At 44.5% G+C, this 143,095-nt stretch overlaps 3 protein-coding genes across 4 annotated transcripts; 1 reads left to right on the plus strand and 2 right to left on the minus strand.

Annotated features, from left to right (window-relative positions):
• Nucleotides 1-24,483: 24,483 nt before the first annotated feature.
• PPFIBP1 (PPFIA binding protein 1) lies at nucleotides 24,484-85,946 on the plus strand. The gene is made up of 28 exons (XM_054399821.1): nucleotides 24,484-24,547; nucleotides 27,096-27,301; nucleotides 42,288-42,374; nucleotides 44,089-44,202; nucleotides 44,745-44,876; nucleotides 49,485-49,577; nucleotides 52,298-52,412; nucleotides 55,746-55,778; nucleotides 57,005-57,066; nucleotides 58,083-58,167; nucleotides 60,387-60,544; nucleotides 61,438-61,556; nucleotides 64,234-64,287; nucleotides 67,213-67,273; nucleotides 68,317-68,346; nucleotides 69,739-69,907; nucleotides 71,236-71,268; nucleotides 74,184-74,325; nucleotides 74,594-74,722; nucleotides 75,548-75,698; nucleotides 78,051-78,162; nucleotides 78,301-78,389; nucleotides 80,000-80,122; nucleotides 81,608-81,733; nucleotides 83,037-83,225; nucleotides 84,259-84,438; nucleotides 84,768-84,833; nucleotides 85,540-85,946. Exons 1-28 carry the CDS (start codon nucleotides 24,484-24,486, stop codon nucleotides 85,624-85,626), a joined length of 3,009 nt encoding a protein of 1,002 aa, XP_054255796.1. The 3' UTR covers nucleotides 85,627-85,946.
• A 9,783-nt stretch (nucleotides 85,947-95,729) lies between these two features.
• Nucleotides 95,730-115,561, minus strand: LOC128981240 (NADH-cytochrome b5 reductase 3). Of its 2 annotated transcripts, none has more exons than XM_054399945.1 (9): nucleotides 115,529-115,561; nucleotides 111,173-111,304; nucleotides 109,672-109,744; nucleotides 106,193-106,299; nucleotides 103,463-103,592; nucleotides 101,718-101,801; nucleotides 101,499-101,584; nucleotides 99,786-99,885; nucleotides 95,730-98,308 (listed from the first exon to the last, which is right to left on the minus strand). In XM_054399945.1, exons 1-9 carry the CDS (start codon nucleotides 115,547-115,549, stop codon nucleotides 98,136-98,138), a joined length of 906 nt encoding a protein of 301 aa, XP_054255920.1. In that variant the 5' UTR covers nucleotides 115,550-115,561; the 3' UTR covers nucleotides 95,730-98,135. The 2 variants fall into 2 exon arrangements, with proteins under 2 accessions (XP_054255920.1, XP_054255919.1); XM_054399944.1 differs by having other exon boundaries at nucleotides 101,718-101,796; nucleotides 103,458-103,592.
• Nucleotides 115,562-121,479: 5,918 nt separating this feature from the next.
• A4GALT (alpha 1,4-galactosyltransferase (P blood group)) lies at nucleotides 121,480-122,625 on the minus strand. Its single transcript, XM_054399845.1, has one exon. The coding sequence runs from the start codon at nucleotides 122,602-122,604 to the stop codon at nucleotides 121,480-121,482; it is 1,125 nt and encodes a 374-aa protein (XP_054255820.1). The 5' UTR covers nucleotides 122,605-122,625.
• Between the last annotated feature and the right edge of the window lie 20,470 nt (nucleotides 122,626-143,095).

Raw genomic sequence — 143,095 nt, forward strand, 5'->3', positions numbered from 1 at the left:
TCTTGCCTGAAAAAGTGGTCAAGCATTGGAACAGGCTGCCCAGGGAAGTGGTGGGGTGACCATCACTAGAGCTGTTTAAGAGAGGCAGGGACGTGATGCTGGGGGATGTGGTTTAGCAGTACACTTGGTAGACTTAGACATTGGCCTCAATGATTTTAAAGGTCTTTCCCAACCGAAATGATCATATGATTTTGTGATGTCGCAGATTCATCCAGGCTGGAAAGGACCTCTGAGATCAAGTCCAGCCCTTCCACCCACTCCAAGTCTGTCACTACACCATGTCCCCAAGCACCAGATCTACATGGCTTTTAAACATGTCCAGGGGTGGCAATTCAGCCACCTCCTTGGGCAGCCCATTCCAGTGCCTGACAACATTTTCCATGAAAAAGTTTTTCCTCATGTCCAGCCTAAACTTCCCCTGGCACAGTTTGAGGCCGTTCCCTCTCATTCTATCATTGGTTACTTGTGAGGATAGACCACTGCCTACCTCTCTACACCCTTCTTTCAAGTAGTTGTAGAGAGCAATGAGGTCTCCCTTCAGCTTCTTTTTTTTGTAGACTAAACAACCCCAGTTCCCTCAGCTGCTCCTCACAGGACTGGTTCTCCAGGCCCCTCACCAGCTCAGCTGCCCTTCTCTGTACCCACTCCAGTGCCTTCATGTCCTTCCTGTACTGTATGCTCTTGCCTTTCCCATTGTACATGATGTGGTTTGAGTAACATTCATGTAACTTAAAGTTATGCTCACCCAGAGTACATTTTCATGACTCTCCAGTAAGGATAAATCTCTGCAGAGAGAGAGGAGGAGTTGTATTTATCTGTAAATGCTTTGCCTATTGCCCTCTTTATCTAGCACATGACTTCTGTGCTGCACACAGCATTTCCCTGCCTCCCTCCCATTCAGTCCTTTAGGTTTAATTGACTTTCTCAGTCCTGACAGTTGTTTTATATTCAGAAAACGTGAATTCATCCCTCACAAAGCTTTCAAATCTAATTTCGCTTTGCTCCTTGGAGAAAATCTTTCCTGCTCTCTTCAAGACTGATAATATACTTTCCTCCTGTTTGTTTAAACAAGCTTATTTTTGTCTGCAGAAACCTGGTCCAAGGATATGTTTCTTTTCTTCCATTTATAATCCTGTGAGATTTATGTATTGGGAATAATCTTCATGAGCTGGAAGAAGATTGTCCAATATGCTGTGAGATGTCCCACTTTCTGAGTGCTGTGAATTGAGTATTAGGAATAGAATTGGCTGTTTGCATGACTTCTTTTTTTCTTCCTCTCTATAGCTTGGGGGAGAAAATAAATAATTTCATCGTTTAGTAATAATGCTTGGCACTTTGTTTGCATCTCCAAAGAACTACATGGGTATGAACTGAATGATTTCTATAATATTGTGTGGTAGTTTCTCATGCTTATTTGTCCCATTTTACAAAACAAAATAAACTTGAGTTCCTGGGGAGGGGATGGGTGTAGGAAAGTTTGATTCTGGGAGCTGTTTACCTTTAATGGTCTTTTCTAAGCTTGCTAACTATTTAGTTAATTTGAGGAGAGTGTTGCTCACTGCTGGGTGGGTGATCCCTCTGCTTCTTCCTTCTTTGTCCCTCTTGAGCTAAAAGCAGAGGAAACCATTTCTGTAGTATTTGGAAATACTTTTTCCCCATCATGTTTTCCATCTTGAGATGGGAAAAGGGAGCCGTCCTAAATGGGGCCACTGTTAATACATGGCATGGATAGAAACTAATCCTTCTTGACTCATGCACCACATGCCATGCTAGGATTATTTAAATTAGTTGCTTTTTCCTCTTATGGGCTGTAGTGGAAACTGTTGGCTTGGAGTGGTGTCTGGTATCACCTCATTTGCAGAAATAATTTTATACAGCTGCTCTATGCTATAGGACTTGGTTTACAGCTGCTTAATTAACTGACAAGACCCTCAACTGTGTTGCATGACATATAGAAAAGGTGAGTGCCATAAGTAGTGAACTTCTTCCTTCTTACAGGTAAGTGTTCAAGGCAGGTTGGATGGGGCATGGAACAACTTGGTCTAGTGAAAGGTGTCCCTGCCCATGGCAGGGGATTTGGAAGTAGATAATCATTAAGGTCAGTGGCATGACGTCTAAGTGGAGACCAGTGACAAGTGGTGTTCTGCAGGGCTTGGTGTTGAGACTCATGCTATTAGATATCTTTGTCAGTGATATGGGCAATAGGGTTAAGTGCACCCTCAGCAAGTTTACTGACAACACCAAGCTCTGTGTGGTGTGGGTGACATGCTGGAGGGAAGGAATACCAGGACCTTGACAGGCTTGAGGCCTGTGCAAATTTCATGAAGTTCAAGAAGGCCAAGTGCAAGGTCCTGCACCTGGGTCAGGGCGATTTCAAGCACAGATACAGCCTGTGTAAGAGAGATACATGGAGAGAGTCCAAAGGATAGTCCATGAAGGTGATCAGAGGACTGGAGCACCTGTCCTATGAAGACAGGCTAAAAGAGTTGGCATTGTTTAGTGTGGAGAAAAGGCTCCAGGAAGACTCTATAGCAGCCTTCCAGTACTTAAATGGGATCTACAGGAAAGATGGAGAGGGACTTTTTTATCAGGGAGTTAGTGGAAGGGTGAGAAACTATGGCTTCAAAATTAAGGAGGGTAGATTTAGGTTAGAAGAAATTCTTCACTGTGAGGGTGGTGAGGCATTGTGCAGGCTGCCCAGGGAGGTTGTGGATGTCCCATCCCTGGAAGTGTTTGAAGCCAGATTGGATGGGGCATCAAGCAACCTGGTCTAGTGGAAGGTGTTTCTGCACATGGGAGAGGGGTGGAACTAGATGATCTTCAAGGGTTCTTCCAACCTAAACCATTTTGTGATTCTGTGAACCATGGGTTTATGAACTCTGTTACAGAGGAAGTCATGGTAATGATGTTGTTGACTACTTACTCAAAGTTACTTAGAAACTGATTTTCAGGAATTCTGGCTTTGTACAAAGGTGCTTTGAAGCACCAGTCAGCATTAGGACAATTTAGTCCTCTTGGGGAGGACATGATCTGGAGCAGAGGAGCAGTGAAGTCACATGAAGAATTTCTTCACCTTACTTTGGAACATCCTGTCACTGCTTCTCTGCAGGTTCTCAGAGGTTCCCATACCACCTTCTGTCTGGCTTTAGATGCCTTGTTTGATAAACTTCCTGTCCAAAGTCTTGCATGGTTTAACACAGTTTTGTTCTGGGCGTGCTCTGCCTGGTGAAGGTGGTGGAGAAAGCAGCTGTCTTCGACCATGTGCTCTATCTGGGGATGCAAAACTTTGCTGAGCTTGTTTTAGGGGCTTGAGGTTTAACTCCAAGATTATATTTAGTTTTTCTTTAATGAGTGGGACAGCTATCCTGATGCCTTAGATGAGACCTTCAAAGATGGACAGCAGCACCAAGTATTTTAACCAGGTTTTTTTTGTTGTTTGTGGCTGGGTGTTTTTTTCCCACGTTTGAATATCTTAGGTAGCTGATGCCTCCTTTGTATGTGTTCTCTTCTAGTGTTGAGCAGAGCTGTCCTGAGCTAGGACATGCTACAGGAATCAGTTTCATCCAGGTTTGCTCATGATACCTGAATTGCTGATTATTTGTACACTGAGGTTTTGTGGAGCTGATCATGACTTTTCACAGATCTGGATGCTTTTTCCTCACTGGGCTTGAGGAGCCCTCAGGTCTGGGTTAGAACCTGGAGTGTGCAACAGTAGGCACAGAGCAGCTGGTGTGAAGGCTTTCACACTTAACTTGCAGGGTTCTAGCACATGTTGTGAGGTTTTTGGCAGCAGTGGCAGCACAAGTGGTGCTGGTTACAGCTAGAGATGGGCTGTAGCAGGAGCTCTGCATCACAGAATCATAGATCATCAAGTCCAACTGTGTTTTGAATCTCCCTGACCCTTTCTGTCTGTGAGAGAAGCTCAGATCCATGCTGCATAAAACTGATGTTAGTATCTCAGGTTGCTTATCTACTGGCCAGCAAGCATAAGCTCACTCCCAGACGTTCTCTTATCTCAAAACTGGAGATGAACCCGAGTTATCCTTTTGGAATTTGGAAGCTTTTTTTGGTAAAGCTATCTGTCTGCAGGTGTTTCAAGGACACATCACACTTTGAAATCATGGTATTAAGAAATGAAGGAGGGTCATGTGCATTACATCAGAAATTCTTCTTAGTGCTTATTAATCCGGTATATAATTGTCATGGCTTACATACACAGGGTGTCTCTATGGAGTTTTTAGCTGTACCAGTATCTCTTACTCTTCAGAATAAATGCCACATAATCTGGTTATGAGCAATAGTCTTAATTTAGATACCAAAAATGGGACATAGACAAATCTGAATTAGCGTAAGAAAGTAGGAGAAGAAATAACTTTGTCTCATGAGGGGAGATCAGTTTCAGTTGGATCATCTAGCCTTTAGTGACAAGGCCAGAGAACTCCCTCTAGTTCATTAGGAAAGCACAAGGACTCTTATATTTACTCTTCATTTTTTTCTGAAGGCCTGATTCTTCTCTGGTACATCCGTACTGAGGTGTACAGTGAGGAGTGGTTTGGGAAACACTCCTTTTTCCTCCCTCCTGATCAGATTAATGCATACTGATTTAAGGTGTATAAAGTAGTTGGGACTTAGGGCTTTGGTGCTGGAGGTTAAGCCTGGTTTGAGCAAGATGACCTCCAAGGCTTACAGTGAGTGGCACCAGGACAAAGAGGGAGCAGAATAATTGTTGCTGTGGCAGGTGGGCATCATCCAAAAATGCTCAGATGTTTGAAACACCTTACTCAGAAACCAGTGGTCTTGTGCATGGAGGAGGTTTCTTTTCTCATGACCTTAGCAGCTGATGATTTTAAAAGATAACAATGAAACCAAGAATTACAGAATCATAGAATTTTTAGGTTGGAAAAGACCTTTAGGATCATTAAGTCCAGCCACAAACCTAACACTGCCAAGTCCATCACTAAACCACAAACCAAAGTGTCCCATCTACACATCTTTTAAACACCTCCAGGAACAGTGACTCCATCACTTCTCTGGACAGCCTGTTCCAGGCATTGACAACCCTTAAGGTGAAGAAAATGTTTCCTTGTGTCCAATTTAAACCTCCCCTGGTGCAACTTCAGGCCATTTCCTCTCATTCTGGAGCTTGTTTGTAGGGAGAAAAGGCCAGCACCCACCTGGCTCCTACCTTCTTTCAGGGAGTTGTAGAGAGCAAAGAGGTCTTTCCCCAGCCTCCTTTTCTCCAGCCCAAGCAACCCCAGTTCCCTCAGCCACAACTCACCAGGCTCGTTCTCCAGACCCTTCACCAGTTTTGTTGCCCTTCTCTGGACACACTCCAGCACCTCCATGTCTTTCTTACAGTGGGGACCCTACCCTACACTCAAGGTATAGCCTCACCAGTGCTGAGTCCTGGGGGACGATCACTTCCCTGGTCCTAATGGCCACGCTGTTCCTGATACAGGCCAGGATGCTTGTTGGCCTTTCGTGACCACCTGGGTGCACTGCTGGCTCATGTTCATCTGACTGTCAATAAACACTCTCAGGTCTTTCTCTGCTGCGCAGCTTTTCAGCCACTCTTCCCTAAGCATGGAGTGTTCATGGGGTGGTTGTGTCCCAAGCGCAGGACCCAGCACTTGGCCTTGTTGAATCTCATACATTTGGCCTCAGCCCATCAATCCAGCCTGTCTAGGTCCCTCTGTAGAGCCTTCCTACCCTCAGGCACGTTGACACTCACACCCAGCATTGTGTCACTTGCAGACTTACTGATCGTGCACTTAATCCCCTCGTCCAGATCATTGATAAAGACATTAAAGAGAACTGAGCCCTAGAGAACATCACTTGATCTGGGCTACCAACTGGATTTGACTCTGTTCCCTTCTACTCTTTGGGTCCAGCCATCCGTACGGTTTTTTACCCTGCAGAGCATCCATGACCAGGCAGTTTCTCTAAGAGGATGCTGTGGGAAATGGTTTCAAAGGTTTTATTAATGTCCAGGTTAACAACATCCACAGCTTTCCCTTCATCCAGTAAGTGGGTCAGCTTGTCATAGAAGGAGATTGGGTGAGTCAAGCAAGACCTGCCTTTCATGAATCTATGTTGCCTAGGCCGAATCGCCTGGTTTTCCTGTATGTGCCGTGTGATGGGCACCCAGGATGATCTACAGCATAACCTTCCATGGCAGCAAGGTCAGACTGACAGGCCTGTAGTCCCCTAGATCCTCCTTCTGGTCCTTGTAGATGAGTGCATTTGCTAAACATCAGTCAGCTGGGACTTCCCATGTGTTAACTGCTGCTAAATGATTAAAAGTAGCTTTAGTGGGCGCTTGCACCAGCTCCTTCCGTATCCTTGCCTGGATCCCATCCAGCTCTGTAGACTTGTATGTGTTCATGAGGCATAGCAGATCACTAACTATCTCCTCTTGGATCATGGGGGCTTCATTCTTCTCCCGTTCCTTGTTTTCCAGCTCCAAGGGGCTGGGCACTTGGAGAGCAACTGCTGTTAGTATTAAAGACTGAGGCAGAAATGGCATTAAGCACCTCAGCCTTTTCCTCAGCCTTTGTCACTATGTTTTCCCCCACATCCAATAAAGGATGGAGTTTTTCCTTAGTCCTCCTTCTGTTGCTAACATATTTATAGAAACATTTTTTTTAATTGTCTTTTATGGCAGTTAGCCAGATTAAGTTCTAGTGGGGCTTTGGTCTTTCTAATTTTCTCCCTCCATAACCTCATTACATCCTTGTACTCTTCCTGAGTTGCTGCCCCTTCTTCCAAAGGTCATAAACTCTCCTTTTTTTTTCCTGAGTTCCAGCCAAATCTCTATTTAGTCAGGCCAGTCTAATTCCCTGCCAGCTCATCTTTTGGCACACGGGGTGAGCCAGTTCCTGCACCTTTAAGATCTCTTCTTGAAAAATGTCCAGGCTTCTTGGATTTCATTGTCCTTTACAACTTGCCCTCCAAGAGTCAGCCAGTCTCTAAACCAGGCACAAAGCTGCCCTCTGAAATTCCATGGCGGCAGTTCTGCTGACCACCCCCTTACTTCTCTGAATATTAAAAGCTCTATTATTTTGTGATTGCTATGCCCAAGACAGCCTCCAGCCATCACATCACTTACAAGTCCTCCTCTGTTCACAACCAACAGGCCTAGCAGGGAGCCTTCGCTAGCTGGCTCGCTCACCAGTTGTCTGTTCCACACACAGACTCCAGGAACCTCCTAGACTGTTTCCCCCATACTGTGCCCCACAAGAATGAGGACTAGTGATCGTGAGACTTCTCACAGCCTGTGGAATATTTTGTCTGCCTCTTCATCCTGGTTGAGTGGTAGATAACAGACTCCCACCATGATATCTGTCTTGTTGGTCTTCCCTCTGATTCTTGTCCCTAAACAGTCAACCCTATTGTCACCATCCTTAAGCTCAAGACAGTCAAAACACTCCCTAACATACAGGGCTACACCACCACCACTTCCTTGCCTGTCCTGTCTGAAGAGTTTGTAGCCATCCAATGCAGCCCTCAAATTGTATCAGTTGCTCCACCATGTTTCTGTGCTGGCAACTATATTAGATGTTGAACTATCTTGGTTCAGAGATTGCATTTCTGTGTGCTGCTGGTGAACATTGAACCAGAGCCATCTGAAGCAAGATTAATATTGGAAGACAACGTGATTTTGTTGCAGACTTGATATGAGTTTTGTAACTTTGGTGTTTCCCTTGGCCTCTTCCCTCCCTCAGCCGCTGCAGTTGTGCTCTGGTGGTATCTTCTAAGTGGAGAAAGAAGGAAGATTTTAGCCACAAAGATCAGGATGCTTTTGTTTGGTTTCTGCAGAGGTCCCATCTGGCAGCTGATGGACTAGTCAGTGAGAAGGGCAGATGCTTTACTCTGGATTTTAGAGTGCTGATGAAAGCACCCACAGGTTGTACAATGCTGACAAGCTCTATATTTTGAGGTCCTGCTTTGGTCATTCAGTCAAACAGGCAACCAGTATTAAGCACATTTCTAGTACCATTTACTTCGCTATCATTAGGAGCAAGCTTGCTGTCAGATGTGGGCTTACCCAGCTTGCTGATCTCAGGCTGGATGGGTCTTACTGGAAAGATGCTCTCTTTGTTTCAGGCTGTGGTTCAGCTAGGTCGTCCATCCAAGCTAAGGGGACCTGATTATAAACGCTGTGAAATGCTGAGTTGGTGTAAAGCCGTTTTGCAGATAAGCAGTTAAGAAAAAAAAAAGAAAAATTCAACTCTGCTGTGGGTCTGAGTGCCAAGGGTGTTGGCTTGGTGCTGAGTGGTCAAGACTTAATTTGCCCTGAATGTCATTCTGCCTGAGGTCTGCCAGGCAATGGCGGTGGTAAAGCAGCCGTGGTGGCTCTGCCATGTGGACTGCAAACAGACATCTCTGTCCATGTGGACAGAAGTTTGGGTTAGGAATCCTATCAGGTGATGCAGCATTGCTGAGAAAATGACAACCAAGCTGGTTTCTCTGGTCCCTTTGGCATCTGTTCCTCGCTCCCAGCACAAGACAGGTGAGGGATGTCGCTCTCTGACCCATCTCTGGCTATCCAGAGAAGAGCCTTGTTGACTGTCGGTGTTTCAGCCCTACAATAGTCTATCAATGGAACAATGGCAATCTCCATTTGCCAACTTGCAAATACTCACGGGAGCCTTTGTGGGTTTAGTGCTTATCACTTTGTCAAGAATTTTCTTTATTGCTGCCTTCCCTTTCCTCCTGCTGCTTCTGGTCTTTCTCATTACAACAGTCTACCATGGTTTATTGCTTCCCTTGCAGTTTTGGACACTGTTAGAAGTTAACACCTTTGCATCCTGAGAGTATCTAGAGCAGCTACTTTGTCTGCACTCGCATGTTCCTGCTCCTTTGTAGCCTAATTTGTGGTTTCATTCTTTGCAGCTATGCTCCTGTTCACAAGCCCTCTGCCAGGCATGCCGCAGTGCTCTGGGCAGGGAATTGGGAAGTTTGATATACACAGACCAGCACAAATGTGGTGTGCTCTGAATAGTTTCTGCAAGCATTCATCTTCATCAGGGATGTCTGATGCCAAAGGGTTTCTTGGTGCTTGAGTGCAGTGTTAAGGTGTGGTTCCACATTCAGTAGGGTGTTGTCAGCCAGTGATCATACCCAGTCATTAAAGGTAGAGGCAGCATTACTTTGAGCAACTGCAATTGTTGCCTGTTGTGAGGATGGGAAGTAAAAGCCCAATAACATTGCTACATCATAATGAACTCTTAGTGTAGTCAGCTTTGATGGCAAGAAACGGTGTACACACACAACAGTAGTAGTGGACTGTCTCCTTTAAAACTTCTGCTATCTGATAATTTGTCAACACCTGTTAGTTTCTGCTGCCACAAAGCATGTAGACAGTTCTGAGGTCTGCATTGTAGGGAGTGTGTGCACTGTGTAAATTACAGTGCATTATGACAGCTGTGGTGAATGCCATGATGCATACTACTGAGCACTGAGATGCATCTGAGTTGCTATCTCTTGTGTTATCTAGAGCAAGTTTGTAGCCTTGCTGACATTACAACAGGTTAGGAAGCTTTGTGTTCTCATGTTACTTGCATTAGGTTTTTGCATATGTCTTTGAAGCATAGCACAGCACAAGGTCACTGGCCTACAGCCACAGCAGCTTCTTGGGATCTTGTCAGCTCTTGCAAGCAAAGGAGCACCAGGCTGGATTTACAGTTATTGAGCAAGAAGCCTCCAAGGAGCAGGCTACTTTTGTAGAGGTACTGGAGACACCCTTGTGCTCTTATGTGTGTTTTGGCATGCATGCTGGTGTGTTTCTCTTCATTGTTACTTGATATTTTCTTACCTCAGAAAAGCACTGTATTATTTCCTAGTGTTAGTAGGATTGATTTTCCTCTCCCTCATACTGTGCCCAGTCCTAAATGATTTGAAGATTAATTGCTTGTGGTCTGCAGACAGATACACTGTTGATTATTTACAAGATAATGAATGCTTAGTCACAAGCTGAATATCCATCCCTGCTAAGTGTGGCATGAGTAGCAGTGTGAAGCTCTGCCTGAGATTCATGGATGCTCTTTCCATATGGAGTGCTGTCTTTTTCCCTGCTGGTGTGAAATTCCCATGAAGAAGTTCCCACTGGTGAGAATACTGTGCAGGTAGATGAAGGTGCTGTGCTCAGGTAAGCTAACCAATTCAGATAGCCATGAGTGATGGGAGTCCAAGCTCAGGAGAGCAACATGTAACTTAAGGCCTTCCGGATGACTGGTTTTGATATACCCTTTGTTTTGATTTAATGCCCAGTTTAACTTCATGTCTGCTTAAGTCAGGTTAGCTCTCCTGAGTTTGGCAGCCAGGGTTAGGAACATAATGGATTTTTCACAGCATAGACCTATTCTTTGAGTTGGCAGACTGCTGTGTGAATGTTCCACCTAAGCTGGAAGTTACCTGCCTTGGACCACACTGCTGTAGTACCACATGAGCCTTGGGCTGGGTGGCTGTGGTGCAAGATGTCATGTGAGTACAGAGAAGATGGTCTTGTCATCCAGAACTGCTGTTCAGTACAGCCTGAGGAGTGCTGGTGGCCTGAGAACTCACGTGCAGCCATCTGAAAATGTTTCCTCTAGCTGGAAGGAATATCGCAGCTGTCTTGCAGCGGCTTCTCAGTATTGGTTTCAGTTCTGAAGAAGTCTTTTGTCTCAGGATCTGCCAGTTTCCCTTCCTCCTGCAGGCTTCCAGGGCAGCCCTAGTAGCCAGAGTGCTACCCTCTGGGCACAAGTCCCTTTGCTGATCACTTGTTGTAGGGTCAATGCTAAATGTGACCTGCTGAGGACTCCCAGGCTCATGCTCAAATCTGATCAGATTGGCTTTGTTGACTATTTACTCAGCAGGCTGCCTCTGGGGCACATGGTGTTGGGCACCTCCTTGGTACCTTACTCAGACAGGTCACTTCCCTGCTGAATACACTGTCATGGCTCTTTAGACTGGAGAAGAGGAGGCTGACTGGAGACCTTTTCAATCTCTGTAACTCCCTGAAAGGAGGTTGTAGCAAGGTGAGCATTGGTCTCTCCTCCCTAGTAGCAAGTGACTGGAAGAGAGGAAGTGGCCTCGAGTTGCACCTGGGCAGGTGTAGATTGGATATCAGAAGAAAGTTCTTCACTGAAAGGGTTTTTAAGTGCTGGGATTTAGGCTCCTCAGGGAGGTGGCTGAATCCCCATCCCTGGAGGTGTTTAAAAGACTTAGAGATGTGGTGCTGAGGGATGTGGTTTAGCCCCAAATTTGGTGGAGTTAGATAACGTTTGAACTCAGTGATCATGAAGGTCTTTTCGAACCAAAACGATTCTATGATTCTAACGCTTCCCTCAATGGAATGTCACCTCTTTGCTGACCTTACCTTTCCACTGCTGGATACCCTATTTCAGATACCTGGACATCCTCTGGCTCTTTTTCCTCCTGGTTCAGTAGTTAGGCAGTAAATACCACAAGGGAACACAGTCTCTGCAGTGAAACCCCCTGAACACTGGTGCTATCTTTTTCAGTGAGACCATTGCCACAGCCAGAACCTACTTGTCCTGGTCTTGAGACAGCCTGTTCTCACAAGGAAGCCCCCCTCACAAAGATGGGAGGGAAAGTAACACAAACCTCCCTTGCCACCCCTACCCCCTCCCTCAGCTGAGGTAGGGAGTTTAATGAGATGACACAATGTGCAATGACCTTAGCCTGTTTTGTAGAAGCCAGTAATCAAACTTCCCCAGCCCCTAAACTGGCAGCCAGTCCAGTGGAGAAGACTAACATCCCCAAACCAGAACCCTGAAGCCTCTCTATGTTACAATCTGAACTACAAGCCCCATAACTTTGCTGCAGCCAGCACTTTTGTTTTAAAGCTGGCATGATGTCAGCATGGTATTGAACATTCACGGATTCAGTTGGCTAAACCCATGACACTCCTGCAGCAGCATTGACACAGGACACAGGATTTGGTCCAGGGTCTGTCTCCAGCTGTACTGAGTTAGAAGAGGGTGACCAGTACTGGAAATGCTTTCCAGTGCTGAGGACAGCACTGGTATTGCAGTGTAGCAACAGCAAGTTGATGTTTCTTCTCCTTCAACAAAGACATTCCCATTTTGGAGCCCTCAGTACAGGAAGGACAGGGACCTGATGGAGTGGATCCACAGGAGGGCCACAAAAATGAGCAGGGGGTTGTTCAGCCTGGAGAAGAGAAGGCTCTGGTGAGACCTAATAGCAGCCTTCCAGTACCTGAAGGGGGCCTACAAGAAGGATGGAGAGAAACTGTTTACAAAGCCCTGCAGTGATGGGAAGAGGCATAGTGACTTCAAACTAGAGAAGAGTAAGTTTAGATTAGATGTTAGGAACAAGTTCTTTAGTGTGAGATTAGAAGAACACTGGAACAGGTTGCCCAGGCAGGTGGTTGGGGCCCCATCCCTGGAGATATTCAAGATGATATTTGACAGGGCTCTGGACAACCTGGTATAGTTGAGGATGCCCCTGCTGACTGCAGAGGGGTTTGGACTGGATGACCTTTGGAGGTCCCTGCTGACCCAGATCATTCTGTGATTTTGTGAAATCATAAGCAAATTTTATCTGGGTAACATCAAAGTAGGTTTGTAGAAGTTTCAAAACAAGCACATCAACACTTGTTTCATTGATAACTGAGGCTTGGTTTAGAAAAACTGAATGGTAGTTGTCTTGTTTGTGTTCTTGTCTATTTTTTAAACCCTATAATTCAACAGAGGAGGTTAAACCTCTGTTTCTGTGAAGGTTTTTAATTAGCTGGCAGGACTGATTTGGGTATTGTAGTCTGTAAAATAATAGACTATTCAATAATTTTGGATAGCATTCCGCTGTTTTTTTAAAAAGACAATTTAAATAGATTATTAGGGGAAGGAAAAAAAAAGAAAGAAAAAAACAAAAGAAAAAGAAACAAACCCAGATCACAGAAATGACAAGTTAGTATCCTTGACATTTCTCAGAAACCTGCTTTATCTCCTTAAATTGGCAGATTTTGCAAGTGAAGTGGAGCAGGAGGAAGTGATATTTCATTAAAATACTAGGCATTTTAAGGCGATTCCTTAAGGCATTTGCAGGAAACAAAAGATTGATATTTGTAACTGTCAAAAGCTTTAATAAAGGGTAAAACCTAAATGTTGAAGTCATGCAGTTCACAAGGTCACAGGATGTTAGGGGGTTGGAAGCGACCTCTGAAGATTGAGTCCAACTGCCCTGCCAGAGCAGGACTATAGAATTTAGCAGAGGTCACACAGGAACATATCCAGATGGGTCTTGAAAATCTCCAGAGAAGGAGACTCCACAACCTCTCTGGGGAGCCTGTTTCAGTGCTCTGTGACCCTCCCAGTGAAGAAGAAATTCCTTCTCATGTTGAGGTGGAACCTCCTGTGCTGTAGTTTCTATCCACTGCCCCTTGTCCTATCCCAGGGTGCAACTGAGCAGAGCCTGTCCCCTCCCTCTTGGCACCCAGCCCTCAGATATTTAGAAACATTTATTAAATCCCCTCTCAGTCTTCTCCTGACTGAGCAGCCCTGGGTCTCCCAGCCTTTCTTCATAGGGCAGTTCTCCAGTCCTTTCATCATCCTGGTAGCTCTCTGTTGGACTCTGTCCTTTTTGAACTGGGGAGCCCAGAACTGGACACAATATTCCAGGTGTGGCCTCACCAGAGCAGAGTAGAGGGGAAGGAGAACCTCCCTTAATCTGCTGGACACACTCCTCTTCATGCACCCCAGGATCCCATTGGCCTTCTTGGCCACAAGGGCACATTGCTGTCCCATGGATAACTTGTTATCCACCAGGACTCCCAGGTCCTTCTCCACAGGGCTGCTCTCTAGCAGATCACCTCCTAACCTGTACTGGTGCAGTTTATTCTTCCTTCCCACTTGTCACCTGTCTCCATCTGGCCATCGAGCTGTTGACCACTACTATTTGGATGTGATCATCCAAGCAATTCCTTATCTACTGGACAGTCCACCCATCAAATCCGTACCTCTCCAGCTTCGAGAGAAGGATGTTGTGGGGGATTGTGTCAAAGGCTTTACAGAAGTCCAGATAGATGACATCTGTTGCTCTTCTCTTGACCAGGTAGATGACTTCTGTTGGTTTTCCCTTGTCCACTGATGTAGTCTCTCTGCTTAGAAAGCTGCTAGGTTGATCAGGCAGGACTTGCCCTTGATGAAGCTTTGCTGGCTGTCTCAAATCACTTCCCTGTCCCTCATGTGTTTCAGCATAGCTTCCAGGAGGATCTGTTCCCAGGCACATGTGGGATTTCTCAGTATCTCTAAGGTGCATAGTTGAAGGCATTTGCTAAGTAGTTAAGCAGTAAAAACATGAAGAGCTTGAAGTGAGGTGTGTCTGAGGGGATTTTTTGCAAGGCTCCATTTGACTTTAGATTGCTTGTGCATGGAGCATGAAGCTGAAGTGCTTGCAAGTAGAATCATAGAATGGTCTTGGTTGGAAGGGACCTCCAAAGGTCATCTAGTCCAAGCCCCTCTGTAGTAAGCAGGGGCATCCTCAACTAGATCAGGTTGCCCAGAGACCTGTTGAGCTTCACCTTGAGTATCTCCAGGGATAAGTTAGTTATTACTGCTCTGACTGCCTCTCTGTCATCCAGCCATCACAGAGCTCACTTGTTCATCACTAAACAAGTTGTTGTCACCTGCTGTGGTTTTTAATTCCTTTCAACTGAGGGGAAAAAAAAAAAAAAAAAGAGAAAGAGCTGCTTGAGATTAGGTAGCCAAGATAAGCAACCAGAATGATTTCAGTACTGCAGGCCAAAATAAATTTGTTTTGCAGTTGGATGTGAATCTGAGGCATAAGCTTTGACTCAGAGACTTTGGATGTTTATATAAGCTGTTTGCTGTGTCTTTGACACACTATCCTAAGATGCTGATCTTCTCAAGGCTTAGCTTTTGCACCATGACTAAGATGTTTAATAGATTTTATGGTGAAGTGCAGAAGGTGCTGATTAGTGATCAAAGTTGGAGTGTGATTTGACTAAAGCTTTAAACAGTCCTATATTGAAAGGAGATTTTTTTTCTTTATGTTGTTAAAATACTTTTTAGTCTTTTCTGCGGCTTGTTACCTTTTATCTCAAGACAGTTCTTACATATTCTGGGATGGGCTTTCATCCTCAGTCTGCTTCTATTAATTTTTATCAGTTAAAGGAAATAAAATTTCCTGTATATTGAACAAATAATAAGAATCAGGAAACAAAGAAAGGATGTACAGTTAGAGAACAAAGGGACATTTGTTGCTTTTTTGTCATTGACCAGAGTTCAGCAAATCCAAGAAGAAATGTGTTTATGTAGATAAAAATAAGTAAGCACTCTCAGTTTAAGTCTTTGCAAACAATGGGTTTTACTCATAATAAAGTTTGTCCTTTCTGCGTGGTTGAGCATTGGGCTCTTGGGGCTCTGGTGGGACCCTGAGCCTGACCTTACAGGATTCCTGCTCCAGAAACTAGGCTCTTCCTAGCTGCCCTCCCCAAATAAAGGACTTGTGCATGGAAGGACTAGCTAGAGGATGAGTCTGGTCTCACCAGGCCTCCTTACTTTGGCCTCTTCAGCCATTCTGGGGCAAGAGAGCATGGCTGCCTGCCAGAAGGAGCTACCAGGGAGGGTCCCAGGTGCAAGGGGAACCTGAGCAGAAGTACCTGTCTCCATGCAGTGGCCAGGGGCTCTCCTTGGGGGAAGTGTCTGAATTGTGCAACTCAAGGCATGTTTGGGACCTAACTAGTTTCCTGTCCCTGCCTCATGCTGAGATATTTATCTACATTATTTCTGCTAAGATATTTTCAATATTTCTTACTTTTACTTCTTAAATGTCATTAGTTCTTCTCTTGCAAAATACCGGAGCAATATATTCAACCAGCATCCATTTTCCTTTCTAGTTTCTTTTTTTCATACCTGGAATGTATGAAACAGAGTAGGGTTTGTTTTTTTTTTTTTAATGCTAAAAGTTCATGAGTTTCAGTGTAAATTATCTGAATATATTAATTATTAAGTGACTGGTGGCACTATAGCTGAGTATCTTCAAAACAGCCCAGGAAAAATTGTGCCAGTGATTTAGACTGAATTCATTTGAAGCTGATCTTATTTGTGGTTGAAATAGATTTTGCAAATATATTTGTATATCTCTTCTAGCCCACCAGAAAAAGCACAAATAGACGTGATTGTGGGTCTGAAATGCCATTTATCTTCACCAAGCAGAGTTTTACCTGGTAAAAGTTAATTGCTAAGAGTGTGTTGGTTTAGTGTTGTGAGGCAAGAGAGATGAATCCAGAATACACTTCAGACCTCTTGCCAAAAATGCAAGGACGGGAATTTTGACAGCAAGATGAAATTTGGGGTCTTACTTTTGCTGTGGAACAGGTTCTCTTCCCATGCGCTACTCATAAAAGATGACTTCAATTTATTAGCTTTTTCATTGTGGTTTTGGGGTAGACTACTCTGGGGTAACATCCTGCTCCTGGGATTCCTTTTTTTTTTTTTTTTTTTTTTTTTACTTTACAGCCCTCAGAAAAAAGCCCTCAGTGAGGTTTATAATTTCTGTCCATTCAAACTTTCTGGTTAAAGGAGTGTTATATAGGAATGGGAGCTGTGGGAAACTCAAGTCATCCATCTTATTACATCATATCATAAAAATAATCAGCAGCTGATGCTTTCTGTGCACATGCTCAGCATTTGGAAAAAGAGGAAAAGGAGTGGGACAGAAGGCCAGCTCCTGCCCTTCCTGGAAGAGGTTGCATGCAGGGCATGGTAAGTCCTTTTGGCTTTTGGTCTTGCTAGCAGGTGCTGATTCTCCTCAGCTCTGCGAGCCTTTGAGTTCTAAAATGTGGTGTGTTTTTTACAGGTGGACATTCAAAATGAGACCACCACAAAATAGAAAAGAGAATAGACTTGAAAATGTTGCTTCTAGATGTCTCTGTGTTATTTGATCTAGGAAAGAAAGCCTCTGGATGGAGAAACTGTGATTTCCTACATATGTAAAATGTTTAAGCAGTTTTTTAAAGTCTGCCATCTTAATTAAATACCTGATTATGAAATCCATATTCAGGCAGCTTTCCTATTTGCATTCAGCAGACTGCAGTTCCCATTCACAAAGCCCTTTGGTGTTTTTGGTTTTGTTTTTTTCCCCTGTCTTTCCTTGAATTTATTTGCAGGGCAGTGTTTTGTTTTCTCTGTTAGCCATTTAGAATAGATCCTCACAAGTGCTGTAGCCAGAGGGTTTGTATGTCATTCAAAAATAAAAATTAAAAAAATGTCCACCTACTGAAAAGTGAACAGCATAGCCCTAGCAACCAGCTGGTGTGCTTGAACTAGAGGAAGGGACGTTAAACACATCATGTTGTCTCCGTAGCAGCTAGGGATGCAGTAGAAATGCCAGCTAGTGATAAGATTAATCATAACCGATAGTGGAGATAGCTGCATTTTATTTTCGTGTTCTTAATGGTGGATTGTAAACACAGCCTTGATGAAGCAATGCTTGTTCTTGTCAGCATGAGCAAGATACTCAGCTGGGAGCTCTAAAAAAGGGGGATCTGCCTTTGTAAACACACCCACCCCCCTCCCGCCCCGTCTTGCACAGATTGTGCACACAGGAAGGTAAGTGTTGTCATTTTCCTAGAAAACAAGAGAAAACTTATTTTAAATGATCTGTCAGATAGGAGGAGTACTGACAGTACCTTACATGTATTCTCTGTGGCATCATGCTGGGGTGGATTTGGTGCCCTCTGTCTCCTGTGAGCATCTTGGTATCTCATTTATCTGCTGTTTCATAGATCCATATGTGTTAAAGTGATTTTTTTTTTTTTTTTTCTCCCCCCCCCCCACTTTCTGCTTTTGTGGTTGAAAGGAATTCAAACTGCTTGACACGCTTCTTCAAAGAGAGGGTTCTCAAATATTGGAATGGTCTGCCCAGGGCAGTGGTGGAGTCACCATCTCTGGGGGTGTTTAAGCAGCGTGTGGATGTGTGGTGCTTAGGGATATGGTTTAGTGCCGACCCTTCAGTGCTGGGTCAAAATTTGGACTGGATGATCTTTGAGGTCTCTTCCAACTGGATGTTTTCTGTGATTCTCTGCCATGATCTGAAACATGAGCTAGTCCTTATTTTCTTAAGAGGCTCCATTGTACTTTTCCAGGATGGATTTTCATTCATGTTACCTGACTGTAGTTTTCCTTTAGTCACTGCTAACAGAAAAAACTAAAGCCTTGAGTTTTCACTGCGGTTTTACTTCTGTTAGACCAAAGCCATGAAAAGCAGAGAATGTTGGTGGTGAGCTGGGACTCCTCTCAAAGTTTGTGGAGTCAGAAGTAGTCTTGGTGCCCTTCAGTAGATTCAGGAGTTAATCTGCCTGTGTTTCAGTGCTGTCCTCTTTCCTGTAATCCATGAAAGGCTACTGATTTATGACTTCTGTCTAATAGTTGTGTTTCTGTCACTCCCTCTGCACCTCCCTTCCCACCTTCTTCCTCCTGCAGTTTGTTGTCTTTTCTTGTTTCACACGGTTTGTTCTTTGGTCCACTGGTGTATGTCTTTGATTTCCCTCGTGCCCATCTGTTCCCCACATTCTGGTGATGGCATGCAAAGAAGAAAAACAATTCTATGCCCTTACTGGTGAGGAATGCTTCCAATATTATTTTTCTATCACAGCAATTTGATTTCCTGCTGGATGTGCTGCACAGTACTGGGAAGGTGGCCAGAGCAGGATGTGCTGCTTCAGGCTAGTTTTCAGTGCTCAGTTTTCAGACCAAATAACTGGGGGAATGGGATTTTTTCATGTGTTATCTCCAACCATTTGACTTAAGGGATTTGTCTTCCTTTTCTGTTTTACCTCTTCACGATTCTCAGCTGTGGGCTTTCTCAGGCTGCTAACATGCTCCATGAGTTGGTGGAAGGATTTTTGGAGATGAGTGCATTTGTACAGGCCTGCTTCACAAAATTTTGTCATAATATTTCTTTCTGCTGCTCTCAGCAGCACCACTCCTTTTTGCAGTAGCAATGGAGGAAGAACTGTGCAAACTGAGACATCTCCTTCCTTGGAGTCAGGACCAGATAGCAGTGGGGTAGATGCTGGAAGTCTCTTGGGTGCTGTTGTAACCACTGTCTGCCCTTGCTGCTTTTGCCTTAAGGATTTTTGACAAGCATGGACAAAACCCTTGTTTAGAAAAGCAAGAAGTGCTGTTTTTGGAAACCAGAGGGGTAGTTATGCCTGGATGGCTTTGTTAGCCAAGTGTATATTAGCAGTTCCTTGCCCCCCATTAATGTCTTTCCTGGAAAGAAGGTGTGAAACACGGGGGACACTGTGAACAAACCCCATTAAGGAAGTACTCTGTTCCTTAGTGCTTATTTAGCCTGCAGTAGGCTCTTCCTTAGGCAGCCTCCTTGGGACATTATTTAATGCTTGATGTCATGGGTTAAGTTGAATCTGCTGGTATTCATACCATGCTGCTGTCATGCCACGTTCAAAATTAAAGTGCTGGGTGGAGCAAAATGTGATGGGTCTGTGAAGTTCAGAGTGTAACACGAGAGGCTTCCTGTTCTGGATGTTGCTCTTGGGTTCCAGGGTTTGGGTGTTGCTTTTTTTTCCCACAGGGATGGCAGCAAAATGGTTGGAAGTTGGGTGGTTCACTGGTTTTGGTTTCTGTTTTATGAGGTTTGTTTGGTTTTTTTCTGTTCTTTTCCTGCATTTCACTGCACTTTTTCTGCAAGTAGGCTAAGCTAGGGTAATTGTGCATTATGATTGTGTTATTTGTATTAAGTTTAAGAAGGCCAAGCACCAGATACTGCACCTGGGTCACAACCACCCCATGGTAAGCTACAGATTTGGGAATGTGTGGTTGGAAAGCTGCAACTCAGAGAGGGAGTTCTGGTTTACAGTGGACTGAACATGAGTCAGCAGTGTGCCCAGGTGGCCAGGAAAGCCAATGGCATCCTGGCTTGGATTAGAAACACTCTGGCCAGCAGGAGGTGGTGATCATCCCCCTGTGCTCAGCACTGGTGAGGCCACACCTTGAGTGTTGTGTTCAGTTGTGGGCCCCACACTACAGGAAGAACATTGAGGTGTTGAAGCGTGTCCAGAGAAGGGCAGTGAGGCTGGAGAAGGGCACATGGCCTATGAAGAGTGTCTGAAGGAGCTGGGGTTGTTCAGTCTGGAGAAGAGGAGGCTGAGGGGGGGATACCTCATCACTCTCTACAACTCCCTGAAGGGAGGTTGGAGTGAGGACGGGGCAGCCTCTTCTCTTTGGTGTCAAGTGACAGGACCAGAGGAAATGGTTTCAGGCTGCCCCAGGGGAGGTTCAGGCTGGATGCTAGGAGATACTTCTTCACAGAGAGGGTTCTCAAACACTGGAATGGTCTGCCCAGGACAGGGGTGGAGTCAATGTCCCTGCTTAGGGACGTGGTGTAGTGCCGACCCTTCAAGTGCTGGCTTTCAGGTTGGACTGTATGATCTTGGAGGTCTTTTCCAACCAGATGTATTCTGTGATTCTGTGTTATTTTATATTAAACTCTTTTTATTTCAACTCTCTATCTCAACCTGGAGCTTCTGTGTGTTACTTTTCCTCTCACTTCAGGCAGGTTAGCCTGTTCAAAGCCCTTTAACCTGTTACACTTGATAATGAGCTGCACTCAACTCATTTGATGGCTGAGGTGGGAAGGCACCACTGGAGGTCTCCAGCCCAGGGCAAGTCCTTCCAGTGCTTGCCGTCCTCACAGTAAAAAAGCTTGTGTCATTTTTAATATCATTTATTTCAGGTTTCTTTTTTTTCCTTTCTTCTTTTCAATACTTAGGGAAATTTATTGTTTCTTAATGTGTTATCTTAATGTGCCTCTTGTCATGTCACTGGGCACTTCTGAGAAGAGCCTGGCTTCTTTGTTCCTCACCTTAGGTGTTCATGCACATTGAGGAGTGGGCTGATACACAGTGGTTAGAAGGAGGTGGTGCTCGTCTGGGCCCTGTTGCCCCAACATGCTGGGATGCTGAGGGCAGTCCAAGTCCTGCGGAGCTGAGCTGGGGGCTTTTAAGGTAATAGGAGCCAGCAAAGAAACTCCCATGAGGCACCTAAAAAGAATCAAGGGACACTCCACTAAGAAAGTGATACAACCAACTGCCTGGCTGAAGTGCCTCTACAGAGACACACACAGCATGGGCAATAAACAGGAGGAGTTGGAAGCGACTGTGCAGCTGGAAAACTATGACCTGATAGCCATCACTGAAACTTGGTGTGACTGGAGTGTGGCTCTTGGTGGCTATAGGCTGTTCAGAGGGACAGGCAAGGAAGGAGGGGTGGAGGCATTGCCCTCTATGTCAGGAAATGGATATGAGTGTGAAAAACTGTCCCTGAAGAATTGCCATGAATAGGTGGAAAGCTTATGGATGAGAATTAGACACAAGGGCAAACAAGGGAATCTTGTGGTTGGCATCTACCTTATAGTGGCTTTCCCCTATTCCCCCCCCACTGAAGGGGGCTACAGAAAAGCTGGAGATGGACTTTTTATAAGGGCCTGCAGTGATAGAACAAGGGGCAATGGTTTTATACTAGAGCAGGCTAGATTTAGGTTACACATTAGGAAGAAATTCTTTCCTGTGAGCACGGGGAGGCACAGGAACAAGATGCTTAGAGAAGTTGTGGATGCCTCAACCTTGGAAGTGTTTTGTGACCAGGCTGCATGAGGTCTTAAGCAACCTGGTCAAGTGGGAGGTGTCCCAGACCATGTCAGGGGGGATGCAGCTATATGATCTTTAAGGTTCTTTCCCACTCAAGCCATTCAATGATTCTATAAGGATTTTGTGAAGATCATGGGTGCTCCTGATTTCCAAACATTAATTGGCTCTTGCAGGTTTGTGGACACTTTGCTTTGTTGGTGCTTTTCTGCTTAAAGCTGTGAGGAATCTGTTTTGCAGCTCTGAGCTTTCTCTGTGTGTTTTTTGCTTTGAGTGAAACCCACCACAGGCCATTCACACTCCACATTTGTAGACACCCACACATGAGCAGGACCAGGAAATCCTAAAGGAGGAAAAAAATCAAGACTGTCTTTAGCATTGTCCAACAGCTGCATTTTTCTGCTCATTTTTATTTGGTGTAGAAGCACCAGTCCAAATGTCTTGTAGGACCTGCATATTATGACAGGTGTTGTAGTGCTTGATTTTTAATACTTACATTTTGTTTAAAATCAGCAGTTTCCTCCTTGAAGGTTAGAAGTCTTTAGCTGTGATGCTGCTGCATTTTATCAGATTTTTCAACATCTTAGAATCATAGAATCATTAGAATTGTTAGGGTTGGAAGAAACCTCAAGGATCATCTAGTTCCAACCCTCCTGCCATGGGCAGGGACACCTCACACTAGATCAGAGCCACATCCAGCCAGGCATTAAAAACCTCCAGGGATGGGGCTTCAACCACTTCCCTGGGCAACCTGTCCCAGTGTCTCACCACCCTTATGGTGAAGAATTTCTTCCTAACATCCAAGCTGAATCTGCCCACTTCCAGCTTTGAAGGTATTTTGGCTTCTTAAAGTTCTCATGGCTTTTCTGACTCTGGTAATTAAATAGCAAAGCAAGGGATTTGCCAAAACCACAGTAATCCTTGTGTTGTAGGTCAAAAGGTACCTTAGGATTTGGAGCTACTTCATGTAGTAAAAATTTGGATAGGAAGATGAAATTGTCTTGGTTTTTTTGTATTGTAAGGACAGCTTTTCAGCAAAGCTAGCTGGCAGTCTCTTAACTAAAGCTACTTGCCATCTGGGTCAAACCAATAAGGTGACACATATGAGGGAGAATTCATGTTATAACATGAATTTTTGATTTCATTTGCTTTTAGTGGACTCCTTCCCAGGACTTAGGATAGACACACTGTGAACAACTTTCTTAATTGCTCTTGTTGGGGCAAACGACAGCAGTGGTGCAGCTGAATACAAGAACCAAATGGCAGTGTGCAAAAGGTTAAAAGGCGTTTTCCTTCCTGGTGTTTGTTTAGCTTTGTTCCTTAACTTTACTTGTAGCAGAAGTAGTCTTGTGTGTCCTAGATTAAAGCCATGTGTACTTCGGTGGCTTGTGTGTCTGTGGTGCTGAGGTGGAAGGGTCGGTACCCTCCTGACCTTTGCAATTCCACTTCAGCAAACTACATCAGTACAGGCTTAATTGTCAGCCAGTTGGGATATGGAACCTACCTAGTTCAAGTCACATTGGGCAGATTTGCTTGTTCAGACTTTGCTGGAAGTACTCCTCTAGACACCAGTTCCAGCTTTCAGGTGTTTGAGGGTGAGATTGAATTGCATGACAGTGTGAGGTCTGAGCAACTTGTTCAGATGGATAGTCTGTGTATTAACACTACATCCAGGGAGTCATGGGTGTTTGAGTTATCCTTCCTGTAGGCAAATAGCTGCATGTCCAGGACTTGTCAGGTGTTCAGAAATCTTAGAATCAGAATCATTTTAGTTGGAAAAGACTTTTAAAATCTTCGAGTCTAACCACTAAGTCTACCAAGTCTGGTGCTAAACCATGTCCCTCAGCACCACATCTCTGTCTCTTTGGAAAAACCTCCAGGGGTGGGAATTCAACCACCTCCCTGGGGAGCCTGTTCCAGTGTTTGAGAATGCTTTCCATGAAGAAGAATGCTTTCTTCTTATAGCCAACCTAACCCTCCCTTGGTGCAATTTGAGGCCATTTCTTCTCATCCTATGCTAGTTACTAGGGAGAAGAGATCAACCCCCACCTCACTCCAGTCTCCTTTCAGGGAGTTGTAGAGAGGAAGGAGGTCTCCCCTCAGCCTCCTTTTCTCTAGATTTAACAATCTCAGTTACTTCAGCCACTCTTCAGAAGACCTGTTCTTCAGACCCTTCACCTGATTTGCTGTCCTTCTCTGGATGTGCTCCAGTACCTCAGTGTCTTTGTTGAAGTGAAGGCCCCAAAACTGAACATAGAGCTCAAGGTATGGCTTCACCAGTGCTCAGTCCAAGGGGACAAACATCCCTGATGCTTCTGCTCACACTATTCCTGATACAGGCCAGGATGCCATTTGCCTTCATGGCCACCTGGGCACACTGCTGGCTCATGTTGAGCTGGCTTGGGGAGAAGAAAAATACAGCAGCTAGACACATGTTGTTTTGCTGAGTTGCAGCTTCCTTTTAATGTGTTGTCTATGCAAGCTTCACTGAAGTGCTAGTGGGATTTCTGATGTGCTCTGTGGGATGTTCCTTCTGTGGCTTGGACCTGCATGCAGAGCAAGCTGCAGGATGACCAAGAGTTTAAACTGAATCATCAAGCAGGTGCTTTGATTCTTTGATTCCAGTTGATGCCTGGTGGTGAACAGCTCCAAGTCTTGTGGTCTTCCTGCTGGTCTTGTGTCAGTGGTGTCTGAATTTAGAGAATGTGCAGTAAAATAAATTCTCTTTTGCAGAATAATTTGAAGACTTCACAAGCCAACTGACACTATTGGTGTCTTATTGCTCCTTAGGGTGTAGCTGGTGGTTGTTCCTGAGAAGAGAGAAGATGATGAGCGATGCAAGTGACATGCTCGCTGCGGCTCTGGAGCAGATGGATGGCATTATTGCAGGTAAGCACTTGGGCAGCTTGTTCATTTATCTGTTTATCTTCCTTTCTTCCACGTGGAGGGCAGAGTTTCAGGCAGAGAAGGTAGTGTGGTGGTAGTTGTGTTTGATGTCTTCTGTTACAGGTTACCAATTAAAATAGATGGAGTGGAGAGGTTGCAGACTCTCACGCAGCCTCTGTCAAAATGGTGCTCGAAGTGGTTGAGTAATGCAATTCAGCTGTTGCACACAGCAGCATGAAAGCCAAGAACAAGGCACACTTCAGGACCAGGCTGATTGTATTTAAAGAGCTGCTGCAAGGCAGAAGGAGTAAGCTGGCTAATAGTGGCTACTCTGAACTTCTCTCAACCCTGGAGAGTTAACATGTAAATTTGATTTTTCTTTTACTTAAAATTGGAATGCTCTGGGTCCAAGTATTTGGTTAGGAACTGTCTTGAATATTTGATTTTTTTTTTTTTTTAAGAACCTATGAATTTTAGGTGGACCAAGGAGAGGCATCACAAAGTATACTGCTTTTGAGTCTAGTGAGTTAGATAGGTACACAACACAGAAGAGCAAAGCAGCAAGAAGTTAATAGTTTAATCCTATTCCAGCAGAGCAATGCAAACAGGTACCCAAACTGAGAAAAATATTCTGTAAGGACAGAAACACAGTCATGAAGTCTTTAATAGCTTCACTTACCCTAATTTCCCTCAGGGGAAAAAAAGTCAACATACAAGTTCATAGAATGGCTTGGGTTGGAAGGGACCTTAAAGATCATCTAGTTCCAAACCCCTTTCCATGGGTTGGGACACCTCCCACTAGTCTAGGTTGCTCAAGACCTCATCTAACCTGGCCTTGAACATCTCCAGGGAGGGGGCTTTGTTTGAACAATGACTTTTCTCTGCAGTTTTCCTAAATATATTAACGACACATAGCAGGAACATGTGTAAAGTAAATTCAGTTGGACGTTAATGGTCTCTAAAAACACATATAAGCTGTGACTTTACTAACTTCCATAAGTAGATACTGGTATTTGGATCTGCTCCATGTATCTGGGTTTCCAGGAGCCTGTTACTTATGGCATGCTGAAGTTTCATATAAAAATAAAATGTACTGTTGGGATGTTTAAGTCACCACAGACTTCTTTTACCCAAGACCTATAAAGTAACATAACCCAATCCTATGCTTTTTTGGGGATTAATCACTCTTTTTTTTTTTCTTTTTTCCCTTTTTTTTTCCTTTTTTTTTTGAGGGAATTAACAGAATACTTGAGTTTTTATGACTTGCCAGTTGAGGTGAATGAAAGTTCATGGAAATGCAATGTATGGCACACATAGTTTTCAAAAGTTGTCAGTACAAATGATGCTCTGTCATGAACACGTCTCGTTGTGCCAAGGCATTTACAGTATTAAGTACACAAACCACTGTGCTGAAGGAAATTATAGTTGGAATTAGCTAGCTTGACTTAAATCAACCTTAATCCTGAATTTGTAGTTTCCTTCCTTAATATATAGCAGCTTTTAATGTAGGTCAAATACACGTACTGTGAGTTTATGCAAATAAGAGATTTTTCTCTTTATTAACATGCAAATGTCAGTGCTACCATGTCAAACTGTCGGGTTTAAAAATTTATTCTCATACAGAAGTAATTTGGTCTTTTTTTAAATCTTATTTTGGTTATCTTTATTATTTTTGAAAAACACCAGTGGCTTGGAGCAGCATAACAATGAAAAGTGCAGAGTGTGGTCTCCTGGACACCATCACACTGGATCATGCAGTCTGTACAGGGTGACTCAAAGAGTCAGGGTGAATCAGAGTCAGGGCCTGTTTTTCCCCCACCCCCACAGGACTTTCCACCTCTTACACATTCTGGGGAGCCAGAGGCCAGCCCAGAACTTAAACTTGTGGGCACACCTGTGGCATGCATGTCCTCTGTAGGATCAGCCCACTTCCTTCCTTCTGTCCAGCTCCTGCTGGAGCTGCTGTTCTTGTAGCACATCACCAAGGGCTTGCCCTTCTCCAAGTTCCTGCATGGTGCAGGCAGAGTGGAGCCCTGGCACTGAGTGTAGTTCAGATAAATGCCTGCTGGAAGCAAATGCCACCTCGCATTTTGCAACCTCCCTGTCTGACCTGCTCGACTCGGGCCTGATGCTGTGCGATCATGAGGAGCAGCTGAGGGACCTGTGGTTGTTTAGAATGGGGAAAAGGAAGCTGAGGGGAAGACCTTTTCACTCCACAGTGTTCTGAAGGGAGATTGGAGCAAAGGGGGTGTCAGTCTCTTCTCCCTTGTAACAAGCGATAGGATGAGAAGAAATGGCCTCAACTTGCAGCAGGGAAGGTTTAGGGTGGCTATAAGAACAACATTCTTCACTGAAAGGGTTCTCAAACCCTGGAATAGGCTCTCCAAGGAGACGGTTGTATCTCCATCCCTGGAGGTGTTTCAGAAAGGCAGAGATGTGGTGCTGAGAGACATGGTTTAGCACCAGACTTGGTAGAGTTAAAGAATGGCTGGACACAATCATCTTAAAGATCTTTTCCAACCAGGATGGTTCTATGATTTGTTCCCTCCAGGTTCAAAGGCACTGGAGTACTCCAATGGCATCTTTGACTGCCAGTCCCCCACCTCCCCTTTCATGGGAGGCCTGCGGGCTCTGCACCTGGTGGAGGACTTGCGGGGCTTGCTGGAGATGATGGATGCAGATGAGAGAGAGGGTCTGCGCTGCCAGATCCCCGACTCTACAGCAGAGGCTCTGATCATATGGCTCCAAAGTCAAATGGTATGATCTCACCGTGTTTCACCTGTCATGTGTTTGGTTTGAATGTTAGCAAGACCAGCTCAGGTCATGGGGCTGTGTTTTATGGACACATGTACAAGTTTTAGAGTAGGTTTCAAGGGAAGGATCAAAGGAAGGAGGTTGTGGTTTGGAAATGCTGCTCTGGAGCTTCGGAAAAGCTTTTGCAGTGAATTGGTCTCTGCTTCCTTTGATGTGCCAGAGTGCCACAGTCTAGAGAGCAAAACATTTTTGATAATTGGAATTTCATCTCAGAGGACTGGGAGAAGACAGTTTTATAGGAATCAGATGCTTAGGTGGTGAGGAAAAAAAAATTCTTTTTAATATGAACTTTTCACTAAAAATCATTTTTGGTAACATACGTTCTACAGTGACCAGTGCTACTGAACTTGTGTTTACCTGGTTTATAACACAAGTGATACAAGCTCAGCATCCCTTTACCTTAAATACCAAACCAAATTTTTATTTTCTGCAATTGTGAAGGCCAGTTTCTGTCATCAAAATATACCTGCCAAGGCTGTTCTTTCCCCAAGATTTGATTTTTACCAAACAATCAAATATTAAGTGGAAACTACCTAAAGACTACCCTGGGAAATAAAATGTTGTGCTTATCTGAAGGTGAGTTTGCATGGCATGATGTTCAAAGGACCTGCTGGTTTTGTCTCCAGGTGGTCTTTAAGTGACGATTTCCTATCGAGTCCAAAGACAAGTCCTTGGGCTTGTGGACTGTGGCAGGGTTTGCACTGTGGTGGTCCAGGTGTGTGCAGGTTTTGGGGAAGTTCCAGCAGTGGAAGTCAAGATTTATTTCTAGAGTCTCTGCTTCAGATTCTGAGTCGGCCTGTAGCTGGTACGACGACAGCGGCAGGTGTGTGCTCCTGCACCAAGCCTATGTTACTGCAGTGTCTGGGTCCTGTTGTCTCACTTCGTGTTGGCCAAGCTAACACCATGCTGATGAAATGAGGGTGGCAGATCTGGTCAGGGCTGGGTTTGATGCAGGAAAGGCCACTGCAGTGGCTCTGTGTTACAGAATCACAGAATGTTAGAGGTTAAAAGGAACCTGAAGTATCTGAAGGGGGCCTACAAGAAGGATGGAGAGAGACTGTTTGCAAAGGCCTGCAGTGATAGGATGAGGGGCAGTGGCTTCAAACTAGAGAAGGGCAGATTTAGATTGGGTATTAAGAGCAAATTCTTTGCCATGAGGGTAGTGGAACACTGGAGCAGGTTGCTTGGGAAGGTGGTTGAGGCTCCATCCCTGGAGTTACTCACAGTGGGGCTCCACAGTGCTCTGGGCAACCTGATCTAGTTGAGGATGCCCCATAAATACTACACCCTATAAATCCATCTGCAAAGTCATTCTCTTTCTCTTTCTTCCCTCTCTGCTCCTGCGGGAGATGCTCCCTACTGGGTAAACAGTGAGGGAGTATCGCAGGCCTCTTATGCCTGCCTAGGCCTAATGCCAGGATAAGAAGCGGGAGGCAGTCTCAGGCCTGGCCAGCATGGGACTGGCCTAGCCAGGGGAGCAGGGGGGTGGAGAGAAAGAGCCCTGGGGGTTTTGGGTGTACCCTCAGGTGGGGAGAAGGGAAGTGTTGGAGGCTTTTGGGGTGTGGTGCAAGGGAACTCTACGCCTTGGGATATCTTTATCACTATCCTCTGTAGTTTTGTAGAACACCAATTGTTTTTCCATTTAAACTTTCCAACTCTATCCAATCCATTTGTGTGAGTGTCGTTCTTTTGCCCCTCCTGAGGCAATAGAGGATCTGTCCCGTTCTAAACCAGGACAGATGTACCACCCAGGGCTGTGGGGACCTGGGCTAGCACAGCTGGTCTTGCTTCTGTAGCGCTTGCAGCAAGATTTGAGGGAAGAGCCTTGGGGGTTTTGTTCTTTGCTACGAGCTACTCATTTGAAAACATCTGAAAGTTAATGAAGCACGTGGGAGCTTTCCCACTGCCTCCAGTGGGATCTGGATCTCACTCCTGCTGCCAAAGCATGGCAGCCAAGGCTGAGATTAGGAGTAAGAGGTAGGAGTGACGTTCAAGTCAGATCTTTAAAAAACACAGCTACTGCTAACATCAGCGTTTCCTTCCTGCATAACATACAGCAGTGCACATTGCTGTAACTAGTCTGTGCTTTATGGAGCAGAAATCAAGGGGCAGAACAGGTTTTGTGCAAGTATGGCCTTTCTAAATACAAAAGTGTTCAGATGCCAAATAAACAGTCTTGAAAATGACACACACCTCCCCCTGCCATGGTGTGGGTAGACATCAGTAGTCCACACTTAGTGGTGCTGATCAGCCGCATGTTGTTCAACAACAGACTTTGTGATAGATGGAGAGGGACTTTTTAGAAAGGCATGTGGTGATAGGATGATTGGTAATGGCTTCAGACTGGAAGAAGCTTGATTTTAGGTTAGACATTAGGAAGAAATTCTTCACCATGAGGATGGTGAGGCACTGGAACAGGTTGCCCAGAGATATTGTGAGGCTTCTGCCCTGGCAGTGTTCAAAGGCTATTTGGATGGGGCCGGCCTTGAGTACCCTGATTTGGTAATAGGGTTGGACTGGATGATCTTTAAGGCCCCTTCCAACCCAAACCATTCTATGATTCTGGAATAAAGGAGCCCAGCAGCATGGCTGGAGACTGCAATACCTGTTGAGATGAATGAGGTGAAGGCCATAGTCCCTTGTGATGGCAGATGTGTGATTTAGGGATGTCTGGCTGTTAGGATCTGGAACAAGGTACCTCAGCCCCACATGATGTGGGTCACCCCATGGCAATAAGATAGAATTAGTTTCCATTGCAGCCATGGGCTGAACCTGACAGAGGAAAGATGTTGCTATGCCATTCAGCTTAGTGCCTCCTCAGCACTGGGAAGCGTGCAGGGGTTGTGTGTACAAAAAATGGCAGCAAATTGTTATCTGTGTTTCTCCTCAGCTTGCCTCAAATGATTCTCCTGGTCACTCTGGCACCCTTAACACTCCCAGTAGGAAAGACTGAACATTGCACTTAGTACTGTCCTACAAGGATGGGATTTACAGGTGTCATCAGTGTTGCTGGTTCCTGTCTGAGCAGTAAGGTGTTATGTGATGTGCCCAGGGTTTCTTCAGCTATACCTGTCCTTACCAAGGAAGAGAAGACAAGTTCTTGGTTTGAAATCGACTTAATCCTGTGTGCCTGAAGTTGCATCTACCAGGCTATTCCAAGCTGCTGGAACTGGTGTGTGACATCCCATCTGAAGCTGTAAGCAAGTCTCTCATGTCTCAGAGGAAAACATAATTGTTTGCTGCTGCCAAACAGTGTGTCACAAGTGAAAAATCCTCTCCTGGCCCCTGCAGGGAAACCACTGATGCCCTAGTTGGGAAAAGGGTCTGACAGCAGTCTCCCAGCTTTACTCACTTGTGTAAAATGAGACAGAGCGTTCAGTTTTGCCATGCCAGAACTGGCTGCTCTGTGTCCACATACTGCTTCTTCGTGACCACTTCTTTTCTGCTTCTCTCAAGGGTGTTAGGGAAGTCTCTGCAAGCACTCAAAAGGGCCAACGAGTTGAAATGCCTGATGCTGATTGGTTGTTGTTCGTTTGTTTTTTAACTGGTGGATGCCAGGTGACACCAGAGCACACATACAGTGCCCAGACATCTGGAAGAGCTCTTCCAAGAGAATCCATCAAACGGTCCCCATGGGGAGTTCAGAGGAGTCATCCATGCATCTTCCTGCTGCACAAAGAAGACAGTTTAACTATGTCATTTCTAGTTGTCTGTCTACAGCTCAGAGCTAATCTCTGTGTTGCTGAAACCCTGCTCATGTCTCAGTGTGCATGTGAGTGTCATGATAAAAATTATAAATGAGGCTGTTTGTTCTTCTCACAGGTAACTAGTGAGAGGACAAGAGGAAATGGCCTCAAGTTGTACCAGGAGAGGTTTAGATTAGATATTAGGAAAAATTCCTCTGCTGAAAGAGTGGCCAGGCATTGGAACAGGCTGCCCAGAGGGGTGGCAGAGTCACCATCCCTAGAGATGTTAAAAAAAAAATGTGCAGACAGGGCACTTCAGGACATGGTTTAGTGGCATGGTTGTGTTGGGTTGGGAGCTAGACTTGATGAGCTTAAGGTCATTTTCCAACCTTAATGATTCTGTTTCAAAGTTGGAGGCCTTTTCTAAGCTCAGACATGTTGAGGCTGTATGCTTTCACTTTAAACAAGACCTGAAATCCATAGGCAGATCATAGCTGTTCCAAAGTTTTTGAGTTTTTGCAGATTTCTCCTGATCACAGAAATCTTTAGTGTATTCTGATGTGTGCTTTAATGAAACGTGTGCTGTGTGCTCTGTGAAAATGGAGGCTCTGGCTGCAGTACAGATAGTGTGTGAGTAATCTCTAACATCATTGTCAGTAACAAGACCATTTTAAATGAAGCTCTGCCTTTGGCAAGTCTGAGGCAGCCTCATTGTGTCCAGCTGGAAGTTGATAGATACAGCTCTTGAAGAGTAATTTTCAGAATCCTTGTTCCCAGTCATGAAAGTTGGTTCAGTTTTTCTTCATTGCAAACAAATGGGAGAGTTTTCTTTCAGGTTACAATTTTAGAATCATGGAATGCATCAAGTTGAAAGGGACCCTCCAGAGTAATTTTTGTCCAACTCCCTGCAGTGAGCAGAAATATCTTTAACAAGATCAGGTTGCTCAAAGCCACATTGTTTGACCTTGAACGTCTCCAGGGATGGGGCCTGTTGCTCCATATCCTTTTGAACAGTCCCTCCCCAGATTTCCTATATATTTCCTTTCAGATATTGAAATGCTACTATAAGGTCTCCTTGGAGCCTTCTTTTCTCCAGGCTGAACTATCCTAACTCTCTCAGCCTGTCTTCATAGGAGAGGTTCTCCAGCCTCCTGATGATTTTTGTGGCCCTCCTCTGAACCTGCTCCATCAGGTCCATGTCCTTCCTGTGTTGAGGACTCGAGAGGTGGAAGCAGTACTCCAGGTATGGTCTCACCAGAGAGAGGCAGAATCACTTCTCTCGACCCACTGGCCACACTTGATGCAGCCCAGGATGCAGTCTGCCTTCTGGGCTGAAAGTGCACATTGCTGGCTCATGTCCAGCTTCTTGTCTGCCAGTATCCCCAAGTCCTTTTCTGCAAGGCTGCTCTCAAATCTCATTATCCCCCAGCCTGTTTTGGTACTGAGGATTGCCCTGACCCAGGTGCAGAACCTTGCACTTCACCTTACTGAACCTCATGAGATTCACCTGAGCCACTTCTCTAGTCTGTCTAGGTCCTTCTGGATGGTGTCCCATCCCTCAGTCCTGTCAGCTGCACCACTAGGCTTGTTTTCATCAGCAGACTTGCTGAGGGTACACTCAGTCTTGCTGTCTGTAGCATTGATGAAGATGTTGAACAGCACTTGTCCCAGTACAGACCCCTGAGGGTCTGTATTGTGCCTTTCTCCATCTGGACATTGAGCCATTGACCACTGCTCTTTAGATGTGGTGATCCAAACAATTCCTCTGGCACAGTCCACCCATCACATGCATCTCTCTTCAGCTTAGAGAGAAGGATGTTGTGGGGGACTCTGCCAAAGGCTTTACAGAAGTCCAGATAGATGACATCTGTTGGTCTTCCCTTGTCTACTGATGTAGTCACTCTATTGTAGAAAGCCACTGGGTTGGTCAGGCAGGACTTGCCCTTGGTGAAGCTATGCTGGCTGTCTCTAATCACCTCCCTGTCCTGCATGTGTTTCAGCATAGCTTCCAGGAGGATCTGTTCCATGATCCCAGGCACAAAGGTGAAGCCAGCAGTGGTTTTCTGGAATTTATTTTTGTTTTTAAATAAATGCATGTTATGCAACAGTCTCCCAGAAAGAAAAAACTGTCAGTGTCTTGTTAAAAATGAGGGTGGAAGGTAGAAGTGGTTGGACACTCCCTTCCTACACCTCAGAGCCAGCTTCCCCAGGATCCTTATCTGAACTGTGAGTCTTGTTATGTGTCTTCTCCCCTTCATGAAGGTTATGCTCCTTGAACGAAAGAGCCAAAATAATACTTTTTCATTAAAATCCATAGGAAGTGGAAATATGGGTTTAGGTTAGAAATGACTTTTGTATTCATATGTATATATACACACACATATATATTTTTTTTTTTCCACTCAGAATCACAGGGGTTGGAAGTGTCCTCTGGAGATCATCTAGTCCATTCCTTGTGCTGAAGCAGAAGTTAGTTTTTGAAGTTGGCTGCAAGATCTTTAAAGCAAAACAAACTTTGTGGCCTCCAAAGCTTTCTTGAGGAACATTTTCAGCTCACTTGGAGACAATAGGTAGTCTGAGCTGTGGTACCCCTAGTGGCTTGTGCAACCCAGGGTGTTGCTGCTGTGAATAGTAATGTGTCATCTCACAGACCTCTCTCAGCTTTTGATGCTTCTTCAACAAGTTGCTTCTTCCAGAGAGTGTCAGGGAGTAATGAAAGTTAACGTGAGGGGTTCTTAGATTTCAGAGAGAAATTTTCCTGGCTAGGTAAACATAGTTTGTTACCTTACAGAGATACGTTTGCCTATTTGGACCACAGGGTGATTCCCAAGTGATTTGGTTAGCCAGAAATAATCTTATATTTCTTATTCATGGAAACAAACTTGTCTTCAAACCAAAAGTTGTTGTTTGATTGTCTTAGTGTGGGTGTACAGTGCATTCATTTGACTCAGCTTCTGCTTATGCTGAGTCTAGTTATCAAAAGGTTCTGTGGTAATGTGTGGCACATAGTTACCAACAAAGACATGTTTGAGATCCCTGCTCAAGTTGCAGTGTGAAAGGAGCCTTGTGATAGTGTTTCGGCCTCTCCATCATAAACTGCCTCCTGGCAATACTTCTTGTCTGTGAGAGATCTAACTCTCAGAGTTCTTAAAACATAGAACCCTGCTTCTTGTTAATGGAACTTTTCACTGTGAGAGTGACAAAACATTGGAACAGGTTGTGGAGTCTCCCTCTTTGGAGATATTCAAAACCCACCTGGGTGCCTTCCTGTGTGACCTGGTATAAGTGTGCCCAGGTGGCCAAGAGAGCCAATGGCATCCTGGCCTGCATCAGGAATAGTGTGGCCAGCAGGAGCAGGGAGGTCATTGTACCCCTGTACACAGCACTGGTTAGGCCACACCTTGAGTACTGTGTCCAGTTCTGGGCCCCTCAGTTTAGGAAAGATGTTGAATTGCTGGAGCATGTCCAGAGAAGGGCAACGAGGCTGGGGAGAGGCCTTGAGCACAAGCCCTATGAGGAGAGGCTGAGGGAGCTGGGACTGTTTAGCCTGGAGAAGAGGAGGCTCAGGGGAGACCTCGTTGCTGTCTACAACTACCTGAAGGGAGGTTGTAGCCAGGAGGGGGTTGGTCTCTTCTGCCAGGCAACCAGCAGCAGAACAAGAGGACACAGTCTCAAGCTGCACCAGGGGAGGTTTAGGCTGGAGGTGAGGAGAAAGTTCTTCCCAGAGAGAGTGGTTGGCCATTGGAATGGGCTGCCCAGGGAGGTGGTGGAGTCACCATCCCTGGAGGTGTTCAAGAGGGGATTGGACGTGGCACTTGGTGCCATGGTTTAGATAGTCATGAGGTTTAGGGTGACAGGTTGGACTCGATGATCTTTGAGGTCTCTTCCAGCCTTCTTGATTCTATGATAAGTGATTCTGTTCTGCAGGGGGGTGATCTTTTGAGGTCCCTTTCAGCCCCTAACATTCTGTGATGCTGTAATCATCCAGACTGGTGTGTTTTTAACACTGCAAGGTAACACAGGCTCATTAATAATTAGTTCTTTAATATCTTTATCAGTGGGAAGGGGATTGAGTGCACCCTCAGTAAATTTGCAGGTGGCACCAAGCTGGGTGGCTGTGTTGATCTGCTAGAGGGTAGGGAGGCTTTGCAGTGGGACCTGGACAGGTTAGACCCATGGGCCAAGGCTAATTGCATGAAGTTTAACAAGGCCAAGTGCCAGGTCCTCCATGTGGGTCACAACAACCCTTATGTTAAGCTTCGGACATGGGGATGTGTGGTTGGAAAGCTGTAACTTGGAGAGGGACGTAGAGGTATTGCTTGATAGTTGACTGAACATGGGTCAGCAGTGTGCCCAGGTGGCCAAGAAATGGTATCCTGGCTTGAATTAGAAACACTGTGGCCAGCAGGGATGGGGAGATGATCATCCCCCTGTGCTCAGCACTGGTGAGGCCACAATTTGAGTGTGGTGTTCAGTTCTGGGCCCCTCACTACAAAAGGGGACATTGAGGTTCTGGACTGTGTCCAGGAGGGCCTGGAACACATGGCCTACAAGGAGCGGCTAAGGGAGCCTGCGTTGTTCAGTCTGGAGAAGAGGCTGAGGGGAGACCTCATAGCTCTCTACAACTCCCTGGAGGGAGGTTGGAGTGAGGAGGGGGGAGCCTCTTCTCCTTGGTGTCAAGCAACAGGACCAGAGGAAATGGTTTCAAGCTGCACCAGGGGAGGTTCAGACTGGATGCTGGGAGATATTTCATCACAGAGAGGGTTCTCAAACCTTGGAATGGTGGAGTTACCGTCCCTGGAGGTGTTTAATCTGCGTGTGGACCTGGGCTTAGGGACATGATTTGGTGCTGACCCTTCAGCACTGGCTTGAAGGTTGGAGTGGATAATCTTGGAGGTCTCTTCCAACTAGATGTTTTCTGTGATTCTATAGCACATCTTAGTGTGATGTTCTTCACAGGTTGTGGCTGAGTTCACTGGCAGTAGGAACAACTGATGGTTCTGCTCTGGAGTGCAGGGCAGACCCAATGGCAGAGCCATTGGGAATCACAATTTCTAGTCTGGCTTAAAAAGCACAGCTGCTCCTCTTCTTCTTGGCTTTTTTGTTCTGGGTTATTCAGTATTCACGTTTTTGAGATTCTGATCTATCAGCAACAGTCAAAAATGTTTCTTTTTAATAATAAAAGCTGTAGTTTTCCAGATAATTGCAGGACTCCCAGAGCTAAGCTCTGTGGTCAGAAATCCTGGGTAAATTGAAACAAATGTGAGGACAGAGATTGGCTCTTACTGTTATATTTTACATCAATCAATATGATATAAACTTGAGACAAGCCACTCAGGAGACCTGGGGCAGCTGAGTCAACTTCTTCCTTCCTCTTTTTCTTGGTGTCTCCAAGTGAATTTTGTGGGTTCTTCAGGCTTTGACAATATCCCATCAAGAAAAGAAAATTCCCTTCTCTTTGCCTTGTTAGTTAGGTAAAAGGATCAGAATTGCTCTTCTTTCTTGTATTTTTGGGCTGGATGGTTTCTGTAGAGCAGAGGAGGGGGTTGTGCTGTTCAGCAAGGAGTGAGGGTGGCAGTGGCCACCTGCCCCCTGCGTGGGGCTGGCCTTACTCCTGACAGTTCAGGTTTACACAGCCCGAATCCTCCTCTGCCTTGCTCAGGAGGATCGGAATGTTGGACTTCCATCAGCAGACTCGGGCTGGAAGAGGAGTTGATCCTTCCTGGGCTTTGATGTGTTAATTCCCCAGAGGAGCTGCTTGCTCCGCCTGAGGAGCGCTGCTGCTCCACTCAGCTTCCCACATCTCCAGCTCTGCTGCCACGTTCGCTTCCATCCGCGGTTAGGGGAGGAAAGCTGCCGTCACTTAACCTCCCCACCTGGGTTTGCTGCTCAGCACGGCGGGCACCTGTGGTGCTGGGGCTGCAGCTCTCAGCCTTGGCTGCCTGCCAGAGACACTTGCGTGAAAACAGTCATGACCAGCATGGAGTATAGCTGGGACATTCATGGGCACTGTGTCTGGCTAAATAAGGTAAGGCTGGCTGTGGTTGATTTGGCTCTTGCTTTTTCTCCCAGTGACAAGCCATAGCTGGGCAATGCTGCTAGGGAAGGAAGCATTTTGGCTTTCTTTTGTATCAGCCATCAGCTGAGCTGCTGTTGAAGAAAGAGAGTATTTTGAAATGGTTGCAGCTTCGCTATTCACCAGCCATGTTACTTATATATTTAAATTATTCCAGGTGAACTCCTCAGAGTGAAGGTCTTACCTTAAGCTGGTTTTCTTGCAGAATTCACTTTTATCATAGCAAAGGCTTTAAAATACAATCTAGGGGGTTTTGAGTGGGTTTGTGTTGTTTTGTTGGGTTTGTGTTGTTTTTTGGTTTTTGTTTTTTTTTTCACTCCTGCTCACTGTGCAAGGAGGAACTAATCTGTAAACTTCTGGAAAAGCTTATCAGTGCATCTGCCTGCCTACCTGCTGCCTGAACATGTGGCTCACGCTGCAAATACTCCGTAGGCAGGTGTGAAATACAGGAGGTGCTGGTTTGGGACAGCAGCAGTGGGCTCCCACACAAACTGGTATAGATTGCAGTCAGGCAGATTTGACTACTACATATTTGGGACAGAATGGATAATCAGAGAGGGTAAAACTGCTACAGCTCTGTATCACAGGGGAAAGGGTGGTGAATGCTTTGCTTGGAAAAACCTGGAGGCTCTGCCTGTGGCATACCAAGTGATGTTGATGGCTGGTGAAGCCCCCTTGCAAGGCACTCTCCAAAACTGAGAGAGTATGAGCAACAGTTTTATCTGTTAACTAAGTGTAGGTAATTTGTCTGATAACGATCTGGACAATGTAGGCATGTTAATGAGCTCTAATTTAACTCCACATGAGGAGAGAGATGTCAGGGACAGCTCCCTTTGCCCAACTGTTGACTAAACCGTGGTGATCAAAACAGTCAGTGCAGTCTGCCAGACAAGAAAATAATGTTGTGGAGTGGCAGCTCCTTCTATGCAAATCAGATTGCATCTACAGCAAGAATAGTGTTGTTTCTGCTGCTTATGTTGTCTCCAAAGCAGAAGAGAAAATGAAGGCAAATGAGGGTATCAGCTGCACTAGGCTAAAAAGTAGTTTTATTTTTGAAGGAGAATTCACCAGTTGAGAGGAAATGTTTATTATTATTATTATTATTATTATTATTATTATTATTATTATTATTATTATTATTATTAACTTTCCTGTGGTTTGAAATGCTAGCTCACTTCCAGGGAAAAAGGGTTAAAGACTGAGGTCAGGTAAAGTGTGAAAGTTTGGTGATGCATCTACTTATTACAGGAATAATTCCCTCCATAGGAGTGTGGATTTTTTACACTTACATGGCTGCAAACAAAGCTTACACACGGTTATAATAAATTATCCACGAACTGATTTTTGCAGGATTTTTAAGTGCTCTGGGTCTGATTTTCCAAGGCATTTTAAGTAGATGCTTAAACTCAAATGTCTGTGAAGCCTCAGTGTCATAGTGAGAACTGTCCTTTTGTTTTTAGCATTAAGATCAGCATTGGTAAATCTGCATTCTCTTCCCATACGGTGTTTTGCAGTTGTTCCCTGAAAACACATACAAAGTCTAACTGCTTAATTGGAGAGAGATTTTAGTTTGCTGATGAAAAAAAGCCCTCTATGGAAAATGGCAACACTTGTCTTACCTAGCTAGTAAAAATGTGTTAATCCTGTATTGACTTTGATGATACAAATTGGATAAAGAACTACCAAGTGTCCCAGATATGCTTGCAGTTGCATCAGATACTTACTTTTCCTTTTTTCTTTTTTTGTTTCATTTTGACTTTGGTTGGTTGCTTGGTTGGTTTGATTGGGTTTTTTCTGGGTTTTGTTTTTCAAAGCAGAGCCATTCCTCTTCAGGGTGAGTAGTTGTCAGACCACAGGAGAGGCTGTGGGTCCCCAGGTGGAGAGAAACTCCTGAAGAACACATTGAGTGTTGCTCACCTGGGTTTGCACACACCAGGTCTCCTGGCATCTTTCAGACCTCTGTGCAGCCTCCCACTGGGGCGCTCTCTACCCTATCTCCTGATGCACTGCTTTCCCATATCCAGTGTTTGGGCATCTTCCCTCTCCATTGCTCTTCAGTCCTTCCCACCGCCATCAGTACTCCCTTCTTTTCATATGTTTCATCTTCCTTTTTTTCACCTCTCCAGGAAGAAAATCATGCCAGGTATCAACTTTTTACTTCTGAAGATGGCACAAAGGAGAGATGCAGAACAGCTATCACGTGGCTGTTGCCTGCAGGTCCCTGACTGTAGGAGGTGCTGGGACTGCTGCTCTATGTCGTCCTCTCTCCAGCTCTCATTTTTTTCCCCACTGAAAAAGAAGTCAGTAACTTTTTTGCCATTTCATACCTAAAATGAATAGGTGGGTTCCAGGTCTTATGCAGAAGCTACAATATTTCAGGCAAAACCCAAGCTGCTGTTGGGTTGTACAGAGTTTTCTGTCTTTGGTGTTCTACAGGAGGTCTGGTTTTATGCAGATTTTACACAATATTTCTGGCAACAGCCAACAAAGGTATCTTTGTATTTACTTTTGTGGAAGAACCACATTTACTAGGGTCCTTTTTGGGATTCCTGTCACCTTCTCCCTCTTTCTTACGGCAATATGCAGCTGTGGCGCAAACTCTCACTAAATGCTTCTGGTTTAAAGCCAAGTATGATGTGCTGAGCAAATCAAGGAATTATTTGAGGGATGTGAACAGAGTTTAACAACAACAGTGTCTTGGTAAGGTGCTGTGCACAATGACTAACACTCTGCTTTAACACCTTGTTGGTTTTCACAGCATAGTGAAGCTATTTTCATTGTAGTGTGAAACCAGTACTTACTTCCTCACATTTTCTTCATGCAGTCTTTGGTTTTAGCTCATTTGTGTCTGATTCAGCTGAATAGAGGTATCAGGAGGGTTCATTGGTTAGGGCACTGATTTAGTGGGTGGGAGGCAGGGAGTGGAGTCTATGCTTTGAGAAGGACTTTGCTGTTGGCCCTGGTGGGATAGGGGGATGTCTTTACACCTTGGCAGCCTTGTAATGAGGGTTGAATATAGTTTTCCTGCATCAGACACACATGTTGGATTGATCATGTGTTTTATGTTACAAAATGCACTATTTTTCTGGAGTCTGAGTAAGTGCCTGAGATACACTGGATGAGTTAAAATAAGAAAAAAGCAAAGGCATGCAAAAACTTTGGCTTTGTGTTTCACATCCGAGTCAAGTTACAAAATTTAAAGCATCGTCTGCTAATTGAGCAGCTAATGAGTTTATTTTGGAGGCTTTTCAACTTCTTTCACCTAAATTAAAGCGTTACAAAACTGAAGATCTCACTGGTCTTGAATGGAAATCCTGTGACATGAACTAAATTCTGATAGAGGTCAGGGGAAAACCAGGACAAACTCAGAAGTTTAGAGTACTTCCACCTTGGTGCTTAGTGTCTGGATGGTCAGAAGGCCTAGTAACTTACTGCTAAATAATTCAGATATCACCCAATCACAGAATGGCAAGAGTTGGAAGGGACCTCAGGAGCTCATCTAGTCCAACCTCCCTGCTAAAGCAGAATCACTAGAGTAAATCACACAGGAGTATGTCCAGGTGTGTTTAGAATGCCTCCAGAGTCAGAGATTCCACAACCTCTCTGGGTGGCCTATTCCAGTGCTCCGCCACCTTCAAAGAGAAGAATTTTTTTCCTTCTGTTTACATGGAATCTCCTGCATTCTAGTTTATATCCATTGTCCTTTGTCCTATCCCTGAACACTACTGAGGAGAGTCTGGCTCCATCCTCTGGACATTTACCCTTTAGATATTGGCCAGCATTAATGAGATCCTCCTTTCAGTCTCCTCCAGGCTGAAGAGGTACATTTCATAGAATCATAAAGATCTTTTCAAGCTTTTAAGATCATTTAGTCCAACAATTTTCTAGCTCTACCAAGCCTGGTGGTACTAAACCTTGTCTTTCAGCACCACATCTCTGCCTCTTTTAATCCTGATTTAATAGCTGGCAGGACACAGCCTGATTTCTTGAGAGCACTAAGGTGGGGTCAAATACTGTGTACCCACTCCTGTTTGCTTTGTGTCTAATCTTTAAGTGGTGCTGGTGGGAGTCTTATTCTTTCCATTTCAAATGAGGCAGTTTCTCCTGCCTCTGAGAGGTCAGACATATAACTTAGTAAAGGAGTTTTTAGCCAGAAGGTTTCCTGAGGCATCCTCTGCTATTGGGGGAGATGAGCTGTGCTTGAAAGGGAGTTTCAAAGCAGGAGCCTGAGGCTTGCAACTTCTAAGTGGTGGTGGCCTATCAAGCCAGGGTTGTGCTGCAGACTCACAGGGACTTGAGGATCAGTTGAGGATCAGTTGCTTTTTTTTTTTTTTTCATCGCATATTCAGAAGGAAATCAAGGCTGCTGAACCTTGGTGGAAGTCTCTGCTGAGCACCCTGGATTTCAGAGCGGCTTCTCAGCCTCCTCTAAGCAATTTAGGCAATGATGGGAACAAGAATGTATTTTCTGAGCCTAGATGTGATTGTGGCATCCATCACAAAAGTGCTTTGAGACAGTTTTGAATATGGATAGAGTAAAATCCTCCTTGCTGCTCAAGAGCATTGAAGTTATTATGGAAAAGGAAAGTTGCTGATTCCTCTGAACACTCTGATAGCATTAGCATGCATTCTTGTTTCGCTTTAGCCTCAGGCAGCTTTACAAAGAGATGCGTTTAGATTGCAGATGTTCACCCATACCCAGCAGAATGTGCCCCATCTAAACGAATGCCTCTTACTGTGTGTTCTAGAAAAAAAAAAACGTTTGACTTGAAAGCAGCATAGTACACATCTTGTAGTTTGTCTGCTGATGTTTTTTCACTTGCTGAGTGTCTCAGGGCATTTGTTTGCAAGTATGGCTTAGCACAGGGCACCACTGAGCCCATATTTTTGTGAACAAAATGCTGAACACACAGTAAGTGAATTTCACAGAATTGGGTCACTGTAAGGTTCTTCCTTTCTCTTCCTTAAGACCTTGAACAATTCTTGTCCTGAATGGTGGTCACGTGTCCTTTCTTGACAGTCTGATTTATAACCCTTTGGGGACTAGAGAACACTTTAGATGCATTCTTGAGCTATGCAGACTAAAAATACTCTTGAAGTGTGTTGATAACATTGAATGACATTTATGATACAATAGCTGACTATACAATATTTGCTGTCTTTTTCAGACTAATGGACACATATCTGGAAATGGAGATGTATATCAAGAAAGGCTCGCTCGTCTGGAAAATGATAAGGAGTCTCTTGTTTTGCAAGTGAGTCTTTGCTCAAATTAATATTTTTTTCCTGCTCCTGCATTCATAAAACATTTTCATGGTATGTGATAAAGCCTTTGAGGATTTATTTGCAAATTTGTCATTGTGGACAGAGTTCAGAAGGCTTACTAATACCTGAGAGTTAACCCAGATTAAGGATAGGTGTGAATTTAGATCACAGGATAAGTCTAAAGTGCTTTCTTTTTGAGTCTTGTTAGATGAGCAGGTTTGCAGAGCAACTACCTTTTTAGATTCATTTGTATCCTTAAGATTACCATTTTCCATGATCATTCGCCTGCTGTCTACATCAGGTGGCATATATCCTGTCCTTGTGAAAGGTGACAAAAGCTGCAAGGCTGGCCAGTGGATGGTTGGAGACAAGCAGCTCCTTGGAGCTCATCTGCTGCTGAGATGGGCTGGATCAGCCTACTAGCTGGCTTACTCTCGCCATTGGAGTTGGGGCTACCTGGCATCTCTTGGTCTGTGCAGGCATCCTGTGTCCTGCTTTGACATGGGCGCCTTTAAAAAAAAAAAAACATAAAGTTACAGGCCTCCAGGAGGTCTGTAGAGCCCAATCCGGTGGGTGGACACAGGGAATAATGTTATTCCATTCCCAGAATCCCTCCATCCCTATAAAATTGGCTGCAGAGTTAGTGTCTGTTTCTTTTCCCCCTCCTTTCTGCTCTCTGGCCGGAGCCCTTATCTGGTGACACCAGTGGGGAGTCTCTCAGGCCTGTTTGTGCCCTTCAGAGGCCGGACTGATTTGTCCTGCCCAGCTTTGGCCTCTTTAGGAAGGGAGGGCCCTAATGGAAGGGAGGCAGTGGCAACGGTGAGAAAAAGAGCACTGGGGCTTTTGGTTTAGTCTGGTTGGGGGGAAGGTTTTGGGGAGATTTTCCTGTATCCTGTAATCCTTGGACTATGTATTAGGAGTCAATGATTCATGTATTCTGTATTTTTCTGTATATTTTTTAATACATTTTCTGTATTTCTCTCTAATTCAACGAGAGTGTTCTATTTTACTCTTATGGGGGGAATAAAATAGTATCTGTTTGCTCTTTAAACAAAGACATCTTGCCATCCTCTGATGTGGACTTGGCCTAGGAGCTGTGACAATAGCGAGCACTGCTCTCGGCAGTCTGTCCTCTTTCCCAGCAGTGCTGCAGATTTCCTTCAAAGGGCCTGTTTAAAACAAAAAAATCTCATTCTGTGGTCTCAAAGGTGTTGTCTTGGGCTTGCCTAGCCTCAGAACATGTGTTTTAACTTCCTTTGCTTTTATTGTTCTGAGAAGGAGAAGCTGTATGCTATGGTAGTGAGGTTTAGCTCTTTGGTTGTTTCAGTAGGAGCTAGTGGATTTTAGTTAATGTAGTGTCACAGCAAAGGCAAAATTATTGGCTGTAAAATGCAGCAGCCACTCCTTGTGAACACTTCCAGGAAAAGTCAGGAGGTGAGATGCAGAATTGCAATGTGTCCACCAGAACTTTGGCTGAAATTCCAGTAAGTGTGAGGAGAGAGCTTTCTCCCCTCTCTTGTTGCCTTTGCCGTGTCTTGTGTCCGCTGCGCAGCTCTGCAGCTCCTCCTGCTCCCTGTACGGTCTCATTTAATCTTTGGCCCATCTAGCACTGGTACTCACATACAGTTCTTTGGGTGACGCATATGGCATGGGTGCAGGATACTAAATGTATAGCTTTTTTTTTTTTTTAATTCTGCTGTGCAGGTAAGCGTGCTTACAGACCAGGTGGAGGCCCAAGGAGAAAAAATTCGGGATCTGGAGTTCTGTCTAGAGGAGCACAGGGAGAAACTGAATGCCACAGAAGAGATGCTGCAGCAGGTATTTCAACAGCCCCATGTCTGTCTTCCTGTCTGTCTTTGTTCCATCTTAGTGAACTAGGTTTTGCTTTAGCAATAGCAGCGCACTTCAAGGTGTTGCACCCCTTGATGTCTCTTAACCAAGTGATAATTTTCCACCCTATTTACTTTAAAGTCGTGTGTAGTAATGTCAGTGCTACTTCACACTGTAGGAATCTAGTTCTACTCTTACTTGAGCCTTTCCTCAACTTCAAAAGTGCTTCAGAGAGACTTTCATTGAAGCCTCTGGCAAGATGGGTGGGTTCCCTCAAAGCTCCTTGCTTCCAGAGCAACTGTGATGACAGACAAGCTTTTTGTCTCAGCAGCTAACCCATGATAATGCACCCACAATGTCAGATAGGTGTCTAGGAGTCTGTCAGACGGGTAATAGCTCTGTTCCAGGGCTTTGGATACTGCAAGGAAGAGAGGGATGCTTTTCTCCATGAAAGAGGCCTTTAGCTGTAGAAGTAAATTACTGATTTCTTTCCATTGAATGATTAATGTTCTCTTTTTATCTTGAATCAGGAGCTTTTAAGCAGAACAACGCTTGAAACTCAGAAACTGGATCTTATGGCAGAGATCTCCACTCTGAAGTTAAAGCTTACATCTGTAGAGAAGGATAGATTGGACTATGAGGACAGATTCAGAGACACTGAGGTGAGTAAAACCCAACTGAATAAATCATGGAAGCTGTGTGTGGCTTCACATTACTTGAAAAACTAAAAATTTCCTGGGACTCTTTTTTTTTTTTTTTTAAGAGGGGAACTCATCTTGAAGTTTAAAACGTGTATCTCTGAAAATACAAAGTATTCTCTCTGGTAAACTCCTGGTTTTACAAACAAAGATTTTCAAAACCATATTTTGATTCTTGCCATCGCATCTTGAGAGGGATGACATTTAGGAAGGATTTAAATAAAATCATGAACATACTGCACTCTTCCATCCCAACCTGAAACTGTCATCTTCTTACTTAGTAAGGCATGTCTGAGGCAAATACTTAACCCTATTGCAAGTACAAAGAGCACACACGTGCAAAGAAACAGCACACCTAAATATATAACTTCTGGTTTCAGTAGCAAAGAGAATGTGGTGACTCGGTGTGAGGGCAGTCTGAAGCCTCAGTTCAAAGCCCAGCCTTAAAGAAGCCCAGGTCTGAGACACCAGCAGTTACTTATCTCCGCCTAGCTTCAAGTTCAGTGGTGTACAGTGCCAGGAGGAGCTGCCATCCCCTGGCAGTGCTCTCCTGAGGCTTTGCACCCACCTCTTTGGGTGCCACAGATCTGTGTAGCTGAGCCTTGCTCATGTTTGAAACCAGAAAGCCTGAAAGCAGTTGGGCAAACCCAGTTTTTCCAGGAGACTCCAGAAATTAGGCTGAGCTTTGCAGCCGGTGTTGACATACTCCTTATCAGAAATACCTTGGAGTCTGCCTAGGAAGCAGAACAAAATTGCCAGTTCTGGGTTCGTAAGTGAGCTGAAATGTCAGGTGTTTGTATTATGCGTGTTCCAAGTGTCATTAATTTCTAAAAGAAAAGAAGCCATAATGTCATCCAGGAGGCAAAATTTTCCCTTCCTACTTCTTTCCAGTTTCCTATACATTTTCCAGGGAAATGTTGTTCCTCATACCTATTGCAAGCATAAGGGCAAAAGTTAGGCTTGCTTTTGAATTAATTTCTTTGGCCCCATCTTAAGTAATCTGCAGACCCAAAGAATTCCACAGGTTGAAAACTAATGACCTTGAATCATGCTCAGGTTTGAAATGGTGGTCATTTATGGAGTGATGGCAGTGTGTATTCCTGCAGTGGAGCACATCTGGGTGCTACCAAACTGGCGGTTGGATTCGTGTCAGCTCCCATTACTTTTTCCTCTAGTTTGATGCCAGGTGTTATGTGAGGGATCGTCACAACTTTACCTTAGAAGCAACTGATTTTGTAGTCCAAGTGAGTGCTGAGTTACAGCAGTGCTGGAGAAATTGGCAAGGGAAAGTTGAGGGAATCCTTGAAGGTCTTCTGCATCCATAGGAGGTCTGTTTAAGAGCTGGCTGCTTTCACAGCTTCTGTGAGGTCTCCCTGCCCACAGTGCTCAGCCCTTTCGTGAATTACAACATACAACTAAAAATTCTTCTCCTGTATATTAACAGTTCTCATAAGCAGCCCAAATTATAAGTTGTTTGACATCAGTGGCTTTGAGGAGGCAAGATTTGGTCCAAATAACTGCAGTGAGCAGGCAGTTTCAGAACAGGATTCCACTACATCTCCATTTGTAAACACCATGTAAACTGGGGCTGTTCAGTCTTGAGAAGAGAAGGCTGAGAAGGGATCTTACCAAGGTCTATATATACCTGAGGGGTGGGTGTCAAGATGAAGGTACCAGTCTTTTTTTGCTGGTGCCCAGTGATAGGACAAGGAACAACAGGTACAAGCTAGAACACAGGAGGTTCCACCTCAACACGAGGAGACACTTCTTTATGGTGAGGGTGCCAAAGCCCTAGAACAGGCTACCCAGGAAGGTTGTGGAGTCTCCTTTTCTGGAGACTTTCAAAACCAACTTGGATGTGTTCCTGTGCAGCCTGCTTTACGTGATGCTGCTTTAGCAGGGGGTTTGGAGTTGATCTCTGGAGGTCCCTTCCAACCCTTAACTAACGTTCTGTGATTCTTCTGCTTTCCAAATCAACAGTGATTGGTTTGCTTCCTCTTTTTCTATCTTTATGAGCTTTACTGTACTCCCTTCTTTTGTTTCCCTCCCTGAACTGCAGCCTCTCCATAACTTAGCAGCACAACTCGGCATACAAAGAAAGCAAACATGGAGCTAAATGTTACCAGAAAAGTGTGAGGACTACAACATGCACTGCTAATCTGTAGGCTCTGCAAGAGGCTTACCTATATGGCAGCTACAAAGCTCTTTGAAATACCTTGAAATATGCTTCATGTCTTTGATAAAAACAAGATAACTGAAATTATGTTTAAAAGGTGGTCACTATAATTTGGATCTACATAGATCTATAGGCTGGATATTTAGGTCAAAACTACAGAACTATTACTAAAATGTTCCTCCCTCCCTTTGAAAGGCAAAATTATGTAGTTTAGTGTGATAGAAATGACTGTGTTTTTTCTTCTTTGTTTCAATATTATATGACTCTGAAAAGGCTTAGGCTTAGACACCTAAAGGGTTAATTTCCATTTTGTTCGGTGGACAAATGAATGGCTAATTAGTTGTAAAGGGCTCAGCTATGCAGAATCTCTTGACAGGTATTTTGGAGGAATGTTTTATTCAGTGTTGATCCAATTCTGTTCCTGTTTCAATTGGTAGATGGTCAATTAATTCAGCAGCACTAAGTCTTTAAAGGAATGTTTAAAACATTGTAATGTAAAACACATTATGGTTTTATTTATATATATATATATATATATATAAAAATCAAATCCAAATCGAGAAAGAAAAACCAAATATTGTATCTGTTTTTATTTAGGGAAAAGGAAAGGGAAAGAAAAAAACCTGCAACAATTGACATCTTAAAACAACTCTTGTAGAGCTACCGCCTCCTACAGAACTTCCCCTGAGATTAAATCCTTCATATTACCTACCATTATTTATGTCTGTTATTGAAGCTTCCTATTCCAGCCCAGTAGGTTTCTAATACTCCCTGTTCTTTCTCAAAACAGATGCTTCATTAGATCTGTAGGCTTTTCCCCCTTTGTGCTCTGGGACTTTACTGTCTAGATGCTCACATGTACCTAGGTTTTTCATAGGTAATTGTATAGTTAATAGAGATGTGTACTTCTTTAAATCATTCCAGTCTTTCTGCTTTCTCAGGAGACACCAGTATTATTTTTCTTAAGGAGCACAGGTGGGCTGAGTTGGGCTGAGTTTATATAAGAAAATATCCTACAAAGGAGTTTATTTAGGGAGGAGTCCATAACTAGACATGGTCTTTGAAGCAGCAGCCAGAAGGTAAACTAGCTCACTCACAGGGAATCCTTCATCATTTAAATACCATAAGTCTCCTTTCTGCAGTTGAGTTTCTGAGTGCAGCAAAGCCATAAACTGCAGTTAGTGTTTCTGATGCTATTAAGGAAGCCTCTGACCCTCAAAGCTTAAAGTCATCATTGTTTTTTTTGTGCCTCCCTTGCCCTGCGATGAAGAGCTCCCGTATTGTGGGTGAGGAAGGAAAAGGTTTTGGGAAATAGGAGTCTGTATGTCCTACCCTGTCACATCCATTCATGAATCCTTGCAAGAAACAGCTGTTGAGTGTTTGCGTAGAGGAATCTGACTCTAAATCAGGAGAGGACCATTTCATAACTCTTTCCTGTTTTGCAGGTTTTTAAGACAGCAATATGTTGTGCCTGGGGCAGGTATTTCCACTCATTTATGGGTGCCCAAAGAGGAGGTATATTAAATGCAAGCAAAGCAGATGCCATACAGTAGCCGCCATGTGGGTTTACTTCTCATTCACTCAGGTCAGCTAGGGAACTCAGTAGGTTTTTGGTCTGGTCTCAGATCCTGATGAATCTGTATGACACCCTGAGTGCCACACAGACATGCACACCTCAAGCATCACGCTGCTCCAAAAGCACTTCAGGTTTATAAGCAATTACAATGGTTGGCACCTTCAGGTTGATTTTGCTCAATGGCAGTATTTCAAGTGAAAACACAGGCTCCAGTTTAATATATATCAATTAATAGCTTTTAATACATAGGTATTTTTATATAGATATCAGTAATAATCACAAAGGAAAGACAAGCAGAATAGCAGTGCACCACATCATTACTGTCAAGTGATACAGTGATTAAGAAAAGGATGCATAACCAATTACTACCTAAAAAAAAAAAAAAGTTTGCACTTCAGCTGGGAAGCCCCTCGACAGCTGACCCTTGGAGATCCTAGGTAATTGGGAAAGTCCTACATGGTGTGTCTCACCCATAGGTGAGGCTTCAGCAGTCAGCCTGAGAGTCTCATGCTTTGTTTTAGTAAGTAACAAACATCTTATTTAAGTCTTTTTTGCACGAGTCAGTGTGTAAAACATACAGATTGCTGTGCTCCTATTGTCCATCCCATCTGGGACACCAGCCAGGTGTTCCAGATGTGACCAAGAATTGAGCTGTGTCAAATCAGCACAAAATAAAACTTTGTCCAGATGTTACTGTTTGTAGAAGTAGATGACAACAGAAGCAGTAACCAATCATAAGCAGTGCATATTGTTACTGGGCAACTGTTTTGCTTTGTTTACTGATTTTCTTGTTTCTGGTCTTGTTTTTCCCCTCAATCAGGATTTGGTCCAGGAAATAAATGAGTTGCGGTTGAGAGTTGGAGAAATGGACAATGAGAGACTCCAGTATGAAAAAAAACTGAAAACTACCAAAGTAAGTGAAACTAAGGCGAAGCAGCAGAAATGGGTGCAAAACAGACTTTAGGAGTTTGATTTTAGGAGTCCTTACCTGCACCCTGCAAAATCCCAAGACCCAAGAATTTCATAGTGCTCACTTAGAAGCATGGGTTATTTCCAAATTTCAGGCTGTGGTTTTCAGATCTTGAGACTGTTTTTTATGAAGGATAAATTAGAACTGTTTTGTTTGGAAAAGACCTTTAGGATCATTGAGTCCAGCCATCAACCCAACACCACCATGCCCACTAAACCATGTCACAAAGTGCCATGTCTACCAGTTTTTTTTTTTTTAACACCTCCAGGGATGACAACTTCACCACCTCACTTGGCAGGCTGTTCCAATGCCACACCACTCTTTCAGCAAATCAATTTTTTCTAATACCCAATTTAAACCTCCCCTGATGTGTGACCTTAGGACATTCCCTCTGATCATATCACTAATTACTTGTGAGAAGAGACGTGGGAGAAGGCTTCTTTCAGGGAGTTGTAGAGAGAGAACTTAACCATGCAGCTAGCTGTTAATAGTAAATTTATTACCTGTTTAAACCCTTGTTTCACCTATGTGTCAAGAAACAACAGTTGCAGTATGTGAGGTGTGTGTCATAGGTGACACCAAAGCTGAGTGTTTCCCTTCTCTTAAATGTGCTGAAAATAAGCCACTTCAGAAGGGAAAGCATTCAGCTAATGATTTCTAGCAGCCTATTTCTGTATCTAACTGCTCTTTGCCTTTTAGCCTTTTCTCTTTTCTATCTTTAGTTTTCTCTCACTCCTCTGTCTCTGTTACCAGTCTTTAATGGCCAAACTTTCTAGTATGAAAATCAAAGTGGGTCAGATGCAGTATGAAAAGCAGCGGATGGAGCAGAAAAGCCAAATGTTAAAGGTGTAGTAGTTTCTGGGTCGCTTTGGGCTTGGTTTTCAATCCTTCATGTTGCGCCACTGTTTTATGATGTCTCGCATTGTGCTGTCGTGCTCTGTTCTTCATTAATTGCTGTGCACCAGTAGGCAGTGTGCCCTTGCCCACTAGATTAGTGTAAAGCTTTTTATGCAGCTATTCCTTGTGAACAGCTTTTCTATTGGATGGGAAGATGGCCTTTTCATGGCTTGTGTCTGTTATTAAAACAGATTTTTTTCTTACCTTTATAGAAAAAATGTATTCCTGAAAACTAGCTAGAAAATAGTGAATTTTTGGTCTTGTCCCCTCTCCCACGTGTAAAATTACATACTGTGATTCAAATTCAGGGGAAGAAACACACATAAAAAGCCATATGCAGCTTCAGTTGCCCATGAGTATAACAGCAGCTCCTCCAGTGATCAAGATAGTTCTTGTTTTCAAGAAGTGTGGGTCTTAAACTGGCAGGAAATATCATCAAAATCAGTATCAGTTTAGAGCACTGGAAGATTGTATTGCCCAACCACTGCTCTGGAAGAAAATTTGATTTCTTAGCAATTTTAAGTTTGATCTGTTTTTTAATGATGGTTTAGAGCATTAGGAACCAATTTCAGGAAACTCTGTTCTATGGCCCATAGTTTGGATTGCATTAGATATAGCAGATACTTGCAAGAGATTTTGAGGGAAGCTCAGGAGTTATACTTAGGCTATATAGTTATGCCTAGCTATACCTATTCTAGTTTGCTTTCTTCCTTTAAGGATTTAAAACTTGAGTTAGAAGCTGTACATGCAAAAATTATAAGTCTTGACTGGTTTTGTTTTCCTTACAAGCTGAACAAATTAAATTTTACGTGTTTTGTACCTTTACACTGAGGGTCCTGTCTTGATGAGGCTGTTGCACAAGGTGTCCATGGACATTAAGGACATCCTGGGTAGGATTTGACTCAGATTTTTAAAAACTAAATGCATGGATCCTTGCCAGTTACTTGCTAGTGCAGATGGTTAGATCTAAGTTAAAATTCCACAGCATTTATCTATACACCCTAACTCCCCCAAACACCATCTGTCTTATTCCCATGAGTCTCAGCTCTAAGCTTCCTTTCCTAATGCTCGATCAGCAGACCCAAACTTTGGCAGAGGTACCACATTTTTGCTTTCTAGTATGTGTTCACGTGCTTGATCGTGTTGTGAGTGACTTTTCTGTCCTAGAAGCAGTGGTTATTCCTGAAACTGTCCTCATCCTGCTGCAAGCACAGTTCCATAACTGTCCAGTTTTAAACATTCAGAATTCCCCAGAAATAACAAAATAAGTGTTTGTAAATTTTAGCATTCAGCTTCCTCACATGCACATTTTCTGTCCCTGTGAGGTTAAATAAAAGAAACCTGCCTATTTTTTTTTGTTTCTTTTTTGTTGTTGGTTTTTTGGTTGGTTGGTTGTGAGGGTGCTTTTTGTTGGTGGTTTTTTTTTTTTTTTTTTTTGGTGGGGGTTTTGGTTTTTTGTTTGTTTGTTCTGTTTGTTTGCTTGGGTTTTTTATGTACTCTTTTTAAATTTAGGTGTAAAATCTCTTTTAATTTTATATGAGACTGACAACTGGACCGTATGCCCCCTGTTTTTGTTCCATTATGTGGTCTGTTCTGATGATCAGAGTCAGTCTGGTTGGGTGTGATTTCAGCCAGTGTAAATCTCAGGGGGGCCTTCAGTCATTTTCACCAGTTGAGGATCCATCCACTGTGCTTCATGGGAAAATTTTGGCAACATCTCAGATGTGAGTGGAAGCTGTCACTGAGTAATTCTTTGTCTGTTGCAGGATGAGCTAACAGCATTGAAAGAGAAACTAGAACAGAAGGAAGCTGAGGTAAAAAGGTTGCAAGAAAAATTGGTTTGCAAGCTGAAAGGAGAAGGAATTGAAATACTGGACAGAGGTAAGAAGAAGGGAGGCTCTTTCACCATGTCCTCCTCAGGCAGCTCATCTGAGGTCATATTTCCATAAATGGTTGTACAGGTAATAACAGATCAAAGCCTTCATTTTCATACACTTCTGTCTTTGTGTTTACTACTACTAATACATTCAGTGGGTATTCATAATGCAGCTGCTGAACCTGCTGCCATAGCAAGTTCTTGATCAATATTACAGTAGCCTAAGTAGTCCCTAGTTAGTTCTTTACGTATCTTGCATGGTGCCTCAAAAGATAGTTTATATTGACAAACAAATCCATAAGGTCATTTCAACAAGTGCCCCCAAAAGTTTATACTGAGAAGAAAACTTTCTGTGTGGGTATCTATACTGGGCTTTGCTTGTACCCTCCTTACTGCTAAGAAAAGGGGAAAAATGACACTGCCAACTGAAGTGTGATGTGTACCAGCAAAACTTTGTTGTGGACCTCACCACCCATGTAGGTGAAATTGAGGACTGGTTTCAGATTTGTGCACTGGTTAAATCTTCATTGAGCTTGAATTAATACAGGAATTTTACGTGGCGGGTAATTCTTTTATTTGCTTTCAAAGAAGCAGCAAAATCAGTATTTATTTTGGGGAAGTTTAGATTTGGGAACAAAGTTAAAAGTAGAATTTTTTTCTTTAAAGCCTCATAAAAAAATTTCCACAGACTTTCTTCACCTGTTGCATAGAATCATAGAACTGTCAAGGTTGGAAAAGACCTTTGAGATCGTTGCCTCCAACTGCTCACCTAGAGCTCACAATCCCAAGCCAGTTCCACTAAACAAGGTCCCTAAGCACCACCTCCACATATCTTTTAATTACCTCCAGTGACAGTGAATCCACCATCTGCACCCTGGGCAGCCTGTTACAATGCTTAATAACCCTTTCTGTGAAGGAATTTTCCCTCATACCCAACCTGAACCTCCACTGGCACAACTTGAGGCTGTTTTCTCTTTTCCTGTCACTTGTTGCATGTGAGAAGAGACCAACCCCCAGCTTGCTACAACCTCTTTTCAGGTAGCTGTAGACAGCGATGAGGTACCCCTTCAGCCTTCTCTTCTGAAGACTAAACAACCCCAGTTCCCTCAGCTGTTCCTCCTAAGACTTGTGTTCAGGGCTCTTCACCAGTGTAGTTGCTCTTCTTTGGACACACTTCAGCACCTCAGTGTCCTTCTTGTAGTGAGGGGTCCCAAACTGAACACAGTATTCAAAGTGTGGGCTCACCAGTGCCAAGCAGAGGGGGACAATCACATCCATAGACCTGCTGGCCACACCATTCCTGATGCAAGCCAAGATGCCATTGGCCCTCTTGGCCACCTGAGCACACTGCTGGCTCGTGTTCAGCTGGCTGTCAATCAACACCCCCAGATCCTTCTCCACTGGATTTAACTCCATTTCCCAGCACTCCTTGGGCCCAGCCATTCAGGCAGTATTTTACTCAGCAAAACATGAGTCTGTCCAAGCCATGAGCAGACATTTTCTCCAGGAGGATGATGTGGGAAACTCACAGGCCTTAAAGTCAAGGTAGATAACATTGACAGCCTTTCCCTCATCCAACAGGTGGGTCACCTTGTGATAGAAGGAGATCAGATTGGTCAAACAAGACTTGCCCTTCATAAACCCATGTTGATCGGACCACATCATCTTGTTGCCCCATGCATGATGCCACTCAAGATGATTTGCTGAATGATTTTTCCTGCCACTGAGGTCAGGCTGAGAGGCCTGTAATGTCCCAGTGTCTCCTTCTGGCCCCTCTTGTAGATGGATGTCACACTTGCTAACTTCCAGTCCACTGGGACCTCATCAATTAGCCAGGAATGCTGAAAAATTATGGAGACTGGCTTGGCAAGCTCTTCTGCCAGGTCCTTTAGTACCCTTGAGTGGATCCCATCAGGTCCCCTAGACTTGAGGGTAGGAAGGCTCTACAGAGAGATCTACATAGGTTGGATCAATGGGCTAAAGTCAGTTGCATGAAGTTTAATAACCCTAGTGCTGGGCCCTGCACTTCAGTCATAACAACCCCAAACAACACTACAGACGTGGGGATGAGAGGCTGTAAAGCTGCCTGGCAGAAAAGGACCTGGGGATGGGGGTTGACAGATGACTGAACATGAGCCAGCAGTGTGCTTAGGTGGCCAGAAAGGCCAACAGCTTCCTGGCCCGTATCAGAAATGGTATGGCCAACAGGAGTAAGGAAATGATCATGCCCTTGTGCTCAGCACTGGTGAGGCTGCACCTTGAGTACTGTGTCCAATTTTGGGTACCACAGTACAAGAAAAAACTGAAGTTCTGGAGTGAGTACAGAGAAGAGCAATGGAGCTGGTGAGGGGTTTGGAGAACATGTCTTAATGTGCAGAGGCTGAGGGGGCTGGGATTGTTTAGCCTGAAGAAGTGGAGTCTGAGGGGAAACCTTACCTGAAAGGAGGTTGTAGTGAGGCTAGCGTTGGCCTCCTCTTCCAAGTAACTAAAGACAGGACAAGATGTAATGGCCTCTGCCTGTGCCAGGGGAAGTTTAGGTTGGAGATTAGGAAGGATTTCTTTACTGAAAGAGCAGTAGGGCATTGGAACAGGCTGCTGTGGGAGGTGTTGGAGTCACCATCCCTAGAGGTGTTCAAAAAATGTGGCACTTTGGGACATGGTCTATTGGTCATGGAGGTGTTTAGTAGAAGGTTGGACTTGATCTTAGAGGTCTTTTCCAACCTTAGTGATTCTATGAAGGTCACTGAAAGTGATCATATTGAACTGTGGTTCCTTTGGCGCTTTTTTTTTTTTTTTTTTTTTTTAGAACATTTAAATTGAACAAGGTCTGTGTTTATTGTATTAGTGACTACTCCTATAGAGCTTTGCTTCCTGGGGCCTGTTATGTACATTGAGCTCCCATTACCCTCTGTTTTTGAGCTTTAGTATACAGTGTAGCTCAGCTGGAGATCTACCATGCTGAACCATGTTTTTACTGCCTGGGACCAATGTTAATAGTGTTGGCAGATTATACAGGTTTTCTGCCCCATTAGCTGGATTATGCATTCTGAACAAATATGCATAGACTGTCACTTAGCTGGCTTTTGCCAGTAAAGGATTAGAGAGTAATCTATTGGCATAGCTGAAGAACATATCCTCAAGATAGGTAGCTGTGTATGAGAGCAGTCATCAAAAACGTTAGCACTGGGGGAGTGCAGGTTGAAACGGTGGATTGCTTGCTTCTGTGATAAATAGTATGTGAGGAATGGTTGACTCATTAAGTAGCAATGTTGTCTTAAAAGTTATTTAATATGATAACCTTCACGCTAATTTCAAATCCAATGAATTTTCCTGCACAGATGAAAATTGTAAAAAGAAGCTCAAAGATAAAAGTAAGGTTGCTCCTGCCTTGCCACGAGCGTTTGCATTTCAGAAGTGCTTTCCAGAGTAGCTTTCTGCATGTGTTTGTAAAACTGCTTTAACAAACATTGTTTGCATCATCTATAACTCTTAGTTACACTTAGAGTAAAATTTGAGAATAAGGGTGGAGGTTGGAATACAGAGTTTTCTGAAGACAAGCAGATAGACAAAGACAGATTTGGTCTTGTGGAGAGTCACAAAACAGAAATGCAGTCACACTCCTGTAATCTAGGTTTTCAGTTATATTAACTGAGTGAAAATCATTGGAACTGGATCAGTTGCTGTTTCTGCCCAATGTGTCTAAGTATCTTTCATCTAAGAAAGCCAACCAGGAAGCTTATTTTCTTGTTTCATTAAGGAGGAAAATGTCCTGCCCACTCTGTCTTCTGTTAAAAGAAGATAAAATGCCTGTGAATTCGGCCACCTGACTATGTTTGTAATGAAATGTAAAGTTTACTTTGTTTATGCAAGGCAAATTTTAGCAAAGATGAAAATTATTTCCATTCCTTTTGAATGTTAAAACACATTTTCCTGTATTTATACTCCTTTGTAAGTAAGGGTTATAGATGAAGCACAGAACACTGTTGTCTGTGATAGGGACCTTTTCCAAGTCTAAACGACAATCTGCATTCTAGCATGACTGCTCATCACAGCAAATATTTGTATCATTGCATTGTGCTGTCATCATTCCTATATTCATCCTGAGTTAAGACTAAGCATCACTGCACAAGGCTTTCTTCATCACATCCATCAATCCTGTTGCTTTGTGTAGTGGGGTTTTGAGATGCCATTTGGGGTGTTTGTTGGCTGTTGTCATGAGGATGGGTTTTATTGCACCCCAAATGGAGTACTTTATATTCTGGACTTTTTGTTTTGCAATTACTTATTGTTTGAAAGGTGGAGATAGTCAAAGTCAAGCAGTAGTTTTACTCCTGACTTTGCAGTTTTCCTAAGGCTGTAAGGAAATGTGATTTTCATAATTTCCTTGATAGAAATGTCAGAAAAAAAGGGTTTGAAGGAAAGAGAGATTTTTTTTCTATATATTTCCACCCAAAATAGAATTTAAGTGGGCTAACGTTTTGTCTTTTAATTTGTAAATTTACTTTTGTATATTACCAAGTAACTTCTTGGGGTTTTTTTGTCTTACTTCCTTACAGTGATATTTAAATTGACTTGGAGAACTGTATTATGTTTTTAGATACAGAGGTACAGAAAATGAAGAAAGCTGTAGAATCGCTAATGGCAGCAAATGAAGAAAAGGTAGAAAAGTCATTATTTTTTTTTCAGTAGTCATTCATCAGATTAAATCTAAGGAAATCTTTGCATATGAACTTGTCACAATTCAGTTAAAAAATCAAATCACAGAATTGTCAGTGTTGGAAGGGACCCCGAGGATCATCTGGTTCCAACCCCCCTGCCGTGGGCAGGGACACCTACCACTAGAACAGGTTGCCCAGAGCCACATCCAGCCTGGCCTTAAAACTTCCAAGGGATGAAGCTTCCACCACCTCTCTGGGCAATCTGTTCCAGTGTCTCACCACCCTTACGGTGAAGAACTTCTTCCTGAAGTCTAATCTAAATCTCCCCTCCTCTAGCTTGAATCCATTCCTCCGAGTCCTATCACTACCTGACACCCTAAAAAGTCCCTCACCAGATTTCTTGTAGGTCCCCTTCAGGTACTAACTAGAGTGATTCACTCTAGTTAGAGGCACTCAAGCAACTACAACTGAGCATTATGAGCTCTATTGCATTTCCAGAGTCCTTAAACTGTTGTGTCATTCAATTCAGTGCAACTGCAGTTGACACCATCTTCTGAAAATGTGAAGAGCTTCATACAAGCCCCGTGAAATACCACAGGCTGTGTTTCCAAAAGGGCTTTCTGTGAAGTATGAATTGTTTCCATGTATGATGTAGAACATTCATATGCATGTGCATTTTGTAGGATGTTTTCTTTTGATCACCAAAGCCCTACATCCTTTGATTGCTGCTTGCTTTGAATGTGGCAAATGAATTATACTCTACCTTTGACTTAATAAGGGAGCTGAAGTCCACTTTCAAGGCTGGACAATTCTGAGGATTAACTAGATTGTGGTTTTTGTTAAATGCAAATTTTGTTGTTTCAAAGCTTCTCAGAGTTCTGGTCCCTGTCCCCCATTCATGCTTCCAGTTTCTTTTAGTCTCACAACCAGTTAAACTGAAAAATATCTAGTGTTTCTATTTCTTATTTTTTATTTGCTGAAAGAAGGAAGCACAGTCAACTCTTGCCTTTATTTTAGGATCAGAAGATAGAAGAGCTTCGGCAATCTCTGAATAGGTACAAGAAAGTTCAAGACATGGTGATACTGGCTCAAGGTAAAAAAGGTATTGTACAATCACAAAAACTCTACTCTCATTTAAACTCTAGGTGCATTGTAGTAGTGTTATATCGACTCTCAGACTTAGCATCTCTGAAGGTATGTCTTGGGTAGAGCAAGAGCCAGTTCTTCAACTCGTGTGAACTGGTAAATTGCATTTTTCACTTCAAGGCAGCTGCACATTTGGGTGCTGTGTAATTTACCATCCTGTAGTAGTAACTGTTACAGTCATGTTGCTTATTTGCCCTTTATAAAATTCCTTTGAATGTGATAATCTGTCAGGCTCTTTCCATAACCTTCTGAACTGCCTTTCAGGGCTGGCTGCTAAAATTTGCTGTTCCCCTCTCTTGCATGTGTTCTTGGGGAGGGGTTGGTAGCTGAGCAGAGCAGTGGCTGAGCATACATGTTCCTACAAGTCAAATCAGCACCACCCCAGGTCTGCACACACTGTAATAGCAATCCTCAAGAGCTGCAGAAATATCTGTAGCAAAAGGGATGTGCTGCCAGGACTGTGTTGTGATGGCACACCATGTCTTTGGCATACTGTAAGGAAGCCTTCACAAACCACTACATGCAGAAGCTGTGGAATAGTTCTCCTTTCTTGCTGCAGTCAGGGACCAGGCTGGCTTTTCCTACCAGTCTTTATTCACACACATACCCCAAGAAAAGCCTTCCTTACCACCAGATAATGAGCTTAGCTGAGTGACTGAAATGGTAGCTATAAACCATAACATATAAGGATCCATTCCATATGTTCCAAGACTGGTGGAGGTTTCCAGATCTCAGAAGCTCTTATTCCTAAAGATGGTCATCACAGAATTACAGAATATTAGGGGTTAGAAGGGACCTACAGAGATCATCCATTCCAACCTCCTTGCCAAAGCAGGGTCACCTAGGGCAGGCTTCACAGGAATATATCCATGTGGGTTGAAAGTCTCCAGAGAAGGAGACTCCACAACCTCTCTGGGCAGCCTGCTCCTGGGCCCTAGCACCCTCATGGTAAAGAAGAAACTCCTTTGTTCTGACTGGTACCCATTGTTCCTTATCCTATCACTGAGCACCACCACAAAGAGCCTGGCACCTTCATCTTGACACCTACCCCTCAGATATTTATAGACATTGATAAGATCCCCTCTCAGCCTTCTCTTACCAAGACTGAACAGCCCCAGGTCTCAGTCTCTCTTCATAGCAGAGATATTCATGTCTCGCAGTCATCCTCATAGTTCTCTGTTGGACTCTTCTCTAGCAGATCCCTGTCTCTCTTGGAGTGGGGAGCCCAAAACTAGACATAGTGTTCCAGGTGTGGTCTCAGCAGGGCAGAGTAGAGGGGGAGGAGAACCTCCCTGGATCTGCTGGACACACTTTTCTTAATGTGCCTCAAGATGCTGTTTGCCCTCTGGCCACAAGGGCACATTGCTGTCCCATGGAGAACTTGCTGTCCACTAGGACTCCAAGGTCTTTCTCCATAGAGCTGCTTTCCAGCAGGATGACCCCTAGTCTGTACTGGTGCCTGTTGTTATTCCTCCCTAGATGCAGGACCTTGCACTTGTCCTTATTGAACTTCATAAGGTTCACCTTCACCCAGCTCTCCAGCCTGTCCAGATATCATTGGATGGCTGCACAGCCTGACAGGGTGTCCTGGTGTTCCTCTTTGTTTCTTTCTGGCTTTTGAGAGACTATCCTTGCTGGGAGGTGGTGATTGCAGTAAAGAGATCCTGTCCTGCACATATGAGGGCACCAGCTATTTGCAAAGCCATGTGAAAGCCTTCAGCCACTGTCTGCAACTGCCTAGCCTGCTCTCCAACAAGCACTGCAGATGCCATAAAGACATCCTAAGCTTCAGGCAGACTTGACCCCCCTGGCCTTTCACTAGTGAGTAAAGGAAAAGAAGTATTTCGTATGTAATTCTAGAACATGGGACAGGAAATAACTACTGCTGTTTATCCAGCTTGTTGAAACTGGTGCCACTAAACACCCTGAGGGCATTTGCTGGGCTTTTTGCTATCAGATCTATGTCCTACCTATGCTCCAACCATGCTGTGTTACGGTGGTTAAATTGGGAAGTGACATTTGGAAATGACTTCTTCAATGTAGTCTGTCCTGGAAAATTAATATTCCTTGCCTCTTCTCTTTTTGGCCCATAAATGAGCATGCTGCCTGTGGCTTGAATGGGTCATCATCTATGCAGAAGTAAAGCCAACAAGTTTTCATCTTCTTGTCCTTCAGGCAAGGAAAGTGATGGTGAAGACTTCTTGAATTCAGGGTCTGTTTCCACAGTTTTATTGGACACACCGAGCCTGACTGACCCAGAGAAAAGTCCATCCCCAACCCCACTGACAGCATCTCCACTCCATGATGAGTTCAACATGAATATTCATGAAGAGGTATTTCTTTTTCTTCCTCATTGCTTGTGCTGGATTCATATTGCAGATGTCAGAACTCAAGTTTCTGAAACGGTTTCTTTATGGGTTACACGGTTTTCTAGGAATGTCCCATCTCCTTTTAAAGAATGTAGTGAAAGCTGCTAAGGATTAGAGTTGAGTTAAATTTACCATTCTTAAAATCAGATGGAATCTCAGGAGTCAGCAAATAGTTGAATTTGCCATGAGGATGGGTCTAACCTACTTTATTGTGAAACATAGAAATTACTTTTCATGTCAAACATAGGCACTTAATTTGTCAGAAAATTGAAGTAAACCTGTTAGACTTACTTAATATATCCTGTCATATTTAAAAGGATGCAATCTTCATTACATACATTCAGTTAAATGATAAGCAGGTTGTGGTCCAGGCTGTGATGTTTACAGTCACCTTTTCCAGTAATAACACTGTAGATCTCAAATTTCTCGTGTCAAAGCAGGGAATCAACTTACTTAACTAAACAGCATGAACACACTATGAAGAAAACTAATGTAAAACTTTAGCAGCTTTTTCATTTTCTGTGAGTGGCTGAGGACAGGAGTAAACCTGCAAAGTGAACTTAACCATCATGGAGTCTGTGGTAGAAATAGACTTAGCAGGCAGCTTTAGGAGAGTTGTGAGACTCTTGTCTGTGCTGTAGCTTATCTGTGCAATGATTCATGTTTTATCTTCAGTACTGTCTTTCAAGTACTAAATCACTGTCTGCACAAGAGAAATTAGAAAATTGCTTAAAAAAGATACCTTATTTCAGATCTTTCTTTTCATAGTTTATCTGTTACCTTTTTTATTTATGACTGCTTAATTTTAGCTAAAAGTAGTGTAACATGTTCTTTATTGTTTCTAGAATTCTCTACAGATCCACACCAGTATTCTACAGATTTCAATCCCTTCTTTTTCATCAACATCCAAGAGCTCGGAAGCTGCTGCTGAGAAAGCGAAAACACAGCTGAGGCCAGATCCTGCAAGTGAAACGAGGTACTATTGCTTCCACGTATTTCTCAATTGTAAATCCAATAGCCTGTGGTGTTTAACAAGAGTACTAATCTGTCATTTACTGCATTGTCAAGTCAGTCATTTAAAAAGGGCTAGCGTTCACTTGGCTAGGTAGAGCAAACTAAACTTATGTTCATGAAGTGCATTGCGTTTTCAGCAAGCATTAGTTCAATTGCTCTTGCTTGTAGCACCGTTCTGAACCAGGTACTTGCAAGAAATTAACAGAAGGAGGGAAAACCTGAACTAAAGAAGGACACAGAACTGTTATTTTTATCGAGGTTTACATCACAGAATCATAGGGTTTTTTCAGTTGGAAAAGACTTTTAAGATTACTGAATCCAACCACTGTGTAACTCTGCCAAGTCTGTGCTAAACTGTGTCCCTCAGCACCACATCTCTGCCACTTTTAAACACTTCCCTCCAGGGACCGGGGTTCAGCCAACTGCCTGGGAAGCCTATTACAGTGTTTGAGAACCCTTTCAGTGAAAAAGTTTCTTCTAATATCCAATCTAAGCCTCTCTTGGTGCAACTTGAGGCTGTCTCATCTACCACTTGTTACTAGGGAGAAGAGGCCAATACTCACCTCACTCCTCAAGGAGTTGTAGAGAGCAAGGAGGTCTCTCCTCAGCCTTCTTTCCTCCAGACTAAGTGACCCCAGTTCCCTCAGCTGCAACTCACCAGCCCTGTTCTCCAGACTCTTCACTAGTTTCATTGCCCGTCTCTGGACATGTTCCAGCACCTCAATGTCGTTCTTGTAATGAGGAACCCAATACTCAAGGTGTAGCCTCAGTGCTGAGTACAGGGATGTACTGGTTTAAGACAGCCTGCTCTCACAAGTAAATTCCCCCACCACAGGTGGAAGGGAAAGTAACACCAATCCCCCTCCAGGTGGGGCTAAGGAGTTTAATTAGGTCTCATGATGTACAACTACCTTAGCCTGTTTTGCAGAAAAGCACAGCAAAAGCAGAAGCCAGTGACAAAACAACCCCCCAACATCCCAAGCCCACAGCCAGCCCAGTAGAAAAGACCAACCACCCAAAACTGGAAACCAGAAGCAGCAACTGGAACAGGCAACCCCTCATGTTACAATCTGACCTACAAGCCCCATGTACTTTGCTTCAGCCAGCACTTCTGTTTTAAAGGTGGCATGAGGTCAGCATGATTTTGAGTACTCATCATCATATTCAGCTGGCTAAACCCTATGAGAAGGGAAAAGGCTGAGGTGGGGCATATAAGCCTGGCTGAAATAGTGTTGGTTGCAGTAGCACAAATGCTGCATTCCTGATGATTTGCAATTGGGACGTTTTCCAAAGCTGCTAAAGATTGATGTAAGATGCTGCCAAAACTGCAACAAAAGGACTGTCCACAGCTGATCTTGAGCTATTAATAGAACTCAAAGAAAAGAAGGAAAGGCAGGCAACATTTCAAGAGATCACAGAAAGAGTGATGCATGCTGCTGTCCTTTGGCATGATGAAATGCTCACTCTTACAAGATATGTGCCTTAGATTTGAAACTCAAAAAAATGTATAGGCACAGTGTCCCAGGGAAGATGACATGGAGATATGTGGCTGCACCCCAGGGTTCTGGCTGATCTGTGGCACCCAGGGGAACCCATGCTTGAACCCAGTGGCAGCCTTCTGGGTGAGAAACGGCAGTCAGCTTCTTCCAGTTTTTTAAGTTTGCACCCTCCTTGTCCACTTGAGGAAACACTGGAACAGGCTTCCTGAGAAACTGGTTAAATACCCATCCCTAGAGTGTTTAACAATGGAGAAATGTGGTGCTGAGGGACATGGTTTAGCACCAGACTTGGTAGGTTTAGATAATGGTTGGATGATCTTAAAGTTTTTTTTTCTAACCATAACAGTTCTGTGGTTGTACCCAAACCCTGCAGATCTGGCCTGGCACTGCAAGTTCAATGAAGCCTTGAGCAACCAGGTCTGGTGGAAGGTGTCCCTGCCCATGGCAGGGGGTTTGAACTAGGTGATCTTCAGAGTCCTTCCAACCCAAACCATTCTGTGAATCTATGACTTCTGAAAAGCATACTGGACTTGCAGCTGGGCAGTGGCTGTGCTAGGTTTGTTCATTCTCTGTTCAAATCCCTGGCTTTATCTAAGAATCCAGAGGGAAGTAAATCTTGTTGTCTTAAAACCATCATTGGTCTTGATGTGAAAAAGCAGTGCAAGAACAATTTGATGTGTGATTTCTCTAGTTCCTATCCAGAAGACCAGCTTTGCTTGGTTTCTGCCATGCTATACTTTATGCAGCTCTAATCATCATCAGCAGGGATTTCATCTGTGGTCCCATCTTGGAAAAAAACAAAGCAAGCACTAAACTGCAAAAAAATGCTCTACTCTGGAGGTGACTCACAGAGAGACAGTGACCTGCACTGCTTGGTGCTGCTGCACCCTCTGCACATGCTGTAACTTCTGCATTTATTTAAGATGAATACTGCATTGTTGTCATCAACTTGCTGTGCACATTATCTGTCCTGGGGCTCTTAAGCTCAGCAGTGTCCTCTGTCTTTTATAAGACTTGCCACTGGAGAAGGGAAAATTTATCATGTGTTAGTACTGTAAAAGGAGAAGTGAAACCAGACTTAAAGCAGGCTGAAATGATAGGATTTGTGGATGGGATCCTATTTTTTCTTTTGTTTTACAGTGAAGGAAGATCAACAGGTTCCTCTCCAGAAACACACCTGTCTGAATGTCCAGTGTAAGTATCATAATCAAAAATGGTTAGGAAATTTATTTATATGTGATTGTTGACTTGAAAACCCCCTCCCAGCACATGCACACGCACACAGACACACACACACACGTTTTCCATACACACATAAGTATGTCTGCTCATTCTATGCAAGACAAGTGTGAGGCTCAGCAGCTGTATTTATTTTGAGTCAGTGTTATGAGAATATTCCCAAAGACAGATTCTGCACCCCTTATTATGCTGATATTAAAACACATAACTTTGTAAACTTCAGTGCAGTGACTCTTTAATTTATACCTGGTTGTGGGAAAGCCTCTTTTCATCCAGACTTAAGTGTTCCAGACTGTAAAGCCCACCAGAAGATGGAGGATAACTGGTCTGAAAGGGAAAATATAACTGAAAATAAAATACTAAACCACACATGTAACTTAAAATGTTTGGCTTCTTTAAGGATGAAGTTAGTCAGAAGCCTATTGCTCACAATCCTGTTTTTCATAGTTTTTGTTTATATCACTTAATTTGCCTGTGTGACTTCTTGTGGGAAGACCACCTAGCTTGCCATGGGACAGGGAGGCAAATTGATTTAGTGGCTTCCAGACCAAAGTAATTTACAATCAGCAGCTGTTTGTGTTAAATGAAGATCTGTGAAGCTGGCCTTGAAAAGAGCCGAACGAGGGAGATGAAGATAACATGGCTCTGTTTTGGCTAAAATTGATCAGGCAGGGCTCAACTAACATAAACACCCAACTTCAAAGCAGATTCTGAGGGCCGAGGTGCCTGGGCAAAGGCCTTTGCCTGATTAACTGCAATTTTAATGTTAAAGTTGACACTGCTCAATATGCTAATAAGGAAAATTAAGTACATGCTAAACATATACAACTGTAGTACTCAGCTTTCCTCCCAAACCATGCTGAACATTGCCTAGAAATCAGGGACAGTCTGAGCTAAGATACAAACCTACAAGAGGGACACCTACAGGAGGGTTGGACTAGATGACCTTTGGAGGTCCCTTCCACCCAGACCATTCTGTGATTCTGTGATCTCTCGGCACACACTGGGGGCACCAGTAACAGCGCCAGTAGTGGGGTGCAGCATGGGCCAGCAGCTGGGAGGGAAAGAGACAAGGACAGGCTGTGCTTCTTTTCCTCCACCCAAGACAGGGACACCTTTCTTGGTGAGAACTGCGCCTTCAGTATATGGCTAAACTTTGGCTGCATTTCTACTCTGTATTAGAGCTATTGCAAAGGTTTCCATCTCTGACTTTGTCAGATGTTACCCATCATTTATTAACCTGAGATCACAGAATCATAGAATCAGTCAGGGTTGGAAGGGATCACAAGGATCATCTGGTTCCAACCCCCCTGCCATGGGCAGGGACACCTCACACTAGATCAGGCTGGCCAGAGCCTCATCCAGCCTGGCCTTAAACACCTCCAGGGATGGGACCTCAACCACCTCCCTGGACAACCCATTCCATGCTCTCACCACTCTCATGGGGAAGAACTTCCTCCTCACGTCCAGCCTGAATCTCCCCACTTCCAGCTTCATTCCATGCCCCCTAGTCCTATCACTACCTAATATCCTAAAAAGTCCCTCCCCAGCTTTCTTGCAGCCCCCTTCAGATACTGGAAGGCCACAATAAGGTCACCTCAGAGCCTTCTCTTCTCCAGACTGAACAGCCCCAACTCTTTCAGTCTGTCCTCATAGGAGAGGTGCTCCAGCCCTCTGATCATCCTTGTGGCCCTTCTCTGGACACGTTCCAGCATGTCCATATCCCCCTTGTAATAGGGGCTGCAGAACTGGACGCAGTACTCCAGGTGGGGTCTCATCAGAGCTGAGGTGAGGGGCAGAATCACCTCCCTCAAGCTGCTGGTCACACTTCTGATGCAGCCCAGGATCTGGTTGGCTTTCTGGGCTGCAGGTGCACATTGACAGCTCATGTTGAGCTTCTCATCCACCAGCACCCCCAAGTCCCTCTCCTCAGGGCTGCTTTCCAGCCAGTCCCTGCCCAGCCTGTATTTGTGCTTGGGATTGCCTCGACCCAGATGCAGGACCCTGCACTTGGTCCTGTTGAACCTCATGAGGTTGGCTTGTGCCCACCTCTGCAGCCTGTCAAGGTCCCTCTGGATGGATCCCTTCCCTCCAGCCTGTCTGCTGCACCACACAGCTTGGTGTCATCAGCAAACTTGCTGAGGGTGCACTCAATGCCACTGTCCATGTCACCAACAAAGGTGTTGAACAAGACTGGTCCCAGGACTGATCCCTGAGGGACTCCACTTGTCCCTGGCCTCCGCTGGGACATGGAGCCATTGACAGCCACACTTTGGGTGCAGCCATCAAGCCAGTTCTTTATCCATCTCGTGGTCCACCCATCAAACCCTTGTGTCACCAGTTTGGAGACCAGGATGTGGTGCGGGACAGTGTTGAATCATCCTGCAGTTACTGCATTTACCATTAGCAATCCTGAATCTGTTACATCTATTGATTTGAACAATTAAACCATTTGATTGTTTTAACTTTCTGAGTTGTGTCAGAGCAAGCCCTTATGAGGGCAATTTAAAGAGAGGCAAGTGTTACTTTTGCCAAATAGTTGCAGGAAGAGTCCTGGACTCTGTGACAAGCAGGGATCTTACCCTTAATGTGACACTTCTGCTTGTGGTTCTGAAAATACATTAAGAAGCCAAAAATATCCAAAGGTTATCACGTCACTGAAGCATTGGCATCAGTAATTGTGACATGGAGGTTCTTACTGTATCTCATCAAAGCTGCATGGACTCCAATAGTGCGTTATTTGCCTTAATTCAAATGTCTTTGCTTTAGTAATTTCATCAAGTATTAGAACTCTTTCTTTAAAGCTTGTTCCTTAGTATGTGTTTATCTTAGCAAATGTAACTCCAGTAACTTGGCTTGGTTTTTATGTTGTTATTTCAGAACTTCTTCACTGCAGAAGTCCAGCAGTCTGAGCAGTTTGAGAAAAGAGACATCTGAAGCGGTTGGTTTGGTCTCTTTATTTTCTCCTGTCCCCTTAGAAACAGGAGGTGATGTTTGTGTTGTGGCACTGACCCTGTGGAAAATCTGTTGCTGCCTTCTGAGAAATTCTGAGTCAGAGTAGGGCTTCTCATGTCATGTGTTAACAATGGTCACATACACATGACGCCTTTCAGATTTTCTTACCTGAGACTCTCCTTGCTGTGTTTTTCCTCAGATGAGGTGGCTTTGTTTCTTTTTCTTTTTTTTTTTTTTTTTAATTGATATGCCTTTCTGATACAAGAAAAGAGTTAATTCCTACCCGAGGTAGGAACAAGAGGTAGCTCTTCCTACCCGGTTTTAAGGTGAATAGTTTTTGAAGGCTGTGTAATTAATGCATTATAAAATACAGTCTGGAGTGTCTATGTGTTCTAGGTGATTTGGAATAAAATACTGAGCCTTTGTATGTCTTGGTGATAGCTACGGGTTAGGTCTCTTTTGGAGTGACCAAAAGCAGCTAGCCTCTAACAATGTCATCAAATCAGGGCAATTCCTGTGTCCTTTTTTGACAGCCTAAACTCCTCAGAGCTCCTGGGCTCCCCAAGCAGCTGAGCTGTGCCTTACAGCTCAGGAGGGATGTTGACAGGACAGAAAATGTAACCAGAGCTTGATGATGAGGGTTAAGAGTTTGTGGGTTAGGGGATATTTGGGCAGCCATAGAGTGGAAGCTGTGGATGTTTTATCCACTTGGCTTCTATCCTTTTAGGTTCCTGCTTTGGGTGCCCTCAACCAACCATTCCCATTAGTTGTCTTACAGATTGCATGTCACTAATGTACACAGCTAATCCTTTACAAAGTAAACCAAAGCAACTGTGTTTTCATGTCAGCTCACTGACTTCAAAGAGAGCATGAATTAATGTGTGAAATACGTCTCTGAAGAGATTTGTGTTTGGGGAAAGAAAAAATAGGCAAGGGTATTTCAGTCAGAATTTGACTCAGGATAACCTTAATGAGTAGAATACTGGTTAAAAAATGTGACTTATAAATCTCTTTGTCTTTCCCAAACAGGACAGAGACTCTGCACAGAAGACAACAGAGGTAACGTGTGTGTGTGCGACTCATGTCTGTGCATGAAGGAGCACAGCAGGTGTTGAAAGGCTCAGTTGTAGAGAATTGTGGCGTGCAGTCCAGAGGGAGAATAGCAAAACCTGCAGAGCAGATAGCAAGGAGTGTATGATGGTTGTCACCATCACTTCAGTGCAAGGCTTTTAGTGTCTTGCATGTTCTTGTCTTCTCACACATGGATTTTCTATCCATCTGGTTGAGCATTAGGTTGCCATCTAAGCTAATGTTTCCCATACATATTCTACCACTAGACAAATGAGCAAAGCCAACCTTATGTATTACACTGACTCTGTAATTGCCTTTGCCTCTTAAAAAACCTTTGGCTTTCTAGTGTGTTTTCTGAGTAGCACCTGTGTTCCTAAAATGACATAGACCATTGCAGAACAGTCACTCTGTGGTACCATATGGCCATAGTTTGAATGCAACAATTAATACCTATAAGAAGATTGGGCAGAAATGACATACCTCTGAGGTATGGTGAATGTTCTATCAATTCAGCAAAGGCCAAAGGAATATGATCCTTTGAATTGTGAATCAGTTTCCTCCTTTAAGGAGACAGTGAAACAATGAACAAGATTAAAAGTACTGCTTCATGTTGGTTAACTGGTTTGTCTGATGCCTGTCTGGGCATGTGTATTCCATGCTTGATACTGAATTTCCTTGCAGCTTTGGCAGTGGACATAGTCAATTAATTCGTTCATTTTGAAATAGCATAAGAGTGATAGACAAAAAAAGCTGTCTGACATTTGGCAGAGAACCAGTATAGTCAAGGGCCTCTGCTCTCTCTTTGCTTCCCACTACACCTACAGTTACCAGTGAGGGAAAGCTGGAAAAGTTCAGAGTGTTCCAGAAATGTATTTTTTACCTTTTCCATACCTGCAAGCCAGCCTTGCAGAAGCTGAGAAACATCTTAAAGAAGACACGTTACTCTTAGAAGGTAGTGACAGTAGTCCTGGAACCTGCACTTACTCAAATTAAGACCTTGTTTATGTTTGGTTTTATGGCTTTTACATTCTGATTTCTTGTAGTAACAAACCACAGAATCACAGAATGGTCCGGGTTGGAAGGGACCGCCAAAGGTCATCTAGTCCAACCCCCTGTGTAGTAATCAGGGGCATCCTCAACTGGATCAGGTTGCTGAGAGCCCTGTAGAGCCTCATCTTGAATATTTCCAGGGATGAGGCCCCTACCACCTCCCCAGGCAACCTGTTCCAGTGTTCCACTACCCTCATGGTAAAGAACTTGTTCCTGACATCCAATGAGGAGGACTCTTCAGATGATCTATCAGTAGTTACTTTGCAGTCTCTCTCAAAAGGCCTATTGTTATTACCTGATACTGAATGTTTCTTTACATAATTTGAGCAGGTTAAACCCCCCGTGGAAGGTAATTTTGCAACTCTCCCTCCAAAGTCTCCTTCTCATGGTGGTGCAGGCGACGAGGATAGTTTTGGTACCCGTAAAGCTAGATCTTCATTTGGACGAGGCTTTTTCAAGATCAAAAATAACAAGAGGACTGCAAGTGCCCCCAATCTGGGTAGGTACCATGCACCTGCAAGCAGATTGTGCTGTTTGAAGGGTCTTAACAACATCTGTAACTGTCACTTGGTGGCACTTTTCTTAGTAGAATGTTTGGAAAATATCAAACAGCACAAAAAAAAACCCGAAGGAAAGCCTTTCTGATATAATGAAGTATTTGATCTGTTTCATCCTCTACTGTGATCTTCCCTGGGACCTTGTAGTGGATTGCTGCTGTTTTGAAATGCTAGTTGTCTGATAGTAGTTCACATATGGGATTTGTGGGCTTTTTGTTCCCCTGGCTTCATCGTCAGGTTATCTTTCGTAAGATTTTTCAGATGTACAGAAACAAGCCAGCAGCATCTATGAGCATCTAAGGAGCTTTGCAAAGGAGATGGTGACAACAGGAACAGGATTGACAAGTTATTCAACTTCATGTTGATTTTCAGACTTGTAATGGAGAGGGAGTTTTTGGTGTTATAATTTGATGAGATTTGCACATGACAAAGACATAAACAAAATGTTCTGCTTAATGCCGAAGTCGCTGTTGCCACCAACTGAAGTCCTAGTCCCATTTCCTGCTCTCCTTTGGAAGTCTTTCCACTGTTTCAGTTCAAGCATGAAGTGAGTCTGTGCGTCAGATCTACTGCAAGTCATTTAAAGTTTTTTGGCACACACAAGATTTTGGAATTTAGTTTTATTTTTCAGAAGGCTGAAGGCTTCTACTTTGTTCAGCAGGAGTCTTCTCTTCCTATTTAAAGACAATTCTAGCCTTTTGTTCAAAAGAACACTCCTACCCATTTGTTATACATTGCCCATGTTTGCCTGTGCCGTACAGCAAAGGAATGTGCTGGCTTGCTTGGAACAGGCGTACAGTTTATTACACTTGTGGCTCTCATAAAGAACTGGAAGATGTGCCATCTAGAGCAAGGTCCTATGAATTTGTGTAAGTTAAATTTATGTTATGCAGATTTCAGTGCTTCTATCTGTAAAGCTGGTGTCTAGGTACTTGTCACCTCACAGGAGCCTGTGTTGAGTCACCTGCCCGATGTGTCAGGGAGCAAGTGACCTCCCTTCAGCAAAGTGACTGTGGTGTTGTTTTAGCCTCTCCATCATGGAGTTCTGCTGCATTTCTTTTTTTTTTTGTGAGGAGGGGATGAACAGTGAATCGGTAATCCTAACCTCTGTGTGAATTCAGTGTTGCATGTGGTGCAAGTCTCATGTACCTCCCTCCCTTTGTCTTGTGTTTTGCTGATGTACATTTTGAACTGTGTTTTACCTTGTCCCTTTGCGTGTTCTCTTCCATCGTGCTGCGTGTGGTTTTGTGCGTTGTTTGGATATCTGAAGATCGCAGTCGAAGTGCAAGTGCACCTACCTTAGGTATAGTAATCCTGCATGTCTGCCCCTACCAGTGCTGTATTATGACTGCTGCTAACAGCTGGTTATGGCCACGCACTTTCCAAACAAGGACTAGACACCAGAGCTCTTACATGCATCATTAAAGAGGAGTTTCATGTAACATCTGCCCTTTGCTAGCAACCAGCTGTGCTATTTCTCAGTATCTGCTACAGTTGAGAGAGATGCTGGGTTCATTTGCAGAGACCTTTGCTGTACCTTCTGAGCACAGAGCTGCCCACAGTTACCCACAGTAGCAGGTGAAAATCAGGGATGTTTAAATACCACACATGTCTTTGTCCTGTCCTCTCTTCTAGAGCACCTGGAATTGCTTAAAGGGTGGTTGATTATGAGCCACCAGTGTATCCAGGTGGCCAGCAGTATCCTGGCTTGTAGTAGAAATAGTGTGACAAGCAGGACCAGGGAGGTGATACTGTCCTTCTGTACTCCTAGTTGGTGAGGCTACACCTTGAGTACTGGGTTTGGATTTGGGGCACTTACTACCAGAAAGACATTGACGTGCTGGAGCATGTCCAGAGAAGGACAACAAAGGTGGTGAAGGGGCTGGAGAACAGGTCTGGTGAGTTGCAGCTGAGGGAACTGGGGAGACCTTCTTGTTCTCTGCAGCTCCTTGAAAGGAGGTTGGAGCAAGGTGAATGCTGATCTCTTCTCCCTAGTAACAAGTGATAGGACAAGAGGAACTTGGCCTCAAGTTGCACCCAGGAGCAATTTAGGTTAGTTATTAGAAGAAATGCCTTCACTAAAAGGATCCTTAAAACACTGGAATAAACGTCCCTGGGTGGTGGTTAAATCCCCAGCCCTGTAGGTATTTAAAAGAGGCAGGAATGTGGTGCTGAGTGACACAGTTTAGCACCAGACTTGATAGTTAGATAATGGTTGGATTTAATGATCTCGAAGGTCTTTTTCAACCAAAAGAGTTCCATGATTTTATGAAGCAGAGAATGAGGTATATTTCCCAGGCCTTCACTTAAGGGAATTCTTGGGGGGAAGATACATAATTGCTTTTCTAAGACACATTAATTATATAGTAAATGAATAAGAAATAAGTGGGGCAGATGGGGATGGATGCAGTCACATAGTAAAAACCAGTCTTGTGATGTGGACATTCCCTGGGGGGTTCTGCTGCAGCAAACAGGGCTATGTCAAGTCAGTGTACAGCACCCTGTGTGCCCCTGGCAGAAGAAGAGACCAAGTTCTCTGCCCCGATCTGTTCCCCAAGTGGCCCCCTAAATGCCAGCTGTTCTACGTGGCTATGACAGTGCATGGCAGGGAGCGAGGTACAAGAAGCGAACTTTGCAATACCCACAAATCTCTGCTACTAATGCACCCAACCTTGTCCTGCTGTTAAAATGTGTTGTTTTTTTCTAAGCTAGCACTTTTCTTACACAAATAAACCAAAAAACACAAACGCAAAAGCCTGGTTTGACATGAGTGCTGATTCTTACTGGCAGGATCTTCATATTCACTACGGCCAACCAGAGTGCCCAGAAACAATTCTTTATGTGACCTTGTTGCATCACTGCAAGGTTTAACACCTAAAGCATTGGTGGAAAATGGAACACATTCAAATGTGTTCTGGCTGACTCATCAAAACTTAGCTCAGCAAAAAGAGACACTTGGGAAGTCTGCAGTTTGTCACTCTTTGTGCCACATTGCGGCCACTTCAGCATTAACTCTGTGACTTGAAGACCACATTCCTCAGCACGCGTTACCCTGATACATGTAGCTTGTTGGTTTTTGTTTTTGGTTTGTTTTTTTTTCTGGAAGTCTGAGAGTCTATTTGAAAATAAGTGGTGGTCATCTAATAACACAGCCATGTTGAAAGCTCATAGAATCACAGAATTGTTTCTTTCAAATCATTGGGTCAAACCAGATAGTAAAAGTGGTTACAGGTCTGAGCATCAGCCTGCTGCAGGCTGCCTTGACATGGCTGCTTCACCTGAAAAAGCTCATGCTGTCACTCTTCCCCAGCTAGTAAATGGCATTAAACTCCATGTGGTAGTTTTATTCAACTATCTGGCACTTGCTGGCACATCTCTGCTTATGTAGCCTAGTAGATACTGCAATCCTTTTTAATTTTCTTTTTAAATGATCTTTAAATGGTTTTCTCTGTTTGTTTAGCTTTTTGTGAAAACTTCTCTTTTGGGTACACGAGTCCTTAGGTTTGTTGTCATAGAAAACATCAGCTACAGATGTAATGGTTTTAGAGCGGGTGGTAATGTGCAGGATCTCTTGTCAGAGGTGCTTTGTGCATCATTCAGGAGATCTGGTTCAGGCAGAGCTTAAACTGCATGGTGTTTCTCCAACTCCATGGTGTTTCTCTGCAGAGGAAAGAAATATTCCAGTTTGCAGAAGCAAGGGGGCAAGGGTCCTCCTGCTTCTGGGACAGGAGCCGTTTGTTGCTGCAGATTCTTGGATGGGGAACTTTTGGAAGACTGCAGGTTATTAGGAAAGATGCCTGCACAGAAATTATTTATTTTGCTGTGCTTTGGAGACTCCTGGTTTTGTTCCCTGCAATGGCACTTCATTGTTTTGGGGTAACCATGTGCCTTGGCTCTGTCTGAAAAGACTGTAGGGGAGCATTCTGTGAGGAAGAGGAAACTTGGAATTTAATTCACTGATTTGATTCATGAGGTGTTTTTTGTCCACCTTGAATATAAGGCACTTAACTGCTGCAGAGCATTGCCTTGAAGTGTTCTCAGTCAGGCCCACGAAAGAGGAACGTGTGCTGTTTCTCATGTATTTTCCCAGCCTTCTTTGCCCCATTTCCTTAACATGGTGGCCTTCAATAATTTTAGCAAGAGTTGGTCCTAAGTTCAGGAGTATATCTGTACCATCCTGCACAAACAGGTTTTGATGAGGCTTTTGTTTTCTGATAGCTGAAACAGAGAAGGGATCTGCAGACCACTTGGATCTGGCTGGCTTGCCCCCTCGCCCAAAAGAAATGGATAGTCTGCAGATGATGCCACCTTCTCTGGATTCAAAGAAAAAGGCCAGAGGGATCAAGAAGTTATTTGGAAAGTAAGTAAAAGATAATAAATGACTGGTCTCTAGAGCTGGGGCTCGCACAGGGCTCAGCTGGATATACATCTTCTCTTTTTTTCCACCTTCAACATGTGGCATTACTGTCTCAAGAGAAAGAGCCAGTGTGGTATTTGAGAGAGGTAACAGTAGGTGGGTGGCAGGTAGAGAGAAAGAGCTGCAAACCCTGTAGGAGATCTCGGTTGGAATAGTAGCATCATGCATTTCCTTTAGCCAAAAGTGAATGTGCTTTCTTTCTTTAAACTAGGCTTAAAAGAAGTCAGTCCACCACCTTCAACCCAGATGACTTGTCCGAGACAGAGTTCAAGAGAGGAGGGACAAGAGCGACTGCAGGGCCACGACTGGGCTGGTCTCGGGACCTGGGGCAGTCTCACAAGTAAGACAAGTGGTGCAAAGTGTGCTGGGGTTTGCTTTCTCAGCAGCTGGGGTTGAGCACGAGGTCCACAGAAGAAATGTGGAGCCAACACGAAATGTCCTCTCTCCTGGCAAATGGAAATGAGCAGATGCAGGCTCATGCAGGCAGTTTACTCCTTTGAGAGATGGCTTCGGAAGGCTTGGGGCTGGTTGGGTGGTGGAGTCCTGCTGCCGAGTTCATGTGGCTTCACAGGAGTGCAGCTGCCAGGCCATGCGAAGCAGGGTGTGAATCCTCATGTGGCAGTGACAGATACTCCCCTGGTATGTTTGCTGCTGCACTTCTGGGGATTAAAGGCTACAGTGAAACATTATGGTCTCACTTCAGATTGTCATAGCATCATTAAGGTGACGATCTTAAGGTCAAGTCCAACCATCAACCCAGTGCTACCATACCCATTAAACCATGTCCTAAAGTGCCACATCTACATGGCTTTTGGACACCTCCAGGGATGGTGACTCCACCGCTTCCCTGGGCAGCCTGTGCCACTGTTTTAGCCACACTAGGCAGCAGAAGAGATTTTCAGCAGTGTTAATAGCCCATGTTTATTGTGATTAGTGGCAGGAGATCAGAAGTAATGAACACTTCATGATGCTGACACTCTCTTCGTTGTTAGGCTCACCTAACAGCTGATCATTATGCACGTTCTTCCCCAAAGATTGCCCCACTCCCACAAAATACTCCTAAATAAGGCTTAGGTTTTGAGTCTGTTGTTATGTATGAGAATAGGAGATTAGAGGCACAGGATTTATCAATCTCCTTTTTTTTTTCCCCTGAAATCCTCTGCAGTGAGCTGGACATGCCATTTGCAAAGTGGACGAAGGAGCAGGTTTGCAATTGGCTCCAGGATCAGGGGCTAGGCTCTTACATAAGTAATGGCAAACACTGGATACTGTCTGGACAAACGCTTCTGCAGGCTTCGCAGCAGGATCTGGAAAAGGTAAGAAATACTTGAAACAGTGCTTTCAGTTAAGAATACCAAAAAACTGCTGTTTCTGTGCAGTCAGATCTGATTCGTTTTACACAGAAGGACAAGGATTTCTTATGGTGATCATAGAACAGAATCACAGAATTGTTTTGATTCGTAGAATTTTTGGTTCATATCCCCAAGCACCACATGGTCACTCAACCACCTCCCTGGGCAGCACATTCCAATGCCTGACCACTCTTTCCATGAAAAAATTTTCCTAATGTCCAGTCTAAACCTCCTCTGATGCAGCTTGAAGCTGTTCTCTCTTTTTCTATCACTTATAACCTGTGAGAAGAGACCAGCACCAACCTCTCTGAAATGTCCTTTCAGGTAGTTGTAGAGAGCGATGAGGTCTCCCCTCAGCCTCCTTTTCTTCAAACTAAACAGCTCCTTCAGTCGCTCTTCATAAGATTTATTCTCCAGGCCCTTCCCCAGCTTTGCTGCCCTCCTCTGCACTCACTCTAGCACCTCCACATCTCTCCTGTATTGAGGTGCCTAAAACTGGCATCTATTTTCAGTTTCTGTCTGGAATTGTTGCAGAACTTTTTAAATCTTTTTTTTTTTTCTAAAACTAGAAAGAGGAAAAAACCCCAAAAGATTCAATTTAACTTTGGATCCCCAGTATTTGCCAGCATTTGAATTTTGAGCTAAAAAAATCACTCTCCTCACTAAACAGTAAGCCTGTTTGTTCAGTTAGGTAGTGAGCTAATTCAAAGTTGTAGTTACACTACAACTGGAATAAGAAAAGTGTGATCTGAACATAGTGGCTTTTAGTAGTGTAGTGTAATACAGGTAATGTTAACTAGCAAGCGTTGGTGAAAGTGTGTAGGGATCAAAGAATGGCTGCACCTGTAAGTAAACTGGGGAAGGTATTATGCATTTGGAATCATTAGTAAATGTCAGTAATGTCCTGGGACCTTAAGTGCTCTTAACTAAATAATTCTTTTGATCTTACCTGCCTAAGTGAGAGGGAAGGAACTAATTCTAGAATCATAGAATCATTTTGCCTGGAAAAGACCTCTAAGATCATAGACTTCAACCGTTATCTACTCCCGTTAAGTATTTTTCTGAATGCTAACATGGTTTATATTGCGGGATTTGGTTTTTTTAACCTTATATGAGGATGTCATGGCCAACATTCCCCAGGGATCAGTACTGGGCCCAGTTTTATTCGACATCTTTATTAGTGACCTGGATGAGGGAATTGAGAGTACCCTCAGTGAGTTCGCTGATGATACAAACTGGGGAGGGGAGGTGGCCAACACCCTGTCAGGCTGTGCAGCCATCCAACAAGATCTGGAAAGGGTGGAGAGCTGGGTGAAGGCAAACCTCATGAAGTTCAGTAAGGACAAGTGCAGGGTCCTGCATCTGAGGAGGAATAACAATAGGCACCAGTACAGACTAGGGGTCATTCTTCTGGAAAGCAGCTCTATGGAGAAAGACCTTGGAGTCATAGTGAACAGCAAGTTCTCCATGGGACAGCAGTGTGCCCTTGTGGCCAAGAGAGCCAATGGGATCTTGGGTGCATCAAGAAAAGTGTGTCCAACAGGTCTAGGGAGGTTCCTCTCCCTCTCTACTCTGCCCTGGTGAGACCACACCTGGAATACTGTGTCAAATGTTGGGCTCCCCATTTCAAGAGAGACAGGGACCTGCTGGAGAGAGTCCTACAGAGAACCATAAGGATGATCAGGGGACTTGAGCATCTCCCCTATGGAGACTGAGATCCCTGGGGCTGTTTAGTCTTGAGAAGACTGAGAGGGGATCTGATCAATGTGTATAAATATCTGAGGGGTGGGTGTCAAGGGGTCAAGCTCTACTCAGTGGTGCACAGTAATAAGCCAAGGAACAACAGGTACAAGCTTGAACATAGAAGATTTCAGCTCAACATGAGGAGAAACTTCTTTACAATGAGGGTGACGGAGCACTGGAACAGGCTGCCCAGAGAGGTTGTGGAACCTCCTTCTCTAGACACATTCAAAACCTGTCTGGATGCATTCCTGTGCAGGCTACCCTAGGTGATCCTGCTTTGGCAGGGGGGTTGGACTCAGTGGTCTCTGGAGGTCCCTTCCAACCTCTCACATTCTATGATTCTATGAATGTTTTATACAGCTTGGAATTCCATTGCATTTTGAAGTGAATCCACCACATTTTGAAATTATTTCATGTGCTGAAGTGATGCTGGTATTAAGCAAATAGAAAATGCACCTGCCAGGTAACCAGCAAATGCTGTGTTGAATGTAACTCTGAAGCCACTTGTAATTTAGCAGAGGGAGAAATAAAATAGTGTTGTCTCTAGGTTTGCTGCTTTCCTTTCTTTCACAGGAGCTTGGGATAAAGCACCCATTGCATCGGAAGAAGCTTCAGCTTGCTTTGCAAGCACTTGGATCTGAAGAGGAAAACAATCATGGAAAACTGGATTACCACTGGGTTACCAGTAAGATTTTATTACGAGCTGAAGCACCACAGGAGTTCCTAATGATGGCTAATTTGGGGTTCCAAGAATGAGAAGATCACTAAGTAGTGCTAAGCAACTTGGCTGCCCCACTAACATGAATGTTTGTCTCTGCCTTAGGGTGGCTGGATGACATTGGCCTCCCCCAGTATAAAACTCAGTTTGATGAAGGAAAAGTGGATGGCCGAATGCTCCATTACATGAGCATGGTAAGCCAATGGATTTGCTTTTCCTGACATCTTCATGTTCCTACTCTCTCCCATTTTAGTACACACTGGTGTACCTCCAGCCATTGTGGAGGTAAAGACCATGTGAGTCTTGGACTAACCTGCTCTCTAAAGACCAAGTGAATCTAGAGAGACCTTCCACTGTGCCTGTTTTTGCAACTGCATAGATACTAAATTAACATAAAACCCTCCAGTCTCTCCATCCCAGACTCCATGGTCTTCCTTCTCCCTTTGGGTCAATTCACCCGAAACAGCCAACATTTTTTACACCCCACAGCACAAACAGCCATGCCCTACCAGGCTCAGTGTCCACAAGCAGCCAGAGAGCTGGATCACAGTGATCTGGCTTGTAGCTTCTTAGAGCAGAATGTTGTGCCTGACTGGAGACCAGCAGAGAATATCTCTGCATTACTCTGGGCCCATGTTAAAAGTTTTGGAGAGGTGCCACGTGGTCACCGTCTCCACATGTGAGTTTTGCCCCATATGACTGAATCTACTGGAACACAGGAGGTTCCATGTAAACAGAAGGGAAAAATTCTTCCCTTTGAGGGTGTCAGAGCACTGGAGCAGGCTGCCCAGACAGTTTGTGGAGTCTCTCTGGAGGCATTCCAAACCTACCCGGACATGCTTCTGTGTGATCCACTCTGGGTGATTCTGCTCTCACAGGGGGGTTGGACTAGATGATCTTCAAAAGTCACTTCCAACCCTTACCATTCCTTGATTCTGTGAAGTTAAAGGTGGAGCTTACTCTTACTTGCTTTTGCAGCTTGGCAGAGGCAAGCACAAGCAGCATACCAAAAGCAGACTTCTCTCCAACAGCCTGAGATCTTGTATGTCTCGTGGGACTTCCTGACAATGGTTTTGAAGCTGCTGAGTGGTTCATAAATCAGGTCTTTGCACTTTCTACAGGATTGTAGGGAGAAGGCTGAGGCAGATCAGAGTGTCAGAGCCATTGTTACTACTAAAAGGATATTCTAGAATGCATAGATGGAATTTTTGTCTTCACTTGATGTTTCCTATTCATGTGGATGCTTGCCTGACTCCTGACATCTTGAAAGCTACCTGTCCAGCCAAAAGCAGTCATTTGTGCCCTGTGGTCAGTGCAGACAGTGGGACACTGTGAGGCACCATCTCATTCTTTGTCTTGGCACAAACTGTCCTAAGAGATGCGTGACACTTTCCATGGACACTGGTGGGAGCCAGTGAAACCTTTCTTTGATCTTTGTCATATTAAACCTTTTTTTCAGAATTAAATGCAAAGATCGAGGGAGTCTGATGCAGCTTGTAAGGCTCTCCTGCACCTAATCAGATTGCTGAGGATGTCATCAGACCCTCCTCTCCCCTCATTGCCCTGGGTTTCTTGTACTAAGCACTGTACCCTTTGTGAAGAGCATCACCCCGGAGCTAGTACAACAAAACAGGAAGCTTTTATGTTAGGAAAGATGGTTGGAAGTCAGTCATGTGTATCATATTAAACTCTTACCTCAGAACATGTCAGATCTGACACTTTAAGACAGGATCTTCAACAATCAGGTGCAAGCTCCACCAGTAAGTGCGTTTATGTTTATTAACTCCCTCTTCCTCCTCAACAGGATGACTTGCTGTCCTTGAAAGTTGTCAGTGTCCTCCACCACCTCAGCATCAAAAGAGCCATTCAGATTTTGAGAATAAATAACTTTGAACCCAATTGTCTGCGCAGAAGGCCATCTGATGAGGTACTGCTTTAAAACGAAGCTGGGAAGAGGAATTCTTTTGGGTTTTCTTTTTTTTCCCTGGTGTTTCTGATTATTCCTGCTCTGTTCTCTTCTCCTGTCTCCTCCTCTCTCTTTCATTTTTGGTTTCCTTTTTCTTACATTGTTCTTCTACTCTGCCATCACTACCTGAAACACCACTTTCATTCCTCCACCTGCCTTGTTCCCTTTACCAAATCTCCTGCATCTCTTCCTAACCAACAGCTGGCTGCTGTGGCTAGTCTCTAACTCGCTGTCTGGAACATAAATCATCTTGAACTCAGTGCACTGCTGGCCTGAGTCTTGTGTAACTCCCTGGAAAATTGATGACTGTGTCAAAATTTTCTGTGTAAAAGGAGTTTGGCTCTGCTATCACACAGGAGAGTGCCATTAGTTGTTTTGGAGGCAATGTATGCTGATTAGGGCAACAGATGATGAAGCAACACAGAGTCTTGGATTTAGATTCACAATATATATTAACTGCTCATGGACCTAGATAAATTTTCTATTCTACTGGTAGACATTGCAAGTGCATAGGAGGATAATCAAATTACATGAAGCATGATACAGACATGCCTACAGTCCAGACACATCTCCATCCTGGTATTGCTGCAAGATACCCACCCCAAAAGGGGGTTTTCTGGAGTGCAAACCAGGCTTGCGTTCTGTAAGGGCAGGAGAGAATTGTTTCAGTAAATACTGGGGCTGAAACAGATGAGTTGGGGTCTTTCAGCAAGTACTCAGAAAATTGCCTTCCTGTCATTGGATTAAAGTTCATTGGTGCCAGCAGCTCCTATATGCTGGAAGGCAATTGTGGTAGTTTTAGGCTATGCCTTTAAAAATTTTCCACAGATCTTGAACAGAAAGTAGTAGCATGTAAATAAATCACTATTGGGTGTAATAAGGAAAATAATGATTGTTCTAAACAATCCCATTGAAGAGATATCTGCCATAAGATTTAGTTCCCAAAACAATCTTTTGCTCTCTTGCTTCCTGGGCTGGAAAATACTGCTTGACCTTGGCTGCATTATTTTGACTGGTATTAACTTCTCTGCTTCTCTCCCCTGTCCCTTGTGCACAGGGAGGTAGGGAAGGGAGAAGCTGTTGCAGCTTACCCTGGTCTTTAGCTAGGGGGGTCCTTGTGCTGTTTATCAATTGTAAATACCTGTAAATATTGTAAATATTGTATATTTGTAGATATTCATTGCATTCCATTGTAGCTTGTAGTTTTGCTTGTAAATACAGCTTTCATTTGCTTCCAACTGAGCTGGTCTGGCAAAGTTAATGTTTGGGGGGAAATTTTCAACCCACCACAGCAATAACTAAAAGAAATGGGATTTCCACGAATACGGTTTAGGAGTGAACTTTGTAGAGCAGGGTTCTTAGTTGGGCTTGATGTTCCCAAGGGTCTTTTCCAACCTGAATGTTTCTGTGATTCTTAGCTTGCCCATTCCTCCTTCCTGTTCACAGAATAACATCACACCTTCTGAGGTCACCCTGTGGACCAATCATCGTGTGATGGAGTGGTTGCGCTCCGTCGATCTGGCAGAGTATGCACCTAACCTGCGAGGGAGCGGTGTGCATGGAGGACTGATGGTAAGGTTTTAGGCTGCCTTCTTCCATTTTATTTAAAGAAAATAGGCTTGAGAATTGCTACAACAAAGTTCTGATATTATCTTTGCTGCCCACACCTTACCTGCTTATTCTGCTTAATAAGAATTCACTCTTGAAATTTATTACCCTGCAATTGCTCTTCTGAGGGACATAGTTTAGCACCAGACTTGGCAGAGTTAGATAATGGTTGGATTCAGTGATCTTAAAGGTCTTTTCCAATCAAAAAGATTCTATAATTCTATGATTCAAAGGACACAGATGTCTTGGACAGAGTTAGTGTGGGCAGCAATGGATTCAGCAATCCAAATTCCCCTCACAATTTAATTTAGGTGTGATATTCTCCACCTCCTGTCCTATGATGCTGTGTGCTGCTGTCATGCTGTTGAACAGCCACCATCTTCCTTCCTAGACCTGGATATGTTTTTATGTTGTGAGGAAGGCTTGTTACTTCTGTCAAATTGGTGATTTCAGTGTCAATCTGGGACTGTTTTTAATTTCTGTAGCATCAGATACTGCAGACAAGATTGCAGAAGTTTGTTGTGGTGATTAAGAGGTTTTATAGCTGTTTTCCCTCATTCCCCTAGACACGTTATCCAGGATTAAAGAGGATGGTGGGTGAGCATTTTGTGGCAGCTTCACACATTACACAAGTGGATTTATCTGTTCCTTTCGTCTTTCCTGACAATTTTCTCTTTGTATTCTATTTTCTCTTGGGGCTGTTTAGTCTTGAGAAGACTGAGAGGGGATCTGATCAATGTGTATAAATATCTGAGGGGTGGGTGTCAAGTGGAAGGCGCCAAGCTCTTTTCAGTGGTGTGCAATAATAAGAAACAACAGGTACAAGCTTGAACGTAGAAGATTTCACCTCAACATGAGGAGAAACTTCTTTACAGTGAGGGTGACAGAGCACTGGAACAGGCTGCCCAGAGAGGTTGTGGAGTCTCCTTCTCTAGACATATTCAAAACCTGTCTGGATGTATTCCTGTGCAGGCTACCCTGTGTGATTCTGCTTTGGCAGGAGGGTTGGACTCGATCTCTGGAGGTCCCTTCCAACCTCTAATGTACTGTGATACTGTGTAACTGAAGGAGGAAAGCTTGGAGGTAGCATTTTATTATTCCTTTAACTAGTTAGTTCTTTTTCCCTCTTTCTTGTATGTTTCCCCTAAAATACAACCCAAAATCCCAAAGCAGCCTTAGGAAGTGACCAAGATAGGCATGCCTATGTCTTTGAGACCTCATCAAACACTACTGGCTTCAGCTGAATTCTTTGTGATTTGATGAATAGGTTTTGGAGCCTCGTTTCAATGTAGAAACCATGGCACAGCTGCTGAACATCCCACCCAACAAGACACTTCTGAGGCGGCACTTGGCGACGCATTTCAACCTCCTCATTGGGCAGGAGGCCCAGCAGCAGAAACGGGAAGCAATGGAGTCCTCAGACTATGTCCTTTTAACAGCAACTGCCAAAGTCAAGGTAGGCCACTTGTTCTACATCAGTACCTGAGCTTCCAGACAAACATTTACATTCCCAGTGTGCTGGTTGTATCTGTCTTTGGGGGGATAGTTCTGTGAGGTCTGAGAAAAGGCTCTGGCTGCTAATTAATGAAGCATGAGAACAGGACTCAGCAGATTTGGATTTGACACGTTTGAGGCCACATCTGGGTTAGTGTGTCCAGTTTTGGGCTCCCCAGTTCAAGAAGGACAGGGACCTACTGGAGAGAGTCCAATGGAGGGCTGTGAGGATGATGAAGGGACTGGAGCACTGCCCTATAAGGAGAGGCTGAGAGCCCTGGGGCTGTTTAGTCTGGAGAAGAGAAGACTGAGAGGGGATTTAATACACGTTTATAAATACCTGAGGACTGGGTGTCAAGAGGGGAGGGGACAGGTTCTGCTCAGTTGCTCCCTGTGATAGGACAAGGGCTAATGGATGTAAATAACAGCACAGGAGATTCCACCTGAGCATGAAGAGGAGCTTCTTCACTGTGTGGGTCACAGAGCACTGGAACAGGCTCCCCAGAGAGGTTGTGAAGTCTCCTTCTCTGGAGACTTTCCAGACCCATTTCGATGCATTCCTGTGCGACCTGTGCTAGATTCTATGGCCCTGCTCTGGGAGGGAGGTTAGACTCGATCTTTGGAGGTCTCTTCCAACTCCTAAGATCCTGTGATGTGTGCCAGGAAAGGACCACATCTCAGCCTCTCACGCAGACAAGAGGTTGTGCTGTTGTCTCTACGGTAAGAATTTGGGGAGGGAGACTGTCTTATACTGTCCATCATGCATTGTGATTCTGATCTCATTTGGAATCCTTTGAATGGTGTTGCCTTAGCCATGGCAGAATGAAGGGACACATCTTGTTCCTTAGGATGCAGTGATCATGAAGTGTAGAGGATCTTTGTTTAGCAGAGCAGTAGGGCTTTGACCCTTCACCACTGCAACAGCACTGCAAGAGTAAGAGATCTGTTCATTCTTTTCTGACTCTGACTTCTTGACAAATTTCACTTCTTGTAAGCCAAAGAAGCTGACCTTCAGCAATTTTGGGAGCCTGAGGAAGAAGAAGCAAGATGATGTAGAGGAGTATGTGTGCCCTATGGAGCTGGGCCGTGCACCTGGAAGTGGGTCGAAGAAGGGCTTTAAACCTGGCCTGGATATGAGAGTGTATGACGACGACGATCTGGACAGGCTGGAGCAGGTAAGCCAGCTTTAGCACTTCGGAGTCCTTGACTCTACTGTCAGGTTTGGTGGAAAACCTTCCTTTTCCCAGGGAAACCTTCCTTTTGCTGTGGTCTGTGTGGCCCAGAGGGGTTCAAGCTGTGAATGCATCACCTCTTAGGACCTCCTCCAGCATAACTGTCCTTCGCTGACAAGGCATCCTTCTCCCTTGCTCTGACTACATTGGTTGGAATCAATCAGGAATGTCATGTGCCACACCTAATTGCCATTCTGTTGTGGCATACAACGAATTTATTATTGATTCATTATTCATTATCTTTTTTTTATTTTTGCCTTTTTTTTTTGTAGATGGAAGATTCAGAAGGGACAGTGAGGCAAATAGGAGCATTTTCTGAAGGCATCAACAACTTAACAGTAAGGCTTAAGAGTGGGGTCTGTGGAAGATGATCTCTGTTTCTCTAAGATGGGTATAAACCCCTTGGCAGTCACTGTTGTTAGATAGTGATGAGACTATTTAATACAAATACACTAAGTACAGCTTTTTGTTGCTGTTCCTGGCTTTGTCAAGCAGCTGAGTTTTGTCATTTTGGGGACAACTGCTTTGATTTCAGCATGTAGTGGGACCTAATCTTTGGATACAGTTTCTGGTTTCTGAGAGCTAGAAGTATATAAATACTGTGCAAACTATGGACATCATGATGCCTCATCAAAAATGGGTGTCAGCTGAGGTCCTTTGGGTTTTGTACAGGGACAAGGAGGGGAAGAAAAATGGGTGGTTCAGGAGGATGTCCACCCATCCTGACAGGGAATGGTCACCAGTTCGCTGACTCCCTGTCCTCCAAGAAGGGCAATGGATGTGGCACTGAGCTCTAGGCCAGCAGGTTGCCCTTGAATAGTGAGTTACCAACTGAGAATTGCATCACATTTTCTGGATGGACACTCAACCCCAGCCTATGCTTCCTGAGCTGTTTGGGCCAGCAGGTAGCAGTGAGCTGTTTTTTTCATGGGTGGAAACTCTTCTCATCAGAAAAAAATTGGTGGCCAGTAGCAGCCTTTTCCGAGGTGCCTGATTTCAGCTGTGAGGGGCAGAACCTTGACTCCTCTCTCCTTTTCTTTCTAGCACATGTTGAAAGAAGATGACATGTTTAAAGACTTTGCAACTCACTCTCCTAGCACCAGTGTAACAGATGAGGACTCCAATGTGTGACAGCAAGCACCAGACACTGGCCAAGGCTCGCTTTGCTACGTGCAGGAAAGGTCATCGTTATAAATGACGAGCAGCAGGTTATGTACATTACATTGCTCTTGCTTCTGTTAGTTAGAAGTAATACTGGGGGGAGGGGGTTAGAGTTTAACAAAAAAACAAGGTGCCTACTCTAAAATTGCCATAAGAAACACCTAGACACTGGTGAATGGTAATTGTTTTTGGGGTTTTTTTCTATATTTAATGTACAAATTGGTGATATGTTTCAAGAGTGTTGCATTTAAATGTACCTGGTATGATACTGCTCATTTTCCTTATTCATGACCTCAGATAATGCTTTATCCTGTTTTGAAATAACAGGTGGTGTTAGGTAGAAGTATTGGGTTGTAGATACTGTGCAATCAGCTTTCTCTATGCTGTCAGCTGAAAAAAAAAGGTTAGTACTTTTTTTTTTCTTTCCAAGTGCATTTGTGTGGCACAAATACCAATTCTGCCCTTCCTATGTTATCCAGTGTAGGATTTTAGCCATCCATGCCCTGTCTAAAGATCCAGGAGCTCTTGGCTGTTGCTCTTATTTTCATACTGTTTTATATTTAAAGTTAAAAAATAAAATAAAAAAATAAAGAAGTATTGTATGAAGTACATATAAAAGAAATTTAAATTCTGTGAGATAGAGTGGTGGGAAGTATGGGTGAAGGGGAGAGGAAAACTATGCCAGTTTGCATACCAGCTGGTTACTGGAAAAGGCAGGCTGACCTTTTGAACTGTTTGCTCTTACTGCTTTTGACCCAGTGAACAGTTTCATGATCTTCATCTTGGGATGAGACCATTAGAAAGCATGTTTCTTCTGCTGGTGACTCATGTGGAAACTGCATATTTGCAAAACCTCTTCTTTCTCCTTGCCAGCAGTGGTAGTTGTTGTATTCAAACAAGGTGTTGAACACTTCTGTGACATGAGGGTGGCGAGACACCCGAACAGGCTGCCCAGGGAGGTGGTAAAAGCCCCCATCCCTGGAGGTTTTTAAGGCCAGGCTGGATGTGGCTCTGAGCAACCTGATTTAGTGTGAGGCCGCCCTGCTCATGGCAGGGGGGTTGGAACTGAATGATCCTTGAGGTCCCTTTCAACCCTGACAATTCTATGATTCTATGACTTAAAAAGTTGAGAGTGCTCCCTGCATATGGAATGTGTGTTTCTGTGCTGTGACTCAAGTCAAGATAGTGTAGTTGGAAAAACAAAACAAAAAAAAGTTATATAGAGAAATGTACAGGAAATATATTATTTCATAATATTAAACATAAAGTGAGACTTCTCCTCTAAAATTCAAGTGTCCAATATGTTGCTCAGTGTTTTACCTTCTTGAAGCACAACTGCTCTGCTTTTGAAGACCATCAGGTTTTACAAATCCTGACAAGTCAGTGGAAATCTTCCAATGTGCTACCCAAAAGCAAACAAAACAAAGTAATTCCTGATTGTTGTGGTGGTTGTTCGTATGGTGTTGAACATTGCATGGATTTTAGCACAGTGGCATGAAGCTTCTTTGCTTTATAAAAGCAAAAAAAAAAAAATGTACAGCTGGGATTGTTCCTTATGGTGCTGTGTTGATTTTGTCACTGTTTTCATCATTCTTGCTGGTGTGTGGTACAAGGGATGTTAGATCTGTGCTGACTTTGCAGGTATCTCCGAAACACTATTAACAAAGTTAGGAAAGGAAGGTTCTTCCAGGGGCTTCCAGGGGACTCCCACCAGATGTTGGGGTAGAGTGGAGTCACATTCTTTCATTATCTTGGTGTAACCTCATAAGCTATTACCAGCCTGTTTCTTTGAAGGCTGTGCAGTGTAGGCTATGATTTCTGTACCAAGGTGGAAAATCTGATGTGGGTGCATTCCACATAGTACCAAGCATTGCTGTTTTCTTTTTAGCAACTGGAACCAGGCAAACAATCCATAATGTGTGCATAAAACAGTTTGTGCTGCTTACCATTTGGCTAAGAGCTGATAACATGCTTTCTTCAGTATTCCTGACTAATTCCTGTCCACAAATAATTTCCTGTGTGTTGTTGCTTCTTCCACAGTGTTGGGAGTGTCTGAGCTATTTTATCCAGGCCAAAATACCATATTTTATAACACCTGTCATAAGCTTTAGGATACAGGTGCTTGGAATTCAAATTCAGGGCTTGCCTTCTGTGAGTACTGCAGTATGCTTATTAAAGACATGAAAGTTGAGCAGAAGACCCTGACTGCCCCACATGCTGCACTGGGAAGAAGTGGTGCAGGTGCCTGAGCACCTCCAGATCGGCTTTCCCTCCACACTGGCTAGTGAAGGTGGCTGGATGCTCACAGAGGAGAGAAGAATGGATGTGAGGGACGCAAGATGGGCTGAAACAGGCACAAATCCTCTCCAGCTTCACTTCATCCCAGTGCAATTATTAGCGAGCATATCATTGACGGCAGGGGGCGGTTCATTCAAGTGTTGCATAAGCAGCATTCTGCCTCGGTTGGAAGCCAGCTCGTCCCCTTAAAGCTGCCTCTCACCTGAACCTGGCTTGTTTTATGGGGGGTGCAATATGAAAGCAACTGATAAAGTAAGGAGGCCAACATGCACACAACTGATACCTTGGGGGCATTCAAATCCGTGCGTGTTTGAAGAGGGCAGTGTAACTCCTCTGTGTATTGCCACATACAATTCAATAAAGTCTGTGGAAAATGCCAAAGTGTTTCTGCAAGCTGATTCCTTTGTAACATATCCTTTTCCTTTTTGTTTTTCTAGGAAGCTTGTTTTATTTAAAAGACAAAGGAGGGAGAAGGGGGAGAAACTGCCCTTGTTTGTTTTTTTTTTTTTTTTGTGTGGACTCACTGGATCATTTGTCAATAGTGCCTGCAGAAGGATTTGGCTAACAGCTAAACAATCATCTACCTCCCATTTTTTTGAACTTGTTTCTGGGATCCAGATTTGAAGCATCTTGGGTTGCTTGATATGGTGTGATGAAAAAGCACTTCTTTGTTGCTCAGTGTGCCACTCTCTGGGAGTCCTCACAGTCTGGTGAAGGAAGGACCCACTCTAGCCCTTCTTGTATAAAGGGCAACTGTCTCTTTGGTCTTAGGTCATTCCCCTCCCTGTGTCCTCATAGCCCTCAGAGCTGCAGCTACTTTGCCCACAGGAGCTGAGCTTCCCCATACTATATATTGTTTCTGGGGTGCAGCTACAGATGGACAATGTTTTGCCCAGTGTAGCCCAGAAAATAGATCAGAAAATGCACAACTTCTGTCTCATGACCTTCATTTCTTTTCCTTTAAGAGAAAAATTACACTTGCCCTATCTGCCTGCTTTCTGTGTCTTGTACTGCTTTGTCATTATTAACCTTTTCACCATTTTCATTTGCAGCAAGAGTTTTTCCTGCCGACCCTCTTTATCTTCAGTTGGGAGGAAGAAGATAGTGTTCTTTGAGGCAGCTAAGAGGCAAAACCAGCAGATCTGAAGCAGTGGTGAGTAAGGAGAGAGTAGTAAGTGCCTAGGAACCCTTAAAGAAAATTTGAGTTATGGTTAGAGGTGACCGGAGACCTAGCAGCATGCTCCCTAATCACAGCTCTGAGGGGATCAGGAGGGAATGGAGGTGACACATTTGAAAATGTGTGGAAGAAAAAAACCACATAATATGCCTGGGCATGATCTGTTTTACAGAGAGAGGAGCCCAAGGGTAGCAGTGAGACTGACCAGTCCATGCACCTGAGAAGGTGCTCCTGCCCACCCTGGTAGAGACTCAGTAACATCCATAAGAAGAAGGAGAGAGAGATCAAATGAGGATGTTTTGAGCAATGGGAGTAAAGAGGGCAGAGGAAGATCCTCAACGCTTTTTTAACTCTTTCAGAATGAAGAGGAGGAATAATATTAGCAGGACAGAGCCTGTTTCTTGAGAATAATGGTGAGATCCTGGGCCAGTGGAGCAACCATAGTGGTGCATTTGGCACCAGCAATACCTGGAGCTCAAACAGGGCTGGCTCACACTGCAGCAGTGGCGTGCAGTTCAGCTTTTGCAGCTAGGGAGACTGGATTTTGTAGGGTTAGGTGATAGTCATGTATGGTCATACATGGACTGTCCAAGCTTCCCTGAGATAATCTAGTTACAGGCAGCAAGAGCTTGAACTTCTTCATTGAGACAAAAGTTGCCATGGTACAGCTCTACTACAGGCTGCCTGATCAGGGGGATCCTACTGATGAAGCCTTTCTGCTTCAGCTACAGGAGGCATCACACTCACAGGCTCTTGTCCTGCTGGTGGACTTCAACCACCCCCACATCAGTGACAGTGAGCTTTAGGCAATCAAGGAGAACCCTGCAGTGCCTCACAATAACTTCTTAAGCTGGGTAATAGTCCTGCCCAAAAGGATGCAGTACTGGCCCTGATGCTCATCAGTGATGTCAAGATTGAAGGCAGCCTGGGCTGCAGTGATAATGCACTGGTGGAGTTTGCAGCCCTAAGGGATATGGGACAGACAAGGAATATAGTCAGAACTCTGAATTTAAGGAAAGCAAATTTCCAGCTCTTCAAGGAGTTCATTAGTAGGACCTCATGGGAAAGGATCCTCAGGGACAGGAGAACAGAGCTGGCAGATCTTTAAGGATGCTTTCCATAGAGCACAAGAGCTCTTGATCCCCATCAGGCAAGGAAGGAAAGAGACCAAGGCATGGCTGAGTCAGGACCTGCTGCTGAAAGTAAAGAGAAAGAGGGAACTGCACAGACAGTGGAAGCAGGGACAGGTAACCTGGGAGGAGTACAAGGAGCAGTGCCTGGTTGTGTAAGGATGAGGTCAGGAAGGCCGAGGCATGGCTAGAGCTGAACCTGAAAAGGGATGCAAAGAATAAAAAGGGTTTTTTTACAGGTACATCAACCAGCAAAGGAAGGTGAAAGAAAGCCTTCCCCCTCTGAGGAGAGAGAATGGAGTGCTGATGTCAACAGATGAGGTGAAGGCTGAGGTACTCAGTAACATTTTTTGCCTCACCCTTCACTTGCAACCTTGCTCCTCACCCCTTCCAGGACCTGTATCTGGGTCAAGGAAATCCTCAGTACCAATATAGGCTGGGGGATGATGAAATTTAGAGCAACCCTGCAGAAAAGGACTTGGGAGTAACAGGGAACAAGAAGCCCAGAAGGCAAAACATATCCTGGGCTGCAACAAGGTCAAATTTGATGGGGCTCTGAGCAACCTGACCTAGTTGGAGGTGTCCTTGCTCACTGCAGGGTGGTTGGGCAAGATGACCTTTGATGGTCGCTTCCAATCCATTGTATTCTATGATTGTTACAAACTCAGAGCACTGAGAGTAGCAGCAGTGAGTACTGTGATACAGGCAACAGCCCATCAGGAAAGACCATTAAAACCAAAAGCTTTGATTAAAACAAAAAACTTGTTTCATCTGCAAGAAACAAATAAAATGCCTTCTGTGTAACAGTCCTAGAAAGGAGATCAAAGCAGGTAAGATCAGACTGGCATGAAACAGCATCAGCTAAAGAAATGGTGATGGAATTAACAATAAGGAAAACAAGCACAGATTAATTCAGTAGATGTGAAAGTCCCTGGGCCTGTTGGGCTGAGGAAAGGCACACCCAGTAGAAAGCCTATCTGCCCTGTGGGTCAGCAGTCTGCTCAGAGCTCAGCAAACCCCATGTTGGAAAAGTACCTCAGCAGAAAAAAACAGCAAAGGAGGTGGGCAATGTGTACAGGAACTTTCTGTAAACCACTGACTAACAGCAGAGACTCTCTGTGAGAGCCTGTGTGGCACTCCACTCTGCCTCTCTAAGGTTTTCCTCCATCTCCTCCATTCCCACCTTCTCCACACATCACATGCCCTTGGCTCTTGCAGAAGCCAGGCTGTGTCAGCCTCTCTGGGTTTTAAACCAACAGGATGTACCCAACAGGAAAATGTTTATAGAAGGTGTGTCATAGTCCCGGAACGTTTGGTTCGCCAGACATTAAGTCTTGGCTGGAGCTGATAGAAACTTCATTGCCCAAAGGCTTTGGGAGGTCCTGGGAGATTTGACTCACAGACTTTATTTAATGTCTGGCAGATTTTTTTTTTCTGTAAAAGAAGGTTGAGCATGTAGTAAAGAAAATCATAGAATCCTAGAATGGCTTAGGCTGGAAGAGACCATAAAGATCATCTAATCCTGTCAACTAGATCAGGTTACTCAAGGCCCCATCCAGCCTGGCCTTCAACATCTCCAGGGAGGGCTCATCCACAGCCTCGCTGGACAATCCATTCCAGAATCTTGCCACCCTCATAGTGAAGAATTTCTTCCTAAGATCCAATCTAAGTCTATTCTCCTTCTATTTAAATCCATTTCTGCTTGTCTTATCAGTGGATACTCTTACAAGAAGTCCCTCTCCAGCTTTCTTGTAGGTTCCCTTCAGGTATTGGAAGGCAGTTATAAGGTCCTCTCAGAGTCTTTTCTCAAGACTGAACAATCCTGGTTCCCTTAGCCTATCCTCATAGCAGAGGTGTTGCAGCCCCTGGATCATCTTTGTGGCTCTCCTCTGGACTTTTTCCAACAGATCTATGTCCCTTTTATGGTGGGGACAGAGCAGATGATTTGCAATTGAGCATGAAGGATTTAAAACCACTGGTTTGGGGGAGTGAGCTGGTTCCCACCTAAGAGGGAAAAGCTCTTCTCCATGATAGAAATGGGCTGTAGGAGAAACCTGTTATTGACCTACCCCTCAAAAGTAGATCTGTGACAGCCTACAGCAGGCCTTGAAGCTGGGACAAAAACCCAGGGCCAGGCTTTGGTCCAAGCTGCGAAGGGCTCTTCTTGTTGAGTGGCTATGCCATAGAATGATTGCAGCTGGAAAAGACCATTAAGATCATCAAGTCCACCAGTTAACTCAGCATGTCCACCCAGGTGTGGACAAAGGCAGTGACAGGTGTTAAAAGAAAACTGAGGGAAATCAAAGGGACAAAAATCCTGGCCCTGGAGATGCTGCTGGAAGTTTTTTGCTTTTCATGGCAGCCAAGGTAGCTCCTGACCGCTTATGGCACAGAGTAAAGTCTGGAGGAGGCAATATTCTTTCACTTTGAATTTGTGAATTCAGGAGCTTAGCAGCTGATTGCATTTATGGGCTGATTTATTCCATTTCCCATTCAGGTTTTAGTGGACAAAGTGAGACACTTGGATTGCACAGCTGTAATTGCTTGCTTTCAGCCCCTGCTAGCCAGTGAAGAAAGATTTAATCAGTTTTCAAACTGGTAAACTCACTTCGTTAATAGCTATCCAAATAGTATTGTCAGTGCAAGCCTCCTCTGCCTGTAGGTCTCTTATTATTTATATATATATATATATATATATATATTTTTTTTACCATTTGTGTTCTAGCTGGGGTGGCTGAGCCAGCTGAGGAATAGAGGCTGCTATTATTTGCACAGCTGTTTAAAAAGGGCATAAAGAAGCTGCAGCATCAGTGCCAGAAGTGTTCACAGCTTTCCATGGCATAGGCATGGAGGCTGAAAGATGAACCAAAATGAAACCACAGAGGACTGTGAGAGCTTTTGCTGAGTCACAAATGTGTGTGGGTGTGGAGAAAGGGGGAGACCCTTCAGCTTTTTTTTTAGTATTTCATTGAGAGATTTGTTTTTAAAGAGCTGGCATCAGTGTGTGTGTGTGTGTGTGCAGTAGGGAGTTTTCATATAGAAAACTTGTACTGTGTGAGGCTGGTCTTGGTTCTTCTTGGGCTTGTGTCTGTCTAAAGGAACAGACTAACCATTCCTACAGCAGGATTGATTGGTTTATAAGAGACCAGCAGAAAAGCTTTAACTTTGCATTAAAGTGTCCTCTTTTGTACTTATGTGGATCTCTCAAGCTATTCAGTTCTGTTGGAATGCTGTCTGTCTGGAAACTGCTTTGGCTGTTCTGCATAGTTTAGATTCAGTGCTGGAAAGAGAGTGGGGAGGGGGGCACCATATGTGTCTTGACTATATGAATTTTGAACTATGAAAGTTACACATTAGGGCTGGTACCAGTTCGATTTGTGTCCTCCAACATGGTTCTGGCACCTCAGAGATGCCCTCAGCCTTGGTGGTGACCCTGGGAGGCATGGTACATTGCCTAGGCTGCACCACACCCTTCATTCGCCTGGTTGCCTGGTGCACTTCTAGCTTGGGAGCCTGGGCCCTCAGCAGTGGTGGGAACTGGCCACAGCTCTGTACTGTGCCAAATGATAGTGAAGATGCAGAGCAAAATATTTAACAACCTAAAACTCACCGTGTTTGTTCATTCAGCCAAGCTGGAGTCTCAGCTCAGGTGCCAAACAAGCTTCTCTAACTGCACAAACTGATTTGACAAGGTAAGGTGCTGACCTCAGACACCTAAATCCCATGGTAATTTGTGTTAATAGGGTTAGGCAAAGGGAAGGGGTTGGCTTGGGCTTGTTTTGGATTGTGTTGTGTTTTGTTGTTTCCCTTTGGACATAATTTGCTAATGTAGAGTTCAGTATAATGTATGATTTGCATAGTTTATACTGAGTTGAGCTCAAGAGTTCACAGAAATGGAGAAGAAAGGCTAGTAGAAGGGTGTGTAGTGGTAGGACCAGGGCTAATGGCTTTAATTAAAGAGGGCGGATTTAGATTAGACATGAGGAAGAAATTCTTCAGTGTGAGGGTGGTGAGGCACAGAAACAGGTTACCCAGAGAAATTGTGGATGTTCTTTCCTTGGAAGTGTTCAAGGCCAGGCTGGGTGAGGCCTGGAGGTATGTGGTTGAGTAGGAGGTGTATTGCCCATGGCAGGGTGGGGTTGGAACTAGGTAAGCTTAAGTTTTCTTCCAACTCAAACCACTCGAATTCTTTGAGAAGGGGAAATTTGCAGCACTGCTCCTGATATCTGGTTAGTCTAGCCAGGTGGGTCTTCATAACAAGAGAAAACCCCAGCAGAACACTTCACCCCAGCCTTTTAGAAGAACATTTAAGAAGCATGATGTTATCAGGATACCACCCTACCTGGCTCCACCAGGAGGGCATCTGGTGTAGCCCCCACCCCTTCTTTTCCCCTGCTGAAGAAGCTGCAACTTCTTTATACCCCAAGCAGAGACATTCATCTCCATCTGTCTTACTGCTCAGCCACACCATGACCCTTCCTCCTTGGGTGATCCCACAGCAATGCACCTCTCCCTTCTCTTTGATCCCACACTCCCTGGAAGGATAAAGCCTCCCCCTCCCTGCTGTACAGGTATTTCCCTTCCACTGCCACAGAGTCGTTCCTATGGTTAGCTCAGCACCAGCTGCTGCTTGTTAGCATCCCCTACAAGCAAATGGTTGCAAGAGAAAAGTGGATTTGGGTAGAAGCTGTGCACTTGCAGGAATTCTCTGTAACTGTCTGCCTGTGTCCAGTCCTGATGCCCATTGCTGGGAACCAGCAGACAGAGGCACAGCCTGATGCAGATGTCTTGGGATGGCTGCATGGGAAGTGCTGCATGCTGGCTGTGGTAGATGCGTTTTAAAAGAGGCTCCTGTTCTGGTAAGTAAACTGGGGGGTGGCAGGCAGGGCACAATGCCCAGAAACACTAAGCAGATGGTACCACTGCCCCCTTACGCTGTACAAGCAAGGCACATTGCAGATCCCTGCTGCACAAAGCCCAGTTTGCTGTTTCCCCAACTTGCACCTGACCAATATGTGTAAGAGCTTACAAGGGAGAGCCTGGCTGCTGCACTGGGCTTTGCCCAGGCAATGTTCCCTTTCTTTGTGATCACTGAGGCAGGATGAAGAGAAAAGCTCAGGAACAATGTGAGGCTCCTTTCTGTAAACTAAGGTGAGCGAAGGGAACCCACCTCTGGGGTAAAGCCAAAGCAGCAGCAGCAGCCCTTTTCATCCTGTTTCTCTCAGGAAAGTTTCCACAGAAATGTCTTTCCTGCAGGAGGCTGTTTCCCCAGCTGCTCTGTCGCATGGAGGTAAGTAGTACTGAGCTCATTGTCAGAAAACTGAAAGGACCCTCCTGTTTTCTGAGACAGAAAGAAAAAAAATACAATATTTTAAACCAGACTTTTTAGGACTGACTTGTTTAAATGCTACAGTACAGGATCTTCAAACAAAAGGGACTGTGAGACAGTTTTGTTTCAGTAGATTATATAAAAATCCCTCTTTTTATTTAAGAGAGTCTCATCACAATGAAGATGCATGAAACAAAGGTAAAAAGAGGAGACTGGAGTGGTAAGGAGAAAAACAGATACTTTACTACTTCACTCAGCACCCAAATACAGCACTTCACCAAAATCAAACGAGAGAACAAATCCAGCAGGCTTTCTTTTCTTTTCTTTCTTTTTTTTTTAGGATTTTGCTTTTATGGAGTGCTTTACAGGTTGGAAAAAGCCCCTGAGTTCATCAAGTCCAACCATGAACCCTCCTCTACAAAGTTCACCCCTAAACCATACCCCAAGCACCACATCCAGACCACCTTTAAACACATCCAGGGTTGGTGACTCAACCACCTCCCTGGGCAGCATGTTCCAGTGCCTGACCACTCTTGCTCATATTCAGCCACTTGTCGCTTAGAACCCCCAGGCCCCTTTCTGCCAGGCTTTCTGCTACAAGGAGTTTGTCTCTTAAGGAGGTTGAAGCAGATGTACTCAGTAAGACAGGAGTGACTCACCTGTAAGACACTGTTTCTTTTGCTGATGTGAAAGAAAGACAGTAGCTGTCCAAGCAGAGTAAATAATACAAAATAGTGACTGCACAACCAGCTAGAGTGTTGGGGTTTTTTTAACAATAAAACTTCATTAAATACAACAATTAAAAAAAAAAAACCCAAAAAACTATGTCTATCCCACAATGATATAAACCAGCAGCAAGATAATTTTTCTCATATTTCTGTTCTTTGCCCCCTAAAAAAGGGACTGAAACTTAACTTGAGTATTATTTGAACTTTGTAGCATAAGGGACATGATTTAGCACTGGACTTGGTAGTTAGGTAAGGGTTGGACTTGATGGTCTTAATAAGGTCTTTTCCATGACAATCACTCTATTCTGTGATTAATGAACAAGCTTCAGAAGCATACATCAGAAATTCAAGGCTTCAGCGGTGTCTCATTAATAAAATTAGTAACAGTATTATCCATCTGAGGTTCATTAAATTAACTAGTATCGTTTGTCTCCTTTTAACTGATGCTCAAAATTAACCTTTGAAGTGCCCAGTACCCATCGTTTGTACAGGCACGAAAGAAGCTACAACCTCAAATCCCTGCCCCAATCTGTTAAACACTGGTATCACACACTGGCACTTGCAGCTAACTAACATCCACATTACTTGATATGTATCCTGTCAGTCACTCTGATGTCATCACCAGAACAAGGGTTTTTTTGGTTTAGTTTAGATTTACTTACAGGACAGCTTTAATCTCAGCAGCATCTCTGGCACACACAATGCCTTAGGTTTACTAAAGGGTAGTTTAAAGGCTGCTGTGGGAAAAAAGCGTATTTAAAAAAGTAATAAACAGAGCTGTACTAAAGAGCATCTAAGACACATTTTTAGATTCAGCAACACGTTTCAATTTGTTGTCAGTTTGGTGACTTAAGGCTGTTCCCACATGTCCTGAGCATGCAAAACCCTTTAGAGCCTTGCCTGATCAAGCCATGCAAGTTGCGTCCCCCTGACTGGACTACCCCACCACTGAAACTTCAGCTCCTCTTGTTCCAGAAAGCCATCTCCAGGAAACAAGAAACCAAAACTAGATCCAGTTTACACCCAGCTTTTCTGATTTTCCACACTGCACAGGACAAATGTAACAACTGCTTTTGTACTCCTCTGGCACCACCCACTTATTTAAAGACTACAGTTGGGATTGTTTTTCTGTACTCCAAGCATGTTCATACAAAACCCACCAGCTGTTTGTGGAACACTGCCCAAAGCTCCTGGCTTTCTGCAGTTTCTTTCATTGCTCAGGGATGAGAACTGGGACCAGCTGGGAAACTATTTGCACTATTCTGAAATACAAAGGGAACAAACCTGTGTTTCTGTCTACCTGTCTGTTTAGCTTGAACAACTTCAATCATAAATGGTTAATTATCATCCTTCAACTCTACAAGCATCCCTACGCTCCTGATGTTGCAAAGATTATGCAAACAACCAAAACCTCCTGGGCCCTCTTCCTGTAAAAGTTCCATGAGGATTAAAGTTTGGCATAAGTAAGGTGAATAATCCAGCACATGGTCTGTATTTTCATACCTCATACCAAATCAAATGCTGGCTATGCAGAGTGTTAGGAAGTAGGATAGCAACGCCATTTATCAGTGCTAAGAAAAAGTATAAATGTGTGGTTACTGCCCTAAGCATCCCTACCTTTCCAAAACACAGTTGTTCCTGTGCAGTGTACAGTACAGTTCAGCTTAAGTGTTTTACTTGCTAGAGATTAAGAGAAAAATGAAGCATTTCTTAATGCACTTTGCATCAGCCAGCTCTGCAGCTTTGTACTGTTCCACGTTATATGTTTTGGTTCTTTGCTTCCCTTATACACAAGATCACTGAATTATCTGTAGTCTTTAGAAGGAGAACCTCATCTCCTTGGCATAGCCCAGCTTGTCCAGGTTGGGAATGCAAGCATACTGGATCATTGGAGGAGGCCCACACATGAGGATCAGAACATCATCTTGAGGTGGAGGCAGGTGATCTCTTATCATCTCCTGGTTCACAAATCCTTGGCTGTAATCCCAATCTGTTAAAAAAAAATAGTAGAGGAAGGGGAATAAAGAAAGAAGGAACAGACAGATGCAAGACACTTTAGCGTGGGGTTTGGGGCTTTCTGGACTGTGGCATTTGTACACTTTACTTGTATCAGCATCCTCAACGCCATTAGAATAGGTGGAAAAACCAGCCACCTCTGCTTTTTACGTGGATAACTGATGCTGTATGGAGAAAACAAGGGCTGATGTCTAATAAAATTTGTGAAAAGCCCCAAGGAAACTTCAAGGAATGCTGTGAACATAATGAGAATCGTCTCAGCTCCAGCTCTGTGAAATACCATCCCGCCTCCTCCCAAGTTCACTGATGAAGCTGTTCCTGGCTGGAACACTCAGCAGTGCTAATCAGTCAATATTAGGACTTTGGTTTAACCACTGCATTCCCAGCCCTGGGTGCAAAACTACTGCCAGCCCAAGCCTCTGGGCGCAGTTAGACTGACACATTTGTCTCCCACAGATCATCCAAAAATGTCCACTTTTGGTCTGTTTTCACATGTGGTAGTGGAAGTCTGCAGAAGGAGGCGGGGGGATGTCTAAGGAGGAACTTTGATTACAACTGCTAAGATCAGTTTGTAATTCACAAGTACCAAAAGGAAAGGAATAGTGCTTAGAAATTTCAGAACACTAACTGCAGTAGATGACATGACAGCGACAGACTGTAGGGATGGCAACACCTTTCTCCCCACCACCACCAACTGGAGGTGTAGTCTTGGTCACAAGGTAAGAGGGGGAGGCATCTGGCTTTTCCTTTTCTGCTCCAAACTATTACTGAACAGGAATGTGAATCTATCTCACCGAGAGTGGGCACATTCAGAAATTAAATAGAAACTACTGAGCCTTTCCAAAAGGGCAGTAACTATTTAGCTTTTATTTCCTTGACCATGCACAGCTGGGGGAGGCATTCAGCTGGCTCATCCTTTTCTTTTAGAGTAGACAACTGTCACATTATCTTTAAAACAGGGCTGCATCAAGTTGGAACAGCATTGTCCTTAAGAAACATTGTTAATACAAAGGCAATTCCACTGCCTAGAAGAAGACCAGCTGCCATGAACTGTCATAAAACAACAGCTAGGTAGGAGCCTGCACTTAGTCACATCTCTGTGAGATACAGTGCCTCTGACACTTCCACTGCAGCTGCCTTAATGCATGCTCCAAACACAAGCCAGGATAACATGTCCTATTTGTCTGTGGGGCAGGCAAAAGAAAGGTCACCTTCCAGAGTAGATAATAGTACATACTCAGGTCTAGTCAGGGGAAGAACACTGCACCACCATTCACCAGAGGGAGCTTTGGAAATGCTGCCTGATTGCATCTAGGTGTTTCCATGTATCACTGTGTGAAGGATGATTCCACTGGATGCAATCAGACAGGATTCATTCATTAAGAAAGAGCTCAGAGAGATGCATGTGACATAGTACTAAGTTTCAATGGAAGGAGCATGTTTGATCTTACTTTCAGGTGCTCTGTCCAGTGTGTACCAGCACTTAAAGCGACCAGAATGCTGAACCTGGATCTCATCTAGCTCAGAACGTAGCAAGATGTCCTTCTCAGTCTGCAGGATAAGAGAAACAATGATTATGCTTTGTATTTGACAGCACACTGACCACTTGACAGCACACTGATGGCATGCCTCCTTATAGGGGAAGGGCTGGCTGGGGCTTGGAGTTCAGTATATGTATTTTTCCTTAGTGTGTTCACTATGTTGATGCATTTGCTTTCCTGGTTATGCTGTATAAATCCTGATGCACCCTACGCTCTCCCTGTGGTGCTTCTCATCACCTCAGTGAAACAAATCACAACTATTATGTTGCTGCACTGGCTACTGTCTGATTATGAGTGTTCCACTGGTCACTCAGTTAAGCTGATATTTGTATGCAGTCTCACTATTTATTTGGACTCTCACCCAAGTAATGGGCAGAACACAGGAAAACACGTTTTCATCTTCTGAGAAGCCTGAATATTCTTGGGACACCCAGAGCAGCCTTCTTTTTGGTGTTTTGCCTCCTAAATGCATCCCAGGTCTTGTAGAGCGTAACGCAAATCCTTCCCAAGAATACCACCTGGAGATCTGCCCTGAGGCTGGATAATTATGAGTGGCAGGATGCATGGAAGAGCATGAGGCAGTGCCTAGAGCAGTGGTCACCTCCAGTGTTTTGGAATTTCACCCCTGAAAAAGTGCACTATCTCCATACAGACTCATGGACAGCGGCAAACACTACAGCAACAGAAAAACAACTGGCAGCACAAAGGTAAACCCATCTGGGCTGCTGAATTTTGGCAAGCCATTGCTGCTCAGGTAGAGAACCTGCTACTGAAAGTACATCACATGGATGCCCAGGTACCCAAGAGTGGAGCCACTGAAGAACATCAAAGCAACCGGCAAGCTGCTAAGATTGAAGTGGCTCAAGTGGATTTTGGACTGGCCATGTAAGGGTGAATTACTTACAGCTTAGTGGGCACCTGTGGCACCTCAGGCTATCAAGGAAGGGATAGGGACTCAAGATCAAGGGGTGGACTTAACCACAGACACAATTGCACAGGTCATCTGTGAGTGTGAAACGTGCTGCAATCAAACAGGCCAAAAGCAGGTAAAACCTGTGCTACAGGGGGTAATGGCTGAAATGCAAACATGGGGAAGCCTGGCAGATTGATTACATCACACTGCCACAAATCCACCAAGGCAAACACTGTATGCTTACTATGGTGGAGGCAACCACTGGGTACCCAGAATACATCTTGTCCCTTAAAAAAACAAGTCCTATGGCAACATGGCACCCCAGAAAGTCAGATAATGGAACTCATTTTTGAAACAGCCTTTTAGAGCACATGTACCAGCTGCTGGCAAGAATCTTTCATGTTTCAACTAAGAAAGACAGCTTTGAAAGTCTGCCCAAAACATTAAAGAATTCAGAGTTTTAAAACATTTATAAACTGGATCAGAAACAGAGCAATGAGACATGGGAAAGCAAATGCATTGGCTGAGGGAAAGCACCATTTCAGTAGTAACACTGAAAACTCAATTCATCATAGTCCCTTTATACAGGAAGTTTTCAACATTTCAGTTCACTTCTCTCAGGATTGAGAGAAGGCTTTCTCACCAAGAACTTATTTTGCTGAGTGGAGTTCTGCTACTTAAATAAAACTTTATACAAACAGAAAAATTACCTGATTGGCAAACAGAAGCTGACAAATGGTAGGATCATCTTTGTCTTTCATGATTGCTCGGATGATCTGCAGCATAGGTGTTATCCCTGAAAGAGTAAAAGGCAGGTCAATGATCCAAGAACACAAAGGAGCAAAAGTAAGTCCAAGTGAGCATGTGAGTGGAATTATGAGCAAATACAAGCTGTCAGAAACCAAGGACTAATCTTTATATATACATACCTGTCCCACCTGCAATCATCCCCACATATTTTGCTTTCTTAATAACCGGTTCAGCTTTCTTTTCAGGCCTAATAGCAAACTTGCCTGAAGAAAGAGAGATTGAAAACAATGAGGAAAGCAAACAGGAAAAATGCCTATGATCCCTTCCCAGCACATTGAGCTAACTGACTTTGTTTCAGCCCTGTCACCCTTCCCCCTCTATAAAGTAGGAAACGGACAAAAGTCACCAGTTAAATCCTGAAAGATAATTAGAGACACATGATGACAATATCAGACACTGGCATGAGCTATTACTTACTCCTGACTACAACATCAAGCCATCACTATTGGTATTTCTGTCTGCTCACATCCCATACCTCCAGTGATACTCAGAAGCCCCAATTGTGGAAACAGTTCTACACGAAGGAATTCATCTGCTGAAATTTTCTGCCCTATGCAGATTATTTTAAGGAAAAATTGAAATATGCAGAGTGAATTTTTTCATGTAATTATCTCCTCTTTTTGAGATGATGTGCCAGTTGCAGCCAAACCTGAGAGTTTTGAAATTGCCCAAGATGTTTTATGTGTTGTATTCACACCTATCTTCATCCAGGATAACATGAAGACAATAAAAAAAAAAAACCACCCTCTGGAAAAACACATATCTGAGTTCTGCTGCTCACAAAATTGCCAGAAGGTTTTCATGACACATTTGTGGCTTCACTATGCCCAAGAGAGATACTTTATATTGGCATAAAAATACTTCCTAGTCATAAAGTTCATTTTCACTTGGGAGATTAGTACTGGACAGCATAAATACTGAGTGTTTTTATCAGTGTATAAACTATGTCCATAAAAGCAAGGAGGGAATTCCCTTCTTTGGGACTAGTATAAATAACAAGCATTTCTGCAGTCGTGTAAAAATGCCCCTCAGGGTGGCTGTTGACTTGATTAAGACACTAGTAACTTCTTTTGTGCAGAGATCCTGGCAAGAAAAAAAAAAAAAAGAATCTTTGTGTCTAGAGGGAAAGGGCAAATATTGAGTACCAGCCCAAATCATAAATAGACATGATAGCTAAGGCTCAGGTCATGCAGTATGTATCAGAACACAGCCACAAAGATTCTGCCCCTCTACTCTGGGGAGAGTCCACCTGGAGTACTGCATCGAGCTCTGAAGTCCTCAGCCCTGGAAGGACATGATCTTGCTGAAACAGGTCCAGAAGAGGGCCAGAAAAATTATCAGGGAGATGGAACACCTCTCCTGTGAGGAAAGTCTGAGAGTTGGGGTTGGTAAGCCTGGAGAACAGAATGCTCCAAGAAGACCTTATTGCAGCCTTTCAGCACATAAAAGGGTCATATAGAAAGATGAGGACAGACTTTTCAGGTCTGCTGTGACACAGCAAGGCACAATGGTTTTAAACTAAAAGAGGGTAGATTCAAACTAGATGTAAGAAAATTTTTTTTACAATGAAGATGGTGAAACACTGGGGTGGTTTGCACACAGAGATGGTAGATTCCTGGAAACATTCAAAACTGATTCTATGATTCTCTAAGGTTTGGTTGGCTGGGGCTCTGAGCAACCCTTGAAGGTGCCCCTGCTAACCACAGGGGGGTTTGACTAGATGACCTTTAAAGGTCCCTTCCAACCCAAACTATTCCCTGATTATATACAGACTTGAATCCATAGTACTAATACTGTGACCAGCATTAGTACTATTTTATGATGTTTTTTTCTGGATAAATGTTATCCTCTGAGTCAGCCTTGCCTTTTCCATTGTAGACAAGTAGGCCACTTGGTCCTCTGAAGTCAATGGTATCCCCTATTTTCAGGCTGTCTAAGTACTGAGACATCTTCCCTCCATCAGGAAACTTTGGATGGACACCTCTAAAATAGATCTGTTAAAAAACAACAATGAAGCAATTAATCTTACAACTCAGAGCTGAGTGTTTGCCCTTCAAACATTCAAGTACCCATACTCCTTATGCAAGGAGCACAACTAATACATAAAGAAATACTATCAGTGCAGATTTCACTGACAATAAAAGAGAAGCTCTGAGTTGTCTATAAAACAAGACTAAATGCCACTACTCTTACCCCAGTTTTGATCAGATTGGACACAGACTGGCAATTTCAATGTTGTATTTTTGTAACACAGAAATATCTCTAAATAACCAACATGACTTACACCCAAGTTCAAAAGCAGGGAGAAGGGAAAAAAAAAAAACCACCATGATTTCAAATAGAAAAGCTTCTGAGAAAGACCCACAACATCTTAGTTGCCAAAGGGATAATCCTAAACCTTCTTGGGATGCCAACTGTTTACACCTCTAAGTCAGAGCAACGAAAAAAGCACATACCCAACTAACTGAATATTCAGCTGTCCACCAACAGGTATCAGTGGCTGCAGTTACACTGCTGGAACTGTGCTGGGGTTTTTGTTTTAAATCACATGGGTGTGGAAGAATTCAAGCTGAATCTAGCTACACTTCTGCAGGAATAGCATCATTTGCAGGCATGGAGAGCCACACCGGGAAGGAGTCATCAAAGGTTTTACATTTTTCCGTGTCATGTCTTCAGTGCAATGCCATGCTCACAAATGCAAGTAGGCAGTGGAGGGTAAACTTGCATCTAGTTTCACAGTAAATGAGGAAGTGTTACTAGTTGTGTGGCAGTGCACCCAAAACCTCTTCTTCCCACCTGTGAAGAGGGGATTGGGAAGGAAACAGCAAGGCTGGGATGAAGCAAGCCAGAGGAGAGACACCTCCCCCTCCCAGGCCTGTGGATCAGTGGATTTCCCCCAAACCCTTCCCCCAGGCCACATGTCCTGCCAGGCACAGACCTCATGCAGGGTCAAGTCTGGGCATGTTTGGACATGGTCAAGCAGAGAACTGATGGCAATCAGTTGTAGCCTTTGGTGACAATTCTGACAAAAATTAGCTGGCTGGATAGAACAGGTGAGCTGCAGAGAGCACGAAGCTCCTTTGCTTCGGATTTCTGCCCACCACACGTGGATTATAAACAACAAAGCAGTTCAGGAGGATTTTCCAATAAAAAAAGACAAAAAGAGGAACTCCCACAATCAGCCAGCAACATTGTGAGTAATTGAGATATTCCTAAGGTCTCCAGGAACTACCTACCTTTTGTTAGTAGGGGTAACATACTGCTTTTGGATTTATCTTTCCAAATACTGTTCTCAAACCATTTGTAACAATTCCTGCACTGGGAAGATATTCTCAATCAAATACCAAACCTTTATAATCTTTAATAACTTTTGTATATAGTGATGTGGGAGGCAGAGCCCAAATAATAAATAGCTACGAATAAAGGGCAGTAAGGCAAGAAATTAATGAAAATGTAAGCAAGTTGTGAAGAAGAAAAAAAATAATTAAGAGTAAAATTCTAGGAGTAAAACCAGTGCAGATATTAAAATTCCTGTCAGCATTAAATATATTTACTTAGTCTAGCTACCAAGAGATAAAACTAAAGTATGGTATCAACTCCAAATCCCATTTTTGCCAATTAAATCAGTCCTTCACACTGGATCACTAATGACAACGATCACCCCTCCTAATGATCATAATGACCATATTACATTAGCTTCAGAAGCAGCTGACAGTTCAGGCAAGGTTAATTCCTCATTTTCCAAGGGTTTTAAAAAGCCTGCTAACATCTGCGGTTTTACACAGGTTTGGGAAAACTGCAGTAAGCAAAACCAGAAAATGAGGCAGCATCTCGTAAGACACTCACTGAAGAATGCTTGCCAAATGCCATGTGGTTTGTAGGTAACTGCACATGACTTGTGTGGCAGTTTTAGGCTGATGCCCAGGAAATTTTCCTCAGATCTTGACTAGAAAGTGGTAGAATGTAAATAAATTACTATTGCATGCATAAGAAAAACAATGATAAGGTCTAAATAATCTCATTGGTCTGATAACTAACATAAAGTTAGTTGTATAAACTATTCTGCTCTCTTTCTCAGTCTCTTTACTCTAGCTGATACTAGCTAGTTGCTTCTGCTGGCTTGCTGATCTTGGCTGCATTTGTTTGTTGTGGCTAAGTACTAACAGAATACTCTCTGCTTTTCTCCTCTTTCTCTTTTCCTTGTCCAGGGGCAGGGAGAGGGGGAAGCTGTTGGCAGCCCCCTGGTTTTGTCCAGGGGGGTTCTTGTATTGTTTATAAATTGTAAATGTATGTAAATATTGTCTATTTTGTACATATTCATTGCATTTTATATTTCTAGATTGTAGTTTTGCTTGTAAATATAGCTTCATTTGCTTCCATCCCACTGAGCTAATCTGGCAATTTTATTTTGGGGGCTAATTCTCTCAAATTAGCTGGGGGGGAGGGTAATTTGAACCCACCACAATTTGTTGCAATAGTGGAAGTCCACAGTGGCACAGAACAGAAACCAGCACATCATACTTCACATAGCACTGCAGCTGCAAAGGCAGGCTGAGAAACTGCCCAACCTGGTAAGAGAGTGTGACATTCTCACCTTGACAACGAGATCCACAAAGCCCTTGTCGCTGTCACTGGAAACTGGAGTGTAAGGTCGAATAACCAGATTTCCATCAATCCGTGTGGACAGGTAGATATGCTGTCCTGTATGCAGGGAGGAAAAAAAAAAGCCAATTGATTTCAAAAGACTTTTTCTTTCAGTGGATGTACCACATTGGCATGGACTGCAAAAGCAGTCTCCAAAGTTCTCCTAACTACCTTGTTTTGCAGCACCCCTTTTCCCCTGCTCCTCTCATTTTCCTGACATTGCACCTTGCCAGAGTACAGATTCTACCTGGAATGGCAGCCAACTCTGCTGCCAATTTTATGTCTCAATCATATCTGTTCTGACAGCTTCCTGCATTTATATTCACCAAAGCCCTAGCTGTATGCAAGACCTTGCAAAAGACTGTATGTACTTATGTATGTAAAAACTTGTCAAGTGCTGTTCACACTCCTTCATTAACATGTTAGTCATAAACTGTTACAAATGAGTTTAAAACTCTCCTTAGTTTGACCTCAGATCTCTCAGGTCTTGCAGGAGGTCTTCTAGCTGCCTAGACATAAGGCACTATGTGAACCCTGCTATTCCTCCAGCTTAACATTTGAATGTAGCCATCACATTTCAATCTGTAACACAGGCACTGAACTCTCCAGGAGTTTCTTTTCTCAAAGTCTATATTTCTGATGAAAAAACCCAAACATCTACCTAGTTCCTTTGAAAGGTTTTCCTGTAAAATTCCAACAAGCCCAAAGAGGCCTAAGAATACCAGGGCAGGGGGGAAGATAAGTTTCTTGTTATTTTATAGAAGCATAGAATTGTTCTGGTTGCAAAAGATTTTTAAGATCTTTGAGTCTAACCGTTACCTAACTCTACCAAGCCTGGTGCTAAACCATGTGCCCCACCACCACATCTCTGCCTCTTTTAAACGTCTCCAGGGATGGGGATTCAGCCACCTCCCTGGGGAGCCTGTTATAGTGTTTCAGAAGGCTTTCAGTGAAAAAGTTTCTTCTAACATTCAACCTAAACCTCCCCTAGTGAAACCTGAGACCATTTCCTCCCATGCTATCTCTTGTTCCCAGGGAGAAGAGACCAACACCCACCTCCCTACAACTTTCTTTCATGGAGTTGTAGAGTCAGAAACAGCCTCCTCAGCCTGCTTTTAACCTCCTGACTAACAGCCCCAGTTCCCTCAACTGAACCTCACCAGCCCTGTTCTCTAGATCCTTCACCAGCCTCTCTTCCCTTCTCTGGACCCACTCTGGGACCTCAATATCTCTCTTGTAGTGAGGGCCCCAAAACTGAACCCAGGTCAACAGAACAAACTATCTCTTAAGGTGAATGCAGCTCTCAGACGACAGTGTAGCTACTCTACCTGTTACAGGAACACAAGGAGAGGTTTTACTCATTTGCCAAGCTGTTGGGAGGGTGAAGCCAATCAGTGGGTAAATAGAGATGTGCTACCTGGTGAATTGGAAAATGAGCAACCATAACTCACTTGAAAGTGTATATGAACAGTACTGTGTCCAGTTCTGGAAGCCTCAACACAAGAACGACATAGGCCTGCTGGAATGGGTCCAGAGGACAGCCAGAAAGATGATCAGAGGGTTGGAGCACCCCCTCCTATAAAGACAGGCTGGGAAAGTTGGGGTTATTCCCCTGGAGAAGGAAAGGCTCCAGAGAGACCTTATAGCAACATTTTAAGTATCTGAAGGGGACTTACAGGAAGGCTGGGGATGGACTATTTAGAAGGGCTTGTAGCAATAGGATGAGGGACAATGGTTTGAAACTGAAGAAGGGTAGATTTAGGTTAGGTATTAGGAGAAAATTCATCACAAGGAGGGTAGTGGAATACTGGACAGGTTGCCCAGAAATGCGGATGTGGTCCCATCCCCGGAGACAGTCAAAGTCAAACTTGATGAGGCCCTAAGCAACCTGATCTAGTTAAAGATGCCCCTGCTCGCTGCAGGGGGGTTGGACAAGATGACCTTCAAGGGTTCCTTCAAATCTGATGCATTCTATGACTCTACAATGATTCAAATAACCCTCTCAGCAAAGCCTATACACATCTGGCAGCAAATGTTTTCTGATAGGGAGGACCTGAAAAGAAAGCAGCAGGGAGGTTCCTCCTCCAGGTAAGAGGTGACCTTGCCACCCACTCCTCCAGGAACAGACCTATAGTGACCATTGCAGACTATGAATCTGGACAGACAGGACTGCTGCTGGGACTCACAAGAGTTGGTACAAATCCAAAAAAGGCGCTCCACCCAAAGGGAAAACATTCCTTTTGCTCCTACTTGTTAGAGCTTTATCCCACCCCGGCTGGACAGCAGCTGGCAGCTTCTGTATGGGGCCATATGCGATCCCACTTTCCCTCACAGCTAATCATGGCTTTTCCTATAGTTCTCCAGCTGGCAGTAAAATCAAAATGCCTGCATTGGACTAAATATGCAGAGTGCACACCACTATCTGTCCCAAGGCTGCCAGCTCTGCTGCTCCCAGCTGCTTTTATCACCCTCACCAGCTTTCTGCTCCCTGCTTCTCTAGTCTTGCCCAGTAAACCACTCCCTCAGATCAGCCCATGAAGAGCACTTTCAGGAGCATGATTATGCTGCTCCCAGGGTGTTTTAGCCCACACTGTCTTCAGGCTATGCTGAAACTGGCTGATTTGCCCAGATCATACACAAACACTGGGAAGCCATGACCAAATTCAACCCAGGCTGCTTCCTTCTGTTAGAGCGTAGGACAAGAACAGTTACAGGTAAGATAGTTCACTCTTCCATGTTCATTATGGGCAAGGGAAGGAAACCAGCTTTGCCCTCATGGCTGCTTAAGAGGATCAAGAGAATAAGCTATCTGGAGCAAGAGAGAATCTAAACACAATGGACTGTAATGCTGCAAAGGTGCTCAGGACTACTGCAAAGCACCTAATCCGCAAATCATTGCAACAGGTTGTTAAAGCAGAAGTGACAATTAACGCTCTTTACATAAACAAGAGGAAACAAGTTGCACAAAGTTAGTGTGAAAGGCAGCACGCCACATGGCGAGACCCAAGAGAACATCTAACCTCATGGTGATCAAGAGGTTCCATGAGTCTGGCTACAAATTCAGAAGTGAGCAGATCATCTGGTAAACTGCATGTGCTAGAGTGGAAGTAGCTGAGAGCACTGCCTCAGGGGATAGAAAGGCACCACAAAGATCAAGCACCCTGGGAATAACATGTGCTGGAAAAATACAAATGGAGATCAGTCTTTGTTTCTACTGTCTTCACAGAAACAAGACGGAGTTACACAAGATTTGTGCCCCTGCAGATGACTCACAGCATGAGTATCTCACAAAGCTTTAAATATCACCACAAGCCATGTGGAAAGTATTCAAAATTGAACAGCTGAAAATGTAGGAAAAAAATCCCCTCAAAATCTCTTATGCTGTACTTAACAATGGCTTTATTCTCAATAAGAAAAGACAGAACATACCTACAGGGAGACCCAGAATGTGCTCTGTGGAAGGGAGAGCAAATCGGAATTTTCTTGTGTCATGACTAACCTCCTGAAAGAGAGAATGAAAAGAATAATCATCAGCTATGTTGCTGGGATTTAACAGTTGTGATTTCACTTCTAAAACCAGTAAGCTAGACTGGCTTCCTGCAGGATTAAACATTTAGGAGAGAAGCATCCTAACTGAACTTTTTGCATTATGAACTCCCCTGGCATGGCAATCCTGACGCTTCTCATTCAAACTCCCCGAACACTTGACTTCAGCTCAAAATAATTTAGAAGGAATACAGAACTAAAAACAGAAATAAAACAGACAAATGTGAATACTGTTTTGATGTGCATTTAAATGCACATAGCAAAATCTAATAAAATACCCATATGAGTAAATATTAACTTTAGATTAAAACTGAACATTAACTTTATAAATAGTGTGAGCATTTACATTGCCTTCTGTGACACAGCACAAGATAAAAATCAATCAGTTCTTCAACTCCCATTCATTGAAATATGCAAGGAGTTAAAGGCCAAAAAAAAAAAAAAAATCATTTTGATGTCTCAAAATCAGAAGCACTAACCATTTCAGCATAGATGATGATTTCAGAGGACACTAGTGGATATCCAGAATATTAGGCAGTAACAACCTGGCCCCCTTTGCTATGCCAAAAGCCTTAAAAATATTTTCACTAAATAATAATTTAATTATTCCTTAACTAAAATTTAAAAGAGCACTCTAATTTAGGTAAGAACTTTATTATAAAATTACAACAATTTATGCAGTCCATCTAGGATCTAATCTCTTACTAGGAAAGCAGTACCTTAAATACAATTGTGGTAGTGAGTAAGTATAATGCTATTTCTTATATTATGGAAGTTTTCTCTCTTAAAAATCAACTCACATTCATGGGACTGAAAAAAAAAAAAGCAAAAATAAATTAAAGAAGCAGCATACACTCAAACAGCTCAACTACTTTCCTTTTTTTAAAGCTCTATGGGGTGTATCTCATCTAGAGAAAATGTCGTAAGCATTCTATAAACTATTGTAACTTTGATTTTGTTGGGTTATTTATTTGTTACTTTATGTTTGTTTTGAAAGTAACTAATAAAGACAGATTCTTTTTCTCATCACAGTTTGTCTAGTTTCCCCTTACGAGTTCTGGTTACACTAATGAAATTTTCTTCACAACAAATCATTTTGAGGTAAACGCTGAAGAAAGAAGGGACCTGAGTGTCAGTCCTAGAAGGCCTCCTCTGTACTGTAACTGTCATTACAAATTCCATTAGAAAGACAGCTAATGCAGGCTGAGGGAGCTGGGGGTGTTTGGCCTGGAAAAGAGAAGACTCCAGGGAGACCTAATAGTGACTTTCAAGTACCTGAAGGGGGCCTACAAGAATGCTAGAGCTGCACCATTATGCAAGATGTAAGAAGCTATAAAGCATTTCACAGCATCTACAGAGAGGTAAAGCTCACCACTGTACATACCTCCTTATCAATCAGCCTCAGTGCATACTTGACTTCAGGATCCTTCAGAGTAATCGCAGGACGTGAGCCCCAGAAGAAACTCACAATGGTGTTGTAGATTAGCCATACTGGGTATGTCACAATCCGACCCAACTGCAGCAAGACAGAAAGCGTTAGACGTGTGTAGAACCAGAGGAAGTCATTTTGGTGGGAAGGAAGATGATGGTAGCATGACATAACAATCTAAACACACACACACAAAAAGAAGCTTCTTTGTACTAATATGAGCAGGAAGAAGAAGGATTAAAAAACCACCACCCAGTATGACTCACAAATTTGTGAATCCTTGGCGTTACCCCTACATCAAGGCACAAAGCAGAGGGCTGCCAAACCTAGCAGCTCAACACAAGCAAGGCTGTCACAGCTCTATGTCCCCAGGTCGAACCCTTAGTGAGGTTGAACACAGATGTCCAGGAGGCAAGCACATGGGCACACATGCACAACACATGCCCAACACATGCCCAAATGTGACCATGGCTGGTCACACTGATCATCACAGACAGATCCTCACAAAAAACTCCTTGATGGCCTCATTCTGTTCCCCTCCCCTCTCCAGCCAGCCAGGATAAAGGTCCATTAGTGGAAAATACACATATATGCCTGTGTACAAGGTGGATCCACCAGTAGCTGGCTTAGTCTTTGCAGCACCTGTCCCCAGCATCCCCAGCTGCAGGCATCTGGGCTCAGAAGCCAGCTGCTGTTGCAGAGATCCCTTCACACACCATCAAATGTGCTGTGAGCCCTCAGTAACTGGAGATCTCACACTTGACCACAGACCTGCCTCAGCCCCCCCAGCAGCCAGCACCTCAGCGATGCAGACAAACCTGCCTCACAGGCCACCTCACCTATTTGCTGGCTACTCCACCTTGATCTTTGCTATCTGTCACACATTCATGCTGGCTGCTGGCGCCACAGAAACACAGGCCCTCCAACCCACAGTCTGATTCCAGGTGCTGGCACTTAGACCTCCAGACAGATGTGCACACAGAACAGCATCCCCTCCCTGGGATTGCAGCTATGGAGCTTAACAAGGACAAGGGACAAACTGGGCTGACTGGTTGCATGACAGTCACACAAGGGTGGAGAGAGGGCCTGTGTACACAGGGTCAGCCCTTTTTATCTCTGTCATTTTATGTTCCCCACATTTGTTCCTCCAGCCCTGCCTTTGGTTCCTCCCCTAAACAGCCCAGGATCCCCAAATGCTCAGCCCCTGCATCTGATGCCTCCCCAGTCCTGCACACTGTCATGAGCTTCACTAGACAGAAGGAGGTAATGCCCCTACAACACACCATCCTCTTCATCCCCAGCACCATGGGCTACCTACCCTAGAGAGACCGAGTGGCCACACCAGCCCAGAAAAGCACAGAAGATAGCATGCTGCTGCAACCACAGCTGTGCAGACTATACTGAAGGAAGAGGTCACCTTCCTGGCCCAGTGCAATATACCTCAGACAGATGGGGCTGAAGATGAGTCACCTGCAGAGTACAAATGCAGAAACTGCCCAGATCATGCTCAGCTAGAGACCCATGCCTTCATTTCTAATGCCTGTTCCCAGCAACAGTCCTGTTCAGCAAGATGAGGTAAGCACCACAATGTCGCTTGTGTAAGTAGACTTGGTCCTACCTTAAGAGGATAAACTGAAAAACTACTTCTAAAAATCCTCTCCAACTCTTCAATTTGTTATTTGCTTTAACAGAGGAGAGGAGAAAATCATGACTGTAGGGTAAAAAAAAAAAAAAAAAAAGGCAAATATATGAGATTGCATAAAAGGCACTTTGGAAGCACTGAAAGTCCTGCTGGGGTTAGCTTTCTCTTTCATGTAATTTTAAAGGGACCTGCCCAATCTTTTAGAAGCACATTACTTTATATAAAAAGAGTTCTGAATTATTATTACTAAAACTGTAGGAAATGTAATTTTTTTTTTAAAGGACAGCATAAACTCTCTCTTAAAATGCTGCTGTACAACACTTAAAATATATAAACAATGGATATAACCTGAAGGCACGTCATACCATATATACACACATACAGACACACATTGTACTTTTCACTTTTATTTGAAACTAATGGAATAGCTCCACACAGGTTATTTCTGAAGATTAAGTTTACAAGAACGTTATTACTTAATTCCTGCAGATCTACCAGGTTACTGCTGCTCCAGGAAGAACTGAGTCACCAAAAAAAAAAAAAAAAGGAGGAAGAATAGGAGTTGACAGAGAAGCAAATAAAATCCCAAGTTCACATTGCAACAAGTGAATGACACCTGGTGGAGATCAGTAAGCTGAATCTGAAGCAGATAATGGTTGAAATAAGACATTAATACATCAAACAGTTTCATTTTACAAATGTGGCTATCTAAAATGGACCAGCAAAAACTGCAGCCGAAAATGGGCTCAGTCCCAGCTCCAACACTACTGCATGTCCAGCAACAGATGATCAGGAAGGTGGGAGGAGAGTGGAGTTGAAAACAACCATTTCTACAGTTCAGCTTGTCCACCTGTGTGCAAAGATAAATGTTGTCTCCTATCTTTGCAAATCAGGTTTGTGTCATCAGATGTCTAGTTAAACTCCCAGTCATTCAGTCAATTAGATTAACGTATTCTTTCCCCCAATGTGCATAATAATCGCTTTTTAAAGAAATGCATCACATCTGAGTCTCCTGGAACAGAACACAGTTTAATTCTGACAAACACATTTAAGAAAGTGCTACCTTTATGGAAGGCAATTTGTTATTTCATGGTCAATTAATGCAAAAACCTCAGGCAACTTAGCCTGGATAGAAACAGCACATCCACTAATTCAGACAGTTCTGCTGGAAGGCAGAAAAAAAGGGGAAGAATTGAAGGCTGAATAATTACAAAAAGTTATCCTTGCTAAGAAATACATTCCTACAGAAGTGTATCGAGATATTCACCTGCACTGCAACCATGGAAGCTGCAGATACAGCAGCAGAGGAAGCTAACTGTCTGACTGCAAGGCCAGGAATCACTAAATGAAGACCCAGTGAGTCATCATTTCTAGTTGCACAAATCTTTGCTATCAGAGATCACAAAATAAGTCACTGGCCAGGAATTTTTATTAAGGGAAACAAATCTCTGTGGGATAAGAAAAAAGGCTGCAAGAAATAGAAGAGCTACAGCATTGAGATCTCCAGCCCCTTTCCACTAGGGTGTGGTGAGCAAAACACAGCAAAACGTGTCAGATTATGGCAGGACACTCCACCACGATACTGGTCTAAGAACACATAAACCAAACGCGAGAGAAGTTTTGTACTATCAGCTCCCCCCTTCACCCACTTCCTCATTCAAACCCTATTTTTAAGTGATCTTAGTTAATATTCATCTCATCTGCGATGAGCAGATTAAAGGACAACCATTTCTTTACACCTGCAATTTCAGCATTTGCCTCATTTTATTCGGATCGAATAACCTAAAAAGCAGCTATACCCAAGCGCGCATATGGTGCATCCTCTTTCATCCTGCTCCTCTCACAAACCCAGAGCCAGAAACGCTTCGGTAGGGGCATCAGAGAAAAGAAATGATTCACGAGGCAGTTGTGGAAAAAGGGCAGCGCTACAGATAATAGCACTACAAACTCACCGCTCGGCAGAGGTTATCCTGAAAGAGCTCTCCCACTGAAATAGCAGACTCCAGCCTGGTGGTTTTAAAGCCACCAGTATGGACACTGAAAAACTGTTGGGGGAACTGAGAGAAGCAAAGGGCACACGCCACAACAGCCGACACAGACACCGTTACCACATGCGTAAGAGCTGGAGATGTCCACACGCGTCCCAGCCCACGCCTGCCACAAAACAAGTCGCCAAAGCCACCGCATCGCTGCTGGGTGACCTACACAGCTCCCAACACGGGTACCGCCGTTTCCCGTCCAGCACGATGGCCACGGCAGGGAACGCAGCAGGGGCCTGGGGCATCCTCTGGGCAGCCTGATCTAGTAGAAGATATCCCTGCCCAAAGCAGAGGGGGTGGAACTAGATGACCCTTGAGGTCCCTTCCCACCCTGACAATTCTGTGATCCTGGGACACCGCCCAGCGAGCCCAGCTCTGCTCAGGCACCCACAAACTGCCGGCCTCGAGGCCCTTGGGGCAGCGGCCGCCGCACCACTCCCCTTGCCCACGGCCAGGCCTCGGGGCCTCAGCTTTCTCAAGGCCGTGGCTGGACGAGCGTGGGAGCAAGAAGGCAAAATGCAGCGCCACAGCAGCCAAGCACCCCAACCATCCGTCGTCAGGACCGCGCCTTCCCGTCCCTTCCACCCGCGGGGCCCCGCCGCCGCCCAGAGGTCTGCGGAAAGCGCTCACCGTGCTGATCTGCGACCCCATGGCGGCCCCGGCCACAAGCGACAGCACCGCACCACCCACAACGTCACTGCGCATCCCGCCAATTAGCGCCGAGCCAGCTCCACGGCAGCCATTGCCTGGCTCCCCCGCTGCCTGCGGCCCATCCCGGCCGCCCCACGGTCGGGGCCTGCCCGCCGGGCGCCTCGCCCCGTGAAGTGGCGGCGGAGCCGCTACCCGTGCAGCGGTGCTGGGAGCGTGGTGGGAGAAGCGCTGCACCCGTGCTTTCGGCTAGCGTGCGCGCTGGCGGATTGCTGCGGGCACTTACGTGCTCGAGTAGCGGGGCCCTGAGGCGGCGCAACTGGAAATGGCTGGCGGGCGCGGCTGGATAGATTCACTGTTACATCAAACGAACTTCTCAACCCTTAACTTTTCCCCCTTGCACACCTTTAGAGTCAAAATGCGCACACAACCCAGAGTAAGGAGAAAGGTACCTGGATGCCAAGAAGCCCTGCACTGTAATTTGCAGGCACAGAAGTGGATACCTGCCCATAACAGGACCTGCCACCATTTGCTTCCACTTGTGCATGCAAACTGCTGCCTTTGTGAAGCATTTCCTGTTTATAATGCCTCCTAATATTTGCAAGGTCCCAAATAGCAATCTCAGCTGTAAGCAGAGAAGCATATATCGTGGATTTTTTTTCTTCCCTACCTATAATTTTTTTATCTCTATTATCATTTCCCTTCTATTGTGAAATAATAACTGTATATAGATCAGCAAGATTAGAATGGCTTCTCTCAGTCAAGGCTTTCAGACTTGAAGTGCTTATTTCTAGTCCCCAAATCAGATTTTGCTTAAACATAGCTGATAACAGAGTCAGCTTTCCAAAGAACACCTGCCTGCCCACAACCTTGACAGAGTGTTTTCTGAGTGACTGCCCACTCTTAGGATTGTCCCTTTTCCTTTCCCCCTACAAAACCTGCCTTATTTATCCTCTGATAGTTCAAAGACTAGCTTTAAACTAAGAAAAACATCACTGGACTCAAGTGAAAAGCACACTTTCCTGCCATTTTCCCAGATAAACTACATTAAGCTGATCAAACAGCTGGCATAATGGGGAGCACCCTTTTTCTCTGCTCCCCTTCACTTCTCTGAGCCACACAATCCTGTGTCTAGTGAAGGCAGCTCTTGTACTCACTGAATCCCATGCTGAGTCCTTTCAGCTCACTAACTTAGAATCATAGAATCTAGAGTACATTTAGATTAGATGTTAGGAAGAAGTTCTTTACCATGAGGGTGGTGAGACACTGGAACAAGTTGCCCAGAGAGGTGGTGGAACCCCCATCTCTGGAATTTTTTAAGGCCAGGCTGGAAGTTGCTCTGGGCAACCTGATCTAGTGGAAAGTGTCCCTGCTCATGGCAGGGGGCTTGGAACTAGATGATCCTTGAGGTCCCTTCCAACCCTGACAATTCTATGATTATATATATATATATATATATATATATATGTGATGGCATCTCAATGAAATTATCTAGAAGAAACTACACAGACACCATTATTTGCAACAGAGAACCAATGAGGTACGTAAGTAATGGCTCCAAACAGAAAATCACACAGCCAGCTATGGCATGCATCATCATCATCATTAAGCTTCAACTCAGCTTCACAATCCCTAAATATAATAATCAATAAGATTAGTGGGAAAAGGTCAGTAACGCTATTACACTTAGAGTAGGAAATTTGTTGAAGGAATGAAGATAGAACTGTAATTGCTTCTGAAAAAACCAGGCATGCTCAATTTCAGTTAGGTAAGCTTGCTCAGCAGCTTTATCATCTGTGAAGAAAAATTAGTAGGAGCTGTAATTTTCTCAGACTTAACCCCTTGGCAGGATTATTGTGCACACAGAGACCTGCTGTTTGAGAATGGTGGCATATACCATTCAGAACAGAGTTTTTCTAATGGTACCAGCACTCTAAGCTGCAGCCACAGTGTAAGATGCTTGCTGAGCAAGCTTAGAGATAGTGCACTGGTGCACCAGAGCAGTGCATGCAGGCACTAACTCCTGAGCCAGCTTGGGAGACCCTCACTACAAGAAGGACATTGAGGTACTGGCCCCAGCACAGATCTTTGGAGTGTACCACTAGTAACATGGACTTTGTGTCACTCACCACAGTCCTTCAGGTCCGGAAGTTCAGCCACCTCACTGTGTTTATGTAGTCTACATTTCATCAGTATGTCTATGAGACTATTATGGAAACTGTCAGCTAGGACAGAAAATAATAATCATTCAGTCTCTGACCAGGAGATCAGGTCCAGGATTACCCTCCTGATCCTTTCTTACTCCTCCTCTGTTGTGCTGTCCAAATCTGCTTCTCTCCTTTGATGTACTGCACATCTATTTAGCAATTAACCTTCATGAGCTCAAGGAAAAAGGAGACAAGGCAAGAAGCAGCTAGTTCCTTCTCATCACTTTCCATCATCCTTGACTGCATATCAGCAATGAAGAAAGCACTGGCAACTATTTTGCATCTCAAAGGAAAACCGTTCCACTGACTCTTGACTCAAGGGGTCACAATGAAACTCCACTATACACCAGACCCCCACCAGTCCTTCAATAGCCTCTCAAAATGCTCCTCTGGACTCCAGGGTCTTTAGATCAGGCTCTGAATGGTTGCAGTACAAGCTTTGCACTACAAGAGTGCTGACACTGTCACGATTAAGGGAGGCTGTAGCCCATCACCCAGGGAAAAAAAATCATAGAATCATAAAGGTTGAAAAAGACCTCTAAGAACATCAAATGCAACCACCAACCCAACACTACCATGTTCTGAAGTGCCATGCCTACATGTTTTCTGAATACCTGCAGGGATGGTGACTCCTCCACCTCCCCAGGCAGCCTGTCCCAATGCGTTTTTCCAGCAAATAAATTTTTCCTAATCCAACCTAAGCCTCCCCTGGTGCAACCTGAGGTCACTTCCTCTCTTCCTATTGCTAGTTACTTAGGAGAAGAGACTGATCTCCACCTCACTACAACCTTCTTTCAGGTAGAAGCAACACAATTTCTCATGGAGTTTCCTACACCCTAACATGCAGACCTTTAGAGTGAAACTAAAATGCCTTGATTCAGATATATTTCAGGTGATACCTGGTTGGATTAGGAATCAGTTCCATATGTTGTGCTTTTCTCTGTTACCTCCACTCACATCCCAAAGATGGCATGTTGTCCTAGCCTGCAGAACCTTCTTTCCACATGTGCTTATCTTCAACATGTCTCAACATGTTCATTCCACACTCCTAATTTTAGTGACTTGCTTCAGGACACAACTTTTTAAACGCTCTTCTGCTTGGTAACTAACAAATTGCTCAGACTTACTTCACAGAACAAAATGGAACATCCTGGCAGAGCGAAATAATAGTAAAAACTATTTAATTTTCTTTCACAAGACAGAAAGAAAAAGGCTGAAGGCTGCTTTGGGTTGATTCATTTCTTACCAAACCTCAGATTGACTCTGCAGGGAGGGGATAAAAACAACAACAAAACCACTCCACTTATCCAAAAAGGCACTTTCCTAGAATAAGCAGTGGTGCATCAAGACATACAGTTGTGGCAGTGGGTCCCAAATGCTCCCACAACCAGTTCATGGTATTGCCACAGTAGAGTCCCCTGTTATGCCTTTGGGATCACCAACCACACTGACCACACTCTCAGACAGGGATGACAATTTTGAGGCTCCTTCTAAAGAAAGCAATGAAAAAACCCACAGAGCAGTGAGAGTGAGAGCAGAGAGTGCGACAGCATCCAATTTATACCACTTAGCATGCTGAAGAATGCTTACAAGAAAATATGCTGTTTCCCGTAAAGTCTTTGCTCTTAAAAGATGTTCAGGGTTGTGAGAACTGCAGACCTTCGAAATCCTGAATTCCTCCAGGATGTAGCATAAAACTGGGGAGGACAAAAGGGCAGCACTAGATACATGCATGCATGTGTGGCCAGCCACTAGAAGGGTGCTTCCTGCACCTTCATTCCAAAGTGGATACTTGTGCACAGACATCACGCCCTGCTCAACTCACAGGCAGGTAGCTTTCAGTCAAAGCAGCACTTGCCTCTGATGAACACTCAGCAGTTAAAACAAAACAAACAGAAAAAAAAAAATCAAGCAAAAGGCGTACATTTTCTTTAAGCTTCCACAGCTACATTCTCTGAAGGACAAGGAACTGTCCTGTCAAAGTGATGAGCAATTTGTCTCATTTTCAACACCAAAAAGATAAATACACCTGAGATAAACAGAGAAGTGTTGTATGTCCAGGCTTTTGATCGTTGCTTGGGCTTAACCGAGCAATTTCCACATTGCTTATGGTTGACCTGGGAAGCAGAAGAGGCCTCAGGCAACTGCCCGTCTAGATAGATTTGAGTCACACTCAGAGGGCTTGCAGGAAGCACCATATGACAGGTACTAGGTGACACTGAAGATCTGACCAACCTGTGGTCATTGAAAGGGCTGTTGCACCACTCCACCGCTATTCCTAGGTGTAGCAAGAGGAGGCACACTGGAAGCAGCAAAGCTTTTACAGAGAGATCACAATCTCCTAGTGGTGCAGGAGCTGGGATAGTCAATGCTCTGCTAACCTGTATTAACCCTATCATAGTACCAAGCTCAGGTGCCCCAGTAAGCCCCTTTATAGTGTGGTAGGGACCAGATGTAATAATGCTGATGGTCTCGACCTTATTCTTGTTTCTCCCTGTTCTCTCTCCACTGTTTTCTGACAAGAACTGTAAGATTATCCTTTTGGTCATGAAGGTAAGAGGCAAGTTTTCTCCCACAGTTGCCTTTGCAGCAGAAACCCTCAAAGGCACAGCATCTTGTGAGGGACACCGTAACTTTCCCCACTGCAATTCAGGAAGATGCTCAGAGAGGAAAGTTTTCCACAGCCTCAAGACTTCTCAGAGATTTGTGGTCCTGGACAGTGAAGTGCAAGAGTACTTCAGGATATTTGATGAGGTCCACCATACATGACTCGTAAATGGACTTGAATTTAGACAGTACATGTTCCCTACCTAGCTCTCTGTAACTCCAGAAATATCCTGCCTTTCCCTTAGGATCTGTCCAAGTGCTGAAAATTCTGATACATCTTAAAAGCAGTCACAGAGACAAACTCAGTACAAAAGATAGTTTGGCTCTTCCTGTGCCAGGTTCAATTTAAAGCATGATTTGGATGAGCACTCCTGTTCATCACAGGGTCTTCATTTGCCACTGATATAAAATAAATCATTGCTGTGCAAGAGCTCTTTCTAAATGATGAGCTGGCCTCACGTTCTGATTCACACCAAATTTCCACATTTTTAGATCTATGACATTCAAACAGAGCATCCTGCTCCCTGCTCAAACCAGACATGTGAAAGCCTCCTCCACCAAAGGCTTCAGAAGAGAACATAACGAAAAGAGAAAATGAAGATGCTTTAGCACTTTTTTCTTTTTTTCTTCTCCTTCACATTTTTCTCAGGACATTGCCTCTAGAACATCCTTAACTTCCTTCTTAGTGCCTGTTTTTGCTCTCCCATCCTTTTGTTTCTGTGAGGACTGAACTTCAGAAATGCTAAGAATCAGCCATGAGATAGGCAGTGCTATAGAGGCCTTTTGCAGGTTTACAGCCATAGAAAGAAGCCTTACTCCTCTGAAAGGCTAATGGAGGCTGCCACGAGTGGCCCAGCCCTTGCTCCCCTCTTCAGATTTCTCTACCTGACCAAGCAGAGCAGAAGAAAAGTCCTGCAGAGAAGCAAAATGCTGGTAGGCAGTTAAAGTCAAGAGAAAGAGCTGCACAGACATCAGCTGAAGCTACAGACTTCATCTGCACCCTACAAATGGCTTTCATCCTCAACTCTCACCACATCACTTCAAAATAAGGTACATTTGTAATGGAACAGTTGAAGAGTTGCAGGCTTCAAGCCACCACTTTTTTAGGTGATCTTTTGGTCACTGCTGTTCAGAGTCCTTCTTCATGATATCGTATGTGGCAGGGCAGAAATTAAAATGGAGCTGAGCCAGCAATGACTGGGATGTGACCTCTAGCCTTGTTCCTTGGCTCTTCTTGTTCCATACATGCACTGCATAGGTGTTATTAAAGAGGTGATGAAGCTCCGAGGAGCTGACCACTTCAAAGTATTTCTTCCAGTCCTGCCACCGAATGGGATAAAAAGCTTCACGGGGCAGAGCACTCACTCCTTTGCAGCTTGTAGCGTTCAGCAGGCTCCTGATGGAGCACCATTTCTTGAAGACACGTGTCAGGAGTTGTGGGCCCTGGTGCCCCCAGATCCAGCTGTTGTAGTTCTCCACAAAGTCCTTCATGCAGAGCTCTATGAACTTGTGTTTGGGCTTAAAGGACAGAAAGGCCCCGTTCAGTAGGTATTTGGACTGGGTACCAAGCACATTGGTGAGGTTCTGTAAGTTCTTAAGTACAATGAAGTCTGTGTCCAAGTAGATGCCACCAAATTTCCACATGATGGCGATTCTGCAGGCGTCAGACAGGACAGGTAAGAAATAAGGCTCCCAGTGCCGCTGAGCCTGCGAGTACCACTTTGCCAGAGGTGTTCCAGAGAAAAGCCCTGGCAAGTCCAGGGGCCGGATTTCCACGTTGGGGAAGCAGCTCAGCAATGAGAAGCCCCAGTGGTTGGGTGATGAGACATTCCTAGTTGCCAAGCCTTTCATGAGCACCACTACCCTTGTCCCAGGGTGTGTTCGGGCTGCTGACTCCACAGAGCACATGAACAGGTAACTTGGGTTAGTTTGCTCCGAGGTTTCCACAAAAAACACATTCCCTGGGGAAGGAAGGGGCCCACCAGCAATGGTGCTGGGAGGAGAAGGCACAGTGTGAGCACAGTGGATTTCAACAGGTAAGCTGTGGACGTGGCCTCTGTTCTCAGAGTCCTCTGCGGTTCTCCAGTACAATATGATGGAGGCAAAGGATATGAACTTAAAGGCAAGGATAAAGAGAGCCTTGAGCTTGTGGCTCAGCACCACCTTGGTCAGTTTTAGTAGGCAGTTAGGCATCCTGAGATTTCTCACTCCTGTCCGAGCCTGCTCTCCCAAGACAACCATCATGATCTGAAGGGAAGAGAAATAAAAGACATTGATAGAGAATACAACAGACAATGAGCCTCAACACAGTGCTATGGAAGAGCTGCATGCTGAACTCTCCTTCAAGCTGGCAGGCTTGAACTACACCTTTAGGTCATCTTCAAAAAAGCATCTTGGCTTCTTCATGCTGCCACAGTGCCCACAGAGCCCCATTAGAAACCACAGCACATGTTGAGATTCTAAGGTTATGTGACAAAGCTCATCTGCATATGCATAAAAAGCTCAGAGGAACAATGCCAGGAGGGGAGGGTCCAAGTATAACCTGCCAGGCTACCCCGAGGCCCATCAAGATGGCCATCAGCCCATCTAAGGCCCATCTGCCCAAGCATAGAGGAGCACAGGACCACAATGACAGGCAGGATCCGAGATCAAGAACTCTGGAGGAACCAGCACCTTGTCTGAGCAACTCCCAGAGCAGGTGGTGCTGCCTCTGTTCATGTGGGCATCTGGAGTGTCTCTCTGATCTGTGTGTGTGGTCGGCTATATACATGTGGTGTATAGGTGTGCTTATTGTGCCAGTGCCTGCTCTTCAGCCTCACAACTGTCTGGACATGAGGCAGCAGCAGCTTCACCTCTCTTGGGCTGTGGGATCTCCTGATACATTGACCCCTAGCAGGGGTCAGTCTTTATTTGCAAACCATTGCAACAGTGCCACTGAGAAGTCAATGTGCAGCCCTCATGGCACACCCCTCTTTGTGAAGAGACTGCCCCTGCCCCCAACAAGGGGAAAAAAAAAGGACTGCAACTTCCACATTGTTGCAGCTACCTTAGAAGGCCAAATCGGAATGTACACCCGCCACCAAAACCATGGACTATTCCGGTGATAATCCTCAATGGATCTAAGGAATGATAGGAAAGTAGGGACGTCTCAGCACTGCCACCCAGCTATACATCCTTCTCCAGAAAGCGAGTCCTTGAGTTGCAGCCAGACCAAACTAAGGAGAAGTTTCCAACAAAAAGTGGATTCTCTCGGGTATCGGAGGCAGAAAATTTCACCTGCAAATTAAGATGAAGCTTTTGATGGCTTAGCTTCCTCAGAACAGCTGAGCAGAAGCACAAACCTGAGAGGTTGTTAAAAAAGCACTACTGTTCCCTCAACACTTCTCCCTTATGAACAATGAGGAAACAGCAATGTCCCAGTTTGATTTCTTTCTGAATAGAGGAGAAATATCTCAGGCAGAAAATAGCTGCAGTAAATTTCAACAGCTGTTTCAGCAGCAGCAACAGTGAAAGCACCAGGGGAACGGCAGGCTCCTCGAGGGCAGTGCTACCATCTTTAGAGCTGAAGCAAAAGCTCCATTTTTTCCTACTGTGTCTGCTGAAATCTTTTCAGAAGCTACAAGACATTTGATAGTGATATGCCATTGAAGTCCCATCTAATAATTTCGATTAATGAAACAAACCAAGAGGAAATGACCACAAGCACAGAAGTAACTCCCACAACAATGTCAACATCCAGCTGCATTTGCTAAAATTCACTCTTGTTTTTCCATTACAGGTGTTTTGTGTCTAAAAAGCAAAGTGAGCATTAATAAGGTCTGAGCAAGGGAGTTTCCTTAACCAGTTAGCACTTTAAGATGTTGCTAAAACAATGCAGGGACAGCATAGCAGCAAAGAGGTATCACTGCAGTGAGAGTCGAGAGCCTCATAGAAACAAGGCTGCACTTTCCCATGGGACAGGGGGTAGACCTGTTGAGTTCACTTACTGTGGTGCACACACCAAGGATTAAATTTGTCTGTTGTTTTAAAGTACCTTTAGCACAGTACTTTCTGTGTACTAGCATCAATCACAACATCCATCCCACAAAATGCCTTTTGCATCCTGCCAGATACCTCCTCTAGTTTCAGCCCCAGTGGTCAGCTAACTATGGTTGAAGCAATGTGCTGTTGGCTGAGCAAGGCACAGAGCATGCCATTCAAGAGTTTCCACAAGGCAGATAGGGCTGCTACTGTTCACTGAAGGTGATATAACAGAAGTTTAGGGCATTTCTGTGTGGGTCAGGTAAAGTGTTGTTTTTAAATGTTTTGTCAAATATACTCCCTAATATTGAGTCCAGGATGTTTTCCCAGGTGACCATTGTAAAAGATCCAGAGTATTTTTGCTGCTGCTTCATGCAGAAGGTAAAATCTGATTTGCTGCTTCTCTGCCAGCCAATTTTATCTCTTGCTTTTGTTTCTCTCATAAAACCCTGAGAATTATGGTTGTTTGGTTTGGGTGTTTTTTTTTTTTTGGGGGGGGGGAGGTGCACTGACAGCATTTCTTCTAAAAGCCCCTGGAAAAATAAGTCACAAGACAATACACAAAATCTTAAAATCTAGCACAATTGAAAATTAAAACTTGCAAAGCTTTTATCAAGAACAAATTAGGGGGGAAATGATCTACAGACTAGACAGTTTGTCAAAGCAGAGTGTGCAGTGTCTTTCAGTCCAAAGACTATACACAACAGTGCTCTGCACAGTCCCTTATGCTTTTATCACTCCACTCTTTCAAATTTGGGTCGTTTGCAAAGAACAGTAAATAGCAACAACTCACAGTGTCACTTCCTATGTGCCTAAGCCTATAGGTGTAATTTCCAAAGGACACTACACCAGGTGCCATAGTTAATACATGTAGAATGCATTGATGTTTTACACAATCTGAATCAAAGTTACAGTTTCTTGCTCATTAAGGCTTCCCCCAATAATAATACTGCACATACAAAACATCAAGAGATAATACATTTGATTCTGTTCTCTTCTGCATTCTTCATAGAATCATACAATCATTTCAGTTGGAAAAGACCTTTAAGATCATCAAGCCCAACTATTGCCTAATCCTACTAAGTCTGATGCTGAACCATATCCCTGGGAAGGAGCTGATAAATGTGGAGCTTTTAAGCTGAGGCTTCTGCCCCTGACACTGCAGCCATATTTATGTCTGGCCCATCAATCCAGACCCTGCCCCACAGACTGACCCCACAGCTGTTTCATTCCCATGGCTTGGCCTCATGCGGGGCTCCTGGCTGAGCCTGCTGCATCCCAGGGTTGCCCCATTCAGCTCATGGGGGCCGACACAGCCTGGAGAGCACCACCTGGCCCCTTTATTGTGCAGTGCTCCTCATGGCTCCCCAGCCTACTGCTGGAGTTACGCTATATTGTGTCAAGGGTGCTGGGCTCCACTGTGCAAAACCAAGGTCCCTGGGGGGATGGACTGGTGAAGGGTTTCATCCTGGTGGGAGCATCAAGGAATACAATGAGTGTGGCAGAGTAATGAAAGATGCCAGGAAAGCAGGAGCATTTACAGAGAGACCTGGGTAAGGAAAGCCTGGCTAGATCAGGATCCCAGCTACAGAGTATAGTCAGACCAGTCTCTTTCTCTGCTCAGAATAGTACAGGAACCTCTTATTCAGCACCTTGTCAAGAAAAGAATCAAGAAGGTTGGAAGAGACCTCAAGGATCATCGAGTCCAACCTGTCACCCTACACCTCATGACTATCTAAACCATGGCACCAAGTGCCACGTCCAATCCCCTCTTGAACACCTCCAGGGATGGTGACTCCACCACCTCCCTGGGCAGCCCATTCCAATGGCCAACCACTCTCTCTGTGAAGAACTTTCTCCTCACCTCCAGCCTAAACCTCCCCTGGCACAGCTTGAGACTGTGTCCTCTTGTTCTGCTGCTGGTTGCCTGGGAGAAGAGACCAACCCCCACCTGAATACAACCTCCCTTCGGGTAGTTGTAGACAGCAATGAGGTCACCCCTGAGCCTCCTCTTCTCCAGGCTAAACACCCCCAGCTCCCTCAGCCTCTCCTCATAGGGCTTGTGCTCAAGGCCTCTTCCCAGCCTCGTTGCCCTTCTCTGGACATGCTCCAGCAATTCAACATCTTTCCTAAACTGAGGGGCCCAGAACTGGACACAGTACTCAAGGTGTGGCCTAACCAGTGCTGTGTACAGGGTTACAATGACCTCCCTGCTCCTGCTGGCCACACTATTCTGATGCAGGCCAGGATGCCATTGGCTCTCTTGGCCACCTGGGCACACTGCTGGCTCATGTTCAGGCACCTGTCAACCAGTACCCCCAGGTCCCTTTCCACCTGGCTGCTCTCCAGCCACTCTGACCCCAGCCTGTAGCTCTGCATGGGGTTGTTGTGGCCGAAGTGCAGCACCCAGCACTTGGACTTGTTGAATGCCATCCTGTTGGACTCTGCCCATCTGTCCAGCCTGTCAAGGTCCCTCTGCAGAGCCCTTCTACCTTCTAACAGATCAACACCTGCTCCCAGCTTGGTGTCATCTGCAAATTTACTGATGATGGACTCAATCCCCTCATCCAGATCATCAATAAAGATATTGAACAGGATGGGGCCCAGCACTGATCCCTGGGGGACACCACTAGTGACAGGCTGCCAGCTGGATGTGGCACCATTCACCACCACTCTCTGGGCTCGGCCCTCCAGCCAGTTCCTAACCCAGCACAGAGTGCTGCTGTCCAAGCCACAAGCTGACAGCTTGGCCAGGAGTTTGCTGTGGGGGACAGTGTCAAAGGCCTTGCTGAAGTCCAGGTAGACTACATCCACAGCCTTTCCCACGTCCACCAGGCAGGTCACCTGATCATAGAAGGAGATCAGGTTGGTGAGGCAGGACCTGCCCTTCCTAAATCCATGTTGGCTGGGCCTGATTCCTTGGCTATCCTTCAGGTATGCAGTGATTGCCCCCAAGACAATCTGCTCCATGATTTTCCCTGGCACTGAGGTCAGGCTGACAGGCCTGTAGTTCCCAGGTTCTTCTGTTCATCCCTTCTTGTGGATGGGCGTCACCTTGGCCAGTTTCCAGTCTTCTGGGACCTCTCCAGTGAGCCAGGACTGGTGGAAAATGATGGAGAGAGGCTTGGCCAGCTCATCTGCCAGCTCTTTCAGCACCCTAGGATGAATCCCATCAGGTCCCATGGACTTGTGAATATCCAAGTGACTCAACAAGTCTCGAACTAATTCCACATGGATTTCAGGAGTACAACACTGCTCCTTGACCCCATCAACCAGCTCAGGAGGCCAGTTATCCTGAAGTCCTCCTGCCTTACTGTTGAAAATGGAGGCAAAGAAGGTATTTAGAATCTCAGCCTTCTCCTCATCCTTAGTTACAATGTTACCCTCCACGTCCAATAAAGAGTGGAGGCTCCTCTTGCCCCTCTTTTTAGCATTAATATATTTATAAAAATGCTTTTTGTTGTCTTTCACAGAAGCGGCCAGTTTAATTTCTAACTGTGCTTTTGCCTCTCTAATTTTTCTTCTGCATGATCTAGCAACATCCTTAAACATATCACTAGTTGCCTCCCCCCCTTTCCAAAGGCAATAAACCCTCTTTTTTTCCCTTAAATCCTTCAGGAGCTGCTTGCTCATCCAGGCCCGTCGTCTTCCCCGCCGGCTCGTCTTACGGCATGTGGGAACTGCCAGTTCCTGTGCCTTTAGGAGCTCCTGTTGGAAGTAGGTCCAACCATCCTGGACCCCTTTGTTCTTAAGGGCTGTTACCCAGGGAACTTTCTGAATAAGTTGCCTGAACAACCTGAAGTTTGCCCTCCGAAAGTCCAAAGTGAGGGTTCTGTTACTGCTCCTCCCTATTTCCCTGCATATTGAAAACTCCACTGTCTCATGGTCGCTGCACCCTAGACAGCCTCCAACCATCACATCTCCCACCAGCCCTTCTCTATTTGAGAACAGCAGATCAAGCAGAGCCTTGCCCCTGGTAGGTTCACCTAAGAGCTGCATCAGGAAGTTGTCATCCATGCACTCTAGGAACCTTCTGGACTGTCTCCTCTCTGCTGAATTAAGTTCCCAGCAGATGTCTGGTAGGTTAAAGTCCCCCACAAGGACAAGGTCTGATGATCTTGAGACAGCTTCCATCTGCTTATAGAATATCTCATCGGCCTCCTCATCCTGTTTCCCAATGCTTTCTTGTAGAGCTTAGGGTCTCCTTTAATTGAAAGGAGCAGGTTTTGTACCTCACAGCTTTTGGTTTTCAAGAAAAGAGCACATAAACCCATTATCAATAGTTAAAAGAGAAGGCAGAACATGGCTACAGATAGCAGCTGGAAAAGACACAGACAAAAGGGACATATGCTCACAGTAGATCAGCTAGCAAACTGATCCAGCACTCTGCCACCAACAGCTTTCAAAGAGTAGTTTCCTATTACTGTGTATTTGTAGAAAGCCAGGCATGCTCATTGTATAACAGGGCTGGAATCTGTGTATAAAATATGAGTCCAAACACTATTTTAACCCTCACAGCTCAAGAAAAATACTGGCATATGGCTAGAAAAGGAGAAATCCTTTGGAAGGATGTGCACATACAAGAAGTCAGAACTATGCCTCATCTGGAAGTGAGCAAATCCTGTTCCTCACCAGCATTACTGCTGCCTACAAGCTTGTGCAAGGGCTTTGCAGCTGCCCTGCTCTACAAGGAGGTCAGTCATATGTGACCAGGAATCCAGCATCATTAACAAGCAGAGATATCAGAGCATACTAATGATTAAGCACTTCAAGCCTAACAGGCCAATATGTAGTGACTTTTCCTTCCCCTGAACTGGATGACACTTTCTCTATCTTTAATAATCCAGAGATGGAATGAAAAGGAAAGTTAACCCAATGGCTATGAATGTAAACCCAAAGACTACACAGGGATTGTGGGGGATTTCTACTTATTTTGCTCCTCTGGAACTGGTTTTGTAGAGACCAAGCAGCAGGTCACTTAAACCCAAAGCATAAATCTCACCTGTGACTTGAGATCACAGCAAAGACTATGTCTAAATTTCTGCGAGAGTCTGGGGTGTTATCTTTCTCTAACACAAGCTTCCTCCTCTGAAGTACTTTTCTATCTGACAGAGCCACTGCAAGGCTGAGGACATTCAGTCTATTGTGAGTAACCCCTCATGCTTTAGGGAACAAGATGCTAAAGGATAGCTTATCCTTAGCCAAAGTTTCTGAACTCACCTTCTTTCAGCATTACTAGTTTTAAGTTACTACAGCTGTAAGAGTTACATATTTTCTTTCATAGGGGCTTTTCTCCCCCCATCTTGCCACAGCAAGCATTTCTACAGCTCTTTTACAAGTCTCCATCTTTCTTCCTCAGACCTTATCCCTGCTCAGGTTCCAACACTTTTCAGGCCTGGGAGTGTAACAGCCAACTGCACCGTCCCCTGCCACCAGTTCCACTGTCCTTCCACCTTCTCCCCCAAGACACCCCTCTTTCCACTCCTCTCCCCCACTGGCAGGGGGGAATTCCACACTTTTGTGTGTCCCATCTGACCGCCTTCTCTTCATCTCTCCACTGCGCTGCTGCCATTCACCCCGACGCACAATTTCAGGGTTTGCTTAGTCCTTCTCAAACGGGACGGAGCTGTCTCGGTGCCTAACACAATCCTACGGGCAGCTCCCGTCTCGTGACTGCTATACCATGCGCACCTCCCCCACATCCCTCCCCATAAGAACGCCTGCACTGCAAAAATCTTCACCCAGATGCGCAAGGATCCAGGAGAAGCTCCCCTTCGCCCTTAACCTCATCCGAAATGCTCTGCTACCCCCCTCCCCCCCCGCAGCCTGCACCCTAGGAACCGAGATCCGCAGAGCTCCAACAGGACACGGCAGCTTCAAGGAACCTGCCCTGAGCTGCCCGGGGTTTCTGGCTAAAGGTACGGCCCGACTGCCACACACAAACCAGCCCCAACCTGCCCCTTACGCAAGTCAGCTCCAACCTACAGGCTCAGGGCTGGCCGTAGGACGGCTGGTGGCCGGGGACTTGAAAAAGTTTCTTCATGGAGGACGAAGCCATCCAGCCCCAGACTCAAAGGCACAACCCAAGACTCACGTCCCCTCTCAGCCCTCCCATTCCCCCTTTCGCAGCCTGCTTACCACCGAGCAGCGCCCGCTGAGAAGCGCAGCCGTCCTGCCACCCCAAGCAGCGCCGCCGGTCCCGCCTTTAGAAGGCGCACGGCCGCTCCCTCCCGGGGCCCGCCCCGGTGGGGTCCGATTAGAAATATCACCGTTACTCACCGCAGATGGCGTCGCTCCTCCGACGGCACCGAAAAACGGCATCTTCCTGGGCAAACCTATTGCTTTCCATCGCGGAGTTTAACTTGCTGATACCGCAAGCGGAGCGAAGGTCGCGATAGACGCGCGGCGCGCGGACTGTAGGGGGGCTGGGGAGGAACTAAAGGGGTCCGGGGTTAACTCACGGCCTGAGGGACTCTGGGTAACTGTACAGAAGACAGGATTAGAAAATCGTTCCGCTTGGAAAAGACCTCTAAGATCATCGAATCCAACTGTTCTCTAACTCTGCCAAGTCTGATGCTAAACCACGATCCTCAGCACCACATCTCTCACCTCTCTGGGGAGCCTGTGCCCGGGTTTGAGAATCCTTTCCGTGAAAAAGTTTCTTCTAATAGCCAATCTAAACCTCCTCTGGTGCGACATGAGACCGTTTCCTCTCGTCCTAGCACTTGTTACTAGGGGGAAGAGACCAACACCCACCTGGCTACAACCTCCTTTAAGGAAGTTGTAGAGATTGAGAAGGTGACCCACCCCCAGCCTCCTTTTCTCCGGGCTGAACAATCCAAGCTCCTTCAGCTGCTCCTCGCAAAACCTGTTCTCCAGACCCTTCAGCAGCTTCGTTGTCCTTCTCTGGACATGCTGTGGCACCCCAGTATCTTTCTTGTTATGAGGGACTCTCACTTGTTGGAGAATAAATCTTACGAAGAGCAATTGAAGGAGCTGGGGCTGCTTAGTTTGAAAAAGAAGCAGCTGAGGGGGCACCTCATCGCTCTCTACAACTACCTGAAAGGGCGTTGTGGAGAGGTTGGTGCTGGTCTCTTCTCACAGGTAATTAGCAATAGAAGAGGAACAGCCTCCAGCTGCAACAGGGTAGGTTTAGACTGGACATTAGTGTGAGAAATAAGCTGCCCTGTTTGGCTGTCGCACGGGCCGGGGGGGTGTTGAATACTGCCGGGGGTTGCGAGGTTTCATCTTTAAACTGACTCGTAAATGAGCTCGTAAATGGCGGGATACAGCTGGATTGGGATTGGACGGGAAGAATCAGAGCCTGATGGGAGGAGTGTCGAGCCACAGAGCCTTGGAGATCATCAGGAACAGCGGAGTTACCATCCCGGATGAAAGCGCCGATACCAACCAACAACAGAGGGGCGGCACTGAGGGGCGGGGGCGTACTTGGGAATTGTAAGGGGATTCGTGGACCCACGATCCTGATGTTATCCCGAAACTATTTAAGCCCAGCCCGTGTTGCTATGGTGGTGCGTCTACCAACTTTGTTTTGCTATGCGTCCAGCGCTGTTTGCCTTTACTTTATAATAAACTTTTTATACTTTTAACAGTGAGTTCGTGTCTCACATTAGGAAGAATTTTTTTCCCAGCAAGAGTGGTCAGGCATTGGAATGTGCTGCCCAGGGAGGTGGTTGAGTCACCAACCCTGGATGTGTTCAGAGGTGGTTTGGATGTGGTGCTTGGGGACATGGTTTAGGGGTGAACATCGTAGAGTAGAGTTATCGGTTAGATTTGATGATCCTGAGGGCCTTTTCCAACCTGAATGATTCTGTGATTCTGTGACCCAAGAAGGAGCAGGGGAGCATGGGAGGTTCCTACATCCCTTGATGCCAGAAGAGAGGATTCTAATGGGGACACGATTCATCAAAGACATGAAAAATCTCGATTTAAAAAAATATATAGGCAGTCCGCAGATGAGCTGTTTGTGTGTTGCAAAGCAAGTTTTGCATCTACCCTCAGGCAGGAGGAAGTTTTGCTGGAATTATTCCTGACAGATTATTTCTTAATGTGCTCTTTAATGTGCATGAATAGAGAGGAGAAATTTGGGCTTTCGTTTAGAAAAGCACCTTTGACTGCAAGGCATTTCTGGGGGGGAGTAAACTGCATGGGAAGATCACCAGAGATTTGGGGAAGCAGGTTAGGTGATAATCAAGAGATGGTTTGGATGGAAGTAATATTTACCTGTGGAACAGGGGTTGGACATGAGCTCTTTTGAGATGCCTCCCAGCCCTGTTTTGCACAATTCCCATGATACAGTGATATACTTACATGCTACAAAGTACTGCATCTATGACAAACGCTTTTGATAAATAAAAAACATGGTCTCCCCATAATTAAGTAATCTGACACTGCTCCACTCCAAAGCCCAAATAACATTATTTCTTTTATAAGAAGAAACCTTAATAAAATGTGAAGTTAAAACGGAGTTGAAGATATTTTTGTCTGCCCTGCTGAGCAGGACTTAGACGAATGAGACAACTTTGCTACTGAAAGTGTCAGTGCTCACTTTCCTTGGAGCAAGAGTTTGAACCAGATGAAGGGTTTGGTTGTAGATCCCTTCCCACCCTAGTTTTTTGTTGGTTGTGGGGATTTCTGGGTTTTAGAGGTGTATTTCTTAGACAGAATTTCTCACTTATAGAATCATAGAATGTTTTATGTTGGAAGGGACCTTAAAGATTACCTACTTCCAACCCTCCCTGCCATAGGAAAGGACACCTCCTACTAGACCAGTTTTCTTGAGGCCCTATCCAACCTGGCTTTGAATGATGCCAGGGCTGAAGCCTCCACAGCTTCTCTGGGAAACCTTTTTCGCTGCCTCAACACCATCATGCTGAAGAATTTCTTCCTAATGTCTAGTTTAAATCTAGCAGCCCATAGCACTGAGTCCAGGGATGCTATTCCTCAGCTGGTTCTTGGGTGAAAGCAGATGCTGGACACAGGGGAAGGTAAGATGGGTTTTCTGAGACTGGAGTTTGTGAGCCTACATTCAGAAGCAAACAGCTAAATCATGGGAGCTGATAGGGCAAGCAATCTCAGGCACACTGTGGAATGGTAAAAAATGGGGAAGGAGCATCTGAAGTCCAGAGTTCTCTCCAGAAGATTTCCAGAACCAGAATTTAGCTTTCATTGGGCTACTACAGCAGGGAGAGTGAAGTCTTAGTCTCCAGATACAGGGAGGTGACTGAACCCCAATCCCATGAGATATTTAAAAGAGGCAGAGATGTAATACTAAGGGACATGGTTTAGCACAAGACTTGGTAGAGTTAGATAATGGTTGGACTTGATGATCTTAAAGTCGTCTTTTCCAACCAAAACAATTCTATGATTCTATGACTCTGTATCTAAACAGTGTAATTCATATCACACACATGCCTCTGGGCCAGTTTATCATTAGTTCCTGTACTGCCAGGTTACAGCCCTGTGCAAACTGCCACTGATTTGGATTTGCCTAGAAACACTAACATGCAAGTGGCAAAGCTCCCTCCATGCTCGAAGGAGGCAATGACATGGTGAGTACCCCAATGGTGCTAGGCAGCCCTGTATGCATATCAGAGCCAGGGAACACTGGGTCTCAGGAAGCCAAGACAGGCTGTGAGAGACAAATGATCTAACCCCATCCGTCATAAAGAGCATAGCACCAGGCAAATCAACCTCCAAAACACCTGGCAGAACAAGAGCAGCATCACCTGCAAGCTAATTTCATGATTACAGTTTACCTAAGCAACTAATTGTAGGTGCTTTCAGTCTAGTTTTGATTTGATGAGTACTTTCCTATCTTGTCTGTCAGACAGTGAGGTGCCTTTAGTTTGAACTGGGAGAGGAGAGCCTCTGGGGAGGGTTGCTCTGATACTACAGGTGACTTCATCCTCATCCCAGTTCCAAAATAAACCAGCAAGCTGCTGGCCAGAGCTGAGTCCTGCTGCTGGAAAGATGTCTGTCAGCTGCTGAGGCACTGGTGCTGGAAAGAGCTTACACAACAATTATTCCTATGAAAGAGGCACAACTACAGCACTGTTCTCTTAGCCTGGAAAAGAAATAAATAGCTTAGTGAAGACAGGGAGGGAGAAGGGTACAGCATGGCTGGCACTTAGCTATTAGATTGTAACATCCCACATCAGGAGTGAGGTGGGAGGAGAAGGTAGAGGAGGGAGGTTTTGGCCTGCAGTGCAAGGGGAAGGAAGGTGGCCCCTGGGATTATTAAGCCCTTGTGGTGTCCATTCCCAGATATCATATCCCCTTTGCTGCTGTTATACATACTTTTCCTTTGTGGACAGACCACAGCCTAGATGTTTGTGCAGCTGAAAGGCCCAAAGTGGTAAATGGGCATAACTGAGGGCACAGTCTCACTCTTGGTGCTGTTTTTCCATGGCCATGGGCTGCTTCCTGCAGGCACCAGGGATATCTGGTGCAGCACTACTCATGACTTTCTGTGCAGTAGCTCCTCGTTGGATTATGTCAGGGCCACCAGTGACTTGGCATCCAAGTTGAAAGGTGCCTCCATCTGCTCTCCTTCTTGCTTTTCAGCTTCAGCTTTTGGCTTCACTCTTGCTGTCTCTTCTGGATTTTGTTTTAAGCAAACCAGAAGTGTTCCTCACTCTTCAGCAAAGCAGATCAAACCTGCTCATGATGCAGCCACCAGCCTTCATCTGGTCTTCCCCTGTTAGGAGCCAGATTGCAGACTGAGACCCTTAACCCACCTGCCCTTTTTGTGCTATGGTGCCAAAGGGGTGGTATTCCCAGTCAGCCACAATGTGATTGCAGCATGTTCCTGTTGTCAGGAAAGAAGAAACAAACAAACAAACAAAAGAAAACAGTGAATGGCTTTGCCAGCAGATGCTTGCCCCTTGTAATGAAGTTGCTAAGCCTCTCCCAAGACCCTGTTGGTTTTTTTCCTAAATGAAGTGGGCAGATACAGATAAATTCTTATAGAAGCATTAGTTTGGTGTTGTAAGGATGTTATGATATTCATTGTTCAGTTTGCACTAATGAGGGATGCATTCAGCTAAACTTTGCCAGTTGAGTCAAGTGTGATGGTAAATGCCATGTCCAGTGAGTGGTTTAGAAATGATATGAGGGAAATTGGAACAGCAATGGCAGGATGGCTGCTACATAATTTAAACCTAAAGGGAGATGTGCCACCCACAAGCATTAGGAGTCTTCAGCTGGACAAAAGGCCAGGAGTCATCTGCTTTGCACAGAAGCTAGCCAAGCACGTCTCTTCTTCAGCTTTCTACCTGGCCAAGCTCACTCTAGGCAGGAACTGGAGGTGACCCCTGAGTATCTATAGCTGGTTGTAGGGGAGTGGCAGGAAAATATGGAAACATTTTAGTAGATGGAAATAAAGGACATTTTTTCCCTCTAGAGTAGCATGAGACTGCAAAAGTTTTCCCTGGGCCATGTCCAAAGCAAAAGAGTGTTGAATTAATAATCACCAGCAAATTGGATTGGATCACATTTAAAAGCTTTGTGCTAATTGTATTTTAAAAAATAAATACAGTATTTAAATAACTCAAAATTCAGATAATAGAATTTAAAAGGATAGTTGTTTTACATTGGAGGGAAAATATTTGCTTAGGAAGTATCAAACTTGGAAAATTTTTTATCAGCCTTTATTTACTCTCATTGTACTTTCTTTTAATTTTTCTGTCCAGTAAAATTCTCTCCTTCCTATGCAAAGGCTAGTTTGAAAGAAATGTCAGAAACCCCAGAATCATTGGAAAATTTCAAAATTACTCCACCAGCAATCATAGCAATGATTTTCTAGGATTAATTTTGCACCTAATAATAAGGTCCCAAATCTGTAAAGCTGCAGCAGGTATGAGTTGCCAGCTCTCCTAAATCAGGTGTTTCTGATTTGGGCACCAAGAATAAATTACAAACACTCAGTGTTTGACTCTCTCCTGTTCCTATCCTTCCATATATTTCACAGAATCGTAGAACAGCTTAGGCTGGAAGAGACCTTAGAGATCATCTAACCAACCTTCCTGCTATGGGCAGGGATGCCTCTCAACTAGACCAGGGTACTTAAGGCCCCATCCAACGTGGCCTTGAACATCTTCAGGAAGGGGGCATCCACAACCTCTCTGGACAATCCAGAGTCTTGCCACCCTTGTAATGAAGAATTTCTTCCTAAGATCCAATCTAAACTTATTCCCCTTCGATTTAATTCCATTTCCCCTTGCCCTTGTGGACACACTTGTGTCTTGGATATAGGTAAGCATTCATAAGATCCCCTCTCAGTCTCCTTTTCTCCAGACTAAATAACCACAGGTCTCTCAGCTTCTCCTCACAGGATAGATGCTTCAGTCTCCTCCCTCAGTTTTGTGGCTCTCTCTCAAGTAGTTCCCTGTCCCTCTTGAACTGGGGGCCTCAGACCAGAACACAATGCTCCAGATGCAGCCTCACCACAGCAGAGGAGAACAACCTCCTTCAACCTGCTTGCCACATTCTTCTTAATGCACCCCACGATACCATTGGGCTTCTTGGCCACAAGGGCACATTGCCGGATCATTCTGTCCTAAAACTTAACAGTCTTTCAACAACCCCAATGTCCTTCCTAGGCATTGTGTCAGGCTTAATTTTGTTTGGTTTTAATTTGAGAAGTAGAATTGTAAGCACATCCATAATATTTGCTGTTTCCTCTAATCATTTGTCCTAGCTGCCTGTGGATTGATAAGGAAGGAGGAATGGGTGTGAAAACCAGAGCGTTTTTCCACAGTAGCCATGGAGTCAGCAAACACAGCGGGACGGCACTGCTCTTATGCCTGACAGGTGGGGAACTCACCTGCTCACTGGTAACAGCAGGCACCTTAAGCCCTTGTACAACAAAAGAAAGAAGGAAAAAATAGAATTGCTTACAATGGCAGTGGAGAATTAGGGATTAATGCTCTGCCATAAATAAAGGGATCCTGGCACCGTAGGCTCCTGGCCCTGAGAAGACACACACTCACTCCCTGTCTTGGGAAAACATTTGCCTGGCTTAAGAGCCCAGAGCAGTCACAGCCTTTTGGCCAGCTTAGAAGACTCTTACATGTCTTGGAGATTGTTTAGTCTGTGTAAAGGAGGCTTATTGCTCACTGAAAGGAGGTTGTCGTGAGGTGGGTGTTGGTCTCTTCTCCCAAGTACCTAGTGATAGGATGGGAGGAAATGCCCTCAAGATGCACCAGGGGAGGTTTAGATTGGATATTAGGAAAAATTTCTTCACTGCGAGAGTGGTCAGGCATTGGAACAGGCTGCTCAGGGGGGTGGTGGAGTCACCATCCCTGGAGGTGTTCAAAAATGTGTAGAAATGGCACTTTGGGACATGGTTTGGTTGGCATGCTGCTGTTGGGTAGATCTTTGGACTTGATGATCTTAGAGGTCTTTTCCAACCTTAATGATTCTATGCCAGACATCTCTTGCACCATGAAGCTGCAGCTGGTGCAAACAGGAGGTGCCCGGAGTTTCCCCAAAGCTGCTACTGCTGCTCAGGGTTAGCCCACTGCAGGCAGTTTGATTGGACAGTCAGGGGGCCTCTGTAAGCATTGCAAATTTTTTTGCTTTCCCTGACTCCAGAGTGAAAAGAACACCCAATCTGCAATTGGTAAACTAAAATAAAATGAACCTAAAATAAAATGAAGCTGAAAACAGAAGAGCTGTGAGTAGTGGTGCAGATGGTCAGCTGGAGGGACCACGCTTGTGTGTGGCATGAGAAGGTGAGGTTCAAAGGGTCTTTCCCAAGCTGTGATTCCCACCTGCCAGGGGGTGAGTAAGAACTCATACCCTCTTTTTGTTAAGAGAATCTAAGGTGGCAAACGCCAGGACTGCCAAAACCCACAACTCTAATTTCAGCTCTGGTGCAACACTTGCCCTGGAAGGAGCAGCAGGAGGGATTTCAATGCAATATATCAGCAACGACAGCTGAGATCTCCCACCCAGTGCCAACGTTTGCTGAGAGAGCAGCCCCTGTGATGGCCTCTTCCCAGCCCTTTTACTCTGCGAATAAAGGCACAGGTCCTAAAAAAGGCAGCTTTATCTTTTGCCAAAGCAGATGAGCTGGCAATATGTCCAGTATGGTGAGCAGGCAGCTGCAGCCTGGACAGGTCAGTCTTTCTTGGAACATTATCTCTGTGCCCTCCCTGAACCCAAAGGGCTTTCAGGCCTTCTCCAAACAGACATATCAAAGGCACTAGGCAAAGCCTCTCCTATCTTTTACGCCCCTTCACTTTGCAATGTCAGAGCCGAGGCCACAGCCAAGCAGCGTTTTCTGCCCATGGACAGTACTCCTGCATGGGGGATGACCACTTGGCAACATTTCTGCTCCTACTCAGCCCTGCTCACCCCTTCCTGTGGTACATTGCTTTTCAGCTCTGGCTCTCACCTGAGCTCTGCAGCCAGCCTGGCCGACAAAAACTCGATCTTGAAGGTCTTTTCCAATCAAAGTGATTCTGTGAGTTCATGACATTGCTGCATTCCCAGGGAAGCTGTCTAGGAGCTTCATATCACCACTGGGTGATCTTACCTGTCCAGCTGTAGGAGGCATATCTCTTCATCTGAACAGCTTAATGGCCTCTAACAACAGCATGGTCCACTGGTTCTGCCTGGTCAGGGTGCCTTGCAAAAAAATACAGAATGTTTTGAACTCCATTGGAAACTTTTAAATGCTTGCCTTGAATAGCTCTTAGTCTTCAGACAAGTTTAAGAAACTAAAGAAAACCTGCCAAATCCCATAATAAGGAACAACAGAGCTTTCCATTTCTTACCCCTCAAATCCACCCAGACCTTTTAAGGAAAATTATTTTTCTGACAAAAATTAAGAAAGGGGTGGACAAGGGGAAAGGCAGAAGAAAGGCTCCTGAGTCCAGTCTGCCTGACATTTTCTGCAGTATATGGATTTTGAGGGTTGTTAGGTCTCAGCCTGGGGATTGTAACATGTTAAACCTCAGCTGTTTCTGCTCTGTCCTGAGAGCAGGGATGGGCACGACATTAAGTCACCTGTGAAATGGCAGATCATATTTTTCCGTTTTCTAATGATGCCAGGGGATTGTCTCGCCTGTGAACATGAGACCATCTGGAAAACGCCATCCAGCACGTTATTCCCTGTGCCAGAGGGATATTTTTAGATAAAGTAAATCATGTTGTCATGATGGGAACAAATAAGGAAAGGTCCTCAGGGACTAGAGTGCCTCCAGCCCTGTCCCCGTGCATGGCTTTGTCTAACTGGGGGATACCAGTGCTGGTTGGTCTCATGTCCATGGGGTACCAGCACACCCCAGAAGCTGGATGTCTCCACTACACCACAGAGGGCTGGTGCAGGATCAGCCAGACACATGTCCAGCCACAGCACAGAGGTATCATGAGCAAGACCCTGTATACATCCCTATTTCATCAGTAAGCCATGGCATGAAGCCTACCTTGGTCAAAAATGCAAGTGAGATGTTGGCTCCCTCAAGCAGCAAGGGTAGGCCCAGCCCCTCTCTCCCATCCACATCTGAAAGAGGCTGAAATACCTCCCTGGCTCAGGCATAGCTCTACCGCCACACGCAGTCAGCACAGCCTCACCTGCATGCCAGCACCAGCACTGTGCTGTTTCTCCTTCAGCTCTGTGTGTACCGGTATTAGAAACCCAGAGGCTTTGATACAGTAAGCTGAAGTACTGAATGTTTCCATCTCAAAAAACAATCAGTTTTGAAGAGCGGCTGGCAGCACTTGAAGCAGTCCCTCCAGGAAACCTGCCCTCTCCCAGCATACCTTCCCCTCAGCCTCTTGCCCAAATTTGCTGCATTTTACGTATCCTGGAGATGACCAGTGGTGCTGCCACAAAACCATACATGGCCCAAGAGATGTATACTTCAAACACAAACCAAGGTCATTTCATAGGAGTTGGAGACATGGAGCCTGGAGCGTTCATGGGGTTGTTATGACCCAAGTGCAGGACCTGGCACTTTGCCTTGTTGGAACTGATACCATTGGCCTCGGCCGATCGATCCAACCTGGCCAGGTCACTCTGCCACACCCTTCAACACCCTCAAGCAGATCAGCACTACCTCCTAGATAGCTTAGTAAGGGTGTCTCGATCCCCATATCCAGATCATTGATAAAGATATTGAAGAGAACTGACCCCAGTACTGAGCCCTTCTTCTACCTATCTGGTAACTGCTTTTACGATATATACACTGGCACTAGCTTCTGACTGCCCTCTGACAGGGCCTCTTTGTTTCACAGCCACAATATGCAGGAATGGAACCACAGCATTAAGTGTGAAAGCTTTTTTGGCCAGAGTGGGGCAAGGAAGAAGCCGCTCAGCCTCGGGACCTCATTCCCTCAGTTTTGATGGAAAACAATGGTGGTTGCTGGAGGATTTTGCAGACCCAGGCTGCAGGCTGCAAATGCAAATAAAAGGCACATGCTTGAAATGAGTTGCTGAACAACATGATGGGCCAGGGAGGCAAGCATGCATACACTCACAGAATTGTTTAGTTTGGAAAAGACCTTTAGGAAGCATCAAAACTCTGATGTAAATGCCAATTGATATAAGTGGGTACAGACTTCTGTGGCTATCAGTGGGTTCATCATGCTGAGCAGTGCATACAGAGCTGTGTGAGTAATTCCCTTTTTTAATTAGTTTGGGAAAAAAATGGAGAAGAAAAGTTTTATTTTCACTCAAAGCAATTAAAAAATTACCATCTGAAGGGGGAAAAAAAAGAGAAAAAAAGTAAAGGAAAATGTTTTGGATCAAACTAAATACATTGTTCAGCCTGAGAGATGATGTTTGCTTTCAACCTTGCAGTTGAAGGACATCTTAAATGCACTTCAACAAAAACAAACAAAAAGATTGAAAATGCCAGGAAGGATTTATCTTTTCTCTGAATATTTCCTTTTATTTCCCCATTTGGTTTTTTGGTATGAAGAGTCTGGAATCCACAAAAGGTTTTTTTTTTTTTTTTTAAATCAGATCTGTACTTTGTGTTGGAAAAAAGCTGCTTGTGGGTTCGGTGTTCTGTTTGATTTTTTTTTTCCCCCTGACCTATCTCTCATTATGTGCACAGGGTAAGTTACAGCCCATTTTCCAAATTGTTTTCAGTCTTTCTCATCCACTGGTACAGAAGAGATCCCCTCACTGGGGATATGCAGGGTGAAGGGGTGGGGCTGTAACCCTAGTGCACAGGGAAATCCCAGTAGCCCCACATGGAAACCTGGAGCCATAATTAAAAGACATTGAACTAGACTCCCATGCTCAATTCCTGCCCTCTCTGCCCATACTTTGCTCTGAAAAATCTTTTACTTACTTAAAAATTAGGAACTTCAGAGATGGGTTAGGAGAAAATAAATAATTGGAAGGCTTCAACCATGCACTCAGAACCCAAAAGGAGGGTCAGCTTCTGTCCCATGTCTGCAGCAGTGGAGCCAGGAGGAAGAGGAGGAAGGGCAAGATGCTAAGGCATGAGTAGCAGGCAGCCCCACAGGCACATTGTAAAGGAGTTAAAATAGCTGGGGGGAGAGAAGGGGGCAGGGTGTCAGTGGTCTCATTTTCTCCTCACTGAATTTAACAAGAGTTACAGAATCCCAGAATGGTAGGGGTTGGAAGGGGCCTTTGAATATCATTTAGTTCATTCCCCCTGCTAGAGCAGTATCACCTAGAGTAAATCATACAGACAGCAAAAATTATGGAGACAAATATCAGGTTATTTTTGAAACTGAGACAATTTTGTGCTAATTAGAATCAGAAAAAAAGAAAGAAAAAAAGGAAACTGTTTATTCCTCATTTCAGCCAAACCAGGGAAGAGAGGAAGAGATCTTCCTCCTATGAAAAATGCAGCCTAGATGAGCACTCCCATGGGGTTGAAGCCAGGTTCCTGTGATCACTTCATTCTCTCCATGAAGGGTCAACTCTTGCAAAAACTCTCACTGAACAAAGCCATCACTGTTTTATTTGGATGGAAAAGCCCACCCCAATAGTTGCCCCCTCAGTTCACCACTCTCCACTATGGCTACACTGGTTTGTCCAAATGATCAAAGCACCTAACACTTAACCCATTCCTGAGGCTGTGTTGCCTCCCTGTTTGGTTTTTCTTACCCAGCTTGTTCTAACCTTCAACAGGAGGCCAGGGAAAGTAACAAAGCTTATCACAGGAGCAGGGAAGGAGCACATACAAAAACTACCACTAAATCCATCAGTAGATTACTATTATACAAACATTGGCATGTTAGTAAGGCTCAGACTTACCTTAGCAAGGCTCTCAGTTCCACACCAGCTATCCTCTGTTGCAATCAGGCATTAAAATCCATTCCTCTTCAGGGGACAATTGGTGTTAATTAAAACACTAGCTGGAAAATTCACCTATAGCTTTGCATTTCCTTTATTTTCTGGTGTTCTTGAATTGGAGACGGAAAAAAAAAAGTGCTATTTGGTATTACAGAATATAATGGTCATCTTCAGATGTTGAAAACAAGGAGCTGCAAATGTGGATTGCAAAATATGTGCAGTCCGGCCTGTTAGAAATAAACATGAGCCAACAGTGTGCCCAGGTGCCCAAGAAGGTCACTGGCATCCTGGGCTGTATCAGCAACAGTGTGACCAGCAGGATAAGGGAAATGATGATCCCACTGGACTCAGAAACAGCTGAAACCCCACCTTGAGTACTGGGTTCAGTTTTGGGGCCTTCACTGCAAG

The sequence above is a fragment of the Indicator indicator genome, chromosome 3, assembly GCF_027791375.1.
Source record: "Indicator indicator isolate 239-I01 chromosome 3, UM_Iind_1.1, whole genome shotgun sequence".
NCBI classification, from domain to species: Eukaryota; Metazoa; Chordata; class Aves; order Piciformes; family Indicatoridae; genus Indicator; species Indicator indicator.

What these genes read in the sequence shown, in the direction of transcription:
- A4GALT (XM_054399845.1), bottom strand. Translation starts at nt 122,604, where the DNA reads ATGATGGTTGTCTTGGGAGAGCAGGCTCGGACAGGAGTGAGAAATCTC.
- PPFIBP1 (XM_054399821.1), top strand. Translation starts at nt 24,484, where the DNA reads ATGATGAGCGATGCAAGTGACATGCTCGCTGCGGCTCTGGAGCAGATG. An exon ending in AAAGAAGCTCAAAGATAAAA is followed by an intron (nt 55,779 to 57,004) that starts GTAAGGTTGCTC and finishes TTATGTTTTTAG; the next exon opens with ATACAGAGGTACAGAAAATG. An exon ending in TGGCAGCAAATGAAGAAAAG is followed by an intron (nt 57,067 to 58,082) that starts GTAGAAAAGTCA and finishes CCTTTATTTTAG; the next exon opens with GATCAGAAGATAGAAGAGCT.
- LOC128981240 (XM_054399945.1), bottom strand. Translation starts at nt 115,549, where the DNA reads ATGGGGTCGCAGATCAGCACG. An exon ending in CATTCTGGGTCTCCCTGTAG is followed by an intron (nt 106,300 to 109,671) that starts GTATGTTCTGTC and finishes CCCTGCATACAG; the next exon opens with GACAGCATATCTACCTGTCC. An exon ending in ACTTGTCTACAATGGAAAAG is followed by an intron (nt 101,802 to 103,462) that starts GCAAGGCTGACT and finishes CTCTTTCTTCAG; the next exon opens with GCAAGTTTGCTATTAGGCCT.